Below are 131,175 nucleotides of genomic sequence, written 5' to 3'. Positions count from 1 at the left end.
ATTAAATGTTGAAATAAAGGCTTCTGGGGTGCCTTGTTTACAGGCACTTCTAGCTCCTTGTGTACAGGAGCATACCCATTCAAATACTACCATACTGAAGTGTGAAAAACACCAGGAAGTAATAGATGTGGTTTATAATAATGCTGTAAGGACCAACCATCACTGGAAGGGGGATCAAGTTTGTCACGCAGTAATTTTTAATATTCCATGCTGGCATGAGGTGTGTTACAGGGATAGAGGGATTGCACTATGATCTCGTTGAGTGATGTGCAGTTTGGCTGTCCTCTAGCCTTTTTCTTCTACTTTTTTAATACTTTATTCTGTGTGTGTGTGTGAAAATTGTGTGTTTGCATAAGCTAGTCAAATTGAATTACAGGTTTCAGAAATCTTTCCTACTGAAATAAATGATTTAAAAGATGTCCTGCGTGTGAAGTTTTCATTTCTCATTGAAAAACTGCATTGATACTCCAGGTTTTGCAAAATGAAATTTGACTGTCTTTTAGAATGATGCTGAGATCAGCTGGAATTTTGGTAGCTTTTTTCAATGAACCTCTGAAATGTAGCATGTGAACATCCCGTTGCCTGTTGGTACAAAATAAATCCAAAAGCTAGCAGGAAAATACAGTTCTTTGAAGAGATTTGTGTTTGGTTTCAGAGATCTTGCTGTTAAACGCTGTGGGTTTTCTCTCTAGGGCAGTTTCAGGGTTTTTTTTTCTGTTGTCTCTATACTTACAGATCTGACAAAATTTAAACTCACTGAAAGCAGTCATCAAGCAGAGTGGGTCTTAACTTAAGGAGTAACTGCATGAAAGACAAACTAAAAATGAAGAACAAATGAATAGCAGGCAAACCCTTGCACTGTATTAGCTTTTGTTTGGTGTTGCTTCTCTACTTTCTCTGCCTTTGGAATTCTTTACACCTTACTGAAGAGGATCATACAGCCCTCAGTGGGAAATGCTGTGGGTTCAGGTTGGGGAATGCTTGCCAGTTTGAGAGCCTTTGGCTCCTTTTTGATTTTCTTTTGGTTTTGTTGTTTTGTTTAGCTTTTCCCCTTCCCAACAATGGAACAATACGTTTGTAAGTGTATTTACGAAGAGAGAAGGAATAAAGTAGATTTTTATACCCCCCTTTTTCCATGTTTCCAGATTACTGAGTTTGAGGAAATGCTTTGTGCTCGATGAAAGAAACACATAACTAATTATCCGCTGATTTCTATTTTCCTTTGTTCCTTTTCAAAGCTTTTTGTTACCTGTCAGTTTCTGGTGAACATTTTCTGCTGAACTGTTTTATTAACTCAAATGCCAACTCCATCTTCTCATGTAGGAGCCTGAGACCCTAAGTTGAGAGGCACAGACAGAGTAAAGTGAGTCTTGGTTCAGATGCTTCTTAGAATCATAGAATAGTTAGGGTTGGAAAGGACCTTAAGATCATGTGGTTCCAACTCCCCTGCCATGGGCAGGAACACCTCCCACTAAACCATGTCACCCAAGGCTCTGTTCTTCTCAGAAAAGGTGGGGGGTTTTTTCTCCCATGTTTCAACTGCATCTATGTTTACAACAATGCCAGGAATCCCAAGTCTGGTGCTATCCTGTGTTAGCTCCATCATTTATCTGTGACTTCTGTATTTCATGTACTTTCTTGCCTTTAAATAATTGAGGCCTATAGCATCTTTCTGCAGTGCCTGCTAGATGAGGTTGGAGTGAGGGTTCTTTGAAGCACTGTTGGCTTTTTGACATGGTGGGGTTTTGTTGTTCTGTTTGTGGTGGTTTGGGTTTTTTTTCAAATCAGGGAACATATCAAGGACTCCTTTGGCATGTCTCCTTGTGTGCTTGTCTCTTGGACTGCTGCTTATAGGAGAGAGCTTCCAATCTGCAGAGTGAGAAGACTGATGGGGGGAAGGCACCTAGTGTCTCCCTTGCCTCCCAGCTGGACTGATTTGCATTGAGGTATAATTCCTGCTGTCTTTTACCATGTGCATGTGCTAGTGAGCCCATCAACTGAATCTTCCTTTTGAAATTATAAGAAGTATGAACCACTGCCTTGGTTTTGTAACTTCATCTTTGGTGGGTTTTGGTTTGGTTTGATTTGTTTTCTTTTTCGTATGCGAAGGAACCATAGTGGGGGGAGGGAGCTTCACATCTGTGGGAGAAACAGAGAAACCAAACCACAGATGCATGAAATAAGCAAGCTGAAAAGATGGGGTGACCTTTTCCCTTTCTTTTTTATATTAAGCTTAGTTTTTGTAAATGAGAAAGTTAGGTAACAAAAATGCAAGTGGATGATATCCACATGTAAGCAGATGATGTTGTTTTGGCATGAACTGTATGCCTTGGTTGAACAGTGGGAGATAGGTTTTTCATAACAGCAAATAAATTGAATACAGAAGATTGAATCCATGCTTCTAACTTGTAAGTAATATTTTTCATTAGTTTTCACTGAAACTGAGCATTATTACTGAAACATGCATGCTTACATAGGTAATTTTTGTCTTTGCGCTGGTATTTGCCTCATTCAATTCCCTGTTTCTAGTTTAATTTGGTACTTAAAAGTGCAGATCCAGAGTAAAAGCTTGTTTGTTGCCCTGAACTGGTACAAGAGACTATTAATTGCTGCTGTGCAAAACTCCTTTACTAAATGTCTTTTATCTTGCTGTTTAAAAGAAGCGGTTTGTATGTAATGTGTATAACGTAATAGAGCATGACAGGGACCTGATGGAAAGTTTCAGCATTTAAGATGTTGCAATTTTTATTCTGAAACATTAAAGAGCATTTCCTACTCAAAGGAGATCTGCAAAAGGAAAAATGAAAGCATGGGGTTTTTTTCAGAGTGAAAAAGCAGGGGTGGGGAGTGGTTTGTGTGGAGCAAAACACAAAATTAAATTGGTCCAAACCCCTTTTTTTTTCTTTTCTTCTTTTTTTCTTTTTTTCTTTTTTTTTGCTAAAAAGAGAATTTGTACAAGCATACAGCCAGCAATGAAGTGCTGTTATATTTCCTTTTCAGGTAGGAAAATGTTTCCCTTTCAGTATGGAAAAAGGGATAAGGAGCTGAATGATTTTCCAGTCAAATAATAATACAGCTAAATGTTTAAAAAATGAATTATTTGTTGGAAGATGCATGTTACAGCCACAGGTAAACTGTGGCTTGTGTTGCTCGCTACCTGACTGCAGAATTTCTTCAATGTTTTAGAATGACTGGAATATAGAAAGCAGCTTATTCTGCAGGTAAAGATGTATGGAAATACAGTGAGCAAGCATGAGAATGGGGAGCCATTGCCTCTTAGAGGAGCAATCCCAAAGCAGTGGCTTAGATAAAAACTTCTGGTATTGCAGATAGCTCAGCAGCATTATGTAATAGAACGGGGAAAAAACATATGCAAATTCCAAGTTCCCAATGCTGAAATAGCAGTATGGACTTCAGTGAGTATAAACATGTATCTAAGATTTATCCAAAACAAGACAGTCTAAATGGGATAATTGTGATCTATTTATTGTTTTGGGGATATTTGGTATTAGAGAGCATTTTATGAACTTGCCTTGTGCTACATATCCAAACTATTGTATAGGCAATTGCTAAACTCATGTTGCTGTCATCTCAGTGTTCCCCATCAGCATGAAATCTATAATACACCACTGCTGTTGTTGTTCTAATACCCTGTCTCGGATACATGTATTAGAGGCTTTAGAGGAAAGAGTAAAGCTACACCATGCAGATGAGCCCTGAACTTTTAGCAAGGTAACTTCTGACACTTGATGACCGGCTTCTGTATTGAAAGCTTTACAGTTTCATTTCATTAATTTCATCCAATACGATGATGGTTGTAATAATGAAAACGTTTGTCTCTTAGTTTCCTTGATGTAATCCATTGAAATGTATGTTAATGGAAATTAAAACACTTCTGAGAACTATACTGAAAATTATGTTTAAAATAACCTTCCTCCAGAAACTTACTTAATTTTGACTGTTTCAGTAATACAGATTACAAAACAGGCCCACAGTCAGCACAGCTGAGAGCTGTAGGGACTTCTCAGGTAAGGTTAAATAATAATTTAAAAAGTAACACATAGTATAGTAGCACATAGCAACACCATTTCTAATTTTGTTTTGACCCAGAAGCCTTTGCTTGACAGCACAAGAGACTACATGGGGGTTCCCAACACCCCGCTTTCCATTGCAGAATGAATCTCTTAAAGACTGGATAGCAGCTGAATGACTCAAGAATCATCTTGCTCTTTCTACCAAGAATTTGTAAGGAGTCATGCACATCAGAATACTTCATAGTCATCATGTAGCATGTCCTGAAAGGTACTGGGTGTAATGGTTTGGAGAGACTGTATTCAACAGCACATTTGGTGGTCTTTTGTACTGAACCTCTTTGACACTCAACTAGAAAATCACCAGATGGAAAATAAGGATAGTTCCCCATATACTTGCTCTGTTTTAACTTAACCTAGAGTCTTGCTTCTAGTCTCTGAATACCACAGCGACAGAGAAATGAGAATTTATCCCCGATGTCTCTTGCCTGCAATACTGTATACAGCCTAAGCTTTAGGATAGTTTCGTGACTGTCACCTGGAAGCAAGGTTCCCTTTGTACGAAGCTTTTTTTATAAATCCTGAAGTGTATTTGGGGAGTGGAAAGAGGGAGGAAAGATGCAGGGCTTTGAGTCCCTGTTCTAGAAAGAATGTTTTTCAAAGAGGGTCAAAGCTGTGCATATAAGATTGTAAAGAGCAGAACCAGTGTGTCATCAATGCACCAACTTGGAGCCAGTGTGAAATATGTCCCAGGCTTTGTGTTAAATCTTGGTTTACATCATCAGAGACATCTGTACATTATTACTTATTTTTAGGAGTCAAAATTCTTTGTTGAATGTCTACACATAAGGTTACTGCACACAGCTTTGCATATAATTTGTGAGGTGCTGGAATAAGGAAACTATTTCAGGATGAATGTATTAGCCATTTGGTTATCCGAGAATATCTGCTAGTCATTATACAGAGACATATCATGCTTGCTAATATAGTATCTAATAAATGTTTACTAAACAACATCTTGCTTAAATCATATTCTTTTGCTTTTGTTTTTCCAGTCACATTTGGCTGAATGAGAGCTGTCAAGTAACTTGATGATTGTAAGACTTAAGGGGAAGCTGTTCCTCAAGAGTGTGGCAATGCCTTACTGCCCAATTCATAATACTGGCAAGCAGTTAATGTGTCTCCTTTTAACATGGGATTCATCAATTGGTGTCAGAGTGCCTCAAAGTAAATTGGTATCATGATGCCCTAGTGCAACAGATGGAGAAACTGAAGCACAGCAGAGAGGTAGTAAGTGTTGGGTTCAGTGTGCAACAGTGACAGTGCAAGGCTGGAGATTTAAGCCAGCTCTGCTGAGGTTATATCCAGTGCACTTTTCCAGTGGGTCATAAATGCATAAAATAAGCAATAACTTGTCACAGCACATCTGCTCCAGTGCTTCTGGCAAAAGTGTATCTGTTATCCTGATTTAAATCATAGGGTTTGACACTGATGATGTGTGGAGGTGAAGCCTATCAGTGGGCTTGCTGTGTCTCTCAGGCAGAGAAAAATGTTGGGCAAGCTAAATCATTTAAATCCTGGTACTGCCAGGGCTGGAGATGGGTGTATATGGAAAGGGAACCCCAGGGATTACAGTGGGGCTCCATGCAGACAGAACAATCTCTTCCACTCAAAGAAGTTTATCATAACCAAACCACTGTAAGAAAATAGTCTCTAGACAAAGCTTACTGAGCTGAAGAATTTCCAATAGCACATCAGGTAATGTTCCCAAGAACTGGTTTATTTAAGGTGAATAGTGCATTTAGATGACTCTCAGATAACAGGAGCAGTAGGCTAAGTCTTCTGCTAGTCTCGGGGTGAGCCATTGGGCCTTTTGCTATTTGTTCACACAAAAGTGGCATGGGGAAATATGAGTAAAATAGTTTCTTCAAATTAAAAAGGTAAGGAAAAAATGATAGAATGGTCAAAGTTGGAAAGGACCTTAAGATCATCTAGTTCCAGTCCCCTGCCATGGTCAGGGACATCTTCCACTAGACCAGGTTGCTCCAAGCCCTGTCCAACCTGGCCCTGAACACTGCCAGAGATGGAGCATTTGCGACTTCCTCAGGCAGCCTGGTCCAGTGCCTCACAAGGCATTTTATTATTAAGGAATTATGCATTGACTACATCTATATTTAAAAATGTTTATAGAAAATTGCTCTTCAGCTTTTCAAAATCTTGTATTTTCTGTATGTATCAGTTTAATTTTTTCTACTCAAATGAAACTAGTATTAAAATAATACAGAACAAAAAAAATAATATTCCTCAATTAAGTAATGACTTTAAATTAGTAACTGACAACTAGAATATTGGTCTCACAAAATAAGCGAGGTCTGAAAATGCAGCTACTTCTGCTCTCCAACTATATTGCAGCAAAGTCAGGAATTCAAGAAGCCAACAGGAAAGCGTGTCTGATGGGACAAGCAGTCTGTTTTCTGTATTTCCTAAGAAATACAAGAAGACATTCCAAAAATAAAAGGCACGATAAAGCTCTGTCTTGTTAAAAAAAAAACAACAAAACACCATCTTTTCAGGTTCATTTTTAAATGAGTTCAAGAAAATAAAATCATTAATTTTATCATGCGGACTCACAGCATTGTTCTGTAGTCGTGCACAGCGTGACCCACGTTAGCTACACGAACAAGATGAATAATTTAATTCTCAATCCAGAAGAATTCACTGTGTTTACTTCAAACTGTCCATTTCTGTTCTTGAGAAACACCTGAGCTGGAGTCCAAAATGATTGATTACTTCCAAGTATGAAAAGGAAATTGCAGAAACCTCTTATTTCACCCGCATATTATGGTCCTTTTCAAGCATAAAAGGTGGTAACAAATCCTGCAAGGCTTATACATTTATTATGTTCTGTAACTCAGTGCTTTATGTTGCCTTTTGATCCTTGAAGTGCTGCTTTTTCAGCATATACAGTGGAGGGAGTAGGTTCTCCTGCTATGCATGTATGAAGAGCTTCCAAAGGAGGCTTTTGTGATTCATCAGGCTGGTTCACCTTGAGCTCATCAAGTCCTTCAGTTAAGCATGAGTTTTTCAATACATGGTTCTGCATGTCATTTCATATAGTTAGATAATGACATTGAAGGCTCTGATGATACCAACCCAGTATTTGTTCCTTCAGTGTCAAGGATATGCTATTAAAATGTCATAGGCAGTTAAGGTAAACATATGCTGCTGGCAAGGAAATAACAAATTGTATTAAGTCAATGCTGTTTCAAATGTTGGTAACTAGATGAATTTTAATTTCTCGTGGTTCATTTCAAAGACCTGTTTAGGCACCTAACACTCCGTATTTTAAGGTTGTATTACTGTTTTAAATCTACTTCCTAATTCACTTTAGTATTTAGAAAATGTATTATTCCCACACTGTGAAACTCAGAGAGGCTCTTTCTTTACCCATATCCTGTAACACAAGAAATGGAAAAGAAACATCTAAAGTAAGAGAAGATTGTCACATGAACAACTGTGCATAAACTGGCTATAAGTAAAAGATAGGTTTCACACCATCAAGGTGGGAAAGTTATCTGTTGCAGCTCCTCAAAGGAACACTGGGGAGCAAGCTCCTAACTGTGGGGTTTGTTTTGTGGGGCTTAATTAGATCATGAAAGTTATGCTACTACTTAGATGTCTGAAATACTATGAAACAGCATTTTGTGATATAGAAAGTCTCTTCTGAGCTGCAGTCTCTTATGAACATTCTCAAGACTGTTAAATACTGAAGGAAATGTCACCTTCTAAAAGTACTTATTTTAAAATATCATATTCTCAAATGTAAGCAGTACAAAATATTGAGTCCAATTGTACTGCAAGGACGACTATGCCCAGCTAGAACAGTACAGTTCTCACTGAGATGTGCCACTTCCTGAAAGCAAACAGGGTAGCCCTGAATTTCCTTAGGTTATGCTTTCTATTGAAATTCAAGTTTGTAAGGTGAAAATTTTCAAATTATGATGTGTGAACATCAAAGAATGTGAGGTGTCAGGTACCTGTGGGCCTGTTTATTGTGATTTAAATTGCTCCTCTTGGATGTCTCAGCTACTCAGAAAATGCAAGTTTAACTGATGCAGCTTCTCCAAAGATGGACTTTGGTTCCTTCGTTAGTATTAGAAAATGATGTGGAAAAACAAATGAACATGTTTTATACTTAAGTAAGTACAAGCTATGGAAAAATGTTTGTGTTTTTTTGTTTTTTTTTTTGTTTTTTTTTTTTAATTTTCCATTGAAGATCTGGGTAAAGATTTGAAATCATAACACATTTCTTGTGGTAACCCAAATTTAAGTCATGTGAGTTGAGAGCTGTAAGGATTCCATTAGCACATACGGAAAGTGGGATTGGATCTGCATGTTGTGAAGTATTATTTTTTTAAATTAAAAATCAAACAAAACCCTTGAGTGGCTTTACAGCTGTCCCACAGTGCCAGCACACTTTAATTTCCATTAAAACTGAATTTGCCACGCTCTTCATTTTAAATGGAAATAGCGTTCTGCTTGTGTCACTACTGAGCTTTATTTTTTTCCCAGTAAAAATATTTTGTATTAGATTTACTTTTAACAGGAAATCCCTGTGAATATGTTTGTCTTGGTGATGTGCTGCTGCTTTAGATGAAAATTGCTATACCAGTCAGCTTGTGGGAGGATAACTTTTTTTTCCTAAATCTATCAATTTAAATTCAGTGTATGCTGCTAGATATACTGGAATAAATGTGGTTTGTTTCTGCTTGGAAAAGAGGTGTCTCATCCCAATGCACAAAGGCTGTTTCTCATTTTGTTGTTTTGGGGTTTTTAAGCAGTATCTGTTTTGCTGGAACATGTCTGTTAATACACATGAATAAATAAATTTAGGAAGTCGTCTCTTGTACCTGACACTTCTGCTTTTCTTGTTTCCTTCCCCAGTCCTCAGAGGAGTTTCATTGCTGTGCCAGGCCACCCTCAGGACTGCTTCTGGGGATCCCTTCCATTCCTCTGACGCTCTATAGCAGCAGCTACTGAATTCATGTACACCTTGTGCTCTGTCTTTATGAGCTTTTCAGCAAACTGTAGGGCAGAGGCACTCTTCTACTTTGCTTCAGAATCTGCCCCTTCCATCTGCCCTGTAGCGACTCTTTAGGTCCAGCCTCTTCAGGCATTGAGGGAATAGGATAAAGTCCATTTTTCTGTTTCCATGAGACTAAGTGCTCCATCAGTGTGCAGTGATCCTCAGTAAGACCATTCAGGTAAATGCTGTTACCTGTGGTTTCTAGGTTGTCAGAAATGTCATTAACCTTTACAACCCTATAATGTTATTAACCCTTATATGGGGAGGGGGGAAAGGAGGGGGATGATCAAAAAAGTTGAAGTTTAGCTAATGTGAAGCATTTTCTCAGTTGATTTCTGAGAATTTAATACTTCAGTTGACTACAGTAGTGATTTTGAATTCTTTTTTTTTTCCTTGATGCAGCTTTCTTCCAAAAATAATTCCTGAATGCTTTACAGATCATACAGAAAGGAGAAGTCATCTAGGAAAAGTAGCAATGTATTTCCAAGTGAGGTTCGTGACAGTGAGATGCAGCTTTAGTGGTAGTTGCTAGCTCTTCTTCAGGGGCAGTTTTCCTTTGCTGCCTTTCTTCTGATGACCATTTCTATTCCATTTTCAGATTATGGTGACCAGGCACAGCTTTTGCTATGTGTAAGTGGTGCAGTTGGTGCAGGACAGTTGCACAAGGGGAGCTGGAATAGGGAAGTCCCTGAAAACACAGGCTAAACACAGTTCTGTTCATTTATATTTCCTTATTTTTCTACTCTATTCCTTCTTGCCATGTTTTTTTAAGGCTGGCCTGATGCTGCATCCCTTCAGATTGACGTGATTAAGCAAGATCCCACTTCATATTCCTGATGATCCCAGCTCTGTTTTGCATTAACACTGAGAATTTTTTTGTTTTGTTTGTGGTTGAGAGGCTTCCCCCTGCTTCACCCCCACCTGAGATTGTTCAAGAAATGTTGAACGGAGTGCTTAATGATTTCCAGTGCTTCCTCTTGACATTTTAGTTTTGGAGAATGAGCAATGCCTCCGCTGGGGACTTCCCTGGCAGATCCATGTCTGAACAGCCAGGGCTGGCTTCCAAGAACATTAAATTCCAGCTGCTTTTCCATCCAAGGCAAGGTTAGTTTAGTATCCCCCTTCCTCCCTGTGTCTTTACAGCAGGAGATATTCTAGCCAACGTATTCGTCATGTTTCTGAGCCTCCCTGCTGCTTGATTTATGCAGAGAGGACTAGAGAGAGATATTCCAGAGCTGTACACTGAGTGTGAACTACCTGCAGGTGTGCAGCAGGGCATGATAGCCCGGCATGGCTCGGTCCATACATACACTGGTTAGTCCCCACTTGTAGATGAGCAGAGCTGAGATTATACCCTGCATGTTCAAGTGCACAAAGGGTGTTGTTTCAGTCGTGTGAGTGAATCTTGTGAAATGCTGGAGACTTGGTTCTGTGGGAGCCACACAGAGAAGCTGAGGTGGAGTGAGGGATGCTAAGACTGAGTTGATTCTTGCATCTGATGTTGCTTTCCTTACTTATGAAAAGCAGCAGTGAAACAGCATGATGAAATACTAGGTTAAACTGTAGATAAAAGTACATAAGGCTTCAAGAAAATTCACACCTCTCCTTAATGTTCTCTGTTATTTTTCAATGTTGTGCAGTTTATGCAGTATGTGAGATGATGCAAGTGGCTTATGCCTGGTTTTTTTAAGATAGGTTATGCATGTTTGGTGCCCAGCTTAACACTTCAAGGGAACTAATTTTCAGTGGTATAATGGACTGTTTGAGTCTCTGTTGTCAACTGGGAGTTTGAGTATGCAGCACACTTGGAAATTCAGTCCATCCTGACCTCGCAACTGGCAAAGGAGAAATCCAGACTTATCAGCTGCTATTTCAACCTGAGGTTCCCGCTTGCTGTTGTCTCATCTGAGCAGGATAAAACATACCTCATGTGCTCTTTCAAAGTTGGTTTCGCATGTGCAGTCGCATGATGAAAGGCACCGCACTGTTTTTAGAAACCCCAAATGTAGGCAGCCTCCAGCTGGTAAAATTGTCATCGTTCACAGCCTAATTGAACTACGGAAATTTACCCAAGTAGAGGATCAGGTCCAGTATACACAGCTGGGAACCAAGCTGAGCTCAGTAACTATCTGTGCTCGGTAGTTAGCCCAAGCCAACTGGGTTGCACACAGATATTTCTCCTAGGTAGCAGCACACGGATCAATGTCCTCTTGTTTGCTTGTATCCATGTTGTCCCCAGTTCTCATTTTCCTTCAAAGCAATGCCTTACTGACACCAAAATGGAAAGGCATCATAGATGAAATCTGATCACCTTTTTCTGATAATTCAGAGAAAAACTTTACTGCCTTTACACTTTAACTTCTCCCAAAGTGGTTCTTGTTTGTTGCATGCTGTTCCTTGTTTATGAAACAAGTTATGCTTTGTATGAGAGCATGAGAGAACAGCAATAGATTTTTAAGAGTGGTCATTCCTCACTGATAGCACTGTTGTAGGTGAGAAAACTTAGAGGAAGTTTTGCTTAGGTATTACATTTTCCTGTGACTCTATGGTCATAATTTTTCTCAAAGCTTGTCTGCAGATCTGTACTAGCACCCAAACCAGTAAAATGCTTTAAAGTCGCTCCTTTTCTGCCCCTGTGTATTCAGCTAGTATGGTCGAATGGTTTGGTTTTCCTTTTTTTTTTTTCCCCGAGTATATGAGATCATTCAAGTATGGAGACTTGGCAGCCTCCCTGTATGTATAAAGACGGCTGTTTGAATGTCAGACTCAGTGTCTTTCTGGCTAAGGGTAAATTATTTGGTGTGTTAACTGAGGATTTGTTGCTTTACCTGGCATGAATAAGGTATGTTTATTATCAGTGTCCAATCGTGATTTACACTGGACTGCAGATTTTTATCTTTTGGAGGTTTTTTTCATGCTTTTATCACATAAAAGCCTAAGTATGTCTTTTGAGCAGTTTGGTAATAGAGAGGATAGTCATAGCAAGCTAATATGGTTATAAGGCCAAGAAAAGGCATTGCAAAACAGAAAATAAACAGGAGTAAATATAAAAGTAATGGCAGGATTGGAAAACAAAGGGGAACATTTGCTTGGGTGTAACTGGTCATTTATAGTCTGTATAATGGTCATTATAAACTGTAATCGATGGAAAAAATGAACAGGGAATTTCATAAACATGAAGGATTCTTGGTGAAGGAAGAACTTATCAAAAAAGATAAAGAAAAATTGTTAGTATTTTTAAATTTCTGTTTTGGTATCCAAAATGCCTTGTAGCTCTCAATCGCAAAAAAAATAATAATCAGGTTTTAAAAAGATCAACATTCTTTAGAAGGCAAGAATGCCTACTGTGGTGGGGCTACGGAACTGATGCACAGGGGTAGAGCAGTTGACATCATCTATCTGGACTTGTGTAAAGCATTCAACACTGTCCCACGCGACATCCTTGTCTCTAAATTGGAGAGACATCAATTTGATAGATGGACCACTCAGTGGATAAAGAACTGGCTGGATGGCCACACACAGTTGTGGTCAATGGCTCAATGTCCAGCTGGAGACCAGTAACGAGTGGTGTCCCTCAGGGATTGGTGTTGGGACCGGTCTTGTCTGACATCTTTGTTGGCAGCATGGACAGTGGGATTGAGTGCGCCCTCAGCAAGTTTGCCAATGACACCAAGCTGTGTGGTTCGGTTGATATGCTGGAGGGAAGGAATGCCATCCAGAGGGACCTTGACACGCTTGTGAGGTGGGCTGATGCCAACCTCATGAAGTTTAACCATGACAAGTGCAAGGTCCTACACCTAGCTCGGAGCAATCCCAGGCAGAGCTACAGGTTGGGCAGAGAAGAGATTCAGAGCAGCCCTGAGGAGAAGGACTTGGGGGTGTTGGTTGATGAGAAAATGAGCATGAGCCGGCAGCGTGTGCTCACAGTCCAGAAAGCCAACCGTATCCTGGGCTGCATCAAAAAGAGCATGACCAGCAGGTCGAAGGAGGTGATCCTGCCCCTTTATTCTGCTCTCATGAGACCTCACTTGGAGTACTGTGTGCAGTTCTGGTGTCCTCAGCATAAAAAGGACATGGATCTGTTGGAACAAGTCCAGAGGAGGGGCATGAGGATGATCAGGGGACTGGAGCACCTCCCAAATGAAGATAGGCTGAGAAAGTTGGGGCTGTTCAGCCTGGAGAAGAGAAGGCTGTGTGGAGACCTCATAGCAGCCTTCCAGTATCTGAAGGGGGCCTATAGGGATGCTGGGAGGGAGTCTTCATTAGGGACTGTAGTGGTAGGACAAGGGGTAATGGGTTAAAACTTACACAGGGGAAGTTTAGATTGGATATATGGAGGAAATTTTTCCTGTGAGGGTGGTGAGGCACTGGAATGGGTTGCCCGGGGAGGTTGTGAATGCTCCATCCCTGGCAGTGTTCAAGGCCAGGCTGGAGGCAGCCTTGGTGACATGGTTTAGTGGGAGGTGTCCCCCTGCCCATGGCAGGGGGCTTGGAACTAGGTGATCTTGAGGTCCTTTCCAACTCTAACTATTCTGTGATTCTATAAATGCTCCAATACTTGTGGTCATTGTCAGCTCAGAAAGTGGGTACACCAGTGCCTCCTGTTTGAGACACATGAGTCTGGAAGTCCTTGATTTGTCTCAAGGATGAGCAATTTACAAGGAGATCCACTGCTTGAACTGCCTTCTGTTGCCAGGGTCAACTTACGCCATTTGCGTTGTCTGCAGAGGGTGGGTGCTCTGCCCTGCTGAACTGCTTGGAATGCTGAAGGGGTGGAATTAGTGGCACTTTTTTAAAATGTATTTAATGAGCATTACAGCTTGATCTATAACATCTGGGTCTAACTTGAAATAGTGTTACAAAAAATAAAACATCTGTGCATACAAGCCAGAAAAGATTAATAGAGGTTTATGAAGAGCATAGAGTAACAGTGTACACCACCTGCTTCATTTTTGTTCAAGTTACACAGGCAGCTTGTCCATCTCTATTGCCATTCGTGACACTACATCTGCGCTCTGGTTTGGGCTCCGTTGTTTGCACCTAGTGCAAAAGAATGTCAGTACATACTCATCTACGTTTCTTAAACTGATAAATTGCTTTGTCTTTCACAGAGATTGTACAAGTGACACTCAATGCAAGTCTGAGCTTTTATCTGGGCAACATTTGAGAAATGCTAAAAGCACAAAAGTATAGTAAATACATGCAGTTTCAGTGTGCTGTGTGACTGGTTGTGTGTTTCCATTCTTCATGTCAAAAGAGTCAAGAAACCAAGATATTGCTGTTAATCGCAAGGTGAGACACATTGTTAAAGCCCTGTGCTTACTGACAGAAAAGTTGTTCATCCTTTGGCTGCGTTTCAAAACAGAAAATGAAAATGTCACAATCTGTGCAACAGAGCTGCCTTCTGGTTTTACTGGTTAAGTCGAGAAAGTTGCAAAGCAGACTTCAGGCAGAGGCCTGAAGTACACTTTCATTTTCTGAGCAGAGGGAATAGAAAAGAATTTGGGTTAAGGTTAAAAAGGAGTACAGCTTATAGGTTTGTGATCATCCTCATCTTCTGGGGGGAAAAGGGGGAGTTTCTCAACTGGGTTGGTCAGCCAAAGGATCCTGTCTTTGGTTCCTGTTTCATCTCGCCTTTGTGCTGGCTGGGCAGAATCAAAAAGAGGTGCTGCTGAGCTGTGTTCTTGGCTCAGGATGACTAGGAGCCCTGAAGTTCAAGGCCAGGATTCCAGTTTCTGTTTGCGCTAACAGTGTTGTGATAAAGTGCTGCTTTAGCATCTTGGCCTCTGTGTGTCAGGAGCTTGAGCTGCTGAATTTTTCTTTTTCTTTTTTTTTTCCTTAGCAGCTGAAATGTCTTCAGCATTTGTGTGGATTGATGTCCAACATAGAGTGTGCTGCAGTTCAGTCGGTGTTGGAGGCTGTGAGATGGAAGATAAGCAAGTGGGAGCAGAAAGAAAAATAGAGCAATAACCAAGAGTGCTGCCAATAAGAACTAAAGAAACAACACTGAACAGTTGGCAAAGTACCCTGGGGCTTCTTTGATAGTCCCTCATCACAAGTAATAAAACACCTCTTGAGTTGTTCTTTACCTACTGGTTGTAAATCCTAGTGTAAAGCTGCCTGTGTTTTCCCTGAGTCCTGGGGACCTCACAAAAGCCTCTGCTCTCCCAGAGTCCAGCTTGCTGGCACATGGAGGAGCAGAAATTAAGGTGGGAAGAGTGGGCATTGCTGAATTTCTCTCTCTGTCCTTCAGGGGGAAGAAGGGAAGATTTCAGTGTTGTAGAGGGCTCCCACCTGAATGTGAAGTCATTAGGCCGTATTTTAAAACAAAACACTAGCACATTCAGTATTCCTTACTTTTGCTCCAAGTCACTGCAGCTGTGGTATGTATGAAGCTGTTAGTGTTGTGTCTCTTTTAATGTGTTTTAAAATGTGCCTGGAGGTTTCGGGAATTTCTCATTTCTTTTATTTGTATTTTTTTAAATCCTGCTGAAATGGTTTGCTGTTTATATTTAAGCAGAACCTCCAGCAGGAATGAGTAAAATCAAAGAGCATCATAATCTTGAAAGGCAGATTGAAGACTGACAGATAGACCTGGCTTGAAGGAGCCTTTTCACAAGGGATGGGGTAGGCAAAGGTTCCAGGAACAGAGCAGCCCCTTTTCTTTCCTATCTCTCTGTGCACTGCTTTTTCCCACCATTTCTCCTGCCCTACATTGATCTCCTGTGTGTGAAGTGCATATCAAAGCCAGGGTTTCAGTAACAGTGGCAAGTTTCAGCAGCATCCAAAAAGCAACGCTTGTTCAGCTGGGCAAGCTTGTCCAGCTCTTGGCTGCTCGCTGCCTCTTGCTCTCCAAAAGCAGCAGCACTGTCTCGCACTTGGAGAAGCTGCTCCTTCTGTTTTCCAGTGGAATATCTGATGCGCTTTCAATTTCCACACTATAATGCTTTTTAATTCAAGCACAGTTCTTAGCAGCCTGTTTTCACTCAAGTGTACAAGAGTTTTTTCCTTTTGTTAAGCTCGCTGCATCAAGTGACCTGATGTCACATCATTGGCTAGGGGAATGCTGTTGGCTGCAACTGCGTGGGGTTTGGTAGTTCTTACCTTTGTCCAGGAAAGAATCCAACAAAGCAAGGCTCATTTCTCACTGAGACTTCTCTATGCCACTCTATTCCAAAACCCGTGCGAGCCAGGCTGAGCAGCAGTATTGCAGCAGGCCAGTCTCACAATGTGTCTGTGATGGAAACATTACGGAAAAAGAAACTTCATCACAAGGAAAAGCAGCTGGCAAAGATAAAATAATGAATTTGTGTTTTGTTTTGCTTTCTTGCAGTGAAGACCCACGTGAATTTTGGGGAGAGGAACATACAGGAAATGATATTGTCAGATCCCAGGCTTTCCTGCCTTTTTAATGCTAGTAATCTAGATCCCTGGCTATCTGAGAGCACTCTGAAACTTCCCAATTAAAGTTACCCCAGGTTAGTGGCATTATTATCATTAGCAGCAGTAGGGACGCTTTGTTTAGAGGAGTCAGTATCTGGCACGTATTTACCATCTTATCAAATAGCTGTAACGGATTTAGAAAAAACTACTAGGATCTCCTAGGGTCTTATTTATTAAGCTATCTGCTGATGCTCATCTGCCAAGTGGTTTTTGTAGTAGGCATTTTCTCATTGAGCCTGATAAATGAGAAATGTGTGTGATTTAGAAACCTAGTCTTTAATTCAGGGACTGAAAAGATACCCCTTCTTTGGTCTGCAAAGCAAAGTTTTGCGAGGACAGTGGAGGACTGAAGTCTTGATAGTCCTGCTGGCAGGGGTTTAGATAGGGAGATAGGAGAGGGGAATATAAGCTCATGTATCTTCAGCACACCATCAGCCTGCTTATGGTCTCCACTCCTGTACCAGGCCAAGCTAAAACTGTCTATTTGAAATCTTTCCTATAGGAGCTTTTCTTACATGACTCTTTTGGCCAAAGATCAAGCCACTTTCCAAAAGCCTGTCTTCCAGACACAGCTTAGTGTTGGCTTTCAGGCAGGTGTACAGATACGTAGCAGCAGACTGTTCTCTGATTTACATCGCTTTTGTAGCCTGTCTGCACAATGGTACTCAGTTGGATTTTGAACATCTCCTAATGCTAGGACTCTAACCACACTTGGAGTTGAGTCTTGTTCTTGGCATTTCCATCTGGTAGTTTCAGCAAATGTAGAGCTACTACTTATAAAGCTGATGAGGATCTATTTAGAGATGCTTACTTCCCTCATCTTTAAAAGTAGCCCTAGCCTGTAATGTTCTGATAGATCTTCAAAAGTTATTGATAATTGCCATGTTAGCTCATCACATTTTCAGTTTCAGGTGCCCTACCTGTTGTTACTTCCCCTTTTCTGAACAGCAAAGATAGCCAAGTACGCTCCTCAAAAGAATTATGTGATCCCAGGGCAGGCAAGAGGACAGGAGGCAGTGATCCAGGGCAACTCTTCCAGGCCTCCTTCTATCCTGTAGTAAAGAATAATCATTATCTAAATTTCATGCCCCCCCCAAAAAAAAAACCACAACCAAACACAAACCCCCCCCCAAAAAAAAAAAAAAGAAAAAAGAACACACACAGACAAAAAAATCTCAACCCACAACAAAAGCCCACCACCTCTAAACCCCTGATTTCATTATTATACCAAAGGCTGCATTCAACTTACACTGCACTCTATCTTTTGTTTCTAGGGAATTATAAAACTCTTCTAGTTCTCCAAATTACAAGTGTATGAGTGACAAACTATTTTGCCTTATGTCAGAATGCCTTTTACTGTAAGTACTTTTTGCTCTATTTCTGTCCAATTAGATGTGTCCATTATGCTTCTATTGTTTTCATTAATTTTGAAGGTAAAGTGTGCATACAAACAACTGGGTTCATTGGCATGAAGTTCTAAGCTGCCAAGTAACATTCCTACTTATTTTAAATCTTGGAAACTTTAGTTATCTCAAGAGTTCTTGTCTGGTTGGGCTTCTGTGCTTGGGGATCTTCAGAGAGGAAAGAAAATAAAAATGGGCCTAGAGCATCCCTTTTAGCTCAAGCAGCAAAACCAAATGGGAATGTCTGGGTTATTTCCAAACTCCACTAATAGGGACCTCCTTCATGAAGGAAACAGAGTGATGTCATGTTCAGCAGTGCAGGAGAGGAGCAGAGTGGAGCGTGCTGCTACCCGTTCAGCATACCCCAGAGGTAATATCATGGACTACCCTGTAAGAAGGCAAAAAAACTACCTGATGCTACCTTTGTTGCATATAAATGAGTGCATGTACACATGTGTGTGTATGTATGTGTTTGGAAAACTGCTTTCACAGGCTTTTAGAAGAAAAGGATTTTAAAGGGTGTTTTGGTTTCTTGTAATTTCTCTTTCAATCTTCAATGAGTTCCCTTAGTACTTTGCTGCAGAAGGTAAGACTTTGGTCGCAGGCTCATTTGGAATCTTTGTGCTTTGCTTTACTTTGTGTTTCTGCTGTTCCAGTGGATCAAATAAAGCAAAAGCAGGAACACTTGAGCCTCCAAAGCAGTCAATGCCTTTTTTTTTCTTTTTCCCTTTATCCATCTTTTCATGGTGAAGAAACAGTGTAAAACATTCAGTGTTTGTTTCCAGGTGTTCTGGGCTTTTTCACCCTTCTCCTTCTCTCCCCTGAGATGGAGGCCCCTACCATCCTTTGAGATGTCAGGAATTTTAGGAGAAGATTTATGCAGCAGCATAAAAAAGCATTGGACCATGTAGCGAGGGTCAGACATATGGTAGCAATGATTGTACACCCTAGTAAAGCAGTGTCCCTGCATATATTTGAACACGTCATGAGAAATCTCTCCTGGTTAGCGAAGTGCTTGAAGATACACTGTGTATTCTGATTTTTTCAGGTATGCACCATGCAAAACATGTATGGGAACAAACAAGTAACTGTTTTTCTTGGCCAAAGTAAGTTAAATATGTTTGTGTGTGGAAATGATATTAAAGTCCTCATTTTCGTTCTATCTTGACTAGCTGTTGAGAATAGCAGCCCCTCAGGTCTCTGGTAATGTAGTCTTTACCTCAAATAGGGATTCTAAAATATTTAAGCGGCTGCCTCTTGAGGCTTCTTGTTTCCTATTTGTTGTCTGTTGCTAAGCAACGCATTTATACCCACAAACTGAAAATTTACAGCTCTCAAATTGTCCCTCAGCCTTGTTCTCCAAACCTCACATCTGTAATGGGTTTTCCATCTGCCAGTTTTCCCAGGTCGCCCCATCCATCCTCAAGTCTGCAGAGGAAAAAGCGTTGTGGTTCTGGGCTTTTTTTCTTCTTTTTTGTTGGGTTTTCCTCCCCCTTTTTTAGTCTCCATCTGTAATTAATTTCTCGCAAAGCCACATCTGTCTGTTTGGGGCAGGGGAAGTGTGGAAGGGGAGGTAAAAAGTGAAGTCACTCTCTCCCTTTCCCAGTAAAACGTAGAATTTGGCAAGTGCAATTGTAGTTCCTCAGGGCATTTTAGCCTTTCCCTTCTACCCTCCAACCCTCACCACCCCCTGCTCCAGTGCATAGTCAGTCAAACCTCTTACAGAAGGGTGAAGTGCTGCTGTCGCTCAGTTGATAGTTCTCCTGCCTGTGTGGAGCTTGTGGGCTTGGTCTGTGCTACAGCCCACATCTGACACCGCAGTGTGTTTCTAGTACTGGGTTGCTGCAAAAGCTGCTGGCATCCTTTGGAAAACTTCCTTCTGTCAATATTGAATTTTCAAAAAACATACTAAATAGCTGCCATGATGTTTCTTTTTAAAAGACCTAAGAAATAGCCACAGCAGTCCCAGTCAATATTCCTTCTCTACCGTCATCTAGTGCAGCTGTTCCAAAACCTTTTTATGATCTGCAGACCACCAGGTAGCTTCAAGCAGGAGCAGGGCTTGCTGTGAGGCTGGTTGCCTGCCTGGTGCCCTGCTCAGCTGTGGTAGGGGAAAACAGAAAGCAGAACTAATCAGCTGTCTTTCTCCAGGGAGAAAAAGCCCGTAGTTCAGTGACGGCTCTGGAGTCTTGGTGAAGGTCTGCAAGATGCTCTCTCTTCTGGAGTTTCTTTGGTGCATGTGCCACATGCAGGGATACCATCCACTAGACCAGGTTGCTCAAAGCCCCATCCAGCCTGGCCTTGAACTCTTCAGGGATGGGGCAGTCACAGCTTCTCTGGGTAACCTGTTCCAGTGTCTCACCACCTTATAATGAAGAATTTCTTCCTACTGTCTAATCTAAATCTACACTTTCTCAGTTTAAAGCCATTCCCTCTTGTCCTATCACTACATGCCCTCTTAAAACGTTGCTCTCCAGCTTTTCTGTAGGTCCCCTGGAAGGCTTTCTCTGAGGTCTCCCCTGAGCCTTCCCTTCTGCAAGCTGAACAAGCCTGACTCTCACCTGTCTGCATAGGAGAGCTGCTCCAGCATCATCTTCATGGCCTCATCTGGACTTGCTCGAGCAGGTCCATGTCCTGTGTTGGGGTCCCACAGCTGAATGCAGGACTACAGGTGGGGTAGTAGAGAGCAGAGTAGAGGGGCAGGATCACCTCCCTTGACCTGCTGGTCACGCTCCTTTTAATGCAGCCACGATACGGTTGGCTTTCTGGCTGCAGGCTGCCAGCGCACCCTGCCAGCTCGTGTGGAGCTTCTCATCAGCTAACACCCCCAAGTCCTTCTCCTCAGAGCTGCTCTCGATCCATTCTCTGCCCAGCCTGTATTTGTGCCTGGGGTTGCCAAGAGGTAGTGGTCATCCTTACAGGAAAGTCTTTGAAAAGGGCTGTATCAAGGAAAGTTGGCCATGAGTGGAGGACTTGCCAACCAGCTTCTAACTGAAATCTTGTGAAGGATCATCTGTGAGCTGCTGAGCTTGTGAAGTATCAGCTTGGAGATCAGCAGTCCAGCTGCCTCTCCCAGCCTCTGAGAGCTCAGGACAGATGCATCAGAGAAAGTAAGCTGGTTGGTTGTGTTGGAGGAACACAAAAGTCCTGGAATCCATGGGAAATTGGACCCCTAGATATTTTTGGAGATCTGGGTTTTCATCTCTTTGTTACTCTGATACATGTCAAACTTCAAGAGTATAAATTGACCATTCCTGTTGTCAACAGAGCTGATTTTAATGTCCAGCACTTCCTTCCCACCCGCTACTCCTCCTGTGCTTGCTCCTGGTGGCCAGTTGGTGAATTAGATGGGATAACCAGTCTGGGTTACACATATACTTTGCTGCCAGATTGTTTTTAACTGAGCTCAATTCTGCAATTCAGTTTACTGCACAGTCTCACAGGCTATTGTATTGGGACAGCTGAAGGGCTGGCATAGGGATGGGAGGCATAAATAGTGAGAGGCATGGCAGCGGCAACTTAGATTGGTGGTTCTGCTGAAAGATGCTGTTTGTCAAACTACTGCCTAATATGTAAGGCACAGTGTGTTCTCTGCGGGGCTAAGCACTCAGTATGCTGCCTGTTTGTTGCCTGTCCCTATATAAACGCGCTCTTGAGTATTGTTTTCAGAAAAAGTTCTTTGGGATGATGTCCTTGATAAGAAATGGCCCTTTTTTAGAGTAATGTGAACTGAAATGCTGAGAAATGCTGTAGAAACTTCTTGCCTGAGAATTCATCCCCGTTGGACACACAGCTGAGGTGTGCCTCCAATAACTCTCCCAAAATCATAGGTTAAAAGGGGAGATATTGTATATGAGTAGGAGTATTGTAGAAGGTAGGCTGAACTAATGGAAACTGAATAAAGCTGCTGAGAGTGGGAGCATTGGTTCAGAGGGCATCCCAAGCAGAGTCCCTGAGGACGAACTGAAGCTGACTCGTGCAGTCACTTGGAGTGCATGCATCGGTGGGGGTATTGTGTGTCACACCACACATCTGCCACAGCTGCCAGAGTACAGTGGGACCTTGTTTCAGCACAGCCATATTAGTAACGTGTCTGGAAAATAATTTTTTGGCAAGAGTCAACTTAAACAGCTTTATTCTGCTCAGAGTCAGCTCTCAAATGGCTTTAGAACGTAGAATGGGTTGCAGCAGTATCTTGAAGTGCCAAAGATGTTCATGGAGGCTAAGTATCTGTCAGGGAAATGATAAACAGCCCTGGGTAGGTGCATATGAAAGAGCTCTGAAGCATCTGCTGAAAGGAACTGGGGAATCCAACCAGCAAACTGGTGGCAGGTTTGGAGTGGTGAATGTCAGCCCTGTTTCAGATCTCTCTGAACTCTTCCTGTTGTCCCAAGACCACCATGACCATGTGTTTCTGTCTCCCCATTTTACTGCTGGCTATGGGAGGAAAGGGGGAGCTCTGTAACAAGCAGGCTGTGGTGGCAGCAGCTCTCCGAGGAGTAGACTCATAAAAATAATGTGGTGAGAAAATCAGTCTGATTCCAATGTAAAATGTCCCAAATTTGAAATAACACTGACACCCTGTGGAGACGTGTGGAGGGACCTTCTTCAGGTCCTGCTGATCCTTGTTCCTGATATTATAAGCCAGTAATTAGATTCTTTCATGTTCTCTTTTAGAGAAAACTTTTTTTTTCTTCCAGTAAAAAAGTTTCATCTTTTTCTGTCTAATTCAAAAATAAAAATCCTTTGTATCTTTTCTATTAGAAATAATTCATACTGTACTGGGTTGTTTCCTAACAGACTTTCTTCTGTTCAGCTAGAACCACTGGAAGGGGGCTGCTCCATGCCAAGGTGAAGGCAGGATGGCCATCATTTCCCTTCCAGTCTCGACTACTGATCGAAAATGCAAGAGCAAACAGGTTTCTCTGATTGTAAATGTGCATTTTTAATATATTTTGCTTATTCTTGCTGCAAGTCACTTAATTGGCTCTCTGGCTGTTAGGAGCGTGTCTTGAGGTGCCTTACTGTGCTTGTGTTCTCTATTTACTCCTTTCTGGGCAGAGAGTATCCCAGTTAAAAAGGGATAGTTTTCCCTTTTTGCTCCAGTTGAGCACTGGATCCCCATTTACACACAGGGTTAAAGACCAGAAATCTGAGAATGGTTGCTGAGGAGGTGCTGGTGATGCGTGTGCAGTCAGGTATTGCACGGGAGACGATGTCAGTCTGAGTGCACTCCTGTTTCTCACATGCTGTATGAAACACAGTGAACCTGAGCACTGGAAGTGCAGTGTTCACCTTGAGAATTGCTTGGTCTAATTAATTTCCTCCAAGGATGGTAACGTTTGATTCTTTCTTGTACGTGTTGCCTGCAGAAGGGAAAACTGAGCAAGACTGGGCTGAGCAGGGACAGAATATGCAGTAGAAACGAGTTGTCATATAAACTCAGTGGTTGCTAGAGCCCTTTTGCAAGTGGAATCTGATCTCTGGTTTTGTGGCTGAGCAAGGATGGGTACAGTTAGTGTTACACTGTGTTGAGGAATAATTTTCCCAGGGAAGGAGTGTTGCTGGTTGATCAGTCTTAGTGATAGACCCTTGCTCTGTCTTTGGAGATGCCTGCCATCTGTCGTGGTTTAACCGCAGCCAGGGTTGAGATAAAAGCAGTTTTATGAGTAAAGTAAAATATCGTTATTGTAATGAAAAGGGAAAAGAGAGAGAGCAATCGCACCCCCTACTGGCTGATGCCCAGCCTGTCCCCAAATAGTAATTGTCTCCCCCAGTTTATATACTGGGCATGAGGTGCTGTGGTATGGAATACCCCTTTGGCTGGTTTGGGTCAGGTGTCCTGTCTCTGCTCCCTCCCTGCTTCCTGTGCCCCACCTCACTGGCACAGCATGAGAGGATGAAGCTTTTGATCAGGGTGAGCACTACTTTGCAACAACAGAAACATCAGTGTGTTATCAGCATTGTTCTCAGACTGAAGCCAAAACACTGCACTGCACCAGCTACTAGGAAGAAAATTAACTCCACCCCAGCCAAAACCAGGACACCATCCTAGAGGAAGTTTGAGCTCTACTGTACAGAGGGCTATATAGGTACCATCTCACTTCTCAGAATAATGGATATTACATGGCTGAAGCCAAATTGCAGTATGGTTTTACTTAACTAACTAGCCATGTCAACCCTCCCTCAAGCTCCATACTTTCATCTCTGCTGAGATAACATTCAATACACTATGCAAAGCTGGAAGAGCAGTAAGCTGGCTAAGCAGTTGCTTCATTTTCAAGCGGGGATCCTATCTTGGTGATCACAGAAGGGATTTCTGCACAGACCCAGCATGTCTGTTTGTAAAAATCTTTGAGATTAAAAGCATTTATGGATACTTAAATAATTCTTACAGATGGACCCACCTTCTAAAACTGGAAATAGGATTAGACTTGACATGGGAGCAGTTTAACCCCAAAATGTCTGCACTTGCTTGCTCTCTCCCACCCCTGTCCCCCCCACACCCCTCCTGGTTGTGCTCCAGGTGCAATTTCCACAGCTCTGCCAGTTGCAGCTGGGGTAACACAGGCATTCACAGAGGTATTCACAGAGGTGTTTTTCCTTTTGGTTGTCTCCCAAACTCACTGTCACCAAAAGGTGCTACAGCCTTCTTCTGAATGAAGGGGAGAGATAGATTCACCCCATATTCTACAGTTGCCTGCAGCCCTGAAGGGAAACCATCAAGAGGTTATCTGTAAGGAAGGGTGTCAACGTGTAGCCATAGAGGACAAAAACAGCATTCATGGCTGTTTAAATCAGGGTTAGTCAAGTTTGGGTGATATCCTGTCTCACCAGGAGAGGAATTGGAAGCCTTTTTCCTGAAAGCAACTCTCTTTCAGCCCCAGAATGGCAGCTGTTGTGTAAGCAGCCAGGTTGGGGTTGAGATGAAATAACAAGTTCCCCAAATCAGTTCTGAAGCCTGTGTTTAGAATCTTTGCCCTGACCTCTCTCAAAGAGCTGAGCACACTTTCAAAAGGCTTATGTGAAAAATTAAAGACTTTCATACTGGGAATGGATAAAACAGTCTGCATGACTCTGAAAAAGTGATAGGAAGAACAGTAAGAGCCTCTGCACATCTTGCTTGGTTTGCTCTAAAAGTCAGATAGTTAAGATTTAAATAGCTTGAATTATTTCAGGCTAATGCACACAAATACATCAGAAGAAGAAAGGTATACAAAAGCCTGTCTGCATGTTATTGTGGCACAGTGATTTGTTTCAGCTTCTCAGTTGAACGTGGCTTGACTTGTAACAAGAAGCTTGAGAATAATATTGTTTTAATCTAGTATCTCGAACACTCCTATGATTTCTTGTGCGAAAGAGGAAAAAATCTCTGTATTGTAGGGATTGCTCGTTTTCTTTGACCCCATCTTGCTCTGTGGAGGTTTTTTTCCCAAGTAAGGGAGCCCATTTTCTCCCTTTCTTTTCCCAGGCTGTGCTGAACCCTGATCTTTTAAACAAGGCTCAGAATAATGCACTTGGCTTCTATCCACTAGATTCTACCTTCCAGAAAAACAATTCTGGCCATTCCTGCACCATGAAACAAACCAACCAGATTTGCAGTTTAATTTAAAAACACTCTGAGTAGAGGGAAAAAAAAACCCCAAACTAAATCAAACCAAAACAAAACAAAAAGGCCAAACCAACCCAAGACAACAGAATTTTTAATTTTTCACTCCTTTTATACAAACCATGCAAGCACAGAAAACCACCTTTAGCTCCCTGGATTTTATTTCTGCAGCAAATGGACCAACATTTGAAATGGCCACTCCAGTGCTGCTATCAGGTTTTCAGGGTGTGTGCAGCTCTAATGAGATTTTAATGATCCCCACATTCTCTGTCTTCTCCCAACACAACCTCTGGCAGGAAGGATGCAGAGGGTCTTAGCTGTGCTCCATGGGAAACCCCCCTGAACCAGCGTCTGGGCTTCATTTAACTGCTTTTCGTTTTGTTCTTCCAAGGGACCAGAGCTCTCCCCCCTCCCCACGAGCAGGTTTGATTTACAGTGAGCTGGCTGCTGCTCCTCTGGGCGATGAGCCTGGGGTTTGGCAACTCCCACACAGGAAAACAGGCAGGAGCAGGCTCAGGGCCGCCAGAGGTCCGGAGGCATGCGGAGGTGCCGGTGGGGAGACAGGGAGTGTAAGATCAGCTCCTGCAATGCAAATTTGTATTGCTGCACCGTTCCCTTGCCAGCCTTCCTGCTCAGGTGAAGGGGTGACGTCTTAGTGCTGCTTGTCAGTTGTACTGCAAATAAACGCTGTCTAATTTGTAGTGACATTTAAAAGCAATTAAGGAAGTTTAAATGTTAAATGTATGCTTTTGTCTTGACAGTTAAACACAGTTTGGAGAAAAGAATCCCAAATATTTAATTCTAAAAATTACAATCTAATTATAAAAGTAAGCTCGACACTACTATTAAAAGATTTTTAATCTCCTGTGTAACTGCTTCAGCTTCATGCTTGAGGGTGCGGTGCTCTATTAAAATACTAATACATGTAGTTTCTTATTGTAACTCTCCTACTCAGCATTGTCTGGGGAGCAGTTAGAGTGCGTGTTTCCTAATCTGCTTCAGGCAAAATCGCCCAAGGTAGCTCAAATCACCTATACAAGCTAACCCTGTTGATTCTCCCCTGAAGCAGATGAGGGAGTGATGATGCAGAACTTCTCAGTGGGCAGAAACTTGGTGCTAGTGACTTCATGGGCTGGTACTGAGTGGCAGTTGGAGGGTGTAATATCTCAGGCTGGATCCAGACAGAGGGGTCTGTCGCTACCCTTCCCTTTGGGCAGGTCCAGGAGAGAGGAGCAAGCCCTGCCTGGCCTGTCTGCTCCTTAGATGCCAGCAAACCTGCTGTCAACTGATAAGGTCACTTTGACTGAGTTATTGTGTGTCGTGCTTGCTTTTCATGCTTGCCTGGGACACTCCTGCATGGTTTACACATTGTCCAAAGCCCAGATCCCATCCATCTGATCCCAGTACTAAGGATCTGGCCCTTTTGACCACATACTGAGGCCCCCCTTTGCCACTTTCTAGCCATGGTGAAAGATTTCTTGTGACATCTTTCCACTGAACAATGATCTCATGGCACTTCATTTTGCTTAAAGATAGCACCACAAGAAAGGCATGGAGAGTGCAGACAGTAGGTTGCATTGACCGCCACACTAACCTGATGGAACGCAGCAAAGCCTGGCAAGATGGAGAAGACCCTGGGCACATAAGTGCTCCTCAGCTCACCACCCTGTCCTTCCCCAGGCTCTGTCTCATCTCTGCTGATTCTGCTAGTTCAGATTCTTCCACCGTTCCCATTTCACAATATCCAGGAACTTCTGTTTAGAGGTAAGTCACGGCATTGTACCTGTTCTCTCACTACTGCATAGCAGGGAGAAATAAAGAGTTGGGGGTGGCACCTATTCAGGTCAAGAGTTTCCATCCAAGAGCCTGGGCTTGATAGCTGACCTCAGTATCACCCTGACTGAAATTATTTCTGTAACTTTAGCTTAATGTTTCCATTGGCACATGGTTTTATTTTATATAGATATCTCCTGTAAAGAGACACTTCACATGCTTCGCTGGGTCTAAGTGGTGTTCTTGACCCAGGAATTTTTGTACTGTATAAATCTCATTTCAGCCTGTTGCCAGGATCACACACCTCTTTGAATAGGAAGAGCTGTGCCGCATCTGGTGACAGTGTGTATGTTAATTTAAAGCTTTCTCCTTCTGAGCACACAGATTTTCCTGGAGCAGATAGAATTATTTAACAGCCTCTCTGGCTTCCTTCCCACAACAGCCCCAGATTTTGAGACAGCACTTTGACTGCTCTTCCCCAGTCAGACCTTGTTCTCCAGCCTGACACAGTACTTGTTTCCATGACCTACAGGTTTCTATAAGCAGCTCCAACTCCATCAGCTCTTTTTCTTGGTCTTCCCTGGGTCCACTGTCTCCTTGGCAAGGGGTATTGGAGTTCTTCTGCCTGTCAGCTTGGGAAGATGATGTCTCCTCATAACTACCCTGTCTCCTCCTAGTCCCCCTGCCATCCAAGTTCCCCAGCTCTATGACTTGTCCATAACCTAAGCCACTCTGCCACTCTAGCTCTTAGTGTTTCTATAGCTGTAGTCAAGTACATGGCACTTAAATATTAATGAGCTAATTAATAATGAAAACCATAATTGTACTTGGGTTTAAAATTTTAATCTGATAAGGAGTTAGCAGAAACGTGGTGCATAACAATGAAACTGCACTATTAATATATATATATATCTTTCTCTCTAGCAATAGCATTGCACGAGAAAAGTATACTGTGTATGGATGTCTGTGAAGACGCTTGGAAGCTTGGAACATGAAGTCATAAAGCACTAGGTATGATTTTTTTATTTTTTCAAAGGGGTTTGAAAATGTCCTGTTAAAAAAGGTTTTCATTCTGAGGCTTCAGAACGGAGGAGGGGAGGGGAAAATTCCTGGAAAGAAACATATTTATTTTCCGCCTCAGACAGGCCAGTCTGCAAACACAGTGTTTGTTGCAGTCTTAAAGTAGCCAAAGATACTGCATTCCACTGTGTTTATAAAGTCAGAGCAAGCCAGTGTTATTAAAAATAGTGCTGTTAGGATGCGTGGTTCCAAACAAATCCAGGATGCTCTGCATAGGAAATAATACATCCAAGTGCAAGACAAAAAATTCCTCCCTGTATTCTGTCTGTCTCTGTGAGGGATTGCTTTCCAGTGCCACAGAAAGAAATCTTCTTTGGCTTAGGAAGAAGCCAGACATGTTGGGACATAGATACAGTGCATTTCTCAGCAAGCTGCCTCTTCCCCAGCAGCTTATCCAACTTCTGTGTTCCCACCATGCCCAGCAGTGAACCCCTTCCCTTGCAGCATAGAGGAGGATACCTGAGGGATGGAGTGCCACATAGCAGCCCACTTTCTCCACTAACTGTACTTTTCAGTGCCCTGGTAATGGAGATCTGGTGCACCCCTTTTCTGACTCAGCCTGTCACACCTGCTTCATTCATACCTCTCTCCTAGCGGTATGAAGTGGTTTGTGTAGGAGACCATCTTCCAGGTTGATATGCAAACGACTTCTCCTCCCTTTCCCACACTCAGATTGAAGAAAACAAATGTAGTATCTAGTCCTCAGCAGCAACTGGTGCAATAAAAGGCAAGATGCAGTTGAGGGACACCTGGATGGCTGGTGCTGGGGTGATGAGGAACTACAGGAGGAGCCATCAGGAATCTGAAAAAAAGGAGAGAGTGCTTTTCTATGGTTCAATGGGATGATTCCAGAAATAGGTGGAAGTAGAGTGTGCAAAAGGGACCGAAAATGATCAAGAATGGCAAGTGGCACAGAAATGATGGAGAAAGTGTGGATAGTGAGGAGCCATGGAGGAACGGAATGTATGGACTGGAATTAGGGAGCACTTGTGTTGCCTTTGTGCCCTGGGTGCTGTGCATGACAGGAACAGCCGTGCCTTGTCACCCTACTGCGCTGCGCCCTTCCTTGCTGTAATGTTTCCGAGAACGTTTCTGTGCTGTTCAGTGGTGACTCCTGCTGAGGCAGACTGGCGTTGCACCAGCTGCACGGTCGCTGGCAAGCGTCGAGTAATGCTGCTACATTAAATCGACACTGGAGCGTCATTTTTCATTAGGAATTGGTAAATATAGGAAAAAATGAATTGCTTGCAGTAGTATGGGCATAGATATACAAATTCTATTCTATTCTATGGCTAAACTTTAGAAGGAGGTAAATTGTTTAGGGCTGTAATATAGTCCCACTGCGTAGTAAAAGGGACTATACAGTATAACAATGGAGTATAATGCACTATAAATTGGAGTTCTACTTCTAAATTAACAAGTCAAATACCTCTGCATTTTGTCGTGTGTTGTTACAGGACTCTTTGGCACAGGCTCCTGTTCACACGGAGCGCTGCTGCGTGCGCTCAGAGCTGAGATTTGTACTGAGCAGCAAACGTGACTCCCCCCTTTGCTTGCCTGCCTCCGGCCCAAACTCTTCCCTCCTCCCCGCGCAGCACCGTACCCCCGGGAAGAAAAGGGTTAACCCTGCTCCCGCCCCATTGGCGGGCGGGAGGTGGTGCTCCTCCGCTGCTCCGATTGGAGGCTGTAGTCCGAGGGCGCTAGGAGCAGGCCTATGGGAGGGCGCGCCGCGTCCCGTCGGAGAGGGTAAGGCGGCCGGCTGATTGGTCTGAAGGCGGGCGGTCAGCGGAGCGCGGGAGGCGGGGCGGCCGCCCATTGGCTGAGGGGCGGAGGCAGGGTACCGGGCGGCACCATGTTGGGGAGCTGGCGGGGGCTGGCGGCGGCAGGGGCCGGGGACATGGAGCGCGGGCACCGGGCGGGGTGAGTGCGGAGTGCGCTTGGATTGGGGAGCTCCGCGGAACCACGGCAGGGGCCAGGGGAGGCCGCTCTCGCCCCTGCCTTTGCCACCGCTCCTGCCTGCGTGGCTCGGCGGGGCGGTGGCACCTGAGAGGCGGGCACGCCCCTGCCGCCTCTCCCTGCCCGGGGCAGCGGCCGGGGGGTGTAGGGAGGCAGCCCGCCGCTACCCTCCGCGGCACAGCGGCTGCGGCGCCGGGCCTGCTCGCCGGTGTGCCCCGCGGGGTCGGGCTCCTGCCACCGCCGCAGGGGCTGGGTGCCGGCTGAGGAGCCTCGCGGGGATTGAGGGAGGAGCCGTTAGAACCGTTACGGCCGTTGGCCAGGGGCTCGCCGCGCCAGCGCAGGTGCGCGACTGCTCCGCCAGGGCCGGGCCTGGGGCGGGGGGGGGATTGCGGCCGGTGCGGGCTGATCTCCGCGGGGACTCCCGCCGCGCCGCAGGTCCGTGTGGTCGGCGTTAGCAGCGCGCTGAAATGGCTCACGGCCGGGTCGTCCACGTAGGACGTGTTCGGTCCGAGCACATCTGGCACACTGGAAGTATCTCTGCGGCTTCCATACGTGGAAGGTTGGGTTCCCCGAATACATCCTGATGTCATCCCTAGTCAGTTTAGGACTTCACGGGCATCTTTGTAGCGATGTGACTGTTAATGTGTGCTCTTCGGTTTCCTTCCTCTCCTGGACTCTTGCTTTCATGTGGGGAAAGAGCCCCGCACAGCTGAGAAGCCTGCTGCCTTTTTAAGGATGTACTTATGCTTGTGCACAGCCGTCTGCACAGTTGGCTGCTAGCTCGGTGCGTACCACTTGCAGCTTAGCTAAGGTCGTTGTCTGGCTGTGAAAAATTAAATGTGTATTGTTCATCACAAACATTGACCATAGTTGTCAACGCCCTGGGGTTAAGAATTTTCAAAGGACATCTGGTTTTAGATCCTTTCTGGTTACAGATGTGTGTAAGCAGTGCAGCTGATTTGGTTTATGCTAGCATAGGCCCTGGTCCTACAAAATATGTATGTGCTTTAGGGTCTGATGGAATAGAGAACTGTAAAATATAGATTTTAGTCCTGCGGTGAATTCTATGTGAATAGGTCCCCCCACCCCGCCTGGTACTTATTACAGAACAGGGTATTAACACTGTGGTTTTATTTTGATTTGAAAATTACTCTGTGCACCCCTTGTGTCCTTTAGTCTGACCTACATAGTTGCAACGAGGTTTGTCTGTGTTTGCCTTACAGAATCTCAGGAGGGTGAGGTGGATTTTGTTTCCTCACACATTAACAAAGTTGCCAGCTCAATCTGTACCACAGTCTCTTGTCCTCTGGCTCATTATCCACCGCTTTTCTTCTCACAAGTGGGGGAAATCGATTTGCGCTATCTTATAGCAGACAGGCCCATTGCTGGTATATGTCAGTGTCCCATACTGTTTCTTCCTTCCCATACAGGGTTTCCAGCTCTCTTCATTTACCAGCTGTGAGCACACTGGTTGCCCAGATGGCCAAGGCAAACAGGCAAATGTTGAGCTAACACTGCAGCCTTTCCTGCAGTGGTCCCCAGCTGCCAGTTTCCAATAAACACATAAACTTTGTCTTCAAAACATCTACTGTCCTCTCATATGTATTCGAAGTTAGCCAATGGATCCAAAAGGTTACTGGAGAAAAGCGTGATTATATAAACTTTGTTTCCATAGGAAACTGTGCTTGGAGGAAAGTTGTTCTGTGAGGAGCATTAATGAAATCTGGTTTCCTGAAGACTTGCTTGCCACATCCTACCATAGTGACTCCTGCCCACCAGTAACTCCCATCACCTTCAGTCCCCCAGTAGCTTCTCTCTCCCCAGACTGCATTCAGGTGCTGCTTGTGCCCAGCCAGCTGCTGGTGAAAATTGAGGATATAAACCATATTGTCCTTGGCTTCTTGAGGGTTCTGTCCTCTGTCTGGCCAGTTGGCTTAGTAAAGCTCATGGAATTACTCTTCTGGCAAATTTGGCAGAAATGTTGGTAATGGATTCTAAAGTTACTAAGGGATATAATGAGACATGGTGGACAGACAGATGGACAAAATAGATTTAATTTCTCTCAGAAGACTTGTGAGAATATATTGGGCAGCTACTGATTTTTAGAGTTTCAGGCATAGATAATACAGTGGTTAAAGTGCTTGTGATCTTTCCTATTTATATTCTAGCTCTCAAATGGGGATACAGTTGTGCATGTGGAAAGTTTGAGCATAGACTGTCGCAAAGATTTTGCCTATAAACATCAGGTGCCCTAACAGAAAGAGATGGAGAAATAGCAGACAAGCAAATATGTGTGAAGCCTTGTGCACTGGATTACTAAGCTCATACACAAACCAGGCAGCATACAGAAAATAGAAGTGACAGAAAGAGTCTGAAAAATCTAAGCAAAGGTCTATGGAAGCCTGCCTATGAAAGGTGAAATAGCAAGGCTGATGCAAACAGGAAAAGCATGAGCTGCCAAGGAGTTGGTCAGAGAGGGGAGGATAGGAGGAAAGATTGATCTGGTGAGACTGATCGTTTTGGGTACATTTTGGGAAGAGGAAAATGTCACTACTGTATGTACTGTTTCTGCAAGGCATTTTTTAGGATTTACTGGAGAACTTTTACAGACCCTAAAGGCACAGCATATTTAGGAAGAGAAAACATACATTTTGACAGGAATTAGAGCATACTTAACCATATTTATTTCAGATTGGCATCTGTTTGAGATTATTTTATTTGTGTACTTGTGCTGAGAAATTAAGCCTTTGTCTGCCCTCAGACCTTGTTTGTCATTTGGAGCATAACAAAATCCTTGCAAATTGAACACAAGTGTTTTTGAGATAGTAGCTTTCTAGCTTTGTGGTATAAACAGTAAGATCATGATATGTGACATGGCATTGATCTCATGACTCCAATAAAAATTGCTTTCCAGGGTGCGGTTCTCTGCTAACTTGATAGGCTGCTTACAGTAGCTCTGATTTGCTGTTTTTTGTAACAGGCACGTTTCATGCTGCTTTTCAACTGATGGTAAAGTGGTATGATGTTGGTGTTTAATGCCAGTAGACATGCTTTAGTTCAGGCATTTGTGTGCACGGTGACCCCACCATGATATTTAGGAGATGCTGCTGTTTGGATATTGACTATGACTTGCTGAGAATGCAAACCTGGTTGTAATGAGAACAAAATTGATCAGGAAATACCCCAAAGAGATAGTGAAAAGCAAGAAGCATTTATTATGCAAACCTGCCTGATGATTGCACTATTAAAAAGCTGGGATGGTTGTTTATTTCTGACTGTTTTCTTTTCCAGGTTGGTTGGGAGTGTGGTAAAATGGTAGAGAGGGAAGTGAGGTTTTTCTTTACTTCTGTAACATGAATGTTGAGTTTGGGTTGTAAAGCAATAAGACTCTTTGGATTATGTCTTCCATTTAGCTAGATAATAATGGTAAACAGAAGCTCAGGAAAAATAAAAGTTAAAAAATGGAAAAAAGGAGGGGAAAACCCACAACCAAACAAAAAACCCAAACCAACACTTTCAGAATTACGTGACCTTGGTAAGAGATCAGCAGCTGCTGTGCAACAGCAAGAGGGAATGTGTGTGGGACTGTAGGTACACAGGAATTGCTCTGTCATTGTACCACATCAGCTCTAGTCAGACACTTGACTTTGGAAAACTTCATCTCGGCTCTTCCTTCTCTAATGCTTCCTGGTTCAAAGAGCATCTACAATAATTTTGTGCATCCTATATTCCCATGACTCTTATGTAGGAGTAAGCAGCTACTCTGTTCCTCTGCCTCTTTGTCAAGCATGAAGACCCTTGCCTTACCCTGTCAGCATGCCAGTTTCTAGAACTATTTCCTTTTTGGGTCTTCTTTAAAGATTATCCTTGGGCTTACTTTTGTTGTTGTCCTAGACCCTTTTCTCCTTTGTTCCAGAGTTCTGCTCATGCTATTTGTCCTTTTTAAGATTTTGGGATTTTGTTATTATTTAATTTGTTTCTGTGGCCACCTTTCCCATGTCTGTCCTCATTCCAGGACCAGCTTCAGGCTTCCTGAGCTTTCATAGTCCTCTTTTCCCATCCAGGTATTTTCTGAAGTCTTGTCCTTTTCTTCAGATTACTTTCTTCCCAAACTCTTTACAGTTTTCTTACATCACCTCAACACTGTCACTCTTGCCATCTTGAATTTAAAACAATAAAGCCTAAGCTCTTGCTCTCTGGGGTAAACTTCATGAAGGGATTGATTTGTGTTATCTTGTACAGCAGTGAGTGTAGTGTCAGCACCTATGGAGTAATATGCAGGCTTTGCAGGTAGCCTCTGAAATCAATTGCATAGCAACCTCAGGGGTGTTTTGTTGTTTGTTGGAGGAAAGCAGCTGATGACTCATTTTATCAGATGTCAGTAAAAAGTCAGAGCCCACTCACCAGCAAATATTTAAATATTTATTTTTTTCCTGTAATTTTTTCTACATCATTGGAGTATTTCAGCCACCATTAGTTTCAAAGCTGTCACAAATGATAAGCTAAGTAAATGGTCTTTAAGTGGTGGCTGTAGTTATATTCTCCTGTCCACCCCCCAGGATGAACACCCCTAAAGAAACTCAGCATTCCTGAAAATAAGTCTAGGAAAGTGAGTGCCCAGCTTGATCTCCAAAGCTATGAAACGTTTCTGTCCTGTGCTTCAGTTGGCCAATGCTGGGCTTTGAGGCTTTCTTAATACATATGTGCATATGTATACATATAACGAGGAGTAAATGTTCTGAAATGATCTGTGTTCTGTGTAACTTCTTATCAACTCTGATGGATTTTAAAAATGAATGAAAGCAGATCTAGATAATGGCAATGTTCAAAATGATTTAGAATTACAAGTTTTAAAGAGGTGAAATCCTGTTGTAATGAGAGGGTACAATTACAGCCTGATCTCTTTTGCTTGATTTTTTAAATTTAAGAATAGTAGTAGTAGTATATAGGGCTCTCCTTCCGGGTGTGTCTGTGCTCCCAGTAGTAAGGGCTTTCAGGTCAAGTGCATTTTCCTTATCTCTGCTTTTCAATCTCATCCTTGTAGTGTGGAAGATGCAGATTACATGCTGTTTGAGGTATACAGGCTGAACTGAGATGAGCAAAACAGAACTGGGAACAATATGTTTTAATTTCCATATAAACATGTGATTTGTTATCTTTCATTATTAGCACGAGCATGCATTTTCTAATAGATTAAAATCAGTATTACACAGTTAACAGGGGACTACAGTACTAGTTTGAAGCATTCCTGAAACCTGGTAGCTTTCATTTGCTCTTTGCTCTACACTCTACCCTTCATGAGGTTTTTATGTTGCTGCAAGTGGTTTCTGTTAACATTAAGCCACTTGTTCACAATTCAGTTTTGACTCATTTTCATTAGGAAACTTTCACTTTCTTTTCTGTTTTAGTGGATAGCTTTAGAGGAAGTATTTAAGAGGCAAAATGTGTAACTTGGGAAAGGCCAAACTGAACAGAGCTTTCACCTGAGGCAGGACAATGACAGCAGAAAAAGTTTGGGTGGTAAAGTGAGCTAAAAGCCATGCTTCTGCATCGTCAGAGCATGTCACCTCTAAGTTGAGTGATGCTCAGCTTGGTTGCTGTGCTGAAAAGAGTGATTTTGAAAATAGGAAGATCTGACCGTTTATTACCGGATTTCCTTGTCCCTTTTGGTGGGGCTCGTTGTGACTGTTTCTAAGTGGTTCAGCTGCTTAATTCTTTGTTGGGCTGGCCTGGGACATAGTTTTACCTGAATGTATAATTACTAGCGCTGCTCCCAGGAGAAACACTTGTTCTTGGCCTCTTGGTGTACCCTCCTCAGATGCTTGTGAAATTATGTTGGAAACCAGATTTGAGAGAAGGAAGGCTGAAGCCAGAAATTAATAATTAAAAATGTTTGAGCTTTAACACTGATCAGGTCTTTCATGGAGTTCATTGCATGAAGGTGGGAAGTACATGAGGGCAGGGTCATTCTTTGAATGACACTGCTCTATAGATAGCTAGGCTTTGTAGACATTTGATGGGTCATCACCCCCTATGAGAAGTGCTGTGCTGCCCTCCCTTGCCTCTGATTTGCTCCATTAGCAGTGTTTTGTAGTCAGATGATAAACTCTGCAGGGCTTAAAAACTAACAAAGGGTAATTCACACACAACCCAAAGAAGGTGGTTAATGTTTAGGTGGGTTGGCAACCTGGGTCATGAACTACCTTGCAGCTGGGTTGTTTGAATGCTAACACTGTCACACAGGAGGTTGGGAGAGCCACCTAGCTGGGAGGTAGGGTGGGTCTGCTGTAGACCTAATGTAAATTTACTTAAGGTGCTGCAGAGTTATTCCTGGTCTTGCACTTGCTTTTATACTTGAACTCTTACACCGTGCTAAAACTGATTCTGCACTCATGATTTGCTCAAAGGATGTGCCTTATTGTTATCTGCTGTGTGCCATAACCTTAATCTTCAGTGGATATGTACCTCAACAGTATGCTCAGGCCCCTCAACTGTTGTACCCCTGTGACCGCTGCAAGCAGCCCTCAGTGTTCACACAGACAACTGAAGATGGTTGTGACTGTGTTTGGCTGGGCAGTCATAGCCTAGTACCCTTTGTTTGCTGCTGGTAAATTAACTTAGCCTGTGCAGCTTGTTCTTCCAGTGACATGATTAATAGTGACTGGTTTATACGCTCATTACTAAATCGTATGAGAAGGCTTTTCTATACTAGTCCTGCCACAGCTCAGGGTGCCATGAATGGGTTTCATGATTAGCCTAGTTTGTGCAAAGAGAAATCTCCAATGCCTCTGAGTGTTCCTCAGGGATGTACTTTAGTATCTGTTTCCATTTGGGTTTTGACTACATTCAACTAATACTATGAAGATAATTTCTGTCTTCATAATTGAAACAAAATTGTGTGTTATGTGGTCCTTAACATGATAATACTGTACTGGCCAAGGCCAAAAGCTGAGTAATTTATAGTGGCAGCAAATGAAAGGCAGTAAACAAATTTAGTTTCTTCTGTCCTTATGTCTTGTACCTTTAAGAAACTAGGCTGTGCATCTGTTCTCACTGGTTGTCAGATGTCAGAAAATCTACCTGGGAGCTTTCTCTTGAGGGACAAATCTTTAAGAGGCCACAGGTCATGGAACTGGTCACAGGTCTCTTACTAACGGAAAAGTGTTTGTGTAACAAATCTCTGCAAAAGTGTTGCCCATGGTAGTTGCAGCTGTTCTGATTTCAGCTGTGTAGATATGCTGCAAGGCAATTTCTCCCTTTGTGCAGGTTGCTGAAGAAATACAGGACAGCAAACCCCATCTGTTTTAACAGAAATGTTTGGGCTTTAGGATACAAACATACAGAAATGTGGAATTATGTTCCAAGCGCAAACTTGATTTTGAGTTTGTTGGGATCTGCAGTAATACAGTTCTGTTATTTTGTGGGTTGTTTTTTTTTTTTAGGAGTACCAGAAGATGCTTCAGTGCTGATACCTCTTTCACAATGCAAGTTATGAATAAAATTCATTAACTAACATCCCTTCCTCACCCTGATCTCCAATAGACTTCCTGTAACACTTGGAAGAAAGGGTCAGGGGAGAAGGGTCACCATGAAGCTAAAGCAGCGAGTTGTGCTGCTGGCCATCCTCCTTGTCATCTTCATTTTCACAAAAGTTTTCCTCATTGACAACTTGGACACCTCAGCTGCCAACCGGGAAGACCAGCGCGCCTTTCACCGTATGATGGCAAGCCTCCATGTAGAACTGGACCCCCGACTTGACCATACGTTGCAGTCCCCTTGGGAGATTGCAGCCCAGTGGGTGGTGCCCCGGGAGGTGTATCCTGAAGACACACCTGAGCTTGGGGCTGTTATGCATGCCATGACAACCAAGAAAATAATAAAAGCTGATGTGGGATACAAAGGGACCCAACTGAAAGCTTTACTAATCCTTGAAGGAGGACAGAAGGTTGTCTTCAAACCCAAGAGGTAAACATTTCCTTCAGTTAATAATTGATTTATGTATGTTTTATCTCCATGATATTGCATTCATTTTTAAGTTACAAACTTACATGTAAGTGGAAAGGCTATCTTGTTTATGAGACAGATGGTATAGAGCCTTGCTGGTGCTCTAGTAACATTAGGTTGCTGTGCCAGCTGTCTCTCAGGCTGTATAGCTTTGATGCTTGAAACAGCCTGTCACTGGGTTCAAAGAATAATCTGTGTGTTCAGTCCTGGGGCAATGTTGGTTAAACCTGATGTTTCTAAGCAGTATCTTTCTGATTCTGGAAGTGGAGGTTCTGGCAGTGTTGAGACAAGTCTTGCCTATTCTTTCTGCATAGGGATCATGTCGAGCTACCATGAGAGAATGCAGTTCAAGAACAGGGAAGGACTGACTGAAAGTTGATGCTGGTCCTAAAAGTAGATCTGGGTGTCTAGTGTAGCTGCATGAAGACTGTAAAAACAGTGTGGTAGGTCAGAGTGAAAGCTCCTGAATTTCGTGTCTGCTGATAGTGAATACTGGAGGTGCAATGTAAAAATGGGTGGGTAGTGATACTTCCTTGGTGTGGCCTCTGTTTACACTGATCTACAGAGAAATTTGACATGATTGAACACTTATAAAGAGTCTTGTGTGCACATCTGTCAGGCTTTTTGAACTGTTTGCCTTTGGGGAAAAGGAGAAGAAAATAATGTTAAAAAGGCAGGTGTGTTTTATGGGATCACACTGCAAATGTAAAGTGTTGTCATCATGGAATGAGTACATTTCCCTCCAAAGCATATTGGGTTGAGCAAGCACGCAGTTTTTCTTTCATGTTAATAAATGGAGAATGGGAAAAAAAATAATCTGTCTTCCACTTCTGGAATTCACAGTCCTGTTGGTCAACTACTGGTCTGGCTGGAGCTTCACTGTGGGGCTAGGCAGCATTTAAACAGTATGAACCTTTCACTCAGAAGTCTTGGTGGTATGACAGGCAGCTCATCCAATAAATGTAGTAACAGGACATGGCATTTCTATAGTGCTTTCTGTATAAGTGAGTGCTGTAAAGTGTTTCACCAGGCATTAAATTACATACCCATAACAGAATGTCTGTGCAGGCAAACTCAGTGACTATGCTCCATCAGGGACACGTGCAGCTGGGAATGGGAGCACTTGACAGTTTATAGGAGTGCTAGGCAGTATGGCCCTAGCCATACTGCTAGACCCGTATTCTGTTTGTGACTGTCGAATACCTAGGTTTGTAGGTAGAGTCTTGTTCTGTCATTGCAAGATAGTCTACTTAACTAGCTTTTGACCTGAAAGGTATGCAAAATTAGTACTAAAAACCATTTTGAGAAAACTTATGGGTTGTGGAAGAATGAATTCTCTTGTTACCTTTTCTCTAGAAAGGACTAGATGCCTACTATGCATAGAAGCAAGAATTTGGTTGTGTTTTACCAATAACTTTTAGCTCAGCAGCATACAAAATGTGACCATGTTTTCAAAAGCTTGCTGTGAGTACATACAAAAGACCGGATTTTGAGGACATGTTCTGAGGGTTAGCTGTCTCATTTCAAAATTCCTTGAAATCCAGACGAAGTTACTAATGATTTAATAGTTTCTACCATCACATGCCAGTGGTGTATGTGAAATAATATGCTTGTTTGGTGTAAGTTCCAGTTTGGCAGGATTCTGTCAGATCTTCCTCCCAAAAGTCTCCATACCATCCTGCACTGGTTAATTCTCTTTTGAGCTGCCTTGCAGAGAAGGTAAGGCATTTGCTCAGACTGATGAAATGGAGTGTTGTCTTGCCCCAGATATTCTCTGGGAAGGGTTAAAACATCACTATGGCTTCTCTTACACTTGCTGCTACTGCTTGAACCTCGAGTCTGTTGGAAATAATCCAGTTTACACAATTTGATATGTTAATGAAAATGAGAAAATAATCTAATGTGGGTTTACTTTATTTGAAAATGGATTGAATTTCACCCATTTGCTTGGTATTGATTGTGGTATTTTAGGCTCACCTGGAAGCATGCTGCTTAAGCAGTGTCTACACTTGATTCATGTAATGAATCTTGGAATTTGTATTTGCCTTGACCATTTAAGTAACATTTATTAAATGAAAAAAAAAGGTGGGGGGGAGGGAAGCCCACCACTTCACCAAAATAATACTGTTGTTGTAATGAGTGTCTAGTTTCTGTTTCTTGCTGTTCATTATGTCTTTTCTCCACCAGAATAGAGGGTCTTTTTAATATCCAGTATTGTTCTCAGGATCACGCTTGCTGATCTTCTAACTATTGAAGATGCATTTGGCATTTCTTCCATAATATCATATTGTATTTTCATGTTAATCTGCAGTCCATTCTAACCCCAAATCATTTGTGGAATTGCTGCTTTCCAGTATAAATAGTCCCCTGTTCTGTAGATGGGTCTGTGCTTTCTTCTTAGATGTGATTTGGCATATGGTTGAATTAAAACCCTTTTGTTTGAATGGGCACTGCTTCCTAAGCTCTTGAGACCACTGTACATTACTGACCTTTTCCCCCTTATTTACTACTTCAACAGTCTGTATGCTATTTAATCTCATTCATATTTTTCCGTCACCCATTTGCAATCATTTTGAAAGCAACTCGGAGTCTGTTTAACATAGCACTGTCTTGTTACGCTGAACAGCAAAATTGATGGGAATCTTGCATGAATCACTTTGACTTATTTCGATTACAGATATGCCAGGGATTATGTAGTGGAAGGAGAACCATACGCTGGCTATGACAGACATAATGCAGAAGTGGCAGCTTTTCACTTGGACAGGTATGTAATTATTGGGTTACCTGGTTTTATGGTCTCTGGTAAATGCTTTGTCAGAGTTGGGGGAAGAGAGGTTCCTCAGAGAATACAGCTCAGATGTGAGCTACTTCTAACCTGTCAATGTGCCACAGTGAAGCCAAAAATAAAAATTCATTTCAAACATCTCTGCAAGATTTTAAAGTTCAAAATTTTCACAAAATCTTAGAAAGGAGAATGAGCATTGAAACCACTGATACATAATATTATATGGAAGAAAGAGCTTAGCCAAATCCTGTGGAGGAGTCTGAAATGCTGAATATATGTGCTAAGGTAACATCCAGTACACTAAAAAGTTAAGTCTAATATCTAGACTAACAATTTAGTCTAGACTAAATATGAGTCAGTGCATTCCAGAGGAAAACCAGCTATTCATATATTGTATTCAAGGGTGCCCAGATGGCTTTGTGGACCTGAGCTAGATGTGCAATTACAAGAAGAAAAACAGTTACAGGATGCACAAAGAGTGGGACAGAAAATACCAAACACTGAATATCAATAGTTATGATATTCTGTTAGAGGTGCAGTTTCACCTAGAATAAATGAGCACAGTCTTCATCTCCTCGTTATAAAAGGACTATGTTGGCACTTGGTAGAGGATTTAATTATCTTCACACATGTGAGAAGTTCTTAGGTGAAGAGACTTAAAATCCTGGGAAAAAAGAATAAGGAGGGACAAATATAACGAAAAATAGAATGGTTGAACTTAAACTGAAATTTCTCAGTTCATAAATTAGAGACTTATGACTGACTGAATTAATACGTGGTAAAAGGTAAGTTTGTTAGTCCTTATTCATCTGTGGAACTTATTCCATAGACAATGGAAATTAGTAATTCTAGGAAGGTTTGTTGATAACTAGTTGTGTAATACCCATTGCCGCTGTTGCAGTCTTGAAGTGGTGGGCCAAAATCGGGGTATTTCAGGACCAAGAAGATATGATATGGTCAGATGTGTGTTCATTTGTGCTTTCAAGAAACATACAGAATTTAGTTTCCCTGCAAAAGCAGTGATACAACATTGTAAAGCAAAAATTCAAAGCCTCTTTCCAGTATCCAGACCCCTCTTTCTTCGCTCTTTCTCCCTGTTTATTTGGTTGTGGTTTTGTGCTTGTTCCTCTGGCCTTTCTCCTCTTTGTGGATGTGCACGTCTATATTCTTAAAGAATACCTAGCAGAAGCTACCTGCCCACATAACTTCAGCATGTACCTTTGTTTTTCATGGTGACAGTTAGGTTGTTTCAAGAAGGATCTGAATCATGTTTCTTGTTTACCCTTAATGGGGAGTCTGTATTACCCCACATAGTGGCCTTTCAGCTGTGGGTATGAAAAACAGCACAGGTTTTCCAGATTTAAGCTCTGTGTTTATTTACTTAGAACACTTGCATTTTCTTAAACTGTACATTACTCTCTGTATTGGCTGTGAATTCTGTCTTTATGCATACATGATTTGTTCACGCAGACATGTTGTGTTTCCCTTTCTTAGAGGTATTTTATACTTACGGAAGGGGGCTTAATCATTGAATACCTAAAAACAGAAATACTGTGCAGCTGTTAAAGTGACTCTCCCAGTGTCTCTGTGGAATGTAGATTGTCCCTTTTTCAGAAGAGACAGTCCCTTTTCAGTCTCTTTTCCTGAACAGCAAAGACTACCAAAGGCGCTATCAAAAGTACAGTAAGAAAGTTGGGACTGACACTGTACTATTGCTTGTACTCTTCCTTTAAGCACTTTTAAAATTCCATTACAAATCCCCAAGTCATTTGTGGTCACAGAGCAAAGGCCATGGCAGACATGGGAGTGGAAGCTGCATGTTGTGATCCAGGCTTTCTGATTATTCTTACCGCCTCCTTTTTTTTTTTTCCCCAGACACTTCTCAGGCATTCAGTTTTGTTTTACCATTCTCTCTTCCCTTCTCCCTCTCGTGCCAAACAAAATAACTCCTTGATTGTTTACTTTCAAGTATAATTGAATTGGTCTTAAACATAACATTTTAATAGAGAGTAATCCCCACAAATTATAAATGATTTTTCCAGGTGGCCTAAAGGCCATATGGTTACTGCTTTAGCCTGTACAGAAGACAGATGATGGATATTTCTGGTATGAGGTCTGACTTCCAAGAGTTGGAGCATGACACATCCTGTGTTGCTCTGCTGCAAATGTTGTAATAAAGGAGTGTCACTGATGGCCTGTGAAGCAAGTTTAACATCCAGGCACTTATGAAAAATGAGTTTTCGTATTTTGCCTTGAAGAAGAGGTTGCTGCAGGGCTCCAAGTTTATTCTTTGTTCTCAGTTGTCTCAATTTTCAGATGATGGCACAGAGGCTGTGGTTTTGTTTTAATTTAGGGCTGCTGCCTGTGTTGCAAATTCTCATGTCACGTTTTTTCATCCCAAATCAGAATTCTGGGTTTCCGACGAGCTCCACTGGTGGTTGGCAGGTTTGTGAATTTACGCACAGAGATCAAACCAGTAGCCACAGAGCAGCTTCTGGGTACCTTCATGACTGTGGGTAAGTGGATTCCATGAAATGTGCAAGCCAGTAAAAAAACCCTAACGTGTTTAATGGGGAAAGTGAGCCATGGGAATCTGACACAGTTATAGAACAATTAACTATGCTACAGAAAGCTGGTAAGTCTCTTTCTGTGCTGAGAGAGATCATAATACTTGTATAACCCCATTTGTCGGGGAGGAGGACTTTATTTTCTCCAAGTAACTTTTCCTGTGTAACTTTTCTGTGTTCCCTTGTGCTGCTGTTACAGATGTGATTTGTTTTAAGCAAGAATTTTCTCTCTGCTGTCAGGGGTGGTTAGAAAAGTTTGTGATTGGACCTGGAAGGAAGAAAAATGAATTGCATTTAACGTGAGCACAGTGGTGATTTGGGATAATTTATAGAGCTGATGTGTTGGTTGGTATTAGATGTTTGTGCTACATCAGAGTGTGCTGAGCGTTCATAACTAAATGTGTCAGAACTTCCGTATGTTATTTACAGTAATAATGCTGTGAAGGGCACTTAATGGGAATTATTAATGTGAACTCCTACCAGGTGGTCATTAAGCACCAAGAAATTACTTAGGCTGCAGTCTTAACTCCTTCAGGCTTTCATAAAATATGCAATTATTACTGTCTTTGGCTTTTTTTCTAATAGGGAGACTCCAGAGATGCTTGTTCATTAGATGTGGTAATATGTGTGCCTGTGTATATTTCTATTATGAGCACTGTTGTCAGTCTCACCTATTGTTTGCCTAACACTTTCAGTTATAAGATGTAACTTTCAGATCAGAGTAGGTCTGCCTTGCCAAACTCTTTGCATTCATATTGGGTGTCGGCCTTAGGCAGACTACTTACTCTAATTTCAGCCAAGATAACTAAGCAGTTTTATAGCAGAAACACTGACTTGAAAAGTAGGTTGCAGAAATTTTCATTGCCTTTCCTCAGATTCCTTGGAACCGCCTGCTCTGCAGAGCATGAACCAAAGAAATGGGTGGGCAGAGCATGAACCAAAGAAATGGGTGGGTATGTGGAGAAGGTTGGTCTCTTGTCAACCCGAATTTGGCCAAGTTTATGAGGTTTTGAAGAAAAGATAATTCATGCGTATCCAGTGCAGGTTTGCTAGAGTTGCAACGAGTCTCAAAGAATTGTCTCTTGCTAGACCTGCTGCAGGCCGTGGATAGGAAGAGAAACTTGCAGGACTTTCCATACAAATGAGAGATCTGGTCTGCTGCAAGCTCTGTGCTGTTAATGATCACCTCTCTGATGTCCTTAGGTTGTCTGACTGGGGTAGTGGGAGCACAAGAGCTGGGTCTGGATGGATGACTGCAAAGGAGTGCTGGATGGCCAGGGGATGTGTAAGGATGTGATGTGTAAGGATGGAAAGTGAAAAACACATCTTTCAGGGTTTGGGGGGAGATACTGAACGTAAAACTGAGGGAAGAAAGGATCAGGAATAGGTGGAATCATAAGGAAGTGAGACATAGATGAAGAATGTCTTGGAAGAACATCTGTGAGTGTCAAATAACTTGGCAAAGGAAGGGTGAAGGGTGAAGTAGAAAAGATTAAGTTAAAAATGTTAATCTAGGCTACATAGATTTCTTTCCACTACAGGCAACATAGGCCATAACAAATTAAAAAGTGCAGGGTTTCATTGTGCCCCTCCTTGTCAGAAGACACTCATGAAACTTTCACAGAACTGCATTCCTGTAAGAATGACAGCTTGCTTGTGTTTCCCCATCCAAGTCAGCTGAAGTAACTGAGGTGGGTACCAGGTCTCAGGGCTGCAAATCCATTTGAGTTCTGCTTAGTGTTCTTTCACTTACTTCTTTTTCAAAAAGTGGGAAATCTGACACATGAAGTATGAAATTAAAAAAAAACCCAAGTGCTAAGGTTGCAAAGTCAAGGTTCTAAGGATTAGGGCGGGATCACCAAAACTTGTTTATAGTACAGTGTTGTACTGAGTGTGATAGAAACATTAGAAAGTAGTTACTCTCTCCTTTGAATATTAGTCTTTAATGTTGCTTTGAATGAATAGGTAACTGTTTATTTTGCTTCTCCCTCTCAGAGGTAGGAAACATGAGGACAAGTGCAGTGAAATCCTATTGCAGGGAAGGCTCTGCTGCAACAATACGCACCTAAATTTCAGTTGGCATCCTTTGGATTAAGCTCTGCTCTTTTAATATCTCTTTTTTCGTTTGTTTGCTTAAGGTAATAACACTTGCTTCTATGGGAAGTGCTACTATTGTCGGGAAACAGAACCAGCTTGTGCAGATGGTGACATCATGGAGGGGTCGGTGACCCTGTGGCTTCCAGATGTCTGGCCTCTTCAGAAACATCGGCACCCATGGGGCAGGACTTACCGTGAAGGCAAACTTGCCAGGTATGAGAATGTGAAAAGGTTATTCTTTATGCATGATAATTTGTACTAGAACTACCCATGCAATACAGTGGCTAATTAAGGAGCAAGTGTTCTCAAAACCTAGAGTTTTGCCAACAGCTTTCTTGATAAGACAGAGAAGTCTAGAAGTGTAGGAGGGGATTTAAATCAAACTGAGCAAGAAAGAAATATCAGTTGTTTTCCGTGATACTAAGTGCTATCCTTTTCCTACTTCTTTACTGGAACAGAACTCCACTATGCAGTCATTCCAAGCTCTGAAACTCTTGATTTTGGGCAAACCAAGACTCCTCTTTTGCCATTAGACCTTCTTTTGACACTGTGCCTCTTTCTGGCCAATTAAAATACGGTAGCATTTTGCTGTTTTCTGCCAGACCTATTTCATGGTCCTTGTAGTTCGTTTTAAGAGTTGTGGAGCTAGTTTAGCTAAAGTAGGTAGGCAACAGAAAGTTCTTTGCTTTGAATACTTTGGTGTATTTGATGACTATGCTCAGCATCTAAAGAAATGCTTTTAGAGAAAGGCAAACACGGGATCTAGGAATTCTGCACAATAGATGTAGCATGTCTGAGTAGTTGTGTTGGATATGTTTTTTCCATGACCAGAGCAAATGGTTTTGAACTTCATATTTTTTTCTAAGTCCTTGACAAGACACTAGAAAGAGATTTTTAGTCCTTGATGTAAAATACTCATTGATTTCCAATGACATGATTGTTCTGAGAAAGAATCTCGTCCAAATGCTTAACTGAATTGTTTTAGAGTATTAAATATACAGTTTGATTTTTAAGCAGCAGATGTTATCTCCTTTCCAACAGGTCTAAATCAGCTGTATATGGAAAATGGTAAACAGCAGTAATGAATGGATTTAATTTCTTGGAGGTGTTTCTTTTCTGAAAGACTGTTTTATCATAAACTGCCTGCCTACACAGGAGTTTACCCTGATACCTACACTGATTTTCTATTTATTGTATTTTAAACTTACTTGTTACTTCATTCAACCGGGATTGCATGGTTCTGTTGTTTTGCACCTTGTCATGTTGCGCTTTTCACTTTGAGAGCATCAGGAGAATTAAATGTTCTAGTTGTCGTGCACTCCTTTTGCTGTGTCTGGTGATTATGGAGAAAGAACTCTGTAGGATTTTTTTTCCTGATCTAGCTGCTTCTGCTCTGCCCTGAGTTGACCTTTTGAACATAATTCATATAGTCATATTAGTGTACATAATTTTTAATGGAGTGTAATAGATAAAATCCCTGACCTTCGAAGTCCTATGATAATACAATAGAAATGATCAGAAATAAATGTCAGAGAAAGGTCTGTCTTGAACAACTGAATAGAAAATGAGAAGAGAGACCATAATATATCTGAAAAATTGGTGCAGGGAGATTAAGTACTGATCTGAAGTAAAACGAGGGAAACACTTGAGGGAGAGAGAAATGTAGCATAAAAGAAATGTATCCAGTACAAAGAGGATTATGTTCTCAGACTTTTGCCTTGTGGATTTGTGCTGTAAGTTGAATGTGGGTTGGACCTTGATGCAAAAGAAAGAGGGAACTAGAGACAGAGATTGCGGAGCATATGTGACGTGTTGAAAAAAACATTGAGAAGATAAATTTTTGCCCACTCTGATTTGAATAACTGGAGGAGAGATGGATATTGGGAGCTTAGGCTCTGGACCTCTAGAAGATGAGGTGGGGTATGTGGCAGTTCTAGTAGTCAAATTCTTACCTTCTCCCTGCTTTTATGTGCCTCTGCAATTTTGAGCATGTCAACAAGTCTCTCCAGCTTGTGTTTCCTCTTTCCTAAGTCACAGATGGTTTAAGGCATTTCCAACTTAACTGCTGTTTTGTGAAGGATTGTTTCAGTCCTTTCAGCTTTGAAAACTAAAGAATAACATGAGAAAATTTCAAATCCTAGCTCTGGAGAATTGAGACATGACATCCATGTTATGAGAATGGAACTACATTTCTAGGTTACATGTAGAAGGAGAGGAGAGAAGAGGGAAGCTTGAAATCTTGCCAGTGGAGAAGAAGGTGAGATACTGTTGAAAGAAAGTAGGGAAGAAAGTGATAACTGATGAGCTAGAATGAACACATAGGAAGTGGTTGTTAGTAACCAAGATGAGCTTATTTGTGCTTGAAAGAAAAAATGAAAAGGACTGCTGGAAAGCAAGACTCATGAAAGCAGAGCAAGGCAATAGAATCAGATGCAGGATTTGAAGTCCTTAGAAGTTAATGGAGACAAGTCATGACAGTAATCTTGCTGTGAGGCAGTCCAACCACTGCTGAATTGATGAAGCAAACTCCAACCTTGTTTTCTGTGGGAAGAGTATGTGTAGCCTTGCACTGAAATTATAGCTTGCTCCATGTGCTAGAGCTTTAATAAAGAATTTATGCTTCTATTAAACCACTTTTGTCTAGTTCTTTCTTCTTTATATAGCCTTAACTGCATTCATATGTGAATAAAGGGGCAGCTATAAATACCATTGCTGTGCAACAATGGAGTATTCTTAGAAAGTTTGATTTGTTTTCTCTTCATGACCTGCAGGTGGGAGTATGATGAAAGCTATTGTGATGCTGTGAAGAAGACTTCACCATATGACTCGGGCCCTCGTCTCCTTGATATCATTGACACTGCTATCTTTGACTATTTGATTGGGAATGCTGACAGGCATCACTATGAGAGTTTTCAGGATGATGAAGGAGCCAGTATGCTCATCCTCTTGGATAATGCCAAAAGGTGAGGGTAAAGGAAATCCTGGTGGCCAGGCAGTGGTGAGCACAAGGGCGAACATGTATCTGCTCTGTATCTCTGTTTTCTTCCACAATTTTTTTCATTAATACCATTTGTGCTAAAAATCCAAAGCTTTCCTCCTTACCAGAAATTACTCATCAGATAGTAGAGTCCTTCAATGCTGTGTTGCTTGCTCTGTGTCCTAGATACTATGACTGCTTTTGGCAAAGTCTTACTCAAACAACAGAAACTCCCAGGTTAGCGCAGTATGACCTTTTTTCCCCAAGCCACTTTCATAAGTTTGCTTGTGTCTCTCTTCCTATCCCCAGAAAAACCCCGCTCTTTTATGCTTTTAATTAATGAAAGATTAAAGACTTATGGTTTATTATTCAACAGTGACTATTAATAAGTTCCAGAGTAAAAGTGGATCTTTGAAAATGTGTTTCTGAATAAATTGGAATTCCCTGCTTTCTGGACTCTGGCTTTAAAAGGTTAAATGTGTAAATTGAAGATAGAACTGATGAGAAGTCCTTCTTGAGACCTAACTTTACTATGTGTATGTGTTTAAATGTGAGTTCTGTCTTTGCTATAGTTTTTGCATGTGGCTGGTACAGTATAATTTAAAAATCCTATTGAAGATACAACCTTGTTTAAATTGTAATTGGTTTAATTTACCTTTAAAAACAGAGATAATATATTACATTTTCTTATGATTTAGTCCAGAGACTCCCATGTTTTTTTCTTCTGATGAGCACTACCATTTGCAGTGGCAATGAGTTTCCCCTTCTGTGGATGGACCAGCTTCTGATGGTTAGCTCTGGCAGTACCTGTGCTGTGCTCTACAGTGGCTTTGCATACTGCTTGTATGAAGTGTACACAGCAATTGAGACCTCTGGTCTAGACAGATCCTTGGAAGGCTTAGTTACTATTTCTCCATTTGCCTTTTGTGTAGTAGATTGCTTCCTTCTTTTTTCTTTTTTTTTAATTTGTCTGCAGTGGCTGACTTGCATATTTTGTCTTTATCCATCAGCCTGTTCAGTCACACTCCTTTGGTTGTGTCAGCAGGATGTATTCTACCTTGGGACTGTTGAATTATTGCTGTTTTCAGACTGCTTTAGTTGAATTTGGAAAAATGGTCTTTCTGTAATGCTCTGGCAGTGTGCTAGGAGGAAGTGAATGTATTAGTCATTGGAAGTGAATATGGTAGTTGAAGGTCATGTCCTTTCATTATGGTACATGCTTGTAACATTGTGAAAACTTCTCCGGTGGGGCTTTGTAGGCCCAGGAACAAATTGTTTTCTTGAAAGCTTAAGTAAAATTCTTTCAGCTCCTTTGAGATAAGGGATAGGGGCACAGGTTTTTCATGGAATCATGGAAGATTTCAAGTTGGAAGGGACCCATGAGAATCATCTAGTCGCAGCTCCCTAAAACTAAATCATGTGACTAAGCATTGGTGTTCTTGGTGCTGCAGGGAGCTTATTCCAGTTTTAAAGCTCCTAATAACAGAATTATTTGAGCTGTGTAATGCCAGGCTCCTAGAGTGAGTTATCTTTATTGAGGGCAAAGTTCTTTGTTGAAAATGGTATTGTGAGGAGAGTGAAACTATTAAAAAATAAAGAAGAAAGCATTTCTTATATGAAGCTAAAATACTATGAAATCCTCTTGGCAGGCCTCCCTTGGAAAGTATGGTTGTGAAATGTTAAAGTTGATTACCTTGTTAGTTGAACTATTGATCTGAGCTTGGCCGTCTAAAACAGCACGTGGCTGCTATTTCATTCATTCCCTGTTTAGCTGTGTCAAACACGGAACACTTCTGCTCTCTATGTCCAGAATACCAATTATTCCTTTCCCTTGCTTCACAAGATGAGCTCAATTTCAAAACTCCTCTGAAGTTTGTTTCTAAGGTGCCTTGGTCTGATAAAGAAGTAGTTACGCTAGTGTTGCTTCTGTTTACCTGGTACATTAGCTGACACTGCTGAGAGTTATACCTGTAACTGGTCATGGCCTGTTTATGTTTTAATTTAAATGATTTGATCTGTTGGAGCACGGAATTGTCCAGTATTGATTTATATTTTATTTTTAATTCCTTACCAATCTCTTGATGTTGAGAACAGCATTAGGAGTTCAGCTGGTTCACTTGATTTTCATTTTGCTTTTCAGCTTTGGAAATCCTGCCCTGGATGAAAGAAGCATCTTGGCTCCTCTTTATCAGTGCTGCATGTAAGTGAAATGCAGGGATGCTGCTCACTTTATTTATGCAATTGCTGTCCTTAGGTTTGCAATGTAATTATGTTTGAAGCCTTCTGGCAACTTGAAAATATTTGCTTTACTATATTTGTTTGATGCATTGTCACTGCTCAAGAAGCTGAGAAATACATTTCATTAGGGTAGTAAATCAGATGGTAGACTGTAAGTAGTCTTGCCTCCAGGTCACTGGTTCAAATCTGTCCTTAGTCAGGATGACAGGTATTTTGCATCTGTAGCTGTCTCCATCCAGATCCTGCCGAATAAAAGTTCACATCACAGTTTGAGTCCTCCCTGACAAGCTAACAAATAACAGCGTCTGGCAATTTAACAACCTTCTTTGGCAAATGTTCTTTCTAAACAAGACTGCAGCACTGCTCAGGGTGCTTCTTTCAATGTGACATTTTTAGGGTTTTTTTCAGGATTTTGTTTTTGCTTTGGCCCTCTGAGCTGGGGTTTTGTTTTATTTTTAGAAGCTGTGACTTGCTGATTTCTGTTTTCTGTGTCCGCTCTCTCACCAAGCCATTGCTACTTCTCATTAATGAATAGATGATCAGGCGGCTGGAGCATGTCTCCTGTGAAGACAGGCTAAGAAAGTTGGACTTGTTCAGTCTGGAGAACAGAAGGCTCAGGGCAGGGGGGGAGACCTTATAGCAGCCTTCCAATACCTAAAGGGGGCCTACAGGAAAGCTGGAGAGGTGCTTTTTACAAGGGCATGTAGTAATAGGACAAGGGACAATGGCTTTAAACTGGAAGTAGGTAGATTTAGGTTGGTATATTATGAAGAAATTCTTTACTGTGAGGGTAATGAGGCACTGGAACAGGTTGCCTGAGAATCTGTGAATGCCCCATCCCTGGAGGTGTTCAAGGCCAGGTTGGACAGGGCTTAGACCAACTTTTGAGCACCCTGGTCTAATGGAAGTTGTCCCTGCGTGTGGCAGGAGGTTTGGAACTAGATGATCTCTAAGGTCCCTTCCAACCCAAGCCATTCTATTAAAAGTTCCAGGAAGAAAAATACTGACCTATCTGTTTTCTGCTTCTGCTACTTCAAGATAATATTAACTCTGTTAAGCCTTCCAAATTAAGCATTTAGTTGAGTTCCTTGAGCCTGTCCTTGGAAGGTTCTGTCTCCTGAATTCCTCAGGACCTGTGAAACCTGGGAATTCTGCAGATAGCCTGAGCTCTCACCCCCTGCTTGCTCTAAGCAAAGCTCTATGCATGCTACAGTACATCTGGCCTATGTTCTGCAAGATTCTTTTAGAAACCATACGGAGAACAATTAAACTAAATGATTTTCAAATTATTTAGTTTTCCTGCAGTAACTTTAAATGCATATGTAATTTCCCACTTTATGAGGATCTTTTGGAATCTTTCTCATCTAGGTTCTCCCAAATGCAACCAGAAAAGGAGTTTGTGTATGTGATACATAAATTCACAGTTCCTGCTTTTCAGATATCCTTTCTTTCTGATACCAGGCAAAATGCCATATAAAATTAAGATGCATAATTGTTTTAACTATCGGCTTATTACAGCACATGGTTGTATTGCTGGTTTCTGTAGAGTTCATTAATAGCCAAGAATTTAGAACAATGGCGCTAAACCACAAAAATTTGAGAGAGAATCCTAAGCAACTTCACAGAACAACTCAGTTTATGTAGGCTGATATGAACAAGTCCAATGGACAATGGAGCGGAAAGATCACTGCTGTGTTCGCTTTCTTGGAGGTTCAGTCAACTGACTTTTGTTCTTTGTGATTAATTGCTGTTCAGTGATACTCTTCCTGAGGTGACATGAGTTTTGTGTTTGAATTAGCAGCCAGACTGTTCATTTTCTTTCCTTTTCAAACTGTGTCTGGGAGGCCTCAGGACTGAAGAACTTCCTTGCTAGCAGCTGCAAGTGGGTTTATATGACGTAAGAATTAACTCAAATTAGTTTTTTTTCTTCTTCACCTTCAGTTTTCAAGTTAGATACTGCCTCTAATGCAGTTATACCTGGACTCTCCCATCCAAAACTATTTTGTTAGAGAAGCTTCGCCCTTGGTGTGACAGGCTCCTTCAAGAGATTGGCTTTGGTATTGCTGACGGGGCTTCATCTGACAGTGGTATGATGACGTGTTTGTTTCTGTCTTTTGCAGCATCCGGGTTTCTACCTGGAACAGACTTAATTACCTGAAGAATGGAGCATTGAAGTCTGCCTTAAAAACTGCTATGTCGCATGACCCCATCTCACCAGTGCTTTCTGACCCTCATCTGGATGCCCTAGACCAGCGGCTTCTCAGTATTCTGGCTACAGTGAAGCAGTGCACAGACCAGTTTGGGCCAGATGTTGTGCTGGTGGAAGACAGGATGACTCTGTCTCATTTGTAATTGTAGTGGAACACAGATGAAACTCCTTTTTTACAAACAAACAGAAAAGTGATAGAAAAACAGCACAATCAGTTCAGAAAGGCTGCGGCCAAGATGGACTGAAATGAACAGGAAAGCTTCCTAGCCAGAGAAGCAGGTGACGCTGGCTTTTACCTTGGGTTGACAGCAGTGAGAGGTGGGAAGTTGGAGCCTTGGATAGCTCAGTACTTGTAATGGCATCTTGGTCATTGTGGTGTGTGTCCATTGCCGGCAGTGGGCATTGCACTGGCTAAAAGTGGCGCTTGGTGTTGGTGGAAGTGTGTGGAATACAGACACTAATTTGTAGACTGAATCTAGAGGGAACAAATGGAGATGAACAGTACGATCCTCTGCCCTTCTCTTCCCCACATATACTCTTGCGAGTTTTTGTCTGATTCAGGGTTGTACATAATCAGCTGTGAGCTGGTTAGGCATTTTACTGCTTCTTTAGAGAAAGAGGAAGTGGTGAATAAATTATTAGACTGAAGAGTTGTGCCACCCCGCCACCGGGGATGGGATGTTCTTCTGAATGCCATTAGGGGTGGGAGAGGGGACCTCTGCTGCTCAGTTGTCTTTTCTTTGATAAAAGGCTGAGAATGGGTTTTGCCTCGTGATAATGCTTCAGTGTTTTTGCTGAAGTCCTATCAAAGATTTATCTACAGGGTTGGAGATAGAGGGGAGGACAGGGTGGTTATACAGCACTTGGTAATTAAGGGGTTATAGTAAGTTTTCATGTGTCCTGTCACTGTTTTCCATTTTTATGGAATCTGGCAAGGTCTGGGTAGAGAAAATATCATTGCAGTCCTGTGCCCATATTAGCCAAATTTTCATTATTATATTGTAGCGAAGAAGGAGGACAGATTCTGTCCTTGGAAGCAGGTTCTATTTAGTGAGGTCATGCTGCTTTTACTGTAGGCCCTATTTAATGTGGGGAGTCTGTGTGTGTTGTACTGGAGAAAGAGAGGTCTATCGCTAAACTTCCCCAGTAACCAACAGCCATGGGCAAGGCCCTGAAGAGTGGAGAGAACCGTGAGCCGTGGTCTTCATATAGAGAGAGCTTCCTCCTGCTTGATGTTATAACCACAGCTCAGTGCTGCTGGTTGTGTGAACGCCAGCAGTTTTTCAGTCTCACCATTTAGCTGGTCTGGCCTGTGGCTAAGCTCTGAAGCTGTGAGCACTTCCAGAAAGTTTTCTGCCTTCCTGCAACCGCTACGGCAGTGTTCTGACTGGGGTAGTCATCCTGGGGTTCTCGCTCCTAATGACTCTGCCCTAGACATGGAGAGAGCTAGTGTAATTTGACTTTTGGGGCAGACTTGTAGCTCTCATCTAGTGCTAGTCCTATCATCTTTCAGCACTGTGTCAGCTTGCACTGTGGATAAGCTTGTGGGTGCAAAACCTGTCACACATGTGGTAGGTCTGAATGTGTCTCCCCAGAAGGGAATCAGCTTTATCATTAGGCTTCCAAATTTAACAGCTTTGCATCAGTTTTCAGTTTAGACAGTGTGGTCCTTAGAAGTAAGGAACAAGCTCACTTCCCAAAGTGATTATGCATTATTGGACTTGGGAGCAAGACCAGCAAAATGTCAGTTTAAGAATTTTTCCTTGATTTGCCTGTCAAAACCTTTCTAACTTTGGAGTAGTTTGGGGGGCAGATAAAGAGCTGTTTGTGTTCCTGCACCTGCTGCTATACCTGGTCAAAGAGGTATAAGTGAGAGAGTTTATTTTTTAAATGCAGTTTTATTTTGTTGGGGTCTTTTTGTCATTGCATGAGCAGAGTATCTTGAAAGTAGAATGCAATTGTTAAACTGAATTTTATGTTCTAGAACTGTTCTGGACTTGGCCATATCGCACACCCACCTGAGAGCCAGGATGGGATCTGGAGTTATTTATTGATGTTACCAGTCAGGACTGTAATGCACAGACAGCTTTTAGGACACTGGTGTTAAGCTAGTGCCTGTTTATTGTTGTACTTAATAACATAACATGTGCTTTGGAAGCCATGGTCCTTCAGTGAGGACCCACCAGTGTGGATTGTGCCTTGCAGTTTTCCTTAGGGCAGAAGTGAGCATGCCTAGCTGATGGTGAGTGTGGGCAGGAGCCATGCAGAGATTGCCCTGGGCCCTCACTGGCTGAGCCGGCCTGTCACTTTGCTGCCCATTAGATTTCAGTGGTTGAGTGAGACATTTGTGGGAGGGACTGTGAGCAGCAGTGAGGTGGTTAGTGAATGCTTTTATTCTAAAGCAGAATAGGTTCATACTGAGGCATTTTGGCATAAACTCCCAGGAAATTTAAGTTGATTTACATAAAGGGTAGATGGTGAAGCACATGGTAATGGCTTCTAGCATTATTAAAAGTATGTTCTTCTCTGAGCTTAATCATGAGCACTTAATATTTTGGAAAAGACCTACGAAAATTTGATGGTTTGATTTCTGTGATCACTCTTGATCATTTACATTTGATTTAATAATGGATTCCAAAAAAAGTCTTTCTGTCTTTATGAAATTAAATTGGTGTTGAGGACTTACGTATTGTTTCTTAACAGGGCTCTAAGCTGAAACTATTGCTGTTAGATGGAACCTGGGGATAAGTTTATCCCCAGTATGAATGTCAAAGATTTAAAGCAGTGTGTTGGTTTACTTGAACAAAGGGCTTGAAGTCCAGCATCATCAGTAGGAGGAAGCAAGAAATGGTTGCTTTTTTTCTTCTTTTTTTTTTTTTTTTGGTCATATTGATGCTTCTGGCTCCTGTAAACACCACTGGAGAATGGTGTTCTGCAGCAGGAAAGAAGAATAAATTCCTTTCTTACCCAGAATCAGGAAGATCTGATTTTAGCCTTGTGATAATCTCTGGCATTTTGGCAGTGATTTGTTCAAATACGGAACCCTGAGAAATAAGAAGCAGCATCCATGTGGGAACAGGGTCTGCTTGAATGTCTGAAAAAGTGTCATTTGTGAGGCAGGTGCTATGCTCTGTTGATGAGGTTTTCATGACACCTTCTAATTCTTGTTCACTGTGCACACTGTCATCCGCTGGCTCCAGATGTTACAACATCATTGTGTTGTGGATATTAGTAATATAGGAGCGCTTGAAGCACAGAAATCAAGAACTAATTAAAAATAGAGCATCATCAGCCATCTGCTATCTATCTCCTCCTTCTGAAGTCAGCAGTCAGGCTGGAGGAGACACGGAAGCCTGCTCCTCTTCCAGCAGCTAATGAACTGGAGTGTGTCATGCCAACAAACTTCAACTGAAAAATACTAATTTATTAAGAAGGTAATTTATTTGCTGTGGCAGCTGGAGCAAGATGCTCAAAACAGACACCCCTCTTGGAGCTGCCAGAGGATTGCCCCTGGGAGCAGCTGCAGAAATGGAGGTTGCTAATAAGAAAACAGAATGCAATCATGACTTTCTACTTGTATCCCCCAGGGTCAGATTCCACATAAAGCGACATTGTGTGAATAAAGATTTTAATAAAGCAACATTGATGGATTGTTTAAGTCTCTTTCTTTCAATCTGACATGTATTGGGCTGACTGTTCAGTCATTTCTGTTTCAGTTATTCCTTCACTAATAGTTATCAATGGCATTTATTCCAGTCATGTATATCCACGAGTGGGCTCAAATGTCCAGGCTGTTTGCAGGAGCCTTGCTGGTAAGGAAAGATGTGTTTAAAAAGATGTGTTCTGTTCTGTGTGAACAGAACACACCTAGCTTTAAGTGGTCTTCTTTCAAAAGACAGCTTGTGAAAGTGCATCCTGGGGCCTGGCATCTGCCAGGCACCTAGGCTGATCTTTTGGTCATGTCCCAGTAGACTGGCTTGCTTTTGTGGAGCAAGAGATGTATGTAGAGTTGTCAGGTGTTCATGGGTAGCTTTTCTAAGCTTTTTGTAAGATGGGGCAAGTAACAGGCATCAAAATCTGTTCCCACAGAGTGCTGGGGTTTAACCTGGCTGTATTGGAGCTTGTTTTCATAACAGCCCCCTGCAGTGAGTTTTTCAGAGATAAGAGGTGATGCTCACAGTTCTAAATGTCAAACACCTGGAAGGCAAAGAAGCCACTGAGAGCTGCTCTGTACTTCTGAGGGCTGTGTGAGCTGCTGCCAGTCCCCGTGCAGCTCTTGGGGACAGGACACCTCAAAGCCCCCAAAGCACTGCGCCACTCCTGGAAAGGCAGGGACAGTCTTCGACCTGGCCTGTAGCATCAGCGTCATGTTGTGAAACAAGCAAAGGCACCTGCTGGTTTTTAAACTAGGCTTTCTCAGCTGAAGCTTTCAACTTCAGCATTGCTGAGATTCTAAGAACTGTTTGGAGGTTTTGTTTGGGGGATTTCAGGGGGTGGATGCTCTGGGGTTGTTTTTTTTTGTCTCCTAGCATTGTGTGGTGACAGTAATTTTTCGTATCCTCCATCTCTATTTTTGAGGTGCCAGTCTGCTCAGGAGCAGGACAGGATTCTTGCCTGTGTATTAGCAGTTCAACAACTTGCAGAATTACAGATGCTTTTGAGTTTTGAAAGGCTGAAATAGCCAGTTTGGAGAGCTGTTCTTACAAGCGCTTTGTTGTACTACTGCAAGAAAAGTGCGGAGAACAGAACATGGGGCTATATGTAACTTCCGTTGACCTCACCAAAGCTTTTGACACTGTGAGCAGAAAAGGCCTGTGGCTGATCTTGGAACGATTAGGTTGTCCCCCCAAGTTCCTCAAAATGATTATTCTGTTACATGAGGACCAGCAAGGCCAAGTCAGGTATGGCGATGCACTCTCCGAGCCTTTCCTGATAACCAATGGTGTGAACCAAGGCTGCGTTCTCGCACCGACCTTATTCACAATCTTCTTCAGCATGATGCTCCAAAGGGCTACAGCAGACCTCGACGAACAAAATGGCATTTATATTCGATATCGTACCGATGGTAGCCTATTCAATCTAAGGCGACTGAAGGCCCACACTAAGACCCTAAACCATCTTGTCCGTGAACTGCTCTTTGCTGATGATGCCGCCCTTGTTGCCCACACAGAAGCAGCTCTGCAGCGTTTAACATCTTGCTTTGCGGAGGCGGCTGAGGTTTTTGGGCTGGAAGTCAGCTTGAATAAGACAGTAGTCCTCTACCAACCTGCACCCCAAGAAGATCATCGCCATCCCCATATTACCATCGGCGAGTCAGAGCTTAAGACAGTTCAGCAGTTCAGCTATCTGGGAAGCATCATTTCCTCGGATGCCACGATCGACAAAGAGATAGACAACAGAATAGCAAAGGCATATAGAGCCTTTGGAAAACTCCATAAAAGAGTCTGGTGTAATAAACACCTGAAGAAAAGTACAAAGATCAGTGTCTACAGAGCCATTGTATTGTCTACTCTTTTATATGGGTCTGAATCATGGGTCATCTACCGTCATCACCTGCGACTCCTGGAACGCTTTCATCAGCGCTGCCTCCGTACAATTCTAAACATCCATTGGACTGACTATGTGTCTAATGTCACTGTCCTCGAACAGGCAGGGGTCACCAGCATCGAGGCCATATTGCTGAAATTGCAGCTGCGCTGGGCAGGGCACGTCTCTAGAATGAAGGATCACCGCCTCCCCAAGATCGTGTTTTATGGTGAACTTGCCACCGGTAGCCGCAAGAGAGGTGCCCCAAAGAAGAGATACAAGGACTCCCTGAAACAATACCTTAGCCTTGGCCATATTGACTACCATCAGTGGTCCACCTTGGCCTCCAATCGGGAGACTTGGAGGCACACCATACATAATGCCACTGACTCCTTTGAGTGCTCACGAAGAACTAGTCTCGAGGAGAAAAGACAACGCAGGAAGAATCGCGCCCCACCTGTTCCACCCAAGGAGACCTTTTGCTGTGCTTTTTGTAGCCGGATTTGCCTATCCCACATTGGCCTTCTTAGTCATCAGCGTGCCTGTAGTAAGCGTGGGTAAAGCCCTTCCCAAATCTTCGTTCGCGAAGTCAAGCCATGATGATATGTAATTTTGGAGTGCTTGGCCTTAGTAACAGGGTGAGAATTCATGTAACTGGAAGATTGTAATGTGTTTCTGATTACGTAATGAAAATAGTTTTACAGAAGAATGAACAGAAACAACTTTGAGCCAATGGGAGAATCAAAGGGGCTTGAAAATCTGCACTTTCCCAGAATTTCTTTCAAATCCCCTCCAAATTCTTATTGTTTCTAAATATTAGAAAGTAAAATAAGATCTTGGTTAATACATCCCTGGTGTGGGACTGGTGCTCTGTTTTTATCTTGTGGAGTCTCAATATTTTTAAGAGGCTGGGGACAGGTCTTCAAGGGGAGAACTAAAGGTAGGAGGGCAAAGGATTCCCCTTTATACCCTTTATTCCAGATCTTATTTTTAGCGATCTAATTCATAGCTGTGTAATACTGCACTCTACAGAGAGACTTTTCTTTCTGCCTTCTTTCAGAGTTCATCTGTGGATGTGCAGAAGGAATTGCTGTATGAAAAGTTAAAAAACCCTAAAAGGATGGAAGCATGGCATTTCCCCATCCAGGGTATACAGCCTGTAGTATAAAATCCTGGATTGCGCAGTTCCTTCTGAGTATTTGCTTGTCCTGAGTTGCATTAGGGGTGCTAAATAAGGCAGGCATAATCACATTTTTATGGTGCTGGTTTTAGTCTGTTTTGAGAGGACCCCTGCGCTGTAAGGCCTGACTTGACCTAAGATCGTGGATTCTTAATGAGGTGATTTCTGCTCACCAGGACTCCTTTGGAACAACCAGCTACGAGGTGAAAAGCTCTGCATCCAGGTATCATTAAGGTCCCTTCTAACCCAAGCCATTCTATGATTCTGTGATCATCAGTGGGGCCATGCAGAGCCCTGCAGTACCTCCTCCTGCAAGACTGTTAGCTGAAGGTTAGCAAATACTCTAGTGAATGTTACAGCACAGGAAGAAAAAATAAAGGGGGGCAGGGGGAAAGAGAGAATCCCAACAAACTCTCCTAGGGCAGTACCTTCTGTGCCTCCTATCCCATCCTTCCCAAGTCGGGTATGGGCAAGTTCTTTTCAGTGTAGTGCACTAGGACCTCTTCCAGTCTCCTGCCGCTTCCTTTCCAACCTATGGGGATGATTTCCTCCCTGAGGAAATGCTTCAGTTCAGATGCATTAGCTAGTTTGCAGAAAGGCTGATAATTTGTTATGGCTATAGTGAGTTTGATTTTTAATTGATATTTTTAATGTGCATGTTTTTAGTTATGTTTAAGTTATTGCAACTGCTGCTAAGGTTTTGGCCTCACTATTTTTGAAGCTGGAGGGGGCAATAATGTTAATACTGGTATCTTTAAGGTCGATGTGTAATATTTATAGATACCTGTAGATGGTGATATGCTCCACTTCATGACTTTGCGGTGCTGGATCCCAGTCCCCATCCACCTCAACAAGAGAATCATCAGGCTGGATCAGGTGCACTTGGTATCCTTCTTATTTTTATTTTTCTGACCCTTGAAATTCTTTCTCGTGTCCAAAGCATCTTGGCCTCATCTCAGATAGCTTAAGCTGTGGGTGGACTTGTCCTGATGCTCAGTAACTTGTACAGGTGTTAGTCTCTTACAGTATGCCAGTGGTGGGTACAGCTTAAGGTAAGATCCAAGTTGTACGGAGCTTATCCACGTTAAACCCCCTACCCCCAGCTGAGTTTGTGTGCATACCTGTTAACAAAAGCCAGGCTTTGCCTGGGATCCTAGAATCTCCTGCCAAAGCACAGGCAGCCAGCCCTAATGACTGTGTGTGCTGCTTCACTCTCCAGGAGAGGGTTTACAGCTTTCTGGAGGGAAGGGATTGGTGATGGTGAGCTTAGTGGTGGTGATGAGTTGTACTTCAGTTCTCATACGCGATTTCATGGTGGTTCTGTCCTGATCTGAATTATACCTTTTCCTGGCGGTGTGAGCGGAGGCCACCATACCTCGTCTTAGTATTTAGATATACTGGTGGATGGAGATGCATCAATGTAGAAGTAAACAGCAGTTTTGATGAGGTTGGGTTGATGGTGATGGGGTTGATGAGGAAGGACGTGCATCCAGTGTCACACAGCAAGCCTGCCCCAGAGCCAGCAACAAAACCATTTGTCTTGGAGCTTTGATCTAATCACTAAACTGAACTCACAGCACAGAAGGCAGCAAACCAACCCCAGACACAGTGGTGCAGCTCCCTATGTTGCTGGTGTGGCTCATCCACTGCCTCCTGCTCCCTTGTTTATGGCTGTAATTTTCGTGTCCTTTGGCAAGGATGCTGATGAACAACAACTGCTGGTGCCTTTTGCATTTGTGGCAGCAAAACTTCAGCCGAGCCCCTGACCTGAAAAACCCAGATTATTTGCCTTCCCCAGGCATTTTTTGCTGGTGCCGCGGTTCGGAGGCCAGAGGAGGGCTGCGGTGGTGCAGCTCTGTGGAGGCTGGCAGTGGTGTCAGGAGCGTCCTTAGGCACCTCTCCAGCCCGGCTGGAAGAGAAGCCTCTCGCCTCGCCTCCCCTCCCAGCAGGGACTGGCAGGACCCGGGAAGCAGACGGGAATACAGACCCGAGGGGTGCCTGGCGCCTTCTTTCCGGAGCAGGGCTGGCTCTGCAGGGTAGCGCAGGCAGGATCCGTGCCGAGCCGGTGGAGCCTCCACCCACGGGACAGGCGTGAGGCCATGCGTGCGCGGCGGCGACAGCACCCACCGCTCTTCTCCAGCGACTCCAATCGCAGGCGGCCAGGAAGTGAGATCACGGCTCGGGCGGTTTAAGGGAGGCAGGGAGCCTGCGGACACCCAGCAGAGCCGGGACAGGGCTGTTCGCAGTCTGCGGGGGACCCCCGACCCACCGCCATGGGCCAGGGCAGGCTCCCGCCTCTGCTGGGGCTGGCCTGCTGCCTGCTGCTGCTGGGGAGCTCGAGGGGCCTGGGCAGCCGAGGGACGCCGCGGTGGCCGTGGGAAGAGGAGCAAGACCCCATGGCAGAGGGGGAACCGTGGAGCAGGGCAAGGTACGAAGCCATCAAGAAGCATTTGGGAGCTGTGGGTGCTCTCTCCAAGCAGTATTGGCAGTACCTGACATGCAAAGTGTGGCCGGAGGGCTGTGAAGAGGAGGAGGAAGTGTCCAGTCCCAGCCCAGGTAAGCGCCTTCCTCCTTTCTCTCCCTCTCCCATACCCCAGAAACAGCAAGGTCCATCACCTTGCTTCCCCCCGCTCCTGTGGACGCTGCCTTTCCCAACGGTCGCTCACTACCCTGGCACCTCCCTGAGCACGCCCTTGGGTTGCCACAGACGTGTCATGCCTTCCCCTGCTGTGTCTCACTGCCCACCCGAGCCAGCTGCTGCCCCTTGTTCCCCTGTGCCCAGCTGTGCTGCTGGTGGGCAGTGTCTAAGCCCCCGCACCCGGGGGGAGGGCTGCCCTTAGCCGGGCTCAGCTGAGCGTCCACACCTAACCCAGAAAAGACACTGGCTGGAACACCTCTGCTCAGACCGCTGCCCTTTCCAGGCTGGGGCCTGCCTCTGGTGGGACAGGATTACCTGGAGATCCTCTCGGCCTGGTACTGCCGCTTCAGCGAGTGCTGCCAGACAGGAGACTGCAGGGTAGTCAACAATATCACAGGTAGGTGCTGCGCTGGATGTGGGGGAGCCCAAGCAGTGCTTGTCTCTGCTGCCTCTCCCTCGTCTCTTGTTGATTGATTGTGGGTTTTCTTTAAAAAGCAAAAAACCCCAGTGTATTTTGTCAAGGGCTGTGAGGTGAGTAAAGGGCATTTCTGAGCAGGGGTTGAGCTAAATCCTGGTTCCCATTATTCATTTGTAGTTCTGAGACTGCAAGAGAGTTTGTTCCTTACTGTACAGCATTATCTGCTCCAGTTTGCCATGAGCCCTGCCTTCATCTGGTAGCTCTCAGGCATGCACAGTGGGATCCAACCCCAGGTCAGGAAGGTACCCAGAGACCTGCATGTAAAGCCTGCACTGGTGTCATTGCATTTTGCTGGTACTTAGACTTCTGGTATCCATAACCTCTGCTGGGAGCTCTTTGGATTCAAGTGCTCCCTGCAAGTGTCAAATATCTCCTCTGCTTCCTGAAGGAAAAAAGGAGTCAGTGGAATATCTGCATCTTTCTGTGGTCAGTGACTGATGCAGGCAGGGGTGTGGCAGCCTGTCTCACTGACCCTGGGGGTATAACACCACTTCAGCCTCCTCTCAGGCAGCCCCACCAGCAGGGCTGGGTGCGCCTCATGCCCTGCCACATTTTCTCCTCTTATTCCCACTTGCAGCAGCACCTGGGCCTGCAATTTCAGGCTGAGCTTTTGCTCTCTCTTTCCTGCAGGGCTAGCAGCAGACCTCAATGGGCAGCTCCATGGGCAGCACTTGGCCAAGGAAGTGGTCATCCAGGCAGTGCAAGGGTTCGTACAGACCCCACAGCCAGAGAAGGCTCTGGTCCTCTCCTTCCATGGTTGGTCTGGCACAGGCAAGAACTTTGTGGCTCGGATGATGGCCAGTCACCTGTACCGGGATGGGCTGAAGAGCGAGTGTGTCAGGCTGTTCATCTCGCTCTTGCACTTCCCCCATCACATGTATGTGGATTCATACAAGGTGAGAACCAACAACACTGTGCTGCTGTGGGATGGCTCAGTGTATTGGGTCTGGCCAGGATGGAGTTAATTTTCTTCACAGCAGCCCATAATGGAGCTGTGTTTTGGATTTATGAGTGAAACAGTGTTGATAACACACCAGTGAGCAGTGCTTGCACAGCCTCAAAGCCTTCTCCTCCCAGTCTGGACCCCACAGTCAGTTGTTTGGGAGTGCACAAGGAGTTGGGAGGGGTCATGCCAGACAGCTGACCCCAACTGACCAAAGGGATGTTCCATGCTATTTACTGTGGTGCTCAGCAATAAAAACTGAACAGAGGAGGTTTTGGGGTAGGAAGCCAGTGCCCAAAGACTGGCTGGGCATCAGTCTGTTTGTGGTAGGTGTGAGTGGATGCCTTTGCATCACTTGCTTTGATTTCTTTCTTTCTTCTTTCTCTTTCCTTCACTTACTAAACTATCTTGACTCACTTTTTCTCTTTTGCTCTTCCTATTCTTTGCCCTGGCTGGCTGGATGGGAGGGAATAAGCAAGTGGCTGCCAGCCGGGGTTAACCCATGACATTGCGGCTTAGCCCCTGCATAGTGCTCCAGTGGCACTGACTGCTACTGGGCTTCTCATGCTCCTCCCTGCTGCTCTGCAGGCTCAGCTGAGGAATCATATCAGTGAGACTGTGCAGCGCTGCAAGCAGCCCCTGTTCATCTTCGACGAGGCAGAGAAACTTCATTTCAGCCTTCTGGATGCCATCAAGCCCTTCATGGCTCACTATGACAACAAGAGCAAGGTGGATTACAGGAGATCCATCTTCCTGTTCCTCAGGTGATTTTTGGGCCCCCAGAGGGATGGGAAGGATCAAAGGGATGGAGTTTATCCCCTGAGGTGTCTGATATGAGGGGCTCAGGCTGCAGGAGAGGGGAAAAAATGTCTAGAAAAAGGCAGTTGCCTCCATGGTTAATTTTGCTTACTGATGCTGGGCATCCTCCTTGAGTATTTTCAGGGGCATTTGCAGGAGGAGCTAAGGTCTGGCTTAGCTGGGACACCTAATCCTGTGTCTAGGCTTTGAGACAAGGAACCAGTGAGAGTCAGAGCTAGCACGGTGTCACCCTGCACAGCTCAGCAGGGAGATCACATACTCAGGGAGCAAAGCAGATCTTGATGGGAAGTTCTTGTGCAATGTGGCCCTGTTAGTTGGGAGTTCCCACTGTGTGGCTGTGGCTGCAGGCCACAGGCTGTGCCATCGGTCTGCTGTGCTGTGAGGACTGATGTGGCATCAGTTCATCCTGTGGTTTAGTTGGTCCCTTACCCATCCAGAGGGAGACAGGACTTTGGCATGTGCGCAGCCCAGTGCTGTCCCTGCCCCAAGCCTAGGTGGGATGCTTCACGAGGGAGAAGTGGGACATCTCAAAACTGGGATGTGAGGAGGGCATGTGCCTGAATTAGGCAGCGGGAAATGCCAGGAGAGACAAGTATCTTGGGCCCCCTTCAGTTGAGGAGTTACAGCCAGCCTTTAGCTTGGCCTTGGCAAGAGACATTCCCCCAGGCTAGAGGTGGACAGAGCATTTGCTTTCCATCTCCCACTATCCAAGCAAATGTTCTTATCTCCAGCTTTGGTGGTTCCCAGGAAGTTTCTCTGCCCAGGGAGGACCTGTATATGTGCCCAGTGCTTGTAGAACTGACTGTTCTGTATTTCAGGCCTTCCTGTGTGGGCCGCCCAGCAGGAGCCATGGTGCAGGGGGCAGATTGTTGCTCAGGGCAGTGTGGATGTGGTGCTGGCTGTGCTCAGCTGACCTTGTGTCCTACTTGGCAAGCCATGCAGGCCAGGGGTTCACATCAGCCCCCTTGTGCCACCAAGCGGAGCGGAGCAGGGTGCTGTGCACAGCAAGCAGCAGTGTGTGATCCTGGGGAGGTTTCATCACACCCGGTGGCAGTGTGACACAGACCTCTTGTAGGAGGGTTGGCTCTGCCCCAGAGCTCCTTTGGACACTGGCCTGGTCCTGCAGCTTTGGCCAGGTTTGGGGGATAAGGGAGGATTGGCTGCCTGTCCTAAGTCAAAAGAGGCTGTGCTTCTCTCATGGGATGTGGGAGTAGCATCAGTATAAGCTGTCTTCCCCCCCTAACAAGGCAGCAGAGGGGTGGGAAACAGTGGTGGATTTTTAATGTTGCCTCCCCTCCATTTGGGGAGTGGGTCCAGAGCTTCTGACATGAGAGAAAAGACTGGTGCAGGATCTGTCCCAGTGCCTATCTGCCTCCCACCTATACCAGTTCTGCAGTCAGCTGGTTCCAGTATTGCCAGCTTACTGGTGGTGGCATGCTGGGGCTGTTGTCTGAGCTGTTGCAAACCTCTCACCAGCACTCGGGGAGCTGCCTGCCCCTGCTCTGCTTTCCAGGGGTGAGGGACTGCTCTGGGAACCTCAGTGGGTGTCAGGACCTCACTCCCCACCATGGAGCTGCCACCAGTGCATGTGCAAAGTAGTCCTCACATGGGAACTGCTTTGTCCCTCACGCAAGGGGTGCTTTGCCAAGTCCTGGGTTGTCATTTGAATCCCTGCCCTGGACTTTCCCTTCCAGTGAGGCTCCCACCACGTGCTCTGCCTTCTAACTTGGGCTTTCAATGGTGGCTTGTTGAGGGCTTGGTGTGCAGCCAAGTGTTATCTGCGAGGTCAATGGCATCACAGCCAGGACAGGACTGACAGAGATGGAGGATTCTACTGGCTTCTGGTCCCACCCTGGGAGAGAAAGCAGTTGCCCCAGGCTGTGAGCTGGCAGGATGGAAGATAGCTGTACAGATGCCTATAGAAAGGGGCAATTTGGGAAGAAACTTGGCTCCTCCATGTGCTAGTATTTCAGATGCTGATCCTACACAGCAAAGCCTTCATTGCTGAGAGAACTGCTGAGGCCTGTCTGCAGGTGAGGCTGTTGGCAGCTCTCAGCAGTTCATCTTGGGGGGGGGGCATGGTTGAATGACTTCCCTCCTGTGTCCACAGCAATCTCGGCGGCAACACCATCAATGAGGTAGCCCTGGACTTCTGGCGAGCTGGCCGGGCACGGGAGGAGATCTCCATGGAGCTCCTGGAGCAGCGGCTGCGGCTGGAGCTGCAGGAGCCTGCAGGTAAGAGCCGGGCTCGCCTGTGGGATGCTGTGGGTAGGCTGCCTGCAAACCTGCCCCTCTGCACTGCCTTGGGGCCTTGCTTACACAGTCCCATCCCCTTGCACTGCACAAGTGTGCGTGCATTATTTCCAGCACCCCACCCCAGGTTTATTTGCTGTATGAGCCCCTTCCCTCATCCACATGACCACAGCCCCACCCATGAGGCACATGGGGAAAGAGCTGTGTGTGCTTCTTACCTACTTCAGCCCTGAAAATGGTTGTGTTGTGAATGGCAGCCTAACACTGTACAGGAATACCAAGGTTTCTCTAGGGATTCAGGCTTCTTTTGGCCTGAGATGGGCAAGCCGTAATGTCTTTCTCTGTTCAGACCAAGTGCTGAACAGCTCTTTACGAGTGGGTGTCTCGTCTCCCAAAACATATGGATGAGCCCGGACAGGCCCCTGCAAAGAGACAAGCCTGACCCTGCAGAGAGACGACAGCTCCCAGGTGAAGCTTCTGAAGTTTGTTTCTCTTGTTTTGCTACAGAGAATGGTTATGCCCACAGCCACCTCCTCAAAGAGAACCTCATTGATTTCTTCGTGCCATTCCTGCCCCTGGAGTACCACCACGTGAAGCTCTGCGCGCGGGATGCTTTCCTGGCCAGGGGACTTCCATACACAGAGGCAGCCCTCGATGAGGTGGCCAGGATGATGGTGTTCGTGCCCAAAGAGGAGAAGCTTTTCTCTGCACAGGGCTGCAAATCTGTATCCCAGCGCATCAATTACTTCCTTCCCTGAACCCCAGGTGGGACTACACCAGTGGCGAAGGTGGTTCTGCACTCTAGAGCTGCTCTCTTGCACAAGGTCAGGCAGGCAGGTTACCCAGCCATGCCCTCGCACGGGGACACGCGCTTAACTCCGTTACTCAGAGGGCTGTTTGCAGGGAAGGAAGCGCCCCCTGCCCAGCCTTACTCCTGGGGCACCAGGACAGCCTGCACTTGGCTGCATCTCAAGTCTGTCCAGTGTTTAAGTCCCTTCTTTTAGCAGGCTGTAGCCTGAAGCAGTGATGTGGTTGTGTTGACAGATGCTATGCTTAATGGGAGTGGGGATGTCCAAGTACTTGGTTTGTTACTACGTGATGAAGGCAGATCTTGGAAAGACTGGTCCTGTTGGGACTGTGCAGCAGAAGCCACGTCCTCACCCTGTCTCCAGTTTTCTCTCTCACTTTACAAGATTGCACGGAACTGTTTTGCTTGAGTATTTTTCTCTGTTGCTCTCCTGCAGTCAAAAGGTTTCTGCTGCTCATGGTTTGTTCAGGGAGGCCCTTGCATTGAGAAAATGACAGTTATCTCTGGAGATGTCAGATCTCTCCCTTTGGAGTGTCCCCCTCTCACTGGAGTCTTCTGTTGTATGGAAGCAGCCATGGGGATGAGGTAACATTCTGATGAAGTTCTTTTTCTAAGCAATTTGGTGAAGAGACTTTTTTGCCTCCCTGCAAAATGCAAAAGGGGAGACTAATTCCCTTTTCAAGGGCAAAGGGCGGTTGATGAGGATGGTGGCTGAAGGAATGGGCTGCAGCTGAATTTGGGTTTTGAGGGATGCAGCAAGCTTGTGGGTCTTTCAGTATGTTGCATCTGTGTTTTTTTGGCTGGTATCAGCATTACTGCACTAAGGGCCTGTTTGCTGTCTGGGTACTTGCCAGGTGATAAGTATGTTGCAGCAGGACCAAAAAATTTCAACAGTCTTATGAGAATCACTGTGACCTCTAGGTCCAAATTCCCTTCCAACAGAGCTGTGCTGGGTGATGAGGTGAAACGGCACACGCCAAGGACAGGGCTTAGCGCCCTGGACACCCCGCGTGCAGACCTTTGGTCTGTTTTAAGCTTTGAACTTTCCTGCAGTGCCAGTGATGAGCAGCACGACCTCTGGGAAAAGATTGACCAGACACACTTACTAGTCCTGCAGACTTTGAGTTCGTGTGTACCTCTGGGCACGCTGGCTCTGTTACCTAATGAGGCTTCATAGTCCAAGGCAGTAAGATGAGCCACCTGTAAGTTAAACTTACCTGTTGTCTCTGGACTGGACCTTAGGGCCCGTGCCAGCATGCACTGTTACCAGGCTTTTCTGAGACCTGATTTATGGTCAATCTCTTAATCACAAGTGTCAAGCCTAAAGCTTCAGCCTGGAAACATCAGAGGCAGAGGCAGTGGGGAAGGGAGGACACAGCCCCACAGAAGGACACAACTCAGTTTGTGTTTTATAACGGGCCAAAAGTTGAGGAAGTTGTTAGGTGAGTTAGTTGCTTGGAAGGCTGTATAAGCTAGGGTCGCCTAGGATTATTTTGTTTTTTAATTTAATAGAAAAGAATCTTCCGCTGTTCAGGTTAGGCTGGTGCTGCTTGGAGGGGAAATCTCTCGGGCAGCTGTTCCACCAGGGCAGGGCTGGCATGAAGCTGGCATGTTGAGCAGTTCTTACTCCATTACTGGTGGTATTGCTAATGGGGGCAACTCTCACACTTGACCACACAAGGCCCTGCACTCTGCAAGGTCACGCAGGGATGTTTCAGAGGTAAGCAATTATGTACCCAGCAGTGAGACCACTCTCCTCTGACCACTCCATGGCAACACTAAGCTTGATTTTACAGGCATAAATAAAGCTACTGCTTTTCTCTGTGATCTCGTAGAATTAAACTATCTTTTCTACCCAAACCAACAAACTTCAGGTTAGTACTGAGCAGCTTCAAATATTCCTTAGGAAAAACATGTTTTTTTGCCAATAAAATATTGCAACCTTTATTTAAAACAAAATGCAAATTGGCAAAACTTCGTGGAACAACAGGCAAAGAGGCCCTTCAAAGAGCCTTATTTACATCAAGTTTAACACTGTTCGCAGTTCACAGTCAGACGATAGTGAGAGAATTAAATTAGAAAAACAACCAAAATATATTACAATAACAATAAAAACAAAAAACAGTTGACAACACTGTAGTGATCGGTGATCAATGTGTTTCATTTTAACCCATTCCTGCCCTCAATGAGTTCACTACTGATGCAAACAGTGTGGGGAGCCCGCTGGGCTCTACCTCCCATGCACAACAGACACAGTTGAAGAATGACCTCCTTTGGTACAGACATTTCTTATCATGTGTAGATATTGTCAGTAAGTCAGGTGTCCCATAACCTCTTACTTTCTGCCACCAGGGAACAGGCTGAAGGTTTGTTCTACACTACAGGCAAGGAGAGAGAGCACAACCCCAGTGCCTACCTGAGCCAGATGGTGCCACTCGTGTTGAAGCAGCAGGCTTCCAAGCATGCTGTAGTCAAGACCCTTGGGTTCTCCTGCCAGCCACTGATTAGGAGTAGGGCTCAGTGTTTTACAAGAGAACATAGCAGCCTGTTCTGTTTGCAGAAACAGTCTTCTGGATTCATTAGTGCTTGTCACAGCTGCTGGTGCCCAAGAGCACCCACAGGCACTATGCAGAGTGCCTCAGTTGCGGGGAAAGCCTTAGATAAATGGAACAGGCTTCAAGGTCTAGATTTCCCTATGCTATGACTGCACAGCATAGCCCATCCTGCCTGCTCTTGTGCCCACTGCCTTTCAAGGAGGGCTGCTCTGTTACTGCAGCAGTTCTGGTGCAGCTGCTGTACCATGCTGTGGGGTTTAGTTCCCGCTGCCCACAGAGAGCAGTGTGCCATAAAACTCTTGCATAAGCACACCTGATGGGATGTCAACACACGTATGACTGTCTCACTGACAAGGCCAGTGGTGCTCAGGAGAGATGTCCAGTATGAGGAGGACAGGAACAGGCAGCCTTCCTCTCTCCCACTGTGTTCTGCATCAGCAGCAATGCTCCATTCAATTCTCTTTTCCCAGTGGCTAAATTTGATGCAGTCCCAAGACCCAGACTCTTAATTCAGCTTCACCTCTGTCCACACTAAAGACAATGATTATACTGAAGTGTTGCTGTCAGTCAGACAGCCAAGTGCACCGCTTCTGGGGTTAAAAAGGGTGTACAGTGCAGGAAGAAAGGAGAATTGCACCTGTGAGTTGGCCAATTCCCCACAGTAGCTACAAAGAGAAAGTGCCCCACGTCAACTCACTCATGTGAGCGCATGCTTTGTGCTTGGCGTTTACCAGGCCCTACATGCTGCCATCCCCTGTTGCAGAGAAGACTACTTAAAACTCTAGCCTGTTCTAGTGCAAGTGAGAGAGAGCCCTGGTGCAATAACATCCTTACCCCACAAGGCCTTCTGACAGTGGTGAGGAAAGGAAACAGCAGGAGTTTATGCCATGTCCCCTACCCTGACCAGTAGAGCAAGAACTGCTCTACACTGGCACAAATACCGGAGCTTCACCATACCTACGTTACTTTGAACGTACTGTACAAGGCTGAAACCAGCAGAGAAGCTGCCACTGTAGAGACCTTTAAGGCCAAAAGCCAAACCTAGCAAAAAGGAGATGGAACTTTAACAATTTTAGGTGAGTGGCTGTGGAAGGAAGAAAAACTGAACAATAATTTACAGCAGAACCAGCTTTCCAGATACCATCCTGCTGCTATCCTGCCAGAGGGCAGGGGGGAAATTCCAGTTTGGGAATAAAACACTGGTAGGCAACAGAAACAGCAGCAATTCTACAGCCTCCTATTTAGGGGAAATAACTCTAGTGTCAAGGAAGCACTAGCTCTGCCACCATCTAGCCACCTGATGTAAGACAACAGGTAAGAACAGCGGGGTTTTTCCACCACAGGAGGGATCAGAACTGAATGGGCTCTGTGACACACAGAGGTTGTGGAGTCTCCATCCTTGGAGATACTCAAAAGCTGTCAGGATGTGGTCCTGGGCAGGTGGCTCCTGCTGGAGCAGGGGCCTGGGCAGGGGTCCCTTACAGCCTCAGCTGCTCTGTGACTGTAAAAGAGGCTGCTTTAGCTGTGTTACTGCCCAGTGCCACTGCCCATCACCTCTGCTGTGGGGGAGAAGAAACCGGGTGCCATCTGAAAGGAAGTGGGGATGACCAGTGGAGGGGAACAGTCCTTCCTTGGGGCACAGTTAGTTTCTTCAGAAAGGGCTGACAGAGGGTGGTTGTAGAAGCTAGACATTCCAGGAATTGTTTCCTATCCTGTCATTTTTGCTGGAGGAAGACTGTCATTCAGGGAAAAAAACCCAAAAGTTTCATTCAAAATACTAATCAGAACTGGACTAACAGCCTTAAAATGTTCTGGTTAAAATACCTTTCCCCTGAGAATCACTTCAGTTTCAATCTGTTCGTCCTAGGCTGAGTAGTAGTACAATGATGAAACCACGCGATTGTCTGCCAGGGCAAACAAGACTTGCCCTTCTGCCCCGAAGAAAGCTCCCATACCTGTTAAATCCTCTTGATTGTTTGAAAGGCCATGCGAAGCAATATCACAAGCTGCCTTCCCTTTGCAGGTCACCTTTCCAAAGACAGTTAGTTTGGTGTGCAGCAATGCACACCTTCAGTAAAGATGACTGAAAGAGATAAGGTAAACCACAAAAGCCCTCAGTAAAGTCTACATGATAATGGTTTGGTACTCTGCCTTACAGGTGAGCATTGCTATGAAAGGCCTTGGTGCAGCCCTCCCCAACCTACTAAAGGTCCCACTGCAGAACTAGACAGAAGGTTTTGTTGGGTAGGCTTGGTACTGACTGTGTCAGGATGAGTAACCCACGCTGTACTTGGATTCGTCTCCACTTAGGTACCAGCTCACTGGAGTAAAACTGAGATGTTCAGTTACTTAATGCCTTAACATCAGCTGGGGTGGAGGAGTTGTCTTTTCCTTCTCTCCTCACCATTTCACTTGAGTGAAAGCTCACGTGGTCTTTTTTGCCCCACACACTGGTTCACCGAGGTGCATTCATGTCTTGTGACACAACTTCTTTTACCACAGACCAGTGATAAAATGAGGATTCTCAGACATCATTTCTAAAGACTGTTCAGGCCTCTGTCTTGCTATGCTCCATGGAAAAAACAGGGACGCTCACCGAGGCAGCCCAGCCTACTTTCAAGCACCAACAGGGCAATGATCCTAGACAGAAATGGAAGTGCCCATCTTGTAAATTCACACCTGTGCCCCAGCTCAACTCTAAATGCTCAAACTACAAGCAGCACAGTCACACTTTAAAAACAAGTTAAAAAAGCATTTTAGCAAAAAAGAAAAGATTTAAGGTGCAAAGCAAGCGAGATCCTCTATCATCACCGATAGTGTGAAGTGAGCAGCAGCATGCAGGGTAATGTGTATTTGGAGCCAGCTTATCAGGCCTGTTTTCCATTTCTCACAAATCAAATTAGTTGAGGTCTTCTTACCTGCCAGTACATTTACATCTCAGGGAGTCGTGCGTATAGGCAGAAGACCAGCTTTTTGATGCCACAACAGTCTACAACTAGCACTAGGACCAAGGAAGCCAACTTCAACCACACAACTGCATTCATTGCTAGTAGGCATCAGACATCAGAAACCATAACCCAGTGGGAGCACGCCAAGGCAAAGCCATAACGCTTGTTGTTGCATCTCAAGCAGGAGAGTGTGCAGTTTATGTGCGTGTTTCCTTTGCCACAGCATAAGATTCTGATCTAGCCTTTAAAGTACAGGAGAAATAAAAAAGATGGCTGTGATTCTCCTCTGCACTGCCATACACAGTCACCTTCATATGCCAGGAAGCTGGAAGCCTGCAAGACCAGGAAGCACTACAACAAATCTCAGGAAGCCCTCAGTATGAAGCATTAGGCCAAGATAAGGGACAGATCCAGAGAACCCTGGAGCAGAGTGAAGGTGTGTAATGGGCAGGCCAGGCTGTACTTCCTGGCTCTCCAGCTGGCTCCGCAGCACTGTGACCACTAAAGGAATGTGGAGAACAGCTAGGGGTGGCAGAAGCTCTGCCTTACCTACTATGGGTCCTCAAGGTGATGAAACTGAACGGGGGAGTCAACCTGGTAACAAGATAGAAACAACCTAGAGCTTAAAAAAAAACAAACCAAACAAAAACCACCCACCCCAATAACTGGCAAGTTGTGCAAGACCCCCAAACTACTCACAAATGACCATCAAGCAGCACTGGTGCGAGACCACTAGAAGTAAGTATCAACTGAGTCAAGGCTGTGTTGTGGGGAAGGGGTTATTCCAGTGGTAAGTCTGCCCAGTATCCCTGATGCTTCTGATACAACGCCGATGAGAACATGTAGTGGATGAGGTGGACAGGAAGGAAAAGGGATAGTTTAATATATTAACTAATTTTGCAGTTCTCATTACAGCAGCAACAGTGCTGTGGAAGTAAGCCATCTGGGCTAGTGCATCCACCTCCAGCAGCTCTGAATACTGTCAGTGCATTAGACCTTTCTCCCAACTGCACATAACTTCCCTCTTGACGGCTACTCCAGCTCAGACTGCTTGGCACTTGGTACCAACAGAGCCCCAGTGCCTTTACTTTGCCGTGTCAGGAGACCAAAGCACACTTTGGCACAGATAGGGGAGGATCTGTACATCCAAGTGGTCTGCAGCCACTCCAGTACTCCAGCTATCGCACATCAATGCGTCCTTTCCAGAGCTAGAACCTGCCATCGACACTCCTGCCTCTCCAAGAGAGAAGCAAGGAGCTTCCTTCCCTTGCCATACCAAGCAGATCAGCCTGACTAGGTAGGGACAAACGCATGATGTTTTGCCCCTTACAGCTTTAATCTACCCTCTCCATCCCCATTCTTTGAGATGAACCTGTAAACGTGAGGAGAACTCAGTGATCTGAGGTACTTCACATACTCAAGTATCAGTCTTTCCTTTTGAAAGCATCAGTACAGAAAAAAAGTCCCCCCCTCCCCATGTGTATTTTTCTTACCCAGATTGACAGTAGCTACCTTTGCACCACATCGCTGATTTCTTGGACACATGACAATAAGTTATTAAGGACGGGGTTTGCCCCAGGGACGCTAGCAGCTGCTGAAGAAACCTGCAGCTCCTGCAGGCTGAGTTCCAGTTTGCTCACGGCTTCCCGGAAGGCGAATTTGTTGCGCGTATGCGGGATGCAGTCCACGTAGCCTGAGCAGTAATCCAACAGCTGGTGCCCTGTGTCCACCAGCTGGCTGTTTGGCGTTGGCTCAGCGATGGCACTCGAGAGAAGATCCGCGCACTCCAGCAGTGCTTCCTTGCTGATTTTGTCTGCGGAGATTTTCTCAGCTGCCTGTTTGGTCTTTCTCAGCGCTACTTTTGCGCCAGCCGTGCCATTGGCCAGTTTCACTGGGGAGGTGGAAGACGATGACAGAGGCACTTGAGGCGGAGGCACCACAGGCCTCCCAGATTTTCCACCAATAGGTGCTGCTGCTGCTGCCTTCTTACTCCCTTCACTTGATTCCAGTCCGTGCTGCGCTCCCGCCACATTGCTCAGCTCTTCTGCTGCATCTGAGCAGGCAGCTGGCTGTTGTAGGAGCCTCATCACTGGTGGTGGAGGTGGAGCACACTTTGGTTTTACCCGTCTGGGACGGTCCCTGTCGCCAGAAGAAGTGACCTGATGCTCAGATAAGAGCTTAAATTTATTACCCTGAGAGTCTGTGCCAATGAGCTGCACATCTGCTGGAGTGTGTTTTAGAGTGGGTGAGATTAGGACTGGCACTTTGTGGTTATGAGTGGTTGGAAGTATTGCTGCAGCCTTTACTGGAGATGACCACCCTGGTTTCTCGCTATCCTCAAGGGCCCCTTGCCGTGGGCCACTGTTTTTTTCCTTGCCCTTAGGAGCTGCTGCTAGCCCTGGACCCTCCTTGTCTTCCAATGCAGAAGGGTTTCGGAAAGGGAGTGCTGTGGCACCCCTCGGCAACAGTTTTGCTTTTGGTCTCTCTCTGGTCAAAGCAGGGCCTTCTTCAAACCTTTTGGGAAGCAGGTCATTGCCCCTCCCCATGCTCTCATCAGGCTGAGAGGAGGTGGACACTGTCCGTTCCAGCTGGAGTTTTGATCTCTGGGAATTTCTGGGAAGGGTCATTGCCATCCTATCCTGCTCTGGAAGCCCTGAGGACATGGAAGATGTAGAGTTTGACCTTGGAAAAGGTTTTGAAGGTTCTTCATTGCCAGTGGGTTTTCCTGCTCGTAAACCCAGTGTCTTTTTAATCAAGCGTGGTGTAAAGAAACCAGTGATGCCCGACCACCCACCACCAGTGCTTACGCCCCCACCACTGCTGGTACCAGTGCCATCGTCGTTGTAGAAGGTCCTCTGCACAAAGCCCCCACCGTAGCACTTAGGTGGTGCTAGGCTTGCGTCCTGCTGCGTGGGAGCAAAAGAGAACCCATCCACATGCTGCAAGGAAGCAACAGATGAAAAGTTACCAGTCAGCTCATATTTCTTATGTGGCTGATTCTCCATCTCCCGGAAGGAACTGCTGCGTTTGGGAGGTGTGGGAGCATTCCTCTTCTTCATAAAGGAGCTGAAGAAGCCACCTTTTCTGTCCCTGGTGAAAGTGGTCTCTTTGGCATCCTCCAATAGGCTGCTGGGTGACTTGTCCCTCTGCTTGCGAGGCAGTGCAGGAGACCCACTTGTTGGCTGTGTGCTTCTGATAAAACCTAGACAGAAGAAACAAGCGTGAATCTGCAAAATCAATTCCCATTTTCACCTCCCTATCCTGCAGTGTGCTTTATGGGCCTGGCATATTCAACTGCCCAGATTCTGCAGGTTCTGCTTAGAGACAGGTTGAGAGGAAATTAACATTTTTATTTTTGTGCAAGGGTGGTGTGATTTTTTTTACTTTTATCCCACTTCTGCATGCATGCATTGTCTCCTGTCTAAACTGAGAAAGCCACTTAGGAGAAAGGTCAGGAAAAGACGGAGTTGCTCTTTTCTCCCAGTTTCTTATTCCCTTCCTGTTGTTTCTTCTCCTTCCCCAAATATTGCAAGTATAAAACAAAATCTGTTGCTGCATTGTCAACCTTAGTTTTGAAGCTGTCATTTAAAAAGAAGCAGCAAAACTAAATTCTAAAGAAATACAGTGGGATTTACTAAAAGAACATTGAACAAGCTGTAGTGTTTTCCATTTGCTAGTGAATAACTGGGCTGACGAGACGGTTGACAGCCCTGATGACATAGCAGTACAAAGCTCCTTGCCCTATTGTGTTGGGCTTTTTTCTGTTGTTTTCTTCTGTTTCTCTGGCACCGATACCAACAGCAAGTTTATCCCAGAACGCATGGCCTCACTGGCACTGTCCCAGTGCCCATACCTGGTGCTGAACTGGAAGCTGAGTGCTCCACAGTATCCTGTGTTCCCTCAATGTTCTCCTTGTTCTCTGCCTGTTTCTTCAGTGTTCTAGTCTTGGAGGGAAGCATGGGCAACCGGGGCAAGTAAGGAACTATGGATGAGGAGGAGGCTGTTCTTCCAAGCTCCTCTGCTACCTCTGAAAGGAAAAACAAAAACCAAACCAAACAATAAGGGAATAGTTGAAACAGAGACTGCAGAGGAAGAGCAAAAAAAAAATAATCTGTGTCTTTACTGCAAACCCAGGCTGGCAAGAAGATATAAATGACTGAGAAATACCTAGTTCATGGATTTAGTTTTTGCTCAAGTCTAGAGGTATGCAGGGTAAGATGTTTGTTTTTCACAATATTTTCACACTCAGTAACATCTTTATGAATTCAGGAAAACAAAACAATGGTAGGATCTGTGCAAAAGGCCTAGTATGAATCTACTTTTTTGCTGGGTTAAGGGTTGCTCAACAGCTAAAGTCAGCACTGCCTCTGTTTTCAATTAAGGTGCTTCATGTTGATGCTCCTGGGATCCCCCAAAAGATGTGTCCTCTGTGGATCTGGATCTAAGCTGCTCTGCTTTAAGAAAAGCCCTCCACCTCCCCATTAGAAATGAAGACTGCACATTTGCTTCCCAGCATCAACACAAGGTATGTGATTGAAAAAAACACCAAAAAAATCCCCCACAACCTCCTGGCCATACCAAAGTTGGTATTTGTGGCCACTTGATGGGCCTGATATAGATTCACCCTGGTAGAATTCGATCTGGTGTGTTTTTTCTGTGGTAGGGAAGTGGATAGATCAGCTTCGTATTTAATTTAAAAATTTAGAAGATGCTCAGACACTTCTGCTTGTTTGCTGCCCAGTATGACGTCTCACCAGTATTTAACTAACTCCTATGGATTATATTGGAGAGTTGAATTGTACAGATTCGCTCCTATAAGTAGCTACGTAGAAAATCCAGGGATTAAGGCAAACTTAAAAAATTAAGGCTAGTAGAAGAGTATTTCATGACCTAATTGCTACAGTCAGCAAAGGACTGTGACAGGCATATATCTCTCTCTCTCAACATAACTCACTATTCCCAGTCCTTCAGTTTGGGAAACAAGAAGCTTCCTCTAATAAAGGATACAGTATTTTTTAAATAAACTCTTCAGCATTTTAGTGTTAAAATGAAACTATACTGTCCCCTGCACTGCTGTATGTCTAAAGGTTGTTCAGTATTTGTTCAGCATGTAAGAGAACTTATTTACCTACTTATGGTGAAGAAATCAACTAAAGGATGAAGCTTCACCACAACCTCCACTGCTAGCAGATGAGCCTTAAGGGCCTATCCATAAGCATAGCACTCTGGAAGGAAACTTCCACTACTGTTGCAGAAATAAAGCAACAGGGGCTCTCACCCTCTGAGATGCTCGAGTCGTGGAACATGGTTTCAAAAGCCTGGTGGGTCTCAGCAAAGGAAGGTCGGTCTGGTGGGTTCCACTTCCAGCCTGCAGTGTGAGAAAGCAGAGTAAGCCTCAGTGTCTGAAACAGGTAGGAGATATTTTATTCTGTGCAAGGAGAAAGAAAATACACAAGCTTTCTCAACTGTAGTCAGACTCTGATCTCCTACAATTAAACAGGCTTTAGAGTCATTCACAGAAATTAATTCACAGCAGCAGTCAGTCACCCTACCATATCCTAACTAACCAAATCTCGAGAGGAAGGAACCAATATTAAAAATCCCAGCTCTCTGCCAACTCCACTGATTTTGGGAGTCTCCATACCCCTCTTTTCTAAATTTTTGGGGCAAAAGTGAATTCCATGTCTGCTACCCTGGCTGTCTGGACTGAATGCACATCTACCCTAGTCACAGATAACTGTGTGTGCAACGCTCCAGGCACATTCTGCTCACATGCTCTTTATACTGAAATTCAGGCAGAGCCTTCCAAAAGGAGAATGTATATATCCTGTGGGTGGAAGAGGAAGAGAGTGCATTGATTTGAGATGGATCCTGAAAAATTATACAAGGGTATCATGATGAAAAGTGTAATTTCTGTAGTTAGAAATCTGCACAAGGGGAATATATTCTGGAAGCAGCTGACTATCTGTTCATACCACTATAGGGTCTGGGAAGTTACTGTCATTCCGCTCATTGTGCATTGCATTGGTATCATAAGAATTACCTGCTTTTGGGGTTTTGTCAGCTTCCTGAAAGTTTTTTAAAGCAATATCCTTCATCATTACCCAACTTCCTTGTTCACCCTGACTTTCTCTGACACGCTGGGGGGGGATCAGGCATCCCTGAAGACAGGCTGTAGAATGGCCTCTTCTACCCTGTTTTGTCTGTCCTGTACACTGAAGGCCACAGAGGTTGCCTGAGTTAGCACCAAGGAGTCTTTTCCCAGGTCACACTGACAGGGTGTATCTGTTCAGAGCTGCTTACCTGATTCAACAGCATGGCCTGGTTTGCTCCCTAAGCTCTTCAGCCTTTTGCCCAATATAGTCTCCTGTGGGACTCAAGGAGTCCCGCTCTTGCAGGACTGAAGGAGACTGGCAATGCTGTTAAACTCTGTTGCTCTCTTTCTGTACCAAACTGTATTTTTTCCATCTTGTATTAGTTAGTACCTTTTCCATCTCTTATGGTGCATTAGGGAACTCTTCATGGTGTGCTTGGAGGATGTGTTTTGTGCAACTCTGTCAACTACGTGTCTCCTGCACAGGTGCTGTGTTTGCAGAGAACTAAATTTCCTTCCAATTTAGTGATTCCATAGTAAAAGTCCTACTGATAAAATACCAGTACAATGTGCCACAAAATGGTATTTAGCTGTACTCAGAAATGACAGTTTTTGGGAGTGAATTCTTGTTCCCTAGAGACCACACTCATTTTGTATCAGTAACCAGGTATCTCTCAGGTGACGGGCCCTTTTCCGCGTTAGCTAACAAAATGGCACAAAAGAAGAAAGGACTTCAGAGTTACCTACAGATTTCTCCCACCTCTCCCAGGTTTTCTCCTCCAAACTGGAAGAAGCTACTCACATGCCCTCATCAGTTCATAGACCTTTGGAGGACACCCCTCTGGTTGTTCCATCCGATAGCCCTTTTCCAGCAGATCATACACCTGAGAGAGGTCAATGCCTGGGTATGGTGACATCCCATAGGTAGCAATCTCCCATAACAGCACCCCAAAAGCTGCAAAAGGAAGAAAACAGAATTCCTGGTCATAAGTCTGTCCTTCTCTTGTGCTGCTCATTACATTGTGGCCTTTACTGCAGCTTGAGGCAACATTATTCTTGCGCATTATTTCAGGCCAGTCTAGGTGAAAACATTATATGCTAAAAATGTTATTGTGGGCTGGTGTGTGACTGTCTCCTCCCCAAACTTCTGTCCAGGCCAGAAAGCAAGTTACTGTCTAGGCTGGTAAACAGAAACAAAATGAAAGAGAAAAGAAGACTGGAGTTTTCTTACCCCACACATCTGACTTGATTGAAAAGGTGTTATAGGCCAGGCTCTCAGGAGCCGTCCATTTGATTGGGAACTTGGCTCCAGCGTGAGCTGTGTAGGTATCTCCAGTCATAAGTCGACTTAAGCCAAAGTCAGCCACCTTCACAACGTGATTTTCTCCAACTAAACAATTCCGTGCTGCCAGATCCCTGTACAAAGGGAAAAAGCATAGTCCTCTACTGAAGCAAGAGCAGGGCTTTTGAATACAGTTTTGTGTCTGCATAGCCTGTCCCTCTCTTCTGAATTATGAAGCACTCTCTTTATATAGCAGGTAAAGGCAATGTGAATCTTGCTCTCAACAGTGTCAGAAACTGAGTGGACTTTTTCTTAGAAGCAGTAAGTCAGGACTGGGACTCATTCTTTAAATTCTAATAAATTTCCAGTAATGAGAAGTTTATGTTTCCTGAGAACAGGATGAGATCAGCAGCTCAGCCCACACCAGTAACAACTTTACGGCATGGCTTTATCTGTCTGGATTAAAACAAGACTTGGGGTTGACAATGTCTTGCATATAGGGGGTTCATCAGAATAGGACAACACCAACTTTCATAGCTGTCAGGCACAAGATTTTAAGTCTGCTATGAAAGTCATGGGGAGAAAGTACTGAAAGACTGTATTGAAACCAAAACAGCCAATAGGTAAGCCAGTGTGAAACCTAACTTTGGAATAATCTTTCCCCAAAAGACAAATCCCTGGGCCACCATGTTGGTGGCCTGTTCATCACTGCAATCTGAAACTCCACCAGCTCAATGTGAGTTTACCCACCTGTGAATGAAATTCTTCTTCTCCAGGTACTCCATAGCAGAAGAGATCTGAGTAGCCATGTAGAGTAGCACGACAGCACTCACTTCCTCCCGGTTGCACTCCCGTAAGTAGTCTAGCAGGTTCCCATATGGCATGTATTCTGTCACAATGTAAAAGGGTGGCTCCAGGGTACATACACCTAGCAGTGAGGAGGAAAGAGCATGTGAGTAAAGCTTCCCTTTCTTCCCTAGCTTACCACTGTTCCTGATTTAATATTCATTGTCACATTTTGTGCTGATGTTTCTCTGAAAAGTGAAGATTTCCGTCTGCAAGACCCAAATTAATGCAGTCCGACTTAAAATTTAGTGCTTCTGCCTATTTATATGTCTCTCCACTTTACAGACATAGAGAAACATGTCTATCAAAGCACTACTATTCCTATACAATATACATGAAGGAGTAGTTCTGTTTCTGGAAGGTTCCTGAATGAACGAAACACGAATTATTTTAAACGTGTGATTTGCTTTCCTTCCCCTCTCTCCCTCCACGAAGCTAAAGCGTGGCCAACTGGAAGTAAATACCCATCAACTGGCAAGATTCTGAGACTGAAGTGTCACTACAGGGTAATGTGAAGCAGTCCTATGTGTGCTAACTGGGTAAGTGATCAGCAAGGTGGGACCTGCTTCTAAAGCAGCATTCTCACACATTCTTTGGATGACTACTTCCTGCAGTTATTGCAATTATGTATGAAGTATGTATTAATGGAGGAGGAGGGCAACAGGATACTGATATGAAATCTCTGTGAACTCCCACTGCAGCACTGCTGTGTGCCTCTTCCTACCATTACACACATACAGGAGTGAAAGACAACTATGCTGTGCATCAGAAAGAGGAAAAACGCATCTCTGCTGAGAAGTTTTTCTGTCTCCACTCCTGGAACCAGACAGGGCTGGGCAGAAACCTCATCTGTGCCCATTTTTTAAATGGGTACAGAATAGCTGCCATTATTAAAAGCCTTAACATTCTTCACATTTCTCCTTTCATCCTAGGCTAGGCTTGACAGCTTTGCTCCTGAAAGCAGTGAAAGTCCAGAGGCAACTAAACTCTAAGAAAAAAGTTTAGAGTGTCTCCTTAAAAATCTTTGTACATGTAGAATTAACATCTATGCAGACTATTTAATAGTGATCATCATATCATGCATCTGCCACTGAAATAAACAGGGCCAAGCCAAGCTGTAAAGCCTGCAGATTTCTTCTAGTCATGTACTGTTTGATCTTACTTGCATTGCATCTCCAGTGCCCTGATCTCATGTACTTATTTGGTGATACACAGGGACCCTTACAGCAGCAGCAATCTGGTTGTTTTCTGCTTAACTATGGACAAGTTTGCTCTATTTAGTGCAGCTTTTTCTAGAAATGTCTCCGATTTGAAAAGCATGAACAGTATGTGTTGTGCTTCCAGTAAAACCGTTTCTTTCGCTTTTAATTTTCTTATAGTTTTGTTCTGTTCTATCAGAAAAGTAAATCATAAAATAATTCTGTAAAGCTGATTTAACCCCTGGAACATGTCTAAGGCCAAGAATACAAACTAACAGGAGGCTGATATTGCAAACCTTTATGTCTACTAATGTAAGCGACTATATTTGATGTTTTATTTAATATTGGTGTCTCTCAGCTTCACTACTACCTAAAGGAGTAAGCTGTCAGAACACCACCCATAACATGACCTGATTTAAAGTTATATAATTACAGAAAATCTGCCCCTGCTTTTAAACAAGACAGATTTCATTCTGGTGGAAACTCAAGTAAGAACAGAAAGAACAAGGTCTTTCACTAACCTAACAACTGCACTAGATTTGGGTGCTTGATCTCCTTCATCACAGCAGCTTCTTTCAAGAACTCTTCCACTTCCATGGTATCTTCCTACATGAACAGAGAGGCAAAAGAAGGAAAAAAACATCTCCGTGAACAAGGTCTGCTTAATACCATGTATCCTAGCTGAATAAAAGTGATGGCATCCCTGTCTCCATTCTGCTGCTTTGGCTTTTAACTGAAAAGAAAAAAAAAGATAAAATGTAATAGCCCTGAAAAGCTGCCTGGTCTGTCCTGCAGCATGGTCAAGTGATAGATCTGCAATACCCAGAAAGTGCTAGGCTTTCTTGTTTGGTAGCTATTGTGGCTACCAAACCAGTTATGGCTGGTAAGAGAAAGACTCTCAGGATCACTTAGTTCCCCTGCCTAGCTACAAAAATTAAGCTTGAAAGCTCCTTTACTTAGGGAGCACACAGAACTGTAGCTGCTCATATTGAAACAAACAGAAGAGTTTGACAAGATACATAAATGAAGAAGACTAATTTTTCCAGGAGTAGAGGAAAAGTTGTAGAACGTATTTCCAACACTTTTGATTCCTTAAAGCTTCCACAGCTGTTCTGAGGCAAGGGAAGTGGACATGGAAACCAGCTGTACAGACGTGCAGTTCCTGCACATGCTTGCTGGGCCAAAATTCAAAATTGTTTCTAAGACACATGCACTGGTGCAAGTTTGATGAGCTAACCTTGCTCTGCAAAGCTACTCTCAAGCATTGGTATTCTGCAGATCAGCACACTCCATTTTCTGATATTCATACAATTAAGTGGTAACATCTGAGAACATTACGATTTCCTTACCCTTATCATAAATGAACAGAACATTACAATCTGAAATCTCACCTTTAATGTTTTCACAGCAACTGTGAGATTGTATTTCTTCCAGACACCCACGTACACCTCACCATACTGCCCTCCCCCAAGTTTGTGCTTCATGGTGATATCGGTTCGCTCCATCTCCCACTTGTCATGGATGGGGGACACTCCATAGACAGTGGGCTTATTGCACTTGGGTGCCGGGTAATGCAAAGTTGTCACCAGTCCATCTGCTACTGTTGAGTGATGGTGCACCAGCTCTGCTAGAGTGCTGAAACGGCTCTCTGCTGTCACATATACCTGTTAAGAACCAGGAATCTATTTAAATGAAAGTTCTCAGTAACACTGGAAAACCAGTATAGCAAAAAAAATTCTAACATGTTTAAAATAAAAATAAAACTCAGAGACCCAGATTTTAAAGTATTTGTTCTCATTTTGTTGGGCAAATGAATTATTAATCTGTGAGGTTTTTACCTACAGAAGGCAGGTAAGCCATCACCTGAGAGCAGAGATGTCTCGTGCCTTGTGCTTTATAGGACTAGAAAGTGGAATTCCTGTAGTGAAGCATAAAGCCTGTTTCTGTGTCTTCCAAAATAACATACTGCTATTTGATCAAGGTTAAAAATGCTGAGTTACCAAAGCTCTTCTTGTTCTAAGTGAACCAATGGAAAGATACCACAATATCAAACCACAGCTGGTCTGCTCTCTAGCTACCTTCAGTCAGGAGAAGTACTGTCTGTACTTGTTCTGAAGTGGTGTTTGGTGAGTTACTAAAGAACACGTATACCAAAAGAACATGTGTACCAAGCAGCGGAACCGTTTTATCCCACACACAGCCCTCCCATAACAGTCTTCAATTTGAGATTCTGCACCACCTATTAATTATATTTTTATTTTCTCTCCCCACAGCATTGTCCAGAGATCCTTACCTTTCCATCTGAGGTGGTATTGATCCTGTAGTGGTAAACACGTCCTTCGTACCTGAGCGAGATGGACAGCTGCCCTGGGCTGCTCTCGCTTTCACGAACCAGGAAGCTGCCATTGATGAGACTGCTCAACAGATACTCCGCTGCACTGCGTGACACTGGCCCATGGTACCATGAATGCTTTTCCAGGCTGTTCACTGGTGTGATGTAGTTGCTTGGTACCCAGCCCTGCCCATTCTTCGAACGTACCTCACTCCATTCACCATTCTGGTTGTAACCCAGGACTCGCAATTTCTCACCTATGACCAGAAAGAAAAATGGAAAATAAGCACAGTGTAATCTATTGGGTCTCATTAAGGGAGAAACTCACCATCAGCTGACTAAGCCTGGATTTGTAGTTAGCAATAAAAAAACCACAGCATCTATCTTACAAATAAACTGCTGTATATAAAGTATTTATGAAGTAAAGTTTCAAGCAGAACACCCAGGATACCGTTCCCTAATTTACTGCAGTGTGAGTGATGAACGAGAGCTCCCTGTAGTCCAGTTTTTTAGACTAGAAAGACTATTTTTCTTGGAGGGAAGAGGTATGTCTCCTTCTTGAAGCCTTAAATGGCATGGGATTTAAAACTGTTCTGCAGCAGGTCATATTCTCATATTTGTACTGAGCAGAAACAGAAAATCTCTGTGCAATTCTTAATTATTGATTTTGCCCCAGTTCAAAGTGCTGAATTCTGTTACCATTAAGAATGTAATGGTTTTCCTCTGCCCCTCCCTAAACCAAGTGTCTCGAAGGGTCAGTGATCTGGGGAGACGAACAGGGACAACTGCAGCTGGATTAAGACTGTTCTGCAGTGTTACACAAACCTGTATCTGCACTAGGAGAACTGTCCAGCAGGTGTCTCTCCAACACAAGTGAGAGAGAGACCATCTACTTACACTCACCAGTTTAAAGAAAAATCTGTAATTATACTCATTCCTATTCCTCTCTGGAGCAGGATTCTGCTTTCTGTTGCTAAGTTTTCAACCTAGCAGCTGCTAGGTGATTCACAGCCTTACCTTTGGTGATGCTGAGGGTGTTGTCACCGCTTGCTACAAAATCGTAAAGTGCAACAAAGAGATTGGGATCGCTCTCAGTGGCTCCAAGCAGGTTCTCCTTGGAGCTCCATCTGATGGCTTCATTCAGTGCCTGGGGTTCAACATCGCAACCATATGGGCGGTGCAGGGCCTCTGAAGAAGGAGCGGAAGAGGAAATTACTTTGTCTACAATTGTAAATAGAACAAACCCCAGTGTAGAGGAAAGCGAAGCTCCTACTGCACAACATGCTCTTTATGGAAAGGGAAAACCACATGCATGGTTTTGGATCAGTGGTTTTCAATCCCCACTTTGCTGACTCTTCATTCCATAGGTTACTTCTAATACGGGCTGGAGAAGGTGGTTAATTACCTAGATACCAAGTAGCAAGCTGTGTATATAAAATTTCTATTTAGTATTTATTGTATTATATGTATTCCATTTATATACACTTCTATTTGAAAGGATTTAAACATTTATAGATAAAAAATGGGTGAGAAATAAAAAGTTGTGGTTTTTTTTTTTTGATTATGTGAAGTACTGAAAGAAACCTTCTGATGCTGAAATATTGTGGTTTATGTTTTTATTGTTTCTGTGGCTGAAATAGCCTCAATCCCAAACCAACATCATAAATACAGGTAAGACAGACTGAATTATGACATAAATGAGATCTACAGGTTAGGACAGTAACTGATGCAGTATTAACAAAAAGGTTGGTGATTTGCAATACATTTCAAGACTGTAAATAAGAGGTGGAAAACTGACAAGGCCAGAAAATAGTAAAAGTGATGCCAGATATGCAGCAGTAGTGTTTCTGAATTCCCAGGCAGCTCTGTTTTGCTGACTCAACAGACAACTGATACAGACTTGATAATTCAAGAGAGTGGGGGGAGGTACAAGACTTGTTTAATAGACAAAAGAAAAAAGTCCCCACAGTTCCTGTGATGATGAAAACAATAAATGCACAGGTTTTGGAAAGAACAGTAGTAAAAAGCAAAACTGTCTGAACTCTTCATGCAAGCACTATGCCAAGACCATCATTGGCTTTTGAACCCAGAGAGCGGGTTTCTGGGAACACACAGCCAAATAAATTTCAATATTAAGATATGAGAAAAGAGCAATGGTGAGGTTCAATGCATATGGGCTGCTCTAGGGGGCAAAAAAATAAGATGATGTAAAGATACAAATATTTTCTCTGATGGCAGAACTGACACCAAATTCCTGTCCCAATATGTAGTTCCAAATTCTCTTGTTGAACCCAATTCTGGAAATGTACACGGTAAAGAGATTTCGTTAAAAGCACCAGACATGAAAAGTCCTCTTTAAAAAACCTGAGGCTTTCTTTGCTTTACAAGCATTGCCATGACCCATTTCTGAGGGGCTGAGAAGTAAGGCTTAGGACGTTTTTAAGCACACCACTGCCAAAGAATGCGTGCATGTGACTATCCCTTCCCTGCACTCCCATGAGATTTACATTCATGAGCAAGAGTGAGTCTATAATGCACTTTAAAAGAGAACAAAGAACTCAAATGTAATACAGGACGGGAAAACTGGGAAGTCAGCGAGACACAAAACAGGAAGAGGCCTGTGCCAAGTAATAGGTAAACATATGCCAAATCTGTGTCACAGGACAGAGCTCAGGCCTGGAAAATGAGGACGTAGGGGGTTTTCATATTGTAGGTACATGAGAAAGTAAACGGTTGAGGTTTGTTTTTAAACACATAGCTAAGTGTGTGTCAAAAGCTAAGGCTTTTGACAGTATTTCTGGTAATTATTCAGGGTTAAACTGCTCGTATAACCTGCTCAACTTGCAATTACTTAAGAACCTACCTTCTGAAACCTGCAAAAGTAGACTGCTTATCAGGGTTTTCCTAGCAAGAACAGAAGTGACTAAACTACCAAAATGTCACTTCTTTGATTTTGCTGTTTGCAGATGCAATGTTGACATACACTTCCTATTCCTAACTATCAACTGCAATTAATTTTACAATATACTAAACCATTCAGACTGGCTTTACCATGGAGGAAAGAGGAAATCCAATGCCTACATTACAGTATAGCTGCCAACATCCCTCTGGAATTTTTTAGGACTGAATATGTGCATATACATGTCCAGTTGTTAAGCACCAGGAAAGACCACTAGTTCCTAAATACAGCTCTCTTTATGGAGCAAAAATACAAATTTAATTAAATAATGCATTCTTTATACTCGTACAGTGACTTGTGTTAAAGAGTGTTTCAGTGCCTTAAGTGAAGTCACTCAGCAAATGTGCTATACAGGAAATCTGACTTTTGCATCTCTGCCAAGGAGAAAACACAAAAGTAGGCAACGTTTCCAAAAAATATCCAACCTTTCAGCTCCAAAATACCTTAATAATGTTTAAATAACTTCTTACTTTCAATTACGTATCTGCTGAAATGCAAAAGGTTTTAAATAGAAATATATGTATATATTCTAAATCAAAACATATGTTAAGTATCTTTCTCAAGCCAGAAAAGTTCATGAACTAAGCATCCAACCCCTACTTAAGAGACAGCACAGAGTTGAGCATGTAATGATGCACTCAACAGGTAAGCCTGAAGAGGCCCAGTATCAACTTAGCTTCAGAGCTGCTGCAGTGAATCCCATGACCACCTAAGCATGCCCATGCTGAGCCAGCCCAGCAGGCACTCCAGCCAAGGCAAAAACCAGCAGAATGCCACCTGCTGCTCAGCACTGAGCAGCTCTGCCCGCATAAAACCATTTGAGGTGCTGCGCTGGATTGCCAGGAAAAATTCAAAGCAGGTGTGGGACTACTACTACTTCCTCAGGAATGCCTGGGAGGCTGGCACACGTTTTTAACACCCACTTTACATACAGAAAAAGACAGCAGAAGTTAATGTTTGATGAAGAGCTTCAATCACTTAGCTACAGCACTTACCTAAAAATCACATTACCTAAAAAGCAAATGCTTTTAAGAGTTCAATGCATGTCTCACCAACTTCCTTCACTTTCATCTTAGAGTGACTTGGATCCTTAAGTAATCGTAAAGGTTACCCAATAGCTACTAAACGGGACTTTACCAGGTCTTTAGGACTTTACTGTGCCTATTGTAGGCTATTAGTACACAATAACCTATGCTGCTCTATACAGTGTGGGTCTATACCATTCAGTATGTCAGGTTATGGAAAGTCAATGAAACATGATGGTCACATAAACCTCATTAAGGAAACCAGATCACAAAATCCTATCACAAGTGATTCTCTTCCAGATGAACAGTCTGCAAGCTCTACCCACACCAAGAGTACAGAAATGAGCTGGGAAGTTCTGTTTTACATCAGCTCCTTTTAAAGGCTAACCATAAATCATATACTACCACTTTCATTTCCTATGCAGTGGAAAACTTACATCATCATTTACTGCACGAGTAATACATGGCCATGCAAGGAGGTTATGCTTCATCCATCTCCTTCCTTTTCTTTGTTCCCACAATACAATTTGCTTCCTTCTGGATACGAATGCTTTTCCTACTCAGCCAATATGTAAGGGGTGTTTTGTCGCCTAACCTGCCAACACTGCAATTACTATTCTGTTCAGCCCAGGAGCAGGATGCAGTGTATGCTAAACCTTTAATTCTAGACTCATATTATGGCTGAAGTGGTCTCTATTTCTGAAATACCATGTAACTGCTCATAAAAATGAAGCATTTCAATAATCCCCAAACCAGGATAAAACCAGGCAATCTCAGTCCTGCCTGTGGCTGGTCTCATACTACAAGACAAAGGTAGATTTGAGAAGTCCCATATCCTCCTTGAAACACTTGGAGAAATACAGGAAAGGGACAGCACAGCATTACATTCCTGAACATCATACCTGTGAAATTCACGCCAGGCTCAGAGGCTTCCTTGCCAAGGCAGCAGAGCAGCTTGCCTTCTTTGCCATAGCTGCTAGACTGGAAAAGGACTGTCCCCACAATCATGCTGTGCTTCACAGCAAGCAGATGAGGCTGCTTGACACAAGAAGTCCTGGACTGCCACTGCCAGCACAAATGCCACCACGTGCAGTCGATCCCTGCTTGCAAGGCTGGTGGCCAAAGAGAAAGCAAGGGCTGAAGAGCAGGCAAAGGAGAAACTGGGAAAAATCAGGCTGTGGGCTAACGTGGTTATTAGCTGGAAGTGAGGGTGGAGCTTCCCAGGGAATGCTGAACAAACAAGAGGATGTGGGGACTGGACTGCAAGTTGAAACAATTTTGAGATGAGCTATAAAGACAGAGTTTTGTTCCGATCAGAGTTAGGCAACCAAGTGTTTGGGAAGAAAGCAAACAGTTTCCTTGGAGAAATTCCTTTGTACAAATTACAAAACAAATCACCCATTAAGGAGACTGCCCAGATTGATTCATTTTTCCACTCCACATACCGTTGCTGGAGCATTGCTTAGATGAATCAACAGGAAATGGCGTTAATGAAAATATATATGTCTAAGAGATGTACAAGCACTGAGCAAGTAAACACTCTTGAACATTTCAGGATTTCAGAAAGAAAGAGAAATCAAGGGCAGTACAGTACACCCAATGGGAGCTGCATATTTGATGACTACTAAGAGTCAGGAACTCTTCAAAAGGGCACCATCAAATTTACTTCTCGAAAACCGTAAGATGTGTTGGATGAATTCTTCAAAAGCTGTAGTGCTTTTGAAAGGCTGTACTGTATGGTTTGTACCAGGACAGGCTCCTCCTAACATGTGGACAAGGAAGGGTTAAAGAACAAGAAATCACTATGGCACTCTCACACCTGGGATGGTGGTAGGCCTGCAGAGTGGTATAAAGGGAGCAGGGAGAGGGAAGTTAATGGTTGGGTTGTTGTGGGGAGGAGAGAGGAGTTGTCAAAGCTTACCAAGGGGGAAGACCAAAACCAAACAGCATTTCTACAATCCATTAACTCCACTGCTCTGTGAGAAAGGCAGCTGCACCGTGTGAGGAGGACTCATTAGGCTGAAGGTAAGAAATGAGCAACCTGACTTATTCCAAATACTTGTATTTTGTAAGGCTGTGGAAAAACACTATAATCAAACCATGGGTATCCTGTGGTGATGGGGATCTGCTTTCACCTGTATGGCCTGTGACATAAGTTATGTCCTGTACCACCAACCTCTAATGTTATGTGGAAAAAGTAACTAGAAAAAGAAAATAACTTAGGCTGACTACCTGCATAGTGTTGTCTTTGTGAAGTTCTGACAACTGAGTGACCTTTTTTCTTCCTTATCCAAAATCACACTCAGTAAATCCTGCAGCATGCTACCTAGTAGCCAGAGGTTGTAATGCCTTTACTTAAGAGCTCCTAGGCTTTATCACTTTTCTGTGTTTCTGCCTCTGTGTTTTACTGTTTTCTCCCTTCTTATTTGCTCAAATTACTCTTCATTACACTGTTATTTGTACCAACCTTAGTGTATCCATTAATACACAAAGAATAAGCAGGATTTGTAGAGAAAGACAGCACAGCCTCAGAAACATGTGCATGAGTTTTGTAACACACTTCCGAAATGGTACCAGAAAATGGCAAGCTATGTACGGATTTGCGGCTAAATTACTCTTGGCTGTTACAGTTAATTACCTTGGTTAAAATTAACAAATTTACTTGTTAGTTAAAATACAACAGATGAGTAATTGGCATTTGGAACACAGAATAACTAGTAGAAAGATAGGTTGGATTAATAATGTAACTTGCAAAGGTATCCACTAACTCTACCAGTTTTAGCCTTTGTCAGAAGAGTATTCTTAGCCAAAGCTTATTGGCTGGCTGATCTGTTAAGGAGCTCCTGATGGGAAATCAAGCAGTGGCCAGCAGTGGCATTATGGATAAGTAACACTTGGGCTGTAAGCTTCCTGTTACAGGGCAATTCTGTGCCTGCACCCTTCCAGCTACCCTCCTGAAGGTGTTTCTCAGTGGGAAGGACACAGAATGTCGCTACAGTGTGAAGCAGTTGATCAGGTCCTGCCAAATAAACCCAAGCAGAATAAACTGGGGCATCTTTCTCCCTTCTAGATGAGCATTATTTCTTTTACAACTGATTTTCCTAGATAGTTAACCTGTAGTCCATCAGTTCGCCATCTCCATCCACCACATCTGCATCCTGTTCTATTCTCTTCACAGTAAGCACACAATATAAAATCTTAATTCTGGTATATTCAGCTTCCTTGGTGAAAGAATCCACCTTTCAGACACAGCAGCTCTTCCCAGCTTTTTAGACTATTCCCTGTGATGGTCTTCAAAACTGTTTCCTGAGAGTGGTTACCTTTCCTGTACAACTTAAGTCATCCATTTAGAAGCATTTCTCTAGTTCTTCCAGCAATGGGAAAAAGTTGAATAAAAGGAAATCTTGCTGACTAAGCTACTTTGAGATGTATAGCTCAGGGAGCTCCTAAAAAGACTTGCTGTATTTTGAATTTCTGAACCAACTGCCAGTGTCCCTAAAACATGTAAATGGAAATACAGCCCCGAAATGCACTTGGTATTGGCAGCAGGCCAAAGTGACTGGTTTGCCAATGGAAGGAAGAGACAAAGAAAGGGTTATAGGGTAAATACTAGCTATTGCATACAGTCTCAATCTGTTGTCTTCCATTTTGCTGCAAAAACCATAGGCTGTATGTATATGTGTTTGTACATTATATAGGCAACATATGGTGTTCTATCTTCCGGCTTCTCACATGTCTCCCTTCACAAAGGGACACATGCATACAAGGCCACCAAGATCTCTGCATATGCCACTTCTTTCACTTTTTTCACTTTGAGTTCTCAAACTAAATGCCAATATAAATATCAAAGCACTATTTTAGATGCAGACTCATTTTATATACTTGCATTTAAACCTATCAAAGAACACACTTTGGTCAACTTGAAGCATAGAAAACAGGCCATCCAGTAATTAACAACCATTAGTGTAACTTCTACTTTCCACTGCATCTTCAAAACGTACATCACTTTGTATCACTAGACTTCAAGATCTTTAACCAACTTGTTAGTGGGAGGATTCCTGCCTTAATGAATAAGAGGAAACAAAATTGGTAACACAGCAGCAAGCAGGTTCCTTATTTTGCTGACATGACTGGAATAGTATCAAGTTCTACAGTGGCTTTGTTTCTGAAGCCAAGTCTCAGCACTTCCTACTAACCAAAAATACTCATGGCAAAGTACATAACTAAAAAAGCAAACCGATGCTAAACAGGCCAAGTTCCTGCTGTCTAATAATGTGGTATCATAGAAGCAGACCTATGAACTTTCCTTACCCTGTAACAGACTTCATCCCTTACCTAAGCGGACCACCTACTCTTTCTGCTAACATACATGTGGCCATGAAAAACACCAGTTTAAAGAGGTTAGACAGCTCACATATGGCTTTGGTAAAATGCAGGCAGCCTAACTAAATGCCATTCCTAGGTGTTTCTCTCCAGCAAGCAAGCAGACTCTTAATAAGGTGGTTTGCTTGAACTAAGCACAGATCCATCTAGTCTTTAGGCCTCCCACATTGTGGTGCAAGGTTTAAGTACTGTAAACAGCCCACTGACTAAAGTCAAGAAATATGGCTCCAAGCCAAGAACTTGGGATGGGCAAGGAATAGGTTTCTATTTATGGCACCAGGCTGGGAGAGACAGAATAGAAGGAGACTTTAGAGTCAGTGACAAAATTGCATCATGAACAGCTCGCATCATATAAAAAGAAATGTTTCAAGCCAAGCTGGCAGCACCATCTTACCTCAATTATTAAAATATATCTGACATAGAAAATGTTAATTACAATAATCTTTGGTATCAAAGAGAGAAATATATGGAGAAACTTAAAAGCTCTCCATACACCTCACCTCTTCAGAGCAGACTTATTTTGTTTCACTGGTTTCAGTTATCCTCTTGCTTTGTTGTTAATGCTACCAAATAGAGGCATCTCTCAGCCCAATTCTTTGCTCAGATATCAGTGACATGTATATATACCATTTCCTCCAACATCAACCTAATGTAGTACTTCCCATTTTTTCCTCAACTAATTTCTGGTGAAGTATCTTTTTTTGGTGCAGAATCAGTATTAAATAAATAAAGTTTAAGCTCTGAATTATTCATCTGAAAATCTTCATTTCATTCCTTGTTGAATGCAAGGTGCATAAATCTCTTCATAGAGCAACAACTGTACAGGCTGTAAGTGAACAAACCTTCTACTAAACCACTGCTGTTTTAAGAGAGAATTTCAAAGTAGATGAAATACTGATCATCTTCAGTACAAATGCTGCTAACTCAATAGACTGGCTCTCGTGACCTCTAAGATTTACTGTCTTTGCAGAACTCCAGCAGTAAACTTACTCTGGGATAAATGCAGCTAGCCAAGTTATGCAGGTTTTTAGCTGCAATTAAAAAACACTTTAAGGTGAGGAACTCATGTGAGCACAGGAGAGCTGGACCTAAAAGATGCAATGGCTGTTTCCTGTCACAGGTACTGGGGATGGCCAGAAGCACCAGAATTCACCCAAAGCACCAATCCAACTTCTCTGAATGTGCCTTTGGGTCAGGAATCAAAACCCAACAGCACAACAGATAATAAGAAAAACACCTTCCTGAAGTGATGTATCTTAATGCCATTAAAATTATAACCACAAAACATTTTAGAACAAAAAGCTACAAATGTAACATCTTTGCAAAATCCTGAATACTGCAGCAAAGTGTTTGTTACCTTAATTTCTGAGGATTTGTTCAGCTCCAATAAAGCTAGTCAGCTTTGCAAGCGCTCTCTAGAAACAAGCAGATAGACCACCAACTTCAGATGCTCTGTATTACATACCTCTTTCCATTGAGTACTGCAATGATGAAGTTCAGATCTTCGTTCCTCAGAATCCTGCCTATAGTGGACAGTAACTACCCCCACAATGACAGTTTTAGGGAAAGGAGTGCAATGAAGGGACACCTGAATTACAAAGATTCAGGGGAACTGCATGTATGTAGATCAAAAGTCTATTTGACATTGCCCTCTGTCACCGTAAATTCCAGTAAAAACTCTCCAGTCTGAAGGGTAAGGAGGATTAGGTCACCCAGTCCCTCTCCAGGAAAGGCGGGATGACCAAACATTCTGACATCTTACAGCAAGTCACTTAGCACTTTTTTATATCAGTACTTTGGAGAGAAGCTGCCTGATGTGGATTACACTTCACTCCAACAACAGAATTCCTGAGGAGTCGTTACTACTGGCCACATCAAAGTCAAGATATTATCTACTTCTAAGCAAATCAAATTAATAGCTATTTACTCACAGCAAGCAAACATTTGAAGTAGGAGCTCTTCTGCAAAAGGACTACTTGAAAAATCATGGCTCAAATGACCCCTAAGCAAGACAGAAATACCTACATTAATGAAGTCTAGCTGGTGAGAGGTCTATTTTGCAGATGTAAAGCACTAACTGATCAGATTTTGAGTTAGCATGGCATCAATGTCCCAACTGCTTTCCAAGTGACATAATTACATCTAGAAGTCTTACAGTCTTAGCTATTCTCCTTAGACTCAGCACCTGAACAATGACCACATTAGTTTTTCACCTGCCTTTTGAAATCTATTTTTAGCCTTTCTAGTTAGAGGGAAAACTTGGAAGGAGAGGATGGAGACTAACCCACTAACTCATAACGTCAGGAGTGAAAGAAAATGTCAATCTAACAACTCAAATTTGAGTTGATATCACATCTTGAGGTCCAAGTAATTATTTTTGCAAAGCCCTGGACAGGCAAGGCAGCACTGCTTACCTTTTGGAGGATATTCGGAAGGCAGAGCTCCCCAGGTGAGCTGATACAGCTTCAGTTTCCAATACATGAGTTTAATTTTTTAATGGAATCCCAAAATGCTTGTTAGCACAGATGCGACTTCTCAGTTCCATCCACCCACACTGAACATGCAGCAACTGCCAAAGCTACACAGTACTTCTGGTTTAAAAAAAATTTTTAGCTAAAAATACATCACAAAACTGTCAATCTCATTTGTCAGCAGCCAATATGTTGTTCAAGCCATTGTCCACAGCCATTTTCTTCTCTTGAACAAAGGGGTTTTCCTTTTCAAAATATTTACTTCGTTTGACTAAAATACTCTTGTGATCTTGCCTTCTTTGAAATATGTTTGTCTTAGAAAATAAAACCAGTGTTTCGTTTTCTCCAAGAAAAGATGAGCTTTAGCACAAGTACTTGCCCAAAAATTGCATACTGTCTTTTTAACTTCAGAACCAGGGTAAACTCTTAACTATGGATGCTTGTCAGGAGATCCGAGTCTGACATTCAGCTGAGCCCTGGCTGAGGGAGTTCTAGTTGTCTTGCTCCTTCTCGGCACTATGGGCTAATTAACTTCGGGGGGGCAGTGTGATTGTGCAAATATGAAGTCAGAGAAACATCCACTGCACTAAACTTAGCTACTGGCTGCTGTGCCACTTCCCGTCGTCGGTGAAACCCAGACACTTGTCATTGGCTCCACTGGCCAGACAAGGGGCTCCATTCACCAGTGCCATTCCCAACAGCTGCTAAATAATCATGGTAACATGAACCCCAGCCTCAGCGGGAGGAGAATTCCCAGCTCAGCATCAACAGCTCTGCAGTATCAGGCTGTGTCACTACATTTGCTTTTTCAAATTGAACAGTGGTGTTTAGTCCCTGTGTGTCTGAGACCAATATCAAGACAAGAATGTACTCACTGAAACATTTTTGGAAAGGTTCTTTCTGGGTCATAGCAGAACTAATACAGCTTTGGAGGAAAAGAAACTACAGTCAGACTGAGCAAGTTCAATACTCCTATCCTAAAAGTAATCAAAGCTACAAGAAAGTTACTGTTTGACTTGCTGGTGTAGTAAAAAGATCAGTTTTATTACAAAGAAGGATAACTATAAATGAATATACAAAGACTATGAATAAGTTAAGTGGATCTGGATTGAAAATGGTAGCAGGTTTGTGATGGATATTACTGAGTAGATCTGAAATTTTTGGACACAATAATAAATATTTTAAAAATTAATTAATTGGAGAGGTAGGACTAGCCAATGTGTACAGATTGGAGAGGTAGGACTAGCCAATGTGTACAAATTGGAGAGGTAGGACTAGCCAATGTGTACAACTTGAAGGAATTTTATGCAGGTAAAATACAAACATGCATTTTATGTACATCCACTACTACAATAGGAGCATCTACTGTAAAGTTAGGCATTGAGACTGTTTTTTAAGTACAAGTACTTTTTGATAACATTGAAACTATAGAACATTTAAAGGAATTATGATAGGAAAAACAAGTTCTACCTCTTGGATCTAGCAGAACACTTAAGAAAGCCAAAAGCAAGTCAGCTAGCTGACAACTGGGATTCTTCAGGCAGTTAACAACCACTGTACTGGGTACAGTACTTACAGACCAGCATCCTGCTGTTACCATTGCCTGGGGAAAGGGTAATGGTATTATTCCAGAATACTTTCCAAGCCTCCAGCACGTTGCAGCTCGAGGTCTTTCTGAGCCAGAGCTGGCGGTGTTGTAGTTAAATTTTCTAACAGGCTTCTTCCATTATTTTGTCCAGTTGCTGTCTAAAGTAATGCAAACTAAACTCACCACAAACAGCATCTTGCTGCAATGTTATCAATGGCTCAACTGCGCATTATAGAATAAAAAACAGGCTTTTATTTGTTTTGAACATGACATCTGCTGGTTTCATTTGATGATCCTCACTGTCCGTGGTGGCAAATCCTGAATGATCACTACCTGTTGGTGTTTTTCCTGCCACTTGTGATTTTTATAGTCCTTTACTGTATTCTACCTCGGCCATCTCTTTTCCAAGCTGAAGAGTTTGTCTTAGGCAGTCTGATGATGTTGCCACCTCTGGTCACCTTTAAACAGTCCTCCTTTGATTACTTTGTTTGTTTGTTCTGTCCAGCTCCATGGCAGGGGGGTTGGAACTTGATGATCTTAAGGTCCTTTCCAACCCTAACTACTCTATGATTCTATGATTCTAAGAGTCCTTCCCCAGCATCCCTATAGGCCCCTTCAGATACTAGAAGGCTGCTATGAGGTCTCCACACAGCCTTCTCCAGGCTGAACAGCCCCAACTTTCTCAGCCGATCATACGGGAGGTGCTCCAGTCCCCTGATCATTCTCGTGGCCCTCCTCTGGACTTGTTCCAACAGTTCCATGTCCTTTTTATGTTGAGGACACCAGAACTGCACACAATACTCCAAGTGAGGTCTCACGAGAGCAGAATAAAGGGGCAGGATCACCTCCTTTGACCTGCTGGTCACACTCCTTTTGATGCAGCCCAGGATACGGTTGGCTTTCTGGGCTGCAAGCTCACACTGCTCTTTTGACTAGGTTAAGATGGCTATTTCAAAACCCAGAAACTGCATGGAAAATGCTTAGATTAACACAAATTATGCTAGCAAGGACAGAATCTGATCTATAGACAAGGAAACCTCAAAGGAGATAGCTGCAATTCTAGACTAATCTAGTATTTGTCAAAAGGCAAATCCTCACAAGAGCCAAGAACTGTTGCCAATTTTCAATGCTAACCTGAACAGCAACAGTCTGGTTTTCTATAAAACTACAAATGTTCCCTCTTTGTGCTGGGGAAATATGGAAGAGGAAAATAGTTGTATGGATTTATCTAGGATCATAAAAGGCTTTGAGGCAATCCTAACTAACTGAAATTCTATTCCACTGAATTAGTACCACAAAACCTCCTATTCACCTGGAATAAGAAGAGACAGATGATGTAAACTATGTAGTGTAAGAGTAAGGCAGACTTTTTGAGACTGGATTACGCACACTAGCCAAAAAGCATGCTAACATTAACAATGAGAAAGAAGGGAAGGTATGAATGCTGCCGTAGCCCCCTCAGAATGTAGACACTCCAAAACTAAGACATAGACAAGTGTTGTCTTGGACTACTCCAGTGACTCAGTGGAGTGCTACTCCCCCAGTTTTAACAAAATTATTCGTCTTGTACTGATATTCATCTACTGCTTGGAGGTTTTTTACTAGAAATGCAAAATGACAAGGAAAGTATCTGCTGCTTTCTAAAACAGATTCAGCATCTAGAAAAAGAAAAAAATGATTTCATTTTGTCACTTGCTTGCCACACAATCACTTGACTAATTTTTCCTGTTCACAGCGTGAAATAACAACTCAATGTTGACACAGTCAGGGAATAAGACTCACTCTAGCTATTTAAAGAGCCTTCCTCCCACTTAATACTGACATAGCTGTCTGAGACATCTCTCCTGCTGCCAGTATTTGTGGTGGTACGACAGGGATGCTCAGAAGATTGGTCAGTATGTTGTCAGCTGTTTTTAACTGAAGGTTACTCTGGCCTCTTACTGTTTCTGCCTTTGGGTGCCACCTCCCCCAGTGCTTAATTTGCTCTATTTGCTATACATATTCTGAGGCAGGAAGGAAGAGGAAAAGGTCTGGAAATTCCCAGTGGGAAGTCTAACACTGCAGCTCACTCAGCAGTTTCCTCTCTATCTGTAGAATACTGATTAGTTCCTAAACTGCATCCATCTAGAACATCAGGTTTTGTAGATTTTTTACCATGGATAGTAACATGCTTTTCCACAGGGGCAAGCAGTACAGCACACCATGAACTGGGAGGATGTGTCAATACTACCTTGGCTCTTGTGGCACTGATAGAATTTTTACACCTGCAGCAATGGTAGCAGTGACAAGTAGAAACATACAGAAACTGACATTCAAGTTCATACAAGATATCACTGACATATGCATAAACAAGACAAAAATGTCTAAGTTACAAAAAATTGGAGAAATCAAGCCATTCATACTGCTTATAGAAATACTTGCAGCCCGTAGGAGGAATGGTACCTGTACTCTTATCACCATCACTCTAAGAATGATTGGGGAAATTAATGAAGTGCAAGACGACTAAATAAGATGCATTCGGTTTCATGGCAAGATTTTTGCCAGTTGTGCCATAATACTTGATTAGAGGGAGGTATGTAAAACTGCTGTTTAATTTAGGAGTGTTATTTTATGAAATGTAAATTTTGAACTGAGACTGAAACCAAAGTCTAACTGTGCCATCCAGAAGGGAACTTGCTTGCAGCATGCCCACATCTTTTGGTTTGAAAAGCCAAGAAAGGTCTCTTTATCTTGTCAAATTAAGATTTTATTTTTTAACTCCCCTAATCTGACAAGAGTTCCCCCTCACTCCTTCTTCCTCCCTCTCCACAGAAAAACATTCCCAGTTGTTGCTAGCCTAGATAGGTTGTCAGGACAGCTGACTGTTGGATTACACAAAGCTATATTGTATCCCTTCAAGAATCAGCAACACTAAGGGCTTCCTCTGGGACCAGAGCTCACTACCGGGCTGTAGCAGCATATCAGATGCTGTCTTGAAGTTGGAAATGCCGAGACAACAGGCAATCCTGCAAATGCTCCTCAAAATCACTCTCTCTTGAGCCTCTTGCAGTACAAATCTACTCTAAATCGGATACCTCAGTAACCAAAAGCATGATGAACTTGTACTCAGCTCTAACTTCGTCTTGAAACAAAGGGACAGAACGCTGTCTTCTGCCTTCTTTTCAGGTACTCGAAACTAAAGCAGCTCTGGCTTTTGGAAGCTTGGGATAAGATTTTTCAGTTTCATTGCTACTATTTACAGCAGTTATCTCTGGCAATCCTGTATTTACCTATTTCCAAAGTAACTGTAGCTGCTCTCAGAGCAGTAGTTAAAAAGCAGAACATTTACCATCCCATGTAGAAACTCGTTCCAGCCAAGGGCTTCTCTATCATCCTTATGGAGACCTCTTATTTAGCACTACTGCAAAACAGTCAATCACTGCCAGCTTCTTCAGATGCCATTAAACCTCTGTCTTTTAAGACACTTCCTTGTTGGATTCCATGCTGTTGTTACAGGTTACTTAACTCTGAAATTTCTTTGAAAAAGTACCTTCAGGTCAACCACAAGACATAACTATTTGGCAAGCAGTGGAGCATCCATGAGCAGGTATGAGTAACTTCAGTAACTGCTGTACTGTGTAGGTTTAAAATAGGTCCTTCAGCTTAGAAGGACCTTATAGAATCAAAAGCTAATTAATATTTGCAAGTTATCTGAAGGGTCTTTAATGACAAGTTTCCTGCTCATCTACATCATTACCAGAAACAGTCTTCCCCTTGCTTTCAATCTACTTTAAGCACTTAAAGCTAATATAACTACGTGCTGCATAGGCTGCTTAGAAGTAACAGCTTCCTGTATAGTTTATAGAACTGAGCATATGCCAAAACTGTCAAAACCAGTAAGGGAAGTGAGGCAAGGAGAGATGTTTATATGGACATACTACTGCTTTGAGATTTAAGTCTCTTACAATCTAAAATAAACCATACAAGCATAACAATGTTAAATTTTCATAAAGCCTGCATGGTCAGTCCCTGAAAAAATGAACCAAGAGCTGAAATACAGAAACCTGGAAGCACCCAGCACATTTAAGCTCCTCCAAGGGTGCTGAAGCTCAAGCATGAAGCATCAGCAGAGATTCTGGGGCAAACACCCTTAAGGTCATGTTTTCACCGTGAACAGTAGTTGCCTGTAGCCCCCCTCAAGAAAGGAAAACCTCTGAAGCACCCACAAAGACAAACAGCACACAAGTCAGTGACTGAAATACCAGCAGAGATCTGCACATAGTACGAACCTTCTTCTCCCCCTCTTACTCCCACTAAAAAGACAAATAGATTAACCATGCAGGGTCACACCTCAGGTTCTGAAGCTAAAAACGCTGAGTAATAGCAGAAGTCAAATTGTCATGATCAAATACAGCAAGCAGAATCAACCTTCAAAAGGACTGACTAATGTAGGTTGGCATGTTCTCTTATCAGTAACTTCAAATGTGACTGTTCAGTAAAACTTCTGTATTGAGAACTGGGTATCTCACTAAAATGCAACAGCAGATTACTAGTGTAAGAACTTAATTCCTAATTACTAGAGAAACTGGACTAACAGATTAATTCACAGAACTAAGACTCCTCTGGCAGAAATATTGGTCAAATAATCCATTTGGTTATCCAACTTTAAGTTCACACCTAGTTCAGCTTGAAGGACAGCCTTTTCCTTTAGGTGTCAGTGTCACCAACAGCAGTGAAGAGCTACTGTTCAAGAGCACTGGGTTATAATCAGCTTTTCATTCAAGGCATACAAATGTAGCATTGTAGAAAGCTAGGAAGGCCAAGAACTCAATAAGCACAGAAGTAAAATATATGTTTAAAAAGCCCACCCTTAAAACAGGTAAGAGGTGATCCTATTCTTAGAAGCTTGTGGAAGTAACCTGTTATGAAGAGATACTGCCTTTGATTCTTTAAACATCTCGGTCAACTCATTTCTGAATTTCAAAGATTCTAAAAGGACAAATTTCAGAGGCCCATTTCTGAGAGCAGCCTCGCAAAAGAGATACAATGCTAAGTATACATGTATAGCCTATTAAGTTTTTGGTGGTTTTCTGTTTGTTTTTGTTTGTTTGTTTTTTAAGTAATCCTAAACTGGTTCATCAAAGCCTTTCCCCGGGCACAAGAGACAAAATTGCTGAACTACTTTGAGGTTTTGAGGGTGCAGAGCGAGCATGTGGCTGAGTGAACCCAGCAGGCAGCTGCTGCCAGACCCATGGTTGTTTCCCCTTCTCCCAGCTGCCTCCTTTGCTGCTTCCCACATACTCAGTGCTCACACCCATGTTCATCTGGTGTGCAGTACTCTGGGTCAGGAAACCAAATGAACACTTCAGAGCTTTCTGTCAGTTTAGCTCCCTGGACTGCTCCACCACAGACCTAGATGAGAACAAATACCAGCAAAGAAGCAGCATAGTGGTGATGGTGACAAGCTTCTCTTCTGACAAGTTTTTATCAACTCACTGTAATTCAGATCACCAGGACACAAACAGGCTCTCTCTTGTAAAAGTTTAGTTCAACTTATAACCTTATAACTTATAATCTTCAGGAATAATGTATTGTGAATACTGCAGACATATTATTTATAACAGACTTCATGCTACTGGTACTGCTACTGTTGGCCCTATTAAGGGGAAATTGTATTAGACACAACAGGCACGTGCTCTAGCAGCAGGACTGAAATGAAATGAGTCACCCAATTAAAATACATGGAATCTAATGATTTCACTTCTGAAGAAAGGGAAGGGCTTCCTACATAATGACAGGTACAATATAATTATGGGGAAACCAACATCCTTGGCTTTGTTCTTAATATATGAAGGTGGCTGCTGTAATCTAAGACAAATACATAAAATGCAGGTCATTGGTTATCTAGTTTTAAGTTCACACCTAGTTCAGCTTTAAACTGAGGAGGAAAAACATTCAGGTCTGGGTGTGGAGGTCTCAAACCAGTTTTTTTGGGTGCTTTGCCAATGTTATTAAAGCAGTACATCACATAAGGGTGGTAGCTACTCTCACAGAAAAAACACAACTGGAAAAATCAGCGTGTGCAAAAAAAGGTGCAACCTGGGCAGGGGAAAAGAGGAAGGAGAACTGAGAGCACATGGGTAGAGCAAAGGAAAAAACACTATGTTCTATATGAGCATCATTTATGTTTAGAGGGGCACAGCATCCACACAGGCTCAGACCACTGGATGTCCACCTCTATAAAGAGGTTAGCATTATCTTGACAACTTGATTGAGAATGTGTAGCCCTTATGACCATCATTAGAGACATATGAAAAGAAACACTTCAAATAGCTCCTTGCTCTAATTAAGATTCATAAACTGAGCCTTCTGCAGCTGTTGAGATTCATCTCCTGGTTTTGTCTGGAGATTTGGGGTGGGATCACTGTGGAGAGCACAGACCCTGGCAGGCATGAATGCTAACTGTGCAGCTGTCCTTGGAAGCATGCTGCTGAAAGGCCTACGCATTCCTCCTCAGAGACCAGACCTGAGATGTGCTGTCATGTTTTTTTCAGATTTATAATTACAAGAGTGCTAACAAAGTTGAGTGAACACATGCGTCACGCAGTTACATGCCTGTTCAGCAGCATGAATATCTCATCCCCAACAGGGAAGCTTTCCTAACTAGATAATTGTTCTCCAGATTTGTGATAAGACGCAATGACATTTTTTCCAATGAGGACATGAGTTCTAATACAATTTATTTTCAAATCCTCTAGTAGGTAACCATGTACCCTTCTCAGATGTCTACAACTGAACAGTAAGATCCACAATTTATGCTGAAACACTTTGTTAGTAATTTAAGGACAAAAGAGAAAGATGATGTATTGGATCCTAGGCTTCTGCCAAGGCCATACCTGTTTTGTGGGTGACTACCCTCACTACTACTAACCATGCTTTACTTTTCACCAGCAGTAAATGCTTGTTCTCACATGCATTAAATTCACAGCCTGCAGAACATTCTCAGTCAGGGCATGCTAATATTATGACTTGATACTACATGGGATATTTTTGTAGCACTTGATATTATCGAGTGCCTCGCAGTTTTGATATTTTATTCTTTTGACAGTACTACAGAGCAGGGTAAAATGTGTACTGTGCAGAAGAAGGTCTAAGGCAAAGAAACAAAGTCATTTATTTACTAAGTATCAGACTGGAAGCTATGGCAGACCAGGACTCAAACTGGTGTTGGATCAGCTATCCTCCTTAAAACACAATATTTAAGGCTTTCCTTACAAAACCCTTACAGTACCTCTCCAAGTAATGAATAACACTTCCAATATGAAGACACAAAACACTTTTAAAACAGCTACTGTCTCAGCTACCAAAGTTCTCTAAACAAAAACTCCTACATTTCCTCACACTAATTGAGCAGGATTAAAACAAACAGCTTTAAGTTCAAGCATCAAAAAGGGGAAGAAAATCTGTCATAAATTTAAGCATAACAGAAAGCCCCTGCAGTCAAATTTGCAAAAGAAAGCATGGTCCTGTGGATAGAGGTCTGCATCAGCAGTTCCACTAGAGACCTGCTGCATAAACCATCTTGTGTACTCATGCCTCTCACCTGTATGATAAAACACTGTCTTCCTTTTATAAACTTACTACTTCCCAGTGTGTGTGAAATTAGACCAAAATAGATTAAACAGCTAACCACTACAGAAAATAGTTTTCTAACTGCAGGGATTTTTTACATCAGTATCTCATTTTCTTATATTTAAACAAAGATACTACCCTCATGGGGAGAAATCATTTTCTTCACTTCCTGTCCGTCTGTATTCCTGGTTTTAGAGCCAACATCCTTTGTCTGTCAGCAGAGGCAAGGAATTCGGGAACAAAATATTTCCCCAAGAGCAGAGAGACAGATAGAAAGATACTGTGCATCACCTGTTTCATTTTCATAAGAGAGATGACTCCAAATCAAGATAAAGGCACCTGAGTAAGCATGCTAAATGATCATGAGAAAGGAAATCGTTTTTCCTAATTTGTCACCCAGCATCAGTTCTTGGACAGTTATTTCTGTTTCGCTTTAAGCCTCAGACAACCTTCTTTCATACAGTATTTGCCATGGAATGACATTTGTTCTCAACACACAGGATCATTATCTCAAAGCCCAAGAGTGATCTCTGGAAGGGTAACCTTTGGTTTAGGAATATAAAGCACCACTGTGCCTGAGCAGTTTATTCTACATACTAAAGCTTGCTTCTCTATTAACAAACCAAGATGCTGCTTCTACAACAGCTTTAATGGTTTCTACCCTCCCTATAGGCTTGAGGGTGGAGCATTGGGAATAACTGTGAGGAAGAGAGTTTTGGTCTTTCTGTAAGAGTAAATAATGGACAGGTGGATGTAACAAAGTCTGATGCCAAGGCCTGACATGCATGCAAGATCTCTATCTCATAACAGGCTGGGGGGGGGGGGGAGGGGGGGGAGAGGAGGGAAGAAGGAAAGGAGAAAGAAGGGCAGCTAAAGCATACCAGAAGTCCTCATGCCTTTTCTTTTACATGATAGTATTCAAGACAAAGTCTACCTTGGTAGTATTTAAAAAAAATAATAATTCCTATCTCCTTTGTAGTAGTCTGTGTTTTAGGACTGGTTAACCTGTCTCTTTCAATGTGGCCTGTCACTGATTAGTCTTAAAAGAAATAAGTGACTTCTAGAAAAGCATAAATGCATCCCAATTTAGTCTAACAACTACCCCACAGCTGAGCAGTCAATGATGAACACCATGGTAGTGTCAGGTGATCTCATTTTTTTTGTAATTACATGTCTAAACTCTGTACACCAGGTCTGGGATCTCTGCAGAGACCCTGTCTCCCAGCCAACAACCTAAGGGCATGAATGCTTACTGCAATTCACTCTGCTTGTATTGCTCTACTGCTAAACAACCAAAGACAGTAAACTAAAGCTATGTGTTGCTAATTCTCTGTAGCTTCAGCCTCTTTATGGATGCTTGACAGATAATATTCAGCAAAGCACACTGTTTTCAGCTTCCATTTCAAGACAAGCCAAACAATTAACACAAACACTGACCTTATTTCAGACCTATTACCATGCAGCAAGTGTTTTGAAATACAAGCTAGAAACACAACAAACACATTCCCCTAACAGCCTAAAGGATGAGACAAGAGTGCATGACTGAACATTTAGCCTGCAGACAACTTTTCTGTGTTTGTTTATGCAAAAGTCTAAACATCTCTATAAACAAAGACAGCATTATTGCCATTTTACAGATGAGAAGTGCACAGAAGCAATGAGACTCTTAATTTGAGGGCTCAGATTACCTAGAAGTATCAGATTTAACATCTTCTCATGCATGAAAAATTGCTTGCATACTAGGACATAAACAAGTTTGAAAATTTCTCTTGCTGGCAGATGAAGTTAGGATGAAGCCCAACACACAGAAAACAACTAAAAAGGAAGCAGTTCAGCTCTTAAAGTCAAAAGCAAAATAAACATGTATTTTAAGACAGCTACATCTGCCTTTTGATATGTGGATCTTGCCTGCTTTCATAAACCAACAGTTACTTAAAACAGTTTTCCCTGTAACCCAGAGTAATGTTGAGAAACACACTCCGCTTTTCCTAACAAAAACCCTTTCGCAGTGTTTAAATTAAGCCAAAGGTTTGTAGCACCCTCTCGTGGTAGCCTGGAAAATCGTGTTCTCCGTAAGAAGCAGCGATCGATCTTTCTACTTTAAATCGACAAGAGCCTCCTGCGTGCTGCCCAGGCTCCTCAGCTAACGTGGTAGTTCTGCCCAGCATGAGGCTGCTCTCTCTCATTCTCACCTGCTCCCTGCTGTCAATGCAGTGGGTGTTTCAAAGCCTGCTTCTTGGCTCGAAAAGAAGGTGGTAAGCTTTGTGTGGAGAGAGGAAGGATAGAGAAAGTGGAAAGGTTCCTTGCAGTGAAGTGCTGGTCTTGCTCAGGAACAAAATACTAGCAATACCTCGTGCACAGCAGCTGCAGTGTAGTTCTGTAACAGCTGATGCACAACAGAATTCATGCTAATTATTGGCTCACCTCAGTCTACATAGTCTATGTTGCCTTAAGGCATGCCAACTTTCCACAGCCCACAAGCCAACGAGCATAATACTAGGGCTAACTCATTCACCTGTGGTGAGCAGGTACTGAGAGGCCAGCTGAGCACTATTCTAGAGCTAGGCTGCATCTAGGAGCAGTTACACGGTTTGCCACAAACCCCTAAAATGAGAAAAACACATAGCAGAAACTCTAACACGGCACACAGAAAAAGTCATTGCACCTCATGGTGTAAACCTGTGCGCTGATGAAGAGACACATCTCAAACTGTATTAATCAAATTCAGCTTAACCATTTCACAAGAAATAGGTGGAAGCTATAAAGACTTATTTATATCAACAAAAGAAAGAGTTATGGCACAAGACCACACACAAGTTTAGCTTTGACAGAGTTAAGGTGTGCTCTATTTCAACTTCTCAAAGCGTATCTGTACTCCCAACTAAGTGCTAAAGTACGAGAACTACCACACAATTAAATGACCTGATTTAGAGGGTAGTGCCCTCTTTCAAATATTTGACCCCTAAAGCAGTTAAATATATTTAATTATGATGATCTAAAACCACAAAATGAATGTTTTCTAACAAAAACCAGATTTAGTACTGTTATGACAAAAGCAAGAATTAAACCTGCCAGACTTCTGTTCCACAGCATATCTCTGGCAGGCTACTCAAATCATTTGAGTGTCTACTCATTTTGTACATCAGTCCTAAGCCATCAATGCATCTCTGGAAGAAAAAATTACAAAAAGTGGGCTAGTTGGTTTTTCTGTAGTTTATAGCAGACTCATGTATTCTATTTCTCAAAAATAAGATCTCAGTTTCTTATAACATGAACAATCAGCTCCTCTCTCACAGCTGTGTTGCAAACCTTAACATCCACAGGCTTTTTTAAGATCCTGAAGAAAAAAATCTAAATATAACTTGAAATACTAGCACTGCAAGCCACTACATACCATTTTCTAAGGATATTCTTGAGACAAAGACTTTTTAATCTGATAAAGCAGCTCTTCTTTCTCTGTTTACTCTTGGGATTTTTTTTTAAAAAAGAGCCATAAATCAAAATTAAGGCCAATGATTATCCTGAATAACAAGCATACAACTTATGATTAGTGAAAAAGGTATTTCGCTGTGCTCCCCTGGGTAACTGAGCCAGAACACAGGTTTTACAGCGATACCAATTGCAAAAGCACTGCTCATCCCTTCTTCCTCTGTAAAATGTATGCATCTTCCTGCCTTGAGAAAAGATGACAAAACCTACTAAAGCCCCACTCATCTTCCTCGTCAGGAGAAAGCACAATTCTCTGGGGCCTATAGAGAGTTGGCTTTTACTGTTTATATATGTTACTACCACAAATGATAAATCTCATCATGGCTTACTTGATGCCAATCCAGTCAGTACAAAGGCAGGTTTGCAGACAAACCAGAATTGCCTGATTATCACCATGAAGTGATCAAAGAAACAACTTTCAGAGCATCTCCAATGCCTGTACCACAGCCTTTATGTTTTGATACAGGTGTCAAAGAGTAACCTTATCAAGGCTTGACCTTATTAATAATCAACAACATTTTAAAAAGCACATGTAGGACATTCAGCAAAGTTCAAGTTTTAAGAATTCGCTATTTTAACTTCAGTATATTAATTCTGAGTGAGAGAGCTGCTGATTATAAGAGTAGTTTACAGATGAAAAAACTTCATAGGAGAAAAGGAACCACAGATCAGCTCTGAAAGGACAGTTTCTTTTTCACTTGTAGGGAAGTGAATAGTAGACATGAAGAAAGCCTTACAATTACAAACCTGTGCTCTAAGAAAAAACTGTGTTAAATACAAGCAATAAGTCTCTGTTTATGCAATACAGCTCAGACCAGTACAAACTCAATCTCTGCTGCATTTAGTGACATAATGGAGGGAAGGAAGCTATGCCACTGTTTCAGAAGATCTTCAAGGTTATTCACAGCCTTGAGAAGAGTCAGTTTCACCCTGCCCAGATAACGTAATTTGTATCGACTTTTTAAAAGTTTGAATAAGCAGTCACTGTAGTTTCATTAATAGGTGAGCTCTAAATATTTTTTTTTCAGTTTTCTTCTATTAAGTAATTTTCAGAGACAGCAGTATAGCTGTATCTTGTCTCTACCTCTGCTCTTGGCTTTTCTAAGTGGCAACACAGAATTGATATTCTCATCAGTTGCACAGCCTCCCACAGGTTTCTGAATAGCAGCAGTAAAACTGAACAGTCTTGTTAACTCTGTGACACTGCCGGTTAGCAAAATGAACCCTCAGCAGCAAATGCTTTGAAATAATGTTGAGAAACTGAGCTGACCGTGTAAGCTAAGGCAGGCCTCATTATATTAATTTACACTCCAGCTTGGATTTCAATGGTTATCTTCACAATCGGACTACAAAGTATGAATGTGCAAATATTTTCTGTTTTTCCCTAGAAAACAGATCTGTGCTCTGTAAACACCTCTAGACCCCTAATGTTTAGGGTAAATGTAGGAAGCAATACTAATCTACTTGAATACAATAATATTTAAACAAGCTTCTAGGCTAGGCCGTGCTGGAGTGTGCACAGATTTGTGATGAGGATGGCTCATCACACTGCAATTCCTATGTTTTGGGGTGTCTACTGTACAGGAATACTACTCTACAGTCAACTTTTCCAAAAATTATGTGTCTAATTGAACAAGGAATCTGAAAAACAGAACACCTCATGACCTATGCTACATCCTACCACTATAATAGATAGTATTAATACCATTTATTTCAACCAGAAGCAAGCCTGAAACCTGTTTCAAAATTAACCAAGGTGTGGAGCACATTTAACCTGCAACAAAAGCGATTACTGGAACCACATGCCAAACCACTATAAATCCCACGTGTGAACTCTAAAGAGGGTATATGTGTATTCTTTCTCCAATTGCACTTTATTCTACCTCTGGTAAGAAGGGAACAGGAGAAGGAGATCTTGGTGAGTTTTTCCTTCCCAAAATGAACAGTCCTGCAAATTAACGTCTGGTTGTGCTCCAGGAGCTTGGAACTCATCTTTTTGTGCCTGGTATCAGTCATGAGCTACTTTAGCCCTGATTCAGTCACACAGTTGAGTAAGATGATCATTGAAGGTCCTCTGCAATTGAAATATTCTATTCTATATGGTGGTACTTCGTCCAACAGGTGTGCTGCTCATTACAGGGACATCAGTCAGTAACCCAGTTTCAACTTATGACAGGTCAGTTTAGAAAGCCCACCTGTCTCATTTAACAATTATTAAATATACTCAAAATTGTATTTTAAAACATTATCTGCAAAGCTGAACAGTTGAAATACAGTCTCCAGTGTACTGAAATGCACTATTAGGGAGAAGCTGCAAGATCATCTTTTACCCTTTTCTCTTCTTCCAGTCTTTCCTTATTCCCAGTCTTTCCTCTCCAGCATTATTTGTCTTTCTGGAGATCCTTCTCTCCATAGTTGCTCTATGTTTCCTAGTTGAGATGATGACAAATAGGAACAGCAGACACACACTTGATGTTTTGCTGTTGGGATCATCGTAGGTGAAAGGAAGGAGAAATAAGACACAGAGGTGCACAGGGTCACAAATCCATAATGGTCTCATCCTCCTATCCTCTGATTCCTAATTGGACCCCAACAGCAGCAGGAGATGGTTCCTATGCTTTTGCCTACATAGCTTGCAACAAGAAGCAGCTACTTTAGTTTTTCAGTTTCACTTTAGTAAAGTTCACTTTAGATAACACACACGAAAAACAAACAAGAAGAACAACCACACACACAAAAAAACAACCAGGAAAGAGCCAAAATCCAAACCAGTAACATCAAATTAACTGATGAAGGTCCTATAGAATGTGAGGATATCCTATAGAAAATGAGTTTTCCTTCACTGAAGAGCTACTTTTCTTACATAACTGCAGTCCCAATTCTATCACTATGTCATAGAATACTTTCAAATCAACATAAGTGAAGCTCGAAGTTTATTAACACATGCAATTATTTTTAATGGAAGATTAGAATCCTAAGAACATTTAGTAGGAAGACACAGGAGAGAAGGAATTTCTTTAAAAAGTTCAGTCTTAAAAGATGTATAAAAGGCCATTAAAGAGCAGTAGAAGACTGAAATAAAACCAGTTCACTTCTTAGCGAAGTGTAAGCAATTGTATTAGGAGATGCACGTCTTTATAGAAAGCCCACAAAGCACATGAAACTTCCTAAGCAGATATGGGTAATATAACTAAGGCTTGTTGTGGTTTACAGTGTTACCAACAGGAAGCCTCAATGGTTTTGTAACAGTCACTTATTCTAGAGAGAATAGCCTCTATTGATAATACCAAGATCAGTCTTTAAAATAAAGTATTTCATAACCACAAAACCAGTGAAATGTGAGGGATGATGCCGTTACCAAAAGCCATTACTTCAGACCCAGCAATTAGCGCAAGCTTTTGTTTCTTTCCTGCTGTGTGAAGAGAGAAACTGCTAGTGGTCCGAACACTATGAAAAGTATTTCTTTACCAGTAAACACGCTTCTGAACGCTGTTAACAAGGAACCTATATGCCTACTTTGCAGGTTCACCTGCAAAGCCTGTCAATCGGTCATTTGCACTACAGCTACCAGGCTTTACATCATTCATAATTACATACTGCTGAAAGAACTACTAACCGTTTGGCAAGCAGTGATGTAGGGTATCAGATTCTCAAACAGTTATAATGTAGATGAAGCTTTAGTTTGTGGTCTTTTATTTCTTGGCTTTTTGAAATGCAAAGAGGTAAAAATGAACTGCAAGTCACTAGCCAAAACTTAACTTCAAGTATCTTACACACACATCCCTACTGGAATAAGCATAAACTGTTGTTTCTTGTTTTATGTTAGTTGGATTTTAACATAGTTTCTTACAAGTGTGAACTAGTCAGCTGTCAGCAGTATTCAGAAGACAGTTTAAGGATAATAAGTATGCTGGAAACATTAAGTTGTGACAACTAAGAGAAATGGGCTAGAATAAATCACACTAACAATCATCTAGTTTTATCTACAAAATACAGGCCTAAAAAGTACGATTTTAGCTCAGCAAAGACTGGTCTGCTTTAAGAACAGTCAAACATGACATACGCTGAAATAAGTGGGTCACAGAACAGGTCACTTCTGAACATCAATGAAAACATGACTTCAAGCCTACTATCCCAAAATCTGTAATTAGTACCAGCCATAAAGTATTCCTGAAGCCAACTCTCCTACAGCTTCTCTAGGAGACAGTCCAACTATCTTCAAACTCCCAATTATGTGAGCTGTCAATCCTGCTAGATTGAAAAAAAATTATTTAGGCTGCTTGTGAGAATTTGCTTGTGTGTCCTATAGTTTACATGTTCACTTTCCACCTATTTGTTCACTCCGCCATGTCCCTATTTCCAAAGGAAAAAACCCACAAATCTTTTGCAAAACATTGCACTTGCAAGCAATAGCAAGTTTGTGAAATATTGCTAGAACAACTTGTACCACACCATCTGCTACATGTGGAGAACTGAGAAATCAGAGATCTGTCTGGGCTTTGAAATTTGATTTTTAAGTTAGTTCTGACTAACATCTTTTGAAGTAGTTTCATTTCAGTCTTACCTTTTTCTGACAACAGTCCTCTGTGTATGTGAAAATTACATAGGAAATACAGATAGGCCAGGAATTAGAACCAATCAATAGTCTGTATCGTATTGTCCCTTCCATCGAGTTGGCAGAGTCTTCTCATTTGCAAAATGCAGTATGCAAAAATCCCAACTTAAGATACAAAAATGAGTACTGAATGCAACTGAATCTAGAGGAATAATTTAGATATCATGGAAAATTATGCAACACAGAACATGCCTGCAATTTTATGTTCTGCAGGAGATGTTCCCCTAGACATTTATCTGAATTATCCTTTATTCCCCAAATAATTAGTTAAGAGTTATTTATACGTTATGGTTCCACAAGATTTCTGATTTACAGTACAAAGAGTCAGACACTGAATACAGTGATTATGTTCCATCTGCACAGAGCATTTACTGACAGGAAAGTCTGCAGGCAAGTAGCTCTGGCCTGAGCTTGCTGCATTTCAGTGAGATGAAAACTAAAGAACATTTTAGGCAGCCCACAAAGTGCAGTTGTTAAACTGACCCTATTTTCTCTCCTTCTTTCCATTTTCCTGCATCCAGCCCTTCAATTTCACCAAATTTCAAAGGGACAGTGTTATTTATGCTTCTTCCTACTTTAGAATGTTTTTATCATGTGGCTTAGCACTCCAACTGCCTTAGGGGAGCTTTAATGATAATTTTATTTTTAAAAGTATAGGCTTATCTTGCCTGACCTTGATACACATAGTAAAAGGTTGCTAAACTCCTCCTTTAGAAAACAAAACAGGGAACAAATGTCCTGCGCCTGCTGGATCAAAAGCTCAAGTGTGGTAGAGTCTTCTGCTACCCCAAAATATATCACCAGGGCAACTGTACCAGTACTGCAAAAGGGTATTGCAAAGGCTTTCCAGCCAGGATTTAAATAATCTGATTTTCCTGCAGCATTTTTTCTACAACACTCAGCAAGTCTTTTTGGAGATGAAAAACTTGCTAACAACATTCCAAAGAATATCCTGGTATAGCAGGCAGTTATCTACTCTTCAGAAAAAAAATCAGAGCATGTCACTGTTCAGAGTTCATACAAGGAGCTTCCATACAACTTGGAAGTTGTTAGTTGTTGTCAGTTGTACCCCTTCCTTCAAACAAACTACTGAAAGGATAAGGAGATAACCTAGTTCTTGTTCTCTCCTCTATTCCTTCTCTGAGGAAAGCGAGCTCATCCTGTAATGGCATCAAGTACTTATTTTCTGGTTGTACTGAAATGTAAAAATTTGATCAGTGTTCTCTACAGCTTCTCCCTGTTGAGTTACTGTCCCTGTGGTACTAGTTAATTCTGATGCAGTGCACATGGGAACACTAGTGTTCGAATAATCCTTCTGTTTACACTCTTCCTTTCTAGTACATTACTAGCAACAAACATGCTTGATGATCCATTGCTTGCTTTTGTAAATCACAGACTACATGCTAGGAATGCTCACAAAAGAGTGCTTCGAAGGGCTAATTGCAAAAGGCTGCAAAATCTATGCCTATCTTTTTGCATTTTGGAGAGATCTGCTCCATGGCTAACAAATCACAGATTAAGTAGGGTTGGAAGGGACGTCTAGAGATCATCCAGTCCAAGCCCCCTGCCAAGGCAGGGCCACCTAGAGGAGGTTACACAGGATCATGTTCAGGTGGGAGACTTCACAATGTTCTTAGGCACCCTGTTCCACTGCTCTGCCACCATCAACATAAAGAAGTTCTTCCTCACACTGAGGTGAAACTTCTTGTGTTTTAGTCTACGGCCATTGCTCCTTGTCCTGTCACTGGGTACCAAAGAAAAAAAGTCTGGCACCCACCTTTGAAATATCTGCATGCATTTATGAGATCCCCTCTCATTCTTCTCTAAATAGGAAAACTCCCACAGTCTCTCCTCAGGAGAAGGATGCTCCAAACTCCTGATCATTCTCATGGCTCCTCACTGCACCCTTTCCAGTAGCTCGTCTTTTTTATACTGAGGAGCCCAGACACAGTACTCCAGCTGTGGCCACACCAGGATCAAATAGAGGGGGAGGATTGCCTCCCTAAAAATCATACAAGTTATGTCAGCTTGCTTAGGACTTTTCTGCTCAACTTTGCAGCAGTGCTCACAGAATTCAATACTATGGTAAACTGAAGCCTCCAGCAGTCTAGGTGTCATTAAAGAACAGTGGGGTTCCACAACACAGATTTCCTTGTTCTTTCCATAAAGCAGAAAACATCTTCAAATTCCTTGCCTCTTCAAAAAAATACATCCTGAAGTAAGTAGTGCCTGTATAGCTGTAGTGCTTTCCCTACACAGCTGTAACACTGTAAACATGATTGAGACAAACTGGTTCAACTCAATCTATGAATTTTTCAAGGATGACTGTATTTCAAGTCAGTTGCATGAAAATTCTCATCTCAGGTTTTCGTAAGAGCCTCAGCCTAGCATAAGGGATTTTACATTTTACTGATTTGACACAAGCTGTTCTTCAAAATCCTGTAGCAATATGGGTCTGAGGATGAAAATATTGTTTATTTCCACCCTTTTCATAAACAATCCCGAAGAAGCAGCCACTCAAAATGAACTTTGGCAAGAGTGCTTAGTAAGGTTCACGGTATAGTATGAAATCTGCCAATGTGAGCTGAGGCAGAGATCTACACCTGTAGGTCAACAGGTTGTCTTCCTTAAATAAATGACTATCAAGAAAAGCCAAGGAAGGTAGATAATCCAGGCTCATCCTTTGACTGGTTTAGTCACTGGTCCAAGAGGGCTAACTCATAATCCTGTGCTTGTTCCATCACTTTTCATATACTGTGAATAGACATCCTAGAGACGGAATGGAAGGTCAGGTTCAGAAAGAAATTACTACAAAATAAGAATCTAGATCAAGGAATATCATCAGCAAGCACAACATCTCAGCAAAATAATTGTAGCACTAAAGGCTAGCGAAAAACTAGGTTAAGTAAAACAGGACAACAAGGTTAGTAAATGAAAAATAAGAATAGAAGTTGAGAAATCCCCTCAGACAAGGGAAGTCAGGATCACAAGAAAAGAACTGAGAAAGGAAGTGAACTCCAGATTCAGGAATATGACAAAAATATTTTATTATTGCCCAAGACAAGTATTTAAATAGGTGCCCAACTCTGATTAGCACTTGGTACAGATAACCAATAGCAAGTTGTTCGCTCATTTCTAGTAAAATGTGCATGGAATCAGGGAACAACTTAATACGGCTGAGGTACTCACCAAGACAAGACAGCCTGCCCTAAAACTCAAAAACTGGATTGCCGAAAAAAACACACCCCTTTTACATAATCTAACAGAATAAAAAGCTGTATCTTATTTTCAATAGACATATCTCCCTTTACAGTCTGCAAAGAAAATAACAGAGGCAACAAAAACCTAATTAAAATTATACCAATTACTTTACCACTGAAGCAGATAAACTAAGAAATATAAATAGTAAATATTTTTAAAGATACAATCACTGTTATCACAGAGAAATGTTCTTTTTATATGCCCCTGAACAGTTTTATTCAGAGTGTGTTGGCTTCCCTGGCTCATTCTTGTTTTGAGTTCTATGGAAGACAAAGCAGAGGGCTCGTAGAGCACATAATTTCATGTCTTAGTGCGCATGCATGCTTAAGAAAGCTTTTCCTCTCTATTTCCCTGCCACTCCAGGTTAATAATTCTACCATCTACCTTTAAAATTTAGTAGGGCAGAGGGAGGAGCTAGAAGGATTTATTTAGGATGCTAAACTAAATTACTACTAAAACATGCAGCAATAAATGAAAAGATGTGCTTGAGTTAGTCTCAATTGTGTTATTCTGAAGTAACTACACGTTCCCCAGATGATGCACTGTACTTCCCACAAACATCCTTTCTGTCCTTGCCTTATAAGAACAAGAACTAAATGGCCATCTTGGTACCAAAACACAAAAAGAGACTACCTGTCATTAGTAGGAGTGTTCCTGCCTGCTAAGTCATACTTAGCATTTTGTCTATATAGCAGTTTTGCTCTAAAGTCTAAAGATGTAGACTTCAGCATCCTGAAAGAAGTGGGGAACATGCATAACTTCTGAGTTCTGCTCCTAACATTGTGCATTTCAGTATTTCAGTCTATTATAGTAATGGTTTTGCCAAAGAGCCTTCTAAAGTACAAAAATATAAAAAACAACGGAGTAAAACATGAAGTTGATGATACTCTGGCTGAAGGATGCAATAAAATGCTTAGAGGGTCAGGCATTTCAGCAAGCTCAGAGCTCTGTTTTGATCTCAAAGTTGATACCACTCCCTGAACTCAAAATCTGTAAGACTGAGATTTTAAAAACCAAATTTATTGCTGCACTCTTGCTTTGATTCATACTTACGTGTCAGCAGTCACAGCAGATGATATTTACATTTAGACTGCCGGTTGCATGTTCCTTAATCTTTCTGGCCTATACTCATTCTATTGAGAAGAAAACATGTATTGTCAGAAGAAGTTTGCTCTATAAACACTGACATATCTCTCTACCTAAAACCAAACCAGTCACACTCTCCATAGCAGATTCAGTTCCTTAGGATTAGAGTTGCATCCATGCATCTATTCTCAACATGCTTGTCAGAGCAGACAGGTCTCAGATGATCATACCTTCCAAAATTTGTGCATTATATAAAGGTGTTGCCAGACAGATAAAACGAACAACAACAAGAAAATTCCACATAATTACAAAGGGGGATTTGAAGTTGTGGGGTCCTCCTAGGAGAGATTACTGAAACTAATCGTGTTGCATTAAACATTTCCGGTATCAGTTTACAGCAATAAGAATAGATGTGGACAGGCAAAAACTTAAAACAGGGAATGAGATTTCAGCTGTAACACCCCAGTCAAAACAAAACCGTTTACTCTGTCAGGAGCTATACAACAACAGAGACTTACAGATGTAGATGGGCAAGTTACAAGCGCCCCAGTAAGTAAGCACATGCACCGTTTACCTTTGTAAACAAAACCAGAGCTAGGAAACGCCGCACTGACAGCCACCAAGAACTGCGAGTTTTGATTCCCGGTGGTGCCACCTCGCTGCCGCAGATGCCGGGGAGTCCCAGCTCCGGGGGAAGTTCCTCCGGCCCCGCTGCCAGGCTGCGATCTGGGCCGAGGCAAGCGTCCCCCGGGACGTGGCACGGTGGCGGGGCTGCCCTGCTCCCCCCGCCGGGAGAGGCGCCTCTCTTCGCCCCGCACCTCTCCCCTCCCCCAGTTAAACCCACAACAACAAAGGAGGCAGGGGAGGAAGGGCGATCTCACCCCTTTCCCCCGAGCCCCGCGATCGACCCTCTGGCCGAAGCCGAGCGCAGGCGGACGCCCCCCGAGCCGCGGCCCTCCACCCGCCCGGCGGCGCGGCCCCAGCCCCGGCCCCTCACCGTGCTGGGTGAAGATATTGAAGCCTCCCTCGGCGGTGCGCCCGGCCGCTTCCCGCCGGCGGCCCGCCGGCTTGGCCGCGTTGCTCCCCCGCAGTCCCCGCGGCTGCTGCTGCTGCTGCTGAGGCGGCTGCTGGTGCTGGAGCCCGGCGCCCGGCTCCCCGACGCGGCCCACCTGCTGCCCCATCGCCGCGCTCCCGGCCGCGGCCCGCGCTCACATGCCGCCGCTGCTCTCCGGCCCGGCAGGCGGCCTCCCGCTCCTCCCCCGCGGCGCGGCGCGGCCCGGCCCGGCGGCTCCCGCCTGCCTCGCCACCCCCGCCGGCCCCCGCGGCGCTCCGGCCTGGGAGTCACGGACTCGCCCCCTCAGCCCCCGTCGCCATCTTAAACCACAGAGCGCCGGGAGAGCGAGGACAGAGCGGCTCCTGCAGCCGCCTCCAGTCCTCCGAGGGAGGTCGCTCACCCCTCCCCAGCAGCGGCAGTCTCGCGCGGTCGATCCGGCACAGTCGCACCGGCAGCGTGCCTGTGACGGGGACAAGTATGGACTGAGGAGCAAGACCCCGGGGTACCGTACTGCCCGGATTGTGCCCTCGGAGGGACCTTCCTTCTTGGCCACGATTTGAGGCGCGGGCAACCTGACCGAGTGCTGCGGCCATGGCCCGAAGGCTGCCCCACTTAGGGCAGCTGAGCGCCGGCCCCACAAACACGCTTTCCCTGCAAGCTAAAGCAAGGCTGGTTCACCTACGAACCCTAGCAGATGTGAGGTGCGACGCTAGGGTGGCGTACCCGGCTGCAGAAGGGAGCAGTGGTGGGCCCGTTCTGAGCCATACACATCTTTTCCATGGCTCACTAGGCCCTAGATGAGCTCCTCTCATCCAGGACCTGCTCTCCTGGCCAGGGGTGTGGAGGAAGAGAAAGGCACTGGTGTGTGAATAGCATCAGGCATGTTAGTGACCAGGTGTGGCTGACAGCAGCATCTTGTCATCGGGTGGCTGAACATCCACTCTATTGTGTAACTGGTAAACTATTTCCGCTTCTGTAATGTTAGCATAAGGTGGTCCAATTCAAAGCAGAAAGGAGAGGTTTCATCCTAAAAGATAATGGTGTTTGTTTCAGTTTAGAGGAGCTAAGGAAGTATTTCAGTCTCCACTATTTCAGCAATGCTTTGGCAATGTTGCTTCATCGTGGATGAGCCGTCATGTTGCTCATCTCAGAGGCCCTCACGACATCACTAAGAACTGACACGACAGTGACAAACTGGCTTGGTAACACCCAGAGCCAGCCAAGGAGCTACTGCAGCCTATGGCTGGACCAACCTTTGTGTGGCTGTCCTGAGTTGGGAAGGTGAGAAGAAGCTCATTTGCGAGTTCCATGAAAGTCAGCTTTCTTCATTAAATTTGTAGTTACAGGAATCCTGTGGCTGTAGTTTACCATCTCAGATCATGAGGTGGTACCAAAATTCTATCCATACTATCATATGCACTCAAACTGCACCCTGCCTAAAATAGGGGTGGCTCATCCAGCTGGCTGGTGTGTACTCTGACGCAGGCTGGAGTAAATGGGAGTGAGGAGCACATGGAGCCAGAAATGCCTTAACTCATTAAATTATTGGACTAAAAACACACAGCAAATTATTTCTGGGAATATCTGAGTTGTAGCACAGGGTATGCATTGCCACGTCCAGGACCATGTATATGAATGGTTATGTGTATAGGAGCAGAAGCTGTCTCTGCAGGATGGACAGTCTCTGGCAGAACTGGCCCACATGGGTAAACTGCAGTGGAGATATTTCCTGGTCTCATTCCAGCTAGAATTTGCAGGGTTTGGCATTTGTAAATGGTTTGCCTTGTAAACAAAATATATGTTCTCTGGAGACTGTAGAGAGACAACAAACACAGAATTCCCTTGCGCCATTTGCAGTTGCCACTTTAAAAATCAAATACGATTTTTCATTCCTAATGCCTTTTGCTTGCTGATCCTAAAGAAATATCCAGAGAAAGGCCATTAGCAATTTAAAAGAAGATACCAGTGTCAAGAGACTATTATACATAAGTGCACTAAGGGGAATTGGGTTCAAACACTGTTCTTATTCCTCAGATCTCATGAAATTCTTCCTTCTCTCTACCAGCAGCATGTGCACATATAGTGGCTTGCTGTGGGTTGCATTAATGTCTGCATGGAGCTTGTCTGGCACAAAGAAATGTCTTTATTGGGGATGGAGTCAGGCAAGGGCTGTCTAAAAAGGCCTGTTACAAGGGGAAGAGGGCTGCAGCATGGTTACCATTTGTTACCATAGTATTTTAAGATCATGCTGTACCCTATTAAAAAAAGTTTCAAACCTAGTGCCCCAGCCGTTACTGGTTGTGTGCTAAACAAGCCATACCCTCAGACTGTACCCCGCTAGGTCCTCCCAACAACATAGTTTATGGTATCATATAAACAGGGGATGCATCTGGTTGGTGACTGTCTTCTAGAGTGCCTGCTAGAAAAGCGGTGGGGATATAAACAAGAAACTCCCCAAACTTAAAATGATTCTGTGCTACTGAGTCATGGATGACACTGAGCCACACTATTCCATATTGTTAAAGTGGGAGCTAATAAGTATTTACTTCACAGAGTGTCGTGGTTATTAATCATGAAAAGATTACACAGTGCTTTGAAAAGGTAAACTCTGTATCAATGCTACCTATTATTATCAGCTGTGATGCTATCAGCCTCATGTAGGATCAGGAATAGGTTGTTTTTCAGAAAGTAATTTCTTTTGAAGAGACCTGCCACCATGCATTAATGAGATGTCAGTAACAGTTACTGTCCTCCTGGCGATTTTGGGCTTCCAGTCAACCTGCCATCTCATGAGCTGTTCGAGTAAGGGATAAAAGGGACCAAGGAACAAAAGCAGCATTGAGGTTACAATGAGGTGCCTGACAAGAAAATTGATATTTCTAGAAATGCTTTTGAACTTACTTTAAATATTCACCATATATCCATTCCTTAAAGCTTTTTCTAAGCACTGGCAGTGCATTGCTCCACATCCGCAGTGTGCTCCCAAAATCACACAATCAAATAATTGCTGGCTGAGCAGACTTACATGCTCAGCATTATATGTCATGAGCGTGGTGCTGTCATCCACCTGAAATACAGGCCCTGTGCCAGAAGCAGCTGGTGGACAAATTGGAGACTCCTAAACCTAACTAAGTGTTGAATCAACTGGGAGTTTTTGTTTGTTTGCTTAGGAAAAATGAACTAGCAGTACTCCACCAGTTGCTTGAAAATTAATTCTAGGGGTAATCTTTGCTCTTCTTCTAACTCATACACCTTCTGTGTATCAAAGCTACATAGAGAAACAGATTTGTGTTAAACATCTGGCTGGTATTTAGGACATGGGTGGTATTAGTTGAGGTATTTAAGTGCCTTGAACAACAGGGTACTGATTGAGGTATCTGGTGAATTCTCAAGCATAAGGAATACATGTGCATAACACGGCATGATTTTTATTCTTTTATTGCAATACCAGAACAAGTTGTGAAGCTCAGGACAGCTGTAACTTTGCTGGAATGCCTGCAAAGGTCATCTGTAATGTCCACTAGATGGCCATGGCATTGCTTTTCAGTATCCCTGGACTTCACCTGCTTGAAAACCAGGCAGCCACCTCTTAGACTAAATGGAAGGGTTCTGGGGAAAGACATCAAAACAAAACAAACACAAAAAGAAAAAATAAATATTTTAAAATCTCAGCTGATAAAGGCTTTGTGACACAAGGTTAGTTACTCCACGTTATACACTGAAAGCTTGTAAGTGCTCAGCCATTTCAAAGGAGAATGTTGTTTCTTGGTGCAACATGTACAAGCACTCACCCTCTAATCTCTGATTGACAGCTCTTAAAATGTACTGTCTGCACAGATCTTTCATGGCACAATAGGTAATGTTTCAGCATTGTCTTACAAGTTATTTGAAATCATGACTATGATTTAAATTAGAATTTATGTACAGTGCATGCAAGATAGCTTGGGGTACTCACATGCCTGTTCAATGAGAGTCTATGAACATGAAAGTTTTCTGGAGAAGTACGGTTTTCTAACAGATGTTGCTGAAAAGCACAGAAGGGTTCATGTGCAGCACTTGACAGATGATATTTCCTCTCAGAGTAACTGTTCTTTCTTCCACCATAGCTAAACCTACCCCCCCCACACACCCTCCCCCAAACACTGCATCCCACCACCCAACTCAGCCCCTTCCTCAGTGCAACCAACCTTGTATTAATGTCTTCGATGCTGCTTCAGCATTATCCTAATTCAAACCACTATTCTGACACTGCCAGCTACTAGTCTAAACATTGACACCTACCAGGAGAGCAAGTACATGAAAGTCTCTGTGCAGAGGAAGGAAAGGACCTGGGTGTGTCCGTATGTAGAGACAACTGCATCATCTTGGCCATCCCCATTCTTCTTTTATTTGGTCCTGTGTTTTTTCATAAGATACATTATATAACTAACCATGCTTATGGATCATGGCTATGTGGCCAGCCCTTGTGTATGTATCTGCTAACTGTAAACAACAGCACATAAACTGTGCTGAAATTCTGCAGAACTATACCCTTCATGGTTTAACCCATAACCTTTTCACAGCCTCTATCATAGGAAAGCCATAGGTGGGGACACATAGAATAAGCAGATTATAGGACTTCTTCAGTTATTTATTTCCTGTCTGATATATTTCTGTAAGTATTACAGCTGCACTGCCCCTTCCAAGCATCTGTTTAAGGCATGAAAGGTTGTAGAAGGGTATGCTAATACGAACATTAAGAATGTCGTTTGCTTGCCTTTTTCCATGGAAAATGTTGCCTCCACCAAATAAAAATGATGACAAGTCTCTGCATCTGCTGGGAATTGCAAATTAGTACTCAGCTCGCACAGTGTGATCACTGATAGAGTACATTTGCTGAGGTAATACAAGGTCCCTTGACAGTGCTGGTGATGATTCAGGCTTTTAGGCATTTTTCTGCAGGTGGGTCAATAGGAATGTTTTGCCACTAGAGTTCTAGGGTTGCCTCAATTCGTGTTTAGGAGCCTAATTTTTTTGATTCCTCATTTGAAATCTTAATAGCTCATTGGACAGTGAGGGAGTTGTCTAGTTTGCAGATGGAAGATTTTCTTCCCATTTTTTCTGTTTTCTCTCTCGGAGAGGTTTGCAGCCAGAGAGCTGACATTTAGATATGGGATAGCAAATGCTTCAGAGCACACCACTATACTGCAGTACCTCCATCGGTGCCTCTGAGACCAACCCCATCTACCTTAGATTCCTCTGATGATTACTCTACTGTTCTCGAATTAGAGTAACCACATGATAGTCCAAAACAAAATAAAGGCTCATTAGCAAAAAAAAAAAAAAAAAGAAAAAAGAATAATCCTTGATTTTCCAAGACATGCAGCTAAAATAGGCTGGAATTAGAATCACAGAATCATTTAGGTTTGAAAAGACTCTGGACTTGGCAGTGCTTCCTCTCCATGCTCTTCATGTGCTAGTTTCCCCTTGTACCTCCTCCACCTCTGTCATGCCTCCTCACGCTGTCACTTATGCTCAGAATACTTTGCCAGCCAGTGAGTTCCATGCAGCTTCACTTCCCCTTTAAAAATCATACTGAAAACTGTACCTTCCAAAGTTGCCCTTGTTATTGCCAATAATTAGTATCTCTGTGATTGCACTCCTGGTATTGCTTTGAATTGTACACACTTCTGAATTTTGTCTTTGATCTTGTAAGGAAGCTTGAGGGTACAACTTCTTGCAGGATTGGTGTTCTGTATTATATATTTAGGATGGCAGGGATCCAGCCTTGCTCTGAACCACTATGGCAAATGCCCATGTGCTCTGGCCATAAATGGTGTAATACTCTGTGCAATAGTGCTAAATAATTCAATCACTTTTAAAAGTCAAGGTTTGGTCTAAAATATTATTATTGTTTTATTCTACAAAGTTTGGAGATTCTTTCTTAGCAGGCTTTTTTATTTAATTATGCAAGAATTATAAGTGATTACTTTGTCTTTCAAATAACATTGTGTTCCTTCCTTACACAGTACCATAGTATTAAATATCCATGCTTTTCAGCTTCCACCTTTAATGTTATTTCTTTAAAAAAAAATAATCTCAGTAGCATGAAACTGCTTTAAATAAAAGTGTAATTGTACAACTGAAGCAGGAGAAAGTATCAGGGTTTTGTACTATGTTTCTGTGAACACACATGTATGTGTACGTGCACAGAACAGACTGGTACCCAAGAGAGCAGCATATACATTTGTAATCAAAGCTCACTTAAATTTTTAACTTGTTCCTTCTGTTAAACATGCAAACATTTCTCTTCTCTTTGCAAATTCTGCCTCTCTGCTCACTACCAAACCTTTCAGAAAACATGTAAGCCCAAGTCTTCCCCTGATCAGGCTCTTAATGTGTTTTGTGTGGTCTTTATTTAGACTGTAAACTTGCTGAAGTAGGAAATGTCTTATAAAAAAACAGCTATACTGTCTCATTTCACATCCAAATTCTTCTCCCGTACCAGCTGTGTGTGTTTTCCTAGCAGCAAGTCTTCTGTTAATGAATGACTTGTTCTCATTAGCTTGTCAGGCTGGATATGTAGCCTGTAGTTCCCACTCATACAGAGCAGCGCTCCTTCCCTTGTAGCTTCTAGTAAATCAGACAATGAGACATACAAAGCCTTGTGTCTCTGAGCCTGACCTTTGTACTTGTACTCATTAACTAACACAGAATGCTAAAATAAGGTAACTAGCTGCTGATTACATGTATTTAACCTAAGTGGAGTCCTATGGGCTGCCTGGTGCAAGGATTCTTGCAGGCTTTACTATCAGCTGCTACTTCTAAGCCTTCTTTAAGAGAGAGGAAAATGGCAGAGCCAAAGGAGTTGCACTTGATGCATTTCTTTTGTGAAGTTGAGGTCCAGAGTTGGAGGTTTTAAAAATGAGGCTCTGAGCACCTTCATTTAACTTTGAAGCTGTGTGTGCTTTGAGCAGGAGACTGGACTAGATGAGATGCAGGGATCCCTGTAAACTAAAATTCTTACTCTAGCAAAAAGTGAGTTCACCTGCAGGTTCCCTCCATTTGAAGCATAAACTAAGACTGTCCTTTAACTAGGCTGAATTTGTCACAAAAGTCATAGGAACTCAATATTTCTGGAATGTCTGTCTCTCCATCTGATTTGCATAAAATAGGCCAACAGGTTCTGAAGTTATTGGGAGGTAAAAGACAGCTAGGGAAGACAGACAATCCCTTCCCCACATACATAGAACAACTGTATAAGCCTTGGTTTCTTAATAAAATCTTTCTTCCCTTTATGCAGAAAACTTGTCTAGTGTTCATCTAATGAGGCCTGAAGTCATACTACGTACTCCCAGCTGCAGCCAACCTGAAATAATATTTCCCCAGAGCCAACAGCACATTTCATACAGCTGAGGCATTTACTGTGCAATCCAAACTATGCAGAGAAGTTGAGACATTTAGGAGTGAAACCCGGGCATCTTCTTTCTGATAGTCAGAGATTATATCGTTGTGCTCACACAAGCGTGTGTTTAAGTCTGCCTGGTGCCTTGTCTGTGTCAGCAGACACAGGAGTATGTCTGTTACCTCTCTGTGTCGTCTTCAACTTTCTCATATCCCAGAGTGACAGAAACGGGAATTTGACCTCAGTGTGCTAGAGACCGCCTGGCTGTCTGCCTTTCCCTTTTTGTCTACTCTTTCTTAGGATGCAGTCACACTACAAAATTACCTTGAGTCATCAGTCTTGGAAGTTTTTCCCATGGGTTGCTTGTGATAAAGGGCAGACATACTAGACACATAACTAACCTGTGCTTCTAGGGAAGGCACTGATAAGGCATGAATCCACTGTGGATTGTATGTGCTTCTGAGATTTCCATCTACCTGAACCAACACCACATCCCTCCCTAACATTTCTTCTGCAAGGGAGCAGTCCTATAGCTTCACTCCACTAAACTTGCCTGATTATCCAAGAGTCTCCTTTAGCAGCTATGGCAGCAGATTAATCTGTTTCTCTTTCTCCCAGTTTGCAGAGAACACACCTATCTTTGTCTGCTTTTGATGGCCCTGAAAAACATTACTTCTGTGGTCCCAGGAAAGTGCTTTAGAGCACTTCTATTTTCTGCCTCACAGGGAAGCAGAAACTGTGAAATCACCAGCATCCTCTGTTTGTATGTTCCCTGGAGCTGATATACTGTGCAGTCTGAAATAGAGATCCGGCCTCAGGGATTTGCTAATGATGCATTCAGTCTCAGCATGGCACATGCTCATTCCTGGGGAGTTACTGAGTTAGCATTTATAGTTCTACACCTTTCCTCTGAGTAGAAGAAACCTGCTAATTTTCCCTTAGCACTGAGGTCTTGCGTGTTGGATTCTCTTCTCATGACAGCTTACTTGGAATGCCACCAGAAATCTTTCAGCCTGGATCCTTTCTCCTAAAATCACAGAGTACAGTAGCATCACACCAGTGATTCTCCCATAACTCCCTGATCAGCAGGGAACAGTAAAATGAGGTCTTGTGAGATGCAATTTCAAAAAACCAAAGACTTATGTGCTGAAGGTGGGTGATTGTTGCTGTGGGCACTGGAAGCCTTTTGCAGCTGCGAAAATTAGCTCACAAATAGGAAGCAATAAGCAGTTGGTGAAGAAAGCACAAGTGGAAAAATCTGGTGAGTGACCACTGCTGTTTGCTTCAATGGTACTCTTGTGGGTCCCTACTGTAGAGAAATGGCAGTGGTGAAGGATGAAGGGAATTCACTCAGGGCTTACCCTGTTCTCTGGTTATTTTGTCAATTCATGTTTCTGCAGCCACTTTATGCAATGAGGGAATTTTTTTGTGTGGGCAAGGGTTGCACTAACAGGAACACTTTTACTATATTTCATACTAACTTGCTAGTGAAGACAAGACCTCTCTTGCATGACCTACATGCCTGAACTCAGAATCCCTCCCCTGGGCCTGCCATCTTCAGATTTAAATCCTTTAAACAAGCTCAAGTTTTCATCTCCTCATCCATATTTCCAAAGCATGTAAGCCTCAAGGCACTAGGCCAGTAACGGAATAGTGCTAAGCACAAAGATGTTTTTGTGACCACATCAACTCAGTGCAATACAGATCAACTGCAGCAAACCCTGCAGATTGCTTCACTTCCCAGTGTAGTTCCATTATAACGTCCCATTTTTGCCAGTCCTCAGCTGATAGGAAAACTCCTCTTTCAGCTTTACTTTTTTTTTTCTTTTTTTTCACTTTCAGTGAAATGCTCTTGAAAGCTGCCAGAGACTCAGCTGTGACAAAGATCTATCTGAATTTGGGGTTTTGGAAGTGTTCCTTCACACTTGTCATGTCTTTTAATAAGCACTGCATTGTACCAAGTCTGTACATTCTTTACTGTTCTACTTGTTGCTATGGCCAGAGGTGCCAAGTTTCAGTCTGAATCTTTTGAGAGACTAGACAGAAATCTGGATTTCCTTTCTTTCTGCTTAGTTCATGCTCCTGGCCCCTACAGTGTTCTCCCTTCACCATTACCTAAAACTTCTTTCCAAGACAGGAAGGTTGGAAGCCACTGCCCTCTCCAGTCCCTCAGCTTGTATAACCAGCAGTGGTCTCTCCTTGCCCTCAATCATCGTGGAAGAGAAGTGAACACATGGATGGATTCCCTCTCTGGCTAGGTGTTTCCGAAATCAGGGAGAGGCAGAAAGGAACAGAAGGGAATGGCCTTAACAGAGAAGAGGGAAGTTTTTGGCAGGGGAGCTACAAAGGCATGGCATTGTCAGTACGTATCAAGCTTGGAAAAGGCTCTTGCAGAAGGGAGAGCAGCAGGACACACTGCCTCATTGCCATGGAAACAGCCAAAAAGCTGGCTGGGCAGATTTAGAAATCTCTCCTGCTTGGGACTAACTTTCAGAAGATGTCATCTATCTTCAGAGAGACTAAAAAAAGGTGGAAAAGTGGAAATGTCCAACACTGAAAGCTGAAAATGTGGTTTTCTTTCTTAATCTACAATGGAGAGTCAATCTTCCATGGGTTTATGAAGATATTTTTTTCTCCTCTGAGAAATACATCCTGGTTTTGATGGGGATTCTTTTTCCCCATGTCTTCATATTTTTGGGGATTTTTCATTACAATGATCAAACACCTCTGGCATTATGATTCTGGCTGTCATTTTGATACTCTAGATTTCTCCATGGTGCTCACTATGTCTTTTGCAAGCACACTCGCTACCTATGTGATATTTCTCTGTAAGATCTCTCCTTGATGGCCCTAAGGGTCTCATACTGTCTCAAAGAGGCTGATCTGTTCTCAACATAGCACCTCAATGTTGTTTTTTCCCCCCACACCTTTCAAAGCCAATTGTTTTCCCACAGCCTCATAATGTTATTTTGAAGACAGTCTAAAATATTACAAATATATATATATTACAGCATGTGTATGAAATCCCTGCCTTAAGAACATGCTTCTGTTTCTACAAGTGGGGAGTGGAGAAAGCTGTAGAAGTCTCCCACATTAGAAAAGTGAAGAAGTTGATTACTGCACATAGAAAGTTATTAGTCCCCATAAGCCCTTTGCAAAGTACAGCATAGATAGTACTGTACATCTGTAGACTGCAAACAACTGTTTTGGAAATCACCCTGGACCGGTCATTCCATAAGCACTAATTCTCTTCCATGTCCATCATCAGGTAGTGCTGTCAACAAAATGGTAGAAAACACTGGCTTGCACGGTTTTCTCCACCTAAGCACCTTAGTAGCTGTGGAGAGAACAATATCAAACTATTTTGTATTTACTTAGGGGGGAGAGAAAAAACACACATTTTTACAAAATATGCAGAGGAAGAGATTACTACTACAGAGTAGTGAGTTGTCATAAAACTAGGTGTAAAATGTCTGCTTTTCCACCTGCTGTGTCTGCTGTGACCTCCACACAGAAGGTTCCCAACTGTGTAGCACAGCTTGCAATCTGTGGAGTCACAAGGAACATGTACAGTTGCTACTGTAAGAACGGGAAGGAGATGCTGGCCAAGTCCAGTGCTGAGTTTCCACAAAAATATTTAGAAAGCCCTTATACGTGGGAGAGTCAATATGAGTAACTAGACCTGTTTGTTCTGGAACTAATCTCTCTGAAGTCACTCTTCCAGGGCTGCCTGCACATTTAATGCTGTTCATTCCCACTGAAGTAACTTCAGAGACCAGGTCAATATTTTCATGCAATTTTAATAAGCAGCAGAATATGCTGCAAAATAAATCTGAGATTGGTTTGAGGTAGTGTCACCAAGTAATGATGATGATATACAATGTGGTTGGGACCCAGGTGAAATTGTTTCTGAACCTAACAGAGAGAGAAAGCTGGTATGTTGCAGAGGGTGAAGAGCAGGAAAACACAGGAAACACAGTTCAGCTTAGCAGGGCTAGGCAACCTATACAGATTCAATCTTTCATGATTTGATGTTTACAGATTAGAAGGCTCTACTTCTTTTTAAATATACTGAAGAAATAACTTCCTCAACTTAAATAAAACCCCAGTGATCACACCAGCCCAGCTGCAAGATTCATTCCATTACTTCGGAGTGTTAGGGAAAGGAAAAGTTATTTGTTCCTCAAAAAATAATGCAAGTTTCCCTTTTCAGCAACGGAATCACCACAATTAAGTTGGCTGTTGCACCTCCTGGTCTGTCAACGATTATTTTAGTTCTGTGGCAAAAACTGACGTGATGTTTGACTAAGGATACCGCTGCCCTCTGCCGGGAGAGATTTCTTTCCGACTGCTTCATCTAATTGCTTGGAAAGTAACCCGAAGTGGGGAGTTGCTCGCTGAAGTTGGGAGTTTTAATTCCTGCTGCCTCTGTCTTTCCTCGGAAATTTGCTGAATCTGTTTCACCAAATATTTTGAAAATTCTGCGCCTCAGACAAAGTAAAGAGGAGCAAGGGCAAATACATACAAAATCTTAACATGCTGGTAGCAGGAACTGTGAAAATTTGAACTGGAGATTTTTAAAAGCAATCTTTATGATTTGTAAACACTTCAGGCATCCTCAACAATATCTGTTGATATCTGCTGGAGCTAGTTTTCGGTTTTCCTGCCAAAATTCGATCATTCATTACCAGATCAGGCTGAATTCCTCTACAGTTTCTTAATTTTATATATATATGAAATGATATGTATACATATATAAAATTATATATATATATTTAACTGCAGCACTTGCCTAACTGAGCCTTGGCTTCAGTCTTACATCCACACAATTTTTTCTGGTTATGCAGAAATTGAAGCTCATTTTACTGCTTCATTTATGACCGGCTTAACATTACAGATCTGACATTACTATACTTTTGTTGTTTCGGGTTTTTTAAGACAAGTGAAACATGTAATAATATTTTTAACCACTTGAGGGAGCTATTTCATTTATACAGTAGGATGTTTCTTTTGCGAGTACATGATGGAAAATTATAAACAATAAATAACTTTTATACAGCTTATTATAGGATACATCACACTTTACCGAC

The 131,175-nt window shown here is 43.0% G+C and overlaps 3 protein-coding genes across 7 annotated transcripts; 2 read left to right on the top strand and 1 right to left on the bottom strand.

Moving 5' to 3' along the window:
• Positions 1–30,267: 30,267 nt before the first annotated feature.
• On the top strand, positions 30,268–56,898 carry FAM20B (FAM20B glycosaminoglycan xylosylkinase). The gene is made up of 8 exons (XM_061345613.1): positions 30,268–30,345; positions 37,824–38,346; positions 41,063–41,149; positions 43,577–43,686; positions 45,876–46,047; positions 48,606–48,797; positions 50,952–51,011; positions 53,170–56,898. Exons 2-8 carry the CDS (start codon positions 37,970–37,972, stop codon positions 53,399–53,401), a joined length of 1,230 nt encoding a protein of 409 aa, XP_061201597.1. The 5' UTR covers positions 30,268–30,345; positions 37,824–37,969; the 3' UTR covers positions 53,402–56,898.
• Positions 56,899–62,167: 5,269 nt separating this feature from the next.
• On the top strand, positions 62,168–85,215 carry TOR3A (torsin family 3 member A). 3 transcript variants are annotated; one of them, XR_009724220.1, is made up of 8 exons: positions 62,168–62,520; positions 62,886–62,999; positions 63,711–63,976; positions 64,612–64,787; positions 66,953–67,077; positions 67,603–67,860; positions 77,789–77,931; positions 85,101–85,215. XR_009724220.1 is itself a non-coding variant. In XM_061345671.1 (7 exons), exons 1-6 carry the CDS (start codon positions 62,238–62,240, stop codon positions 67,851–67,853), a joined length of 1,215 nt encoding a protein of 404 aa, XP_061201655.1. In that variant the 5' UTR covers positions 62,168–62,237; the 3' UTR covers positions 67,854–67,860; positions 69,416–70,040. The 3 variants fall into 3 exon arrangements, 2 of the variants coding, with proteins under 2 accessions (XP_061201655.1, XP_061201654.1); XM_061345671.1 differs by lacking the exons at positions 77,789–77,931; positions 85,101–85,215 and adding an exon at positions 69,416–70,040; XM_061345670.1 differs by lacking the exons at positions 77,789–77,931; positions 85,101–85,215 and having other exon boundaries at positions 67,603–68,304.
• Positions 72,885–118,879, bottom strand: ABL2 (ABL proto-oncogene 2, non-receptor tyrosine kinase). 3 transcript variants are annotated; one of them, XM_061345641.1, is made up of 11 exons: positions 118,645–118,879; positions 86,177–86,347; positions 85,121–85,416; positions 84,219–84,491; positions 83,349–83,433; positions 81,533–81,710; positions 80,732–80,916; positions 80,303–80,455; positions 78,685–78,774; positions 77,260–77,433; positions 72,885–76,608 (listed from the first exon to the last, which is right to left on the bottom strand). In XM_061345641.1, exons 1-11 carry the CDS (start codon positions 118,826–118,828, stop codon positions 74,915–74,917), a joined length of 3,483 nt encoding a protein of 1,160 aa, XP_061201625.1. In that variant the 5' UTR covers positions 118,829–118,879; the 3' UTR covers positions 72,885–74,914. The 3 variants fall into 3 exon arrangements, with proteins under 3 accessions (XP_061201625.1, XP_061201626.1, XP_061201627.1); XM_061345642.1 differs by lacking the exon at positions 118,645–118,879 and adding an exon at positions 95,941–96,143; XM_061345643.1 differs by lacking the exon at positions 118,645–118,879 and adding an exon at positions 90,046–92,914.
• Between the last annotated feature and the right edge of the window lie 12,296 nt (positions 118,880–131,175).

This window comes from Neopsephotus bourkii, unplaced genomic scaffold (genome assembly GCF_033783945.1).
Source record: "Neopsephotus bourkii isolate Nb327-2 ecotype Australia unplaced genomic scaffold, CSIRO-AGI_Nbou_v1 NB_234, whole genome shotgun sequence".
In the NCBI taxonomy this organism is placed as follows: domain Eukaryota; kingdom Metazoa; phylum Chordata; class Aves; order Psittaciformes; family Psittacidae; genus Neopsephotus; species Neopsephotus bourkii.
Note: the sequence above shows the minus strand (reverse complement) of the source record. Positions and strands in the feature narration are given on the sequence as shown.

Coding starts and splice junctions, on each gene's coding strand:
- TOR3A (XM_061345671.1), top strand. CDS start 62,238: ATGGGCCAGGGCAGGCTCCCGCCTCTGCTGGGGCTGGCCTGCTGCCTG. Junction 63,977..64,611: donor TGTATGTGGATTCATACAAG/GTGAGAACCAAC, acceptor GCTGCTCTGCAG/GCTCAGCTGAGGAATCATAT. Junction 67,078..67,602: donor GGAGCTGCAGGAGCCTGCAG/GTAAGAGCCGGG, acceptor GTTTTGCTACAG/AGAATGGTTATGCCCACAGC.
- ABL2 (XM_061345641.1), bottom strand. CDS start 118,828: ATGGGGCAGCAGGTGGGCCGCGTCGGGGAGCCGGGCGCCGGGCTCCAG. Junction 80,917..81,532: donor AAGAAGAATTTCATTCACAG/GTGGGTAAACTC, acceptor CCCTTTGTACAG/GGATCTGGCAGCACGGAATT. Junction 80,456..80,731: donor AATCAAGTCAGATGTGTGGG/GTAAGAAAACTC, acceptor TTCCTTTTGCAG/CTTTTGGGGTGCTGTTATGG.
- FAM20B (XM_061345613.1), top strand. CDS start 37,970: ATGAAGCTAAAGCAGCGAGTTGTGCTGCTGGCCATCCTCCTTGTCATC. Junction 46,048..48,605: donor CGTGAAGGCAAACTTGCCAG/GTATGAGAATGT, acceptor CATGACCTGCAG/GTGGGAGTATGATGAAAGCT. Junction 48,798..50,951: donor CTCTTGGATAATGCCAAAAG/GTGAGGGTAAAG, acceptor TTTGCTTTTCAG/CTTTGGAAATCCTGCCCTGG.